Source organism: Rhinatrema bivittatum, chromosome 19, assembly GCF_901001135.1.
Source record: "Rhinatrema bivittatum chromosome 19, aRhiBiv1.1, whole genome shotgun sequence".
NCBI classification, from domain to species: Eukaryota; Metazoa; Chordata; class Amphibia; order Gymnophiona; family Rhinatrematidae; genus Rhinatrema; species Rhinatrema bivittatum.
In genome coordinates this window covers 41,362,071-41,501,426 of record NC_042633.1, presented here as the reverse complement: position 1 = coordinate 41,501,426, position 139,356 = coordinate 41,362,071, and the positions used below count along the sequence as shown (strand labels likewise).

The following is a 139,356-nucleotide window of genomic DNA, read 5'->3' as shown; positions in this document are numbered from 1 at the left end:
TGTTAAGGACATTATCAGATGTTTCCCTGGGTCCATAAGTTAATGAAATTCTTCCCACTTTCTTCTTCCTTTTTTTTTTTAACATGACTGACAAGAGCAGAGTGTCTGATCATTTGCAAATGGACAAAATTAGACTGAGTGAGAGACATGCAGCAATGCTAGCATGGGAAATCCCATGTATGCCCAGAACAGATTCAATGAAGTTTCTGGGCTAGGAGGGAGTGCAGGCCAACTGAGCACTGTCAGATGATGTCACCTTTCTTTTGCAGCTCATTTGTTATGCTTGTCCATGAAGAAATAAAGTCTTTAAAGTCTTTAGTGGTTCCCAATCTGGTTTTCCAGCCAGTCAGGTTTTCAGGATATCCACAACGAATATGCACAAGATAGATTTGTGTACAATAGTCAACATGTCACATGCCAAGTAAAAAATAAAATCAACAGCATTAGGTGCATTAAAAATTTTATTTTATCAACCGCACAGGAAACAGATTTAACAGAAAAATAAAATAGATCAGTGCAATTTAGACAGTGTCACTTAAGCACACTTTTCCTCACACTCACACATGGGAAGAAACACGGGCTCACTCGAAATCAGTTTGAGAAAGCACCTGGCCCGTGCCAGCCATGTCCTCCCCTGAGCCCTAGGGCCAAGCATGTGCTAATCCCTGGCAGTAGCATATAAAAAAACTGATTATACAGCAGAGGTAGAATTAATTGTCCTCTTTAAAGTCTGAAGTGACAAAAAAGAGAGAAGAAAAATAAACAGAAATCTGTGATCAACAGAATAGTTTACAGACATTTAAAAAAAAGGCATAGAAGACAGAAATATAATTTAGCACCATTTTATCAGGAAATGATTTCTTCTATAAACTGTCAAGAGCCAGTGACACTTCAGATATACTCTTTTTCAGGTGGTATTTAGTCAACTTACACTGTGGACCTGATGTAGAAAATGATTTTTCCTATTTGGTGTCTATGAGAAAAAATGCTTAGTACATCTGGCCCTGTATTTGAACATACATATTTAACATGTACATTTTTCAGCATGCTCTTGTTTTCTGAGTGAGAGAATGGAAAGGAAGACTCGCAGAGTAGAAAGTCATCTCTTGATCATAATTTTAGCATTCTTTGGTGTTTTGGAGAAAATCAGTTACTAAAAAATCTTAAAGCCTCTGCCAACAGCCAAAGACCTCCCTGCCCTCGACCTCCATTCTCAGAAATGGGACAGAAACTTTATGGTTCCATAGATGATGCTGTTAAAAAAGACTGTTGGTCTGACCCCCAAAGGTTTCTCCCCATGTGAAAAAAAACATCTTTTTCATAAACCAGAACCCCAAATGTTTTTAACAGTTAAGAAAGTGGCTCAGGTGTCCCAGTAAGCCAGGCTTAAGACTGCTTCTGCCCAGGTCCTCCATTCTCAAAATAGCTTCATAGGAAAGCCTTTCATGCCTTAACAACTCAAGACAGTGCTATTAGTATCAAAGAATAAAGAATCTTACAATAAGATTTAAGGCCCAAGCTCCAAAAAGCATTCCACAGCATCCAATTATGTGCATGTCGGTAATTTTTGGTATATTTTGACACGTTTGACTCAAAAAAGTGAATGTTCAAAGTATAAAATCTCTGTAAACCTTTTAGATATTCAAACATATTATTGTACTACTTTATATTTGTATTTCTTTAAATAAGCATGAGTTCTTTTGTGCTTTTGCCCCGAAGAAGGTGTGCAATACAATGGATGATTTATAAATGATTAAAGAATAAGAGGCAAGATACAGGCAGAAGTCTCTACCTGCAGACTTTTCATGAGCTTGGCTCTATTTTTTTTTTAACTCATATCCCCAAATATTCTGAGGGATTGTTGTATGCTTGATCTTTGCTTTCTTACCACAACAAAATTGTTTCAAATCTTCCAAAATGCTTTGGGATGGGGGCTCCTGTGATCTGGTGCTTTTTAATATTCACACTTGTGTTTTGACCTGCAATGCAGACATAATCTAGCTGGAATCCTGGTCTCTGTGTATGTAGGATATAGAGAAGGTTAATGACCAGCTCTCTGAAAGCGTCTTTTCTTTGGTTCTGGAGCAGAGACCCAGCACGAAAGTTCTGGAAGCTCACAGTTACAGATGTAGACAGGGTAAAGGAAACCCAGTATGCATACTTATATCCGGCTGAAATGTTTCTATCGGGAAGACTTTCTACCATATTGCAGTAGATTCCATAATCTTGCATGACAATCAATCACTGGGTGGGGGAGGTGGATTTATGCATAGTTTTGCTCCAGCCTCACACCAGCATTTTCTTCTGTGAGACTGCTAATTATTTCTTTTGTACCGGAATAAAATCATCGTTTCATCCCCACCCCCATCCATATAAGCATCCAGCTGATCTGATCAAACTGTGTATTTGGTTGGCAGTGTGCTTTCTGAGTGCAAACTGGTAAGAATGTAGGCTGCCTTGTTAATGAATAAGGTCAGTGATGAGGGCTGGTGGGGGAAGGCAAAGGGAGGGTTCACTCAGCACAACAGCCAGTGAGGCTACTACCCTAAAAATGTAGGGCTCTGTCTTGCAGACTTCACTTCTCCCTTACTTCCCCTTCCAGTAGATAAGGGCATGACGAAATAATAGACACTGGCCACAGAGATGACTATTACCAAGGAGAGAAAATGCAATAAAATAAGAATTAAAAGGTGGCATCAAATAGCTGAGAACCAGAGAAGTCAGGATTCAAATCCTGCTGACGCTTCTTGTGCCATTGGGAAAGTCATGGCACCCTCCATTGCCTTGGTATATCTTTCTAAGTCCTTTTGGGCAGGAAAATAACTACAGGACCTGAATTGTAACTTGCCTTGAGCTCAGATTTGGAAAAAGACGAGTAATCCAAATCCAAGTTTGCAAACTGCAAAATCTGAGTTCCTCACCAGCACAATGAAAATATTTGATCAAAAGGGCAGAAAGTAAAGGAAGCAGAGTATGAAATTAGAGAAGTGCATACATTAGCCTAATGTGATTAATAAAATAGTTAACTTATGTACACAGAGATGATATGAGGCACATGCAATACATATCATAGTGCTATTTGTGATCAAGGCACCGGACACAGCCACTAGTGCAAATTCTTTAGATCGGTTTCTGAATAAAAAGAAAGCAAACTCAATGACTTATGAAATAAATAAATCATATATTATTCTGAACAAAATTCCAAACCAAAATGTACACAGACCAAAATACCAAATAAAACAAAAAAAGGTGTGCAAAATAAAGAGCTGTACAACATTAGAATGTATGACAAATATATTTACACCCTTCAAAAATAAGAAGATGCCAGTAAAGCTGGAGGTTCAGATCAGGAAGGTAGCCAGGCACTGTGTGCCTTTAGCTAGCTGTAGTGTCATGGTTTTCATCTCCCGGAAGAGATTCTGCTGGAAGTGCAGATGCTAACGTACAAATATGTCAGCTTTTCTTTACTGGGTGCCCACCTCTCACCAATATAAACCTGGAAAGATTATGATGAAGATTTAACCTGCTTAAAAGGTTGAAAAATAAATGCTGAAAAGCAGATTTCTGGGAAAAAAAAAAAAAGCCTCTCCCTACCTGCCTAAAAAATACTACAGTGCTGCAGAATCCAGAAATGCCAAGAAACCTCTATAGGTAGGCTTCCTCCCTCCCACCCTTCATGCTCTGCTGGCTAAATATACTTTCAGAAAGAACAAAGATTTCCAAACAAGACTGTGCAAAATTCATAATTTACAAATATACAATCCTGAACAGAACAACAAAAAGTGCATAGGGAGGGAGACTAAGTCATTCAGATCACAAAAATCACACATACACTTATGTGTTTGTGTGTGTGTGTATGTGAGTACAAACATTGCAAAGAATCTCCTCTTTCCATGATCTTCCATCTTCCCCGCTGCTTTCACTCAGTTTCTCAAAGCTCCTATGAGTCTTACTTGCTGCACTTCAAACACGATGGCCAGAAGACTCCAGGGATTGCCTGAGTGAAAATATCCTAGTCCTGAGAGTCCAGTCATTGTAACACACTGTCACGCACATTCACCATCACCATTTAATAAACTGCAGTTAATAAATTGCACCAGTTCTCCGCTCTCACCTCCAGATCAGTTCTGATTGAGCAGCACCTTGGGTGTGGATGGCAAAAGGTCCTTTCCCCCCCCCCCCCCCCAAAGATTCTCCTGGATTTCCAGTCTTACGTCCGAAGAAGCTCTGTCATTCTCCTGCTCTCCTTCATGTGTAAGAAAATATCTCCCCTCCCCTCCCCTCCTGCTCAAAGATTGGGGGTGAAAATATGGCACAAAGCTTGACCAAATATTTCATAGAAAAAAAAGTTGCTTTTTTTCTTTTTTAAACAAATTGTCATAATAAATAGAAAATATACAAAACAAACAAAAAAATCCTTTCGTCTTTTGCATGGCCTGAGATTTCATTCAACCGGGTATGGCTCTGTTTCTTAGAAAAAAAAAAGAAAAATGTGTGTATCAAGTTCTTCAGGAAGTGTGATGCACTGCGGCTTGGACGATTTGTTACACATTTAAGGGAAACAAGAATGAAAAAGCACTTCTTTTCTTCTTCTCCCCAGAGTAAGCAGCAACAGTGGTTCAGAGGCACTTTGTGGCAGCAGCTGTTCATGCGATGTCATCTTCCAAGCTCACCATCTGTCTCTGCAGAGAGAATGGTACCAGAAGGGGGAGAAATTCAAATCTTACTCCAAAATTTTAGCTGAACATTGATACAGTCAGTTCCTTGAAGGCAGAGAAGAGGATCACATTAAACTGAAGTTACTCTAGTGAGGCACAGTGAGGTTTGTTTTGCTTTTCCATGTACACCATTGGTACAAGAGAGAATACCTTAGAAACCTCAAAAGATGACTACACTTGTTCTTTCCACCTCTTTGGCCATTCTAACTTTTCAGTCTAACCGACTATTAACCAAGCTTGATGCCACTACAGATATCCTCAGTTCTGAACCAAGGTGTCAGAAATCTCTCAAATATTTAATGGTCTTCCTGTGAAAACAAGTGACAAATCAGCCACTGTGGATTGACTGTTTTGACCCACATTACACCAATTATAATGGAAGCAATGCAACAGCTCAAGACAACTATAAAAGCTAATTTTGGCCACCTGATTTCATCAGTAAGAAGACAAGTGATTGTTAGCATCAGTAGCATGGGATCTACTTAGTGTTTGGGTACTTGCCAGAACTGGCCACTGTTGAAACAGGATTCTGGACCCTTGGTCTGACCCAGTATGGCAATTTCTTATGTTCTTAGTTGCCATTCTGTAAGGGGATGGTCAGAATCCACAGCTGGAGAGGTGGGGATGGAGGGAGGGGAAAACCGTGTAGATCAGTGCACGTGGAAAGGTTTTGGTTTACTGAGCTGCCTCCAGTGCAGGCTACTTACTGATGGGTAAGTGTATCCATCCTGATTCCTGCAGATGTGAATTTCATCTTCCGTGGTCTTCTGGTACACAGGGTTATCAAAATTTATGCTGTTCGTGTTCTTCAGCCGCCAGTTCTTCCAAAGGAGGAAAGCACCGAAGGCAACCAAACACAGCAGAACTGCAAAGGGCCAGAAAAACAGCTTACCCTTAATGCTTTCAGAAAGAACGCTGAGCCCATCTAGACTAGAAGTTAAAATGATATGCCCACAGTTATTGGTTCCTAAGAAAATCTACCACATACCTAGTGGTAGGACAATAGACAAAGCTGTGTGACCGCTGCCCTTTTCAGTGTTGGTCTCGGCAGCAATACCATTCTGAGCTGTTAAAGAGAAAAAGTTAGTAAAAGTTAGCAGGCTAAATCTGATACATTTAGAGGCCGATATTTAGCACCACTTGGCCATATAAGTTACGCCTTAGCCGGCTAAATGATGTGGTTTAAATATTTGGCTGAGGTCAACAGCTGACAGTTAGCCAGATAAATACTGAGTATTTATTCAGTTAAGTAGTGGGAAGAGAAAGAGTATAAGGGGAGGAACTGAGTTAGCCGGATAAATTATCTGGGTAGCTGGATTTATTCAGTGGTGCAGCTGTGCCACTGAATATATAGGCTAAATTAGCCTGATAAGTTTATCCAGCACAGTGGCTGAATATGGACCGCACAATTTAATTTTGTAAAACTATGTCTGGACTGAGGTTTCTCGTGGATGAAACATAGTAATATAATATAGACGGCAAAGACCAAACGGTCCCATCCAGTCTGCCCAGCAAGCTGCTCATGGTAGTAATTGCCACGTCGTGGAGGTTACCCCCACACCTTCTGTTAAGCAAGGCCTAAGACTGACTAAGCTCTGCCCTTCAAACTGCAGCCAGCAATGCGAGAACAAACATTTTCAGATAATCCAGGTTTTTCAAGAGATGAAGCAGGCAATTCTTTGCGTACCTTGCTGAGAGAGAGTGATCATGCCCAGTGTGGTGAGCTCTGGGATTCCCTCTGTGCGTTTTCTTGGTATTCTGCTGGTAAAGGGAGGTGAGTGTGTGTTTCTGGGCTTGGACGTGACTGTGGCCGTGGTTGCAGTATTGGTCACGGTGGCTATGCGTGCCAGTGTTGTGGTCTTGCTGGCTGGCCTGGTAGCATTACTGGTGATCTCAGTGGTAGTGCTGATGGAAGGAGGATCTAAAAGGAGGAACAATAAAAAAAAAAATACAGTTTCTATCTGGGACATCTTTCTGTCATGCTGTCTCTACAATAGATGAATGTTCACCTATTGCCAACCAGTTTTACTATAAGTTTAAAGGCAAAGCTGGCACTTATTCCAAAAGAACTATATAAATCACCATTCTATAAAAAGGAAGATCTTCTAAATGATATAGATAAAACTCTTTTAAAACCAGCACTCAAATTTTGGAATCCAGTATAGGGAATGAATTGCCTTATTAAGGTGGATTGCTTTACTTGTGAACTCATGACAAACAGTACTATTAAATGCCGTTCCTGTGGAGAAGGGGGGGTTATGGATGCTTCGTAAGGTTTCAAAGGAAACCTTCAAAGGAGGTTTCAAAGTTTAAAAAGAAAAACAAAACATTAAAAAAAAAAAACAAAACCCCATAAAACTATTGCATGCAATTGGCTGAACACAAGTTTAGGGTGATGGAGGTGTTTCGAAGGCAAGCCCTTGCATTCAGACACATACCTCTGGTGCAGCTTCTCATGTCCAGTGCTAGGTGCATCCCATCGGGACAGGTACAGGTGTATTTTGGAGAGTGGGAAGTAATCTGAGGAGCTGGCAAACAGAGGTATTCACAGCCACCGTTAAGAACGCTGTTCACGTTGCACCAGTTCACACCTGCCCCATCAGAAAAGAAAACCAAAAATCACTGAGCAAACTGGAAACTAGTTGTACAAAAATAGAAGAAACAAGATATATACTGTGCTGAAGGAATGACTTGGTGATCTAAGGAGGATGAGTAAATGAGTCCCCATTACAAAAGTGCCTTCTTAGTCAGCAGTCTCAGGAATGGGTCTGAGGACTAACAGCAGGCAGCACTGTAGTTCTTTACCTGCAGGCTGTCTCAGGTTGTGATAGAGAACAATGTCCTCAGGAGACATCAAGTCTTCTGCCACCCTAACGACATCACTTCCCGTCAGCCGATTGGCACTGAAGATAGCTTCGTTTTCCACATCTGTCCAGAACACCCTATCCTGAAAAGTGAAGACCAAGTCCCATTAGGCTTTGGCTGAGTTCAACTAGAAAAAAAAACACTGGCATGCATCTCTATCAACTTAACCGAGAGTCAAAAAACACCAATCAGCAAGAGGAAAAGCAAATATTGAAACAAAGGATAAAAGTTGACTTATGGGTTTTTTGCTTCCTTTAGTTTTTAGCAAATTTGAATAAAGTCCTTTGTACCATTCAGAGTGCATCAAGACGCCTTTTACAGAATATAATGTTAATAAAAATAGAGGAGAATAGCCCAGATGGAAGATGAGTTTATGCATAAAGAACTAAGCAGAAACAGTCAGTTCTCGGGTTAAACCACAGAGAAGGGACTAGACCCCAGCAAAACAAGGGATGTTTCGGTCTCACAGGTTGGTTACTAACCATTTGGCATCTCCATATATAACTTTAATTAGAAAGGGGAATATCAATCTATGCTTTTTATAGTAATGGCAGAAAAAGATCAAATGGACAATCCAGTCTGCACAGCAAGTTCATTATGGTAGTAACTGCCACTCTGTGCAGGTTTACCCCCATGCTCATGTTAAGGGTAGTAAATGCTGCTCTATGCAGGATACCCCCATGTTTCTGTTAAAAATAGTAACTGCTGCTCTGTGCTGATTACCCCCAACTCTTATGATAAAGGTAGTAATATTTACAATCAAAACCAAGCAACTGTGAATCCATACAAGAAAATACTTCTAGCAACATTTTTACAGAGTGAGCAGCATCCCTGATAATTCATACAATGCTGCAGCTTGAACGTGCTTTGCTTTTGAACTTGGCCGTAGAAGCAGTCCTGTACATTTTTCCTGATGTCTGTGGATCGGTACAACAGACCACAAAAATTGAGCCCAGAATTGGCTGTCATCTGAATCCAATTTCCCTCCCCACCGCTGAAGTTGAAAGTGCTGTTGGAGTTGCATCAAGTCTAATATATATATATATATATAATATATATAATTAAAAAAAAAAGAAAGGGAAATATCAACAGATTTTCCCTAAGGTTTTGGATTCTCCACCTAGCAACAGCTGTAGTTCAGTAAATTGGGAATACTATTTGGTCCCACCCCAAATAATCCAAAATCTCTTAGGCAAAATAATCACCTGAAATTCAATAAATATCAAACTTATATCAGGTTCATGTGGACTGGTTTTAAGAGCAAGGAATACTGGATTCTTCTTTTAATTGTAAAGCCTGACTCACTTATAAATCCAATTCCTTGCTGCCGGTGACTGGATTTTCTGTCTTGGCACAAAAGGATTAAGTGTTGAATAAGACTGACAGAAGAGTTTCTCGCATGACAAAATAGGCAGGCGTGGCAAAATGGGAGACTCACCTCAAAGATGGTGATAGCGAAGGGATGTGCTAAGTTCTCCTCGTCCACTATCACCGCCCTGCGGTTACCCCCGTTCACATCAATGCTGGAAATAGCGTGCAGCTTGGAGTCCACCCAGTACAGGCGCTGGTTGAGATGGTCTGTGGGAGAGGGGGGAGGGGGGAGGGAAAATAAATATCATGAGGGGAAAGGGGAAAGAAAGCTGCCAGAGTCTTGAGGTATTCCATGAAGCAATGCAAAAAACATATAAGTGCAGGGTTTCAGTCCACCTCAATCCAGCAAAATAGTGCCCGTGGGAGTACAGAGGCTCTGTGGCTGCCCTCCTGTCTTAGAGTCACTTGCTCAAACATGCAATCTCATTTAAATCTATTGTTTTTCCTCATTTAATCCTTCTTCTATGAAAAGAAATCATTGGATATCTTAATATCTCTAGCCCTGAAGCACATTATTAGTAACTGGCAATACTGGAAATATCTCGATGTTCATTTATAGTGGCACAGTTGGAGTAAGACAGGTTTTATCTCCCAGGTTGCTCTGTTGGTGTTAGGATGTGTTATACATACAGTGGAAATGTAATGAAAAATTTTTTTTAAAGGAGTATGCAATCTGATACTATTCAATCTTAGACACCCCTGCACTTGTGATTTGAGGCAGGTACTCACCCAGAGTGATGCCATTGGGCCACTCAATGCCATCTTTCACCAAAGAGTAGCGGTCCACACCATTCAGCCCCCCCTTCTCAATCTTAGCAGGAAGACCCCAGTCAGTCCAGTACATGAAGCTACAACAAGAGAAGGAGGAGGGAAGCAGAGCCAAATGAGCGAGCTGCCAGAGTCTTTTCTGGAATATTAAACTTAAGACAGAGTGTGGCTCCCACCCTTATGCCACACCTAGAGATACACACCCCTGAGCAGGATCCACCACAATAGCACGCGGCTTTGCCAGCCCCTCCTTAAAAAGGGTCTTCCTCTTAGAGCCCTCAGTGTTGGCAACAGAGATGGTGCTGAAGACGGAATCAGTCCAGTAGATGTTCCCATGGATCCAGTCCACAGCAATGCCATCAGGAGCCTGGATCTCACTTCCGATCACAGTGGCATGGTGAGAGAAGTTGTCTGCCTTATCCATCAGGGCACTGTGAGACACAAAAACAGATCCGAGTCAGGAAAAGCCAAGCTAAGATCAACTCTGTGCTCTCGGCAAGCAAATGAGACAAAGGGCATATGGCTTATTGTCTTAGGATGCACAACAAAAACCTAATTATGAGTGGAAGCAAAGGATCCCCATGCAAATGGAATTGGCATTGGAGAACCGGAATTCTATTCACATGAAACTAAGAACCAAGACAAAACATACAGAACTCTCATGCAAATTCGCCACAGCAAAACTATTTTTGCATTGAGTAGGGCTGACACGAGAGTTTTCAGCACCATAACTTGTATTTAAAATACTTTTATATGCCATCTATTTCAGTACTTAGCCATACTAAGTGGATTGCAACTTTAAAACATTAACATTCCTCATTAACAGACATAACATGCCATGTTAAAGCTTAAAACTATCCAAAGGCTTATTGAAATGAATATATAATTTATATATATAATATATATTAGGAGTGCGTTACCTGTAGATCTTTTTCTGTGATAGGTCAGCCCAATAGATCTTATTGCTGGCGATTTCCATGTCTAGCGCTACCACTTTCTTCAGGCGTGGAATGAGGCTGGTGTACTCACTGCGATCCAGCGTCATCTTCCTCACCTCATGCCGATTGGTGAAGAAAAGGTATGGCACAGTGCCTGTGGGATTTGTACAAAACAGTCAAATGGCAGCTCACTCAACCCTGGCAGCTTTCAGTTCAGACTCAACTGGCTAGATCCCACAGGGTGGAAATTTCACCCCACAGAATGACTACATTTAGTTGGCCAAAAAAACAAGTAGTCCTGGAGAAGACTTAGCCAGATGTGCTAGCCAGCTAACTCTGAGTGTGCTGAGAGCAGTCCTAAATTTAACCAGCCACAGGGCCTCAGAGGAGGGAGGGAAGTGACCGGTTTGGGGTGAGAGGGATAATGAAATCACCAGGGTTTTGTAAGGACAGAGGAAACATGCGGTCACTCCGAGGTTTTTTTTAGCCGATTAAATTTTCAGCCAGTCACTCAGCAGTTATAATATAACCAGAAAAGGTTAGCTTTAGGAAATCTTCAGCCAGAATCTAGCCAGGTTTTGGCAGAGAAGTCACCTATAATCTTAGCTGGTTAAAATGTAATCGGCTAAGTTTCTGCTCAGCTGCTTACTGAGAATGGATCCATAGGTTTACAAGCAGTAACTACTGGCTCTTCACTGCCCCACACCTCCCCATAGCTGCAAGTGCTCTTACAGCAGTGCTACAAATTTTGTCCGGAAAGTGCTGGCAATCTAACTCCATGTTGTCATAGGGCAAATGTAACCCACTCCTGGTTTCCACAAGTGCCAGACTGCATTATTTTATTTATTTATTTAAAATCAATTTCAAGTCTGCATACCCCCTATAATTTATAGAGATTTACAGCTGAACCTACATAATTAAAAACATAAAATTAACATCATTCATTAGGATGAAAGTTAGATAAACCAGGACTGGACTCTCATCTCTTGATTTGATGGAGTGAGGAACACAAACCCAGATCTTTTCTGATTATGCAGGGCATCAAATGCTGCACAGTGGGGCCAGCCTATCTCCCATGCTTGGATCCCAGTATGCTAAGAAATGTACATGGAGACCATCACTCACCAATAGCTTTGCAGGTTTTAGTCACTGGGTCAATATGGTATCCTTCATTACATTCACATTTGTAGCTTCCTTCCAGGTTCACACAGATCTGGCTGCAGGTATCAGGGTTCTCACATTCATCAATGTCTATCACACAGAGAACAACAGCAATATGAACAGCAAGCAGGGATATTGTCCGTCGTAAACCCCACCTTCCAAAAACAAAAAAAACCCATCATATCTCTGCTGGTATCCAAGTTTTTTAAATCCTAAAATGTTCTCTAGGATCTACCTTCACATTTTTTCTGGTTAACCAGTCGAAAGCCATCAGGGCAGAGGCACTCAAAGCCAATCTTGAGGTCGTTGCAGATATGGGAGCAGTCCCCGTTGTTCTTCAGACACTCGTTTTCACCTTGCAGAGGGAGTAAAGAGGACACGTAATGAGTTAACGGGTAAAATGTCACATTCCTAGTGATCTTAAGGCCACCTCTCCCTACTGGATTGCAGAATGTGATAAAGCATGTCAAATGAAAAACAACTTTGGGGGTAATGTTGAAAACTCATTGAATTAATCTAAGAATTTGAAGGGGAAAAAGTTCAAATATTCTTCATGTGTTGTGCTGGACGGAGAATAGCAGAAAACCGTTTCCTAACTGCCCAGTGAAGTGCAAGGACATATTCTCACAGCTGGGTCGACATGCCAGTTCCTTGTAAGCAGGCTTCAGACAGACAGTTTCCGGCTGAATACAAGCCCCCACCCCGAGTAGGCACTAATATAGAAATACAGCCAGCTGGCTCTCAGCCAAAAAGTTCACTTACGACATTCTTTGATGGGTTCGTCAGACCAATCATTGCAGTCTTTTTTTTCATTGCACACTTGGTCATAAGAGATGCACTCCCCACTGTGGCACTTAAACTTGGTGGGCCCCTCGCATTTTGTCACTGGTACAAAAAAAAAAACAGAGAGTTATGTTACTCTCTCAATCTCTTCATATTGCAGCCTCACCTCTTTTGCCTTCTCATTCTTTACCCCCCCCCCCCCCTGCATCACAGAACCTGCAGTAGGTTTCCTGTCCTCCCCCCAGATATTTCCAATGCAGATGGTCTTGTAAAAATAGTGCTAGTACTTAAACTCTCTCATTTGAAACTGCACAGTGCTAACCTGTGGGCCATACTGACAAGTTTGACAGAGGCTGTGTTCAGCTGAGAAAGTTTCCATTAAAGCAGCAACACTAAACAAATAACTTCAGTTCAGAGGATCACAGGAAGCAAAGAGGTGAGGGGGCATTAGAGGGCTTCCATACAAGATGGCTGCTAAAGGCAAACTCCGCTCACATCTATAAGCAATAAAATCACTTTTCTGAAGTAACAAAATGAGCCATTCTTACTTAAAACACCAGATCAGGACTGCAGATGTGACTCAAACAGCATAAATGTGAACCCCCATCTGTGCTAACAGTGCTGAATGCATGTGGTCAAGTTTCCCAAATGGAGGCTGATGCTGGGCAGAAGCTACCACAGGCAATCTAGAGGAGGAAGAAACTGCTGAAGTTAAGTGATGATTGGGAGGGAATGTCACCAGATCCAACCGGCAAGTGTGTGGTGAGGTAAAGTGATCTGTTCGCTTTCGAGCCAGGGCTTTGGCTGGAGAAAGGCAACAGTGGAAACCTCAAACGAAGCCAAGCTCCCATTACTAACAGACGGGAAAGCCATTAACTCCCAACTGCCCATGCTGTGAAGCTTGATCACACCAGGTCTTTCAGTGGAAAAAAACTTACAGAAATAGTAAATAGTGATGGGGAACAGGACATAAGAAGAGAAAGAAGGAAAAAAAAACCTGTAAAGAAATAAATTGACCCCTGGAAGGAGAGTGAGGAAGAGGGAGAGGGGCCAGACATTGCAATTAGACTGTTCTGGAGTAATGAATATGAGCTGTTAGTGATCTGCTCCCACCTCCTCTTTATAAATAAATCTCATCCTCCTTCATAAGCAAATCTGTGCTTACCCTACTAATGAAGAAAAACTGCGGGTGTCAATATGAAACAGAGAAAATCCATATTACTGCAGGGAAGTAAGGAAGAGACTGGGAACTACAGGCCGGTTAGTGTGAACTCTGTGGTGAGCAAACTAATGGAATTGCTGCTAAAACAGAGGAGAGTGCGGTTTCTGGAATCCAATGGATTGCAAAATCTGAGGCAGCAGGGTTTTACCAGAGGTAAATCTTTTCAGACGAATCTGATCCATGTCTTTGATTGGGTGACCAGAGAGTTGAATCAAGGAGCACTAGACGCTGCAAAGCCTTTAGGACAGTTCCGCAAAGAAGACTTCTACATAAATTGTGAGCCCTTGGTATGGATCCTAGAGTGACTGACTGGGTTAAGAAACTGGATGAGTGGGAGGTAACAAAGGGTAGTGGTAAATGGAATTTTCAACATTTTTGTGAGTAACTTAAACAGGTTATTGGAAAAGGTTTGTCTTTTTGCCGATAATACCAAAAGCTGTAACAGGGTGGATAGTCAGGAAGGAGTGGGAAAACTTGAGAATGGATCTAGTGAAGCTGGTCTGGCAGCTAAGATTTAATGCTAAAAAATACAGAGTAATGCATTTAAGGTGCAAAACCCCAAGGGAAAGATACAGTATTGGAGGTGAAATTCTTCTAAGCACAAAGGAAAAGAGGGATCTGGGGGTGATTGTATCTAATGACCTTAAGGTGGCCAAGCAGGTGGATAAGTGACGGTAAAAGCCAGAGAAATGGTCAGCAGAAAAAGAGAGGTGATATTGCCCCTGTATAGGTCCCTGGCGAGACCTCACTAGGAATACTGAGTACAATTCTGGAGACCCCACCTTCAGAAGGATAGAAACAGGATGGAGTCGCTCCAGAGGGAGGCTGCTAACATGGTCAGTGGTCTTCATCCTAAAGCACATGGGGATAGAGTTAAAGATCTAAACATGATACACCCTGGAGGAGAGGGGAGATAGGATAGAGACATTCAGATATCTCAGAGGTTTCCACGCACAGGAGCTGAGCCTCTATCAATGGAAAGGAGGCTGCTAACATGGTCAGTGGTCTTCATCCTAAAGCACATGGGGATAGAGTTAAAGATCTAAACATGATACACCCTGGAGGAGAGGGGAGATAGGGGAGAGACATTCAGATATCTCAGAGGTTTCCATGCACAGGAGCTGAGCCTCTATCAATGGAAAGGAGGCTGCTAACATGGTCAGTGGTCTTCATCCTAAAGCACATGGGGATAGAGTTAAAGATCTAAACATGATGCACCCTGGAGGAGAGGGGAGATAGGATAGAGACATTCAGATATCTCAGAGGTTTCCATGCACAGGAGCTGAGCCTCTATCAATGGAAAGGAGGCTCTAGAACGAGGAGGGGTCATGACATGAGGTTGAAAGGGCTTAGACTCAGGAGTCATCTTAGGAAATATTTCTTTACAGAGAGGTGGTGGATGTGTGGAACAGCTTCCCAGTGGAAGTGGTGGAGACAAAAACAGTATCTGAATTCAAGAAAGCAGAGGATAAATACTGAGGATCTCTAAGGAAGTGATGAGAATTATAATGCTAAATTAAATGGACAGATGGGCACACTGGATAGGCCATATGGTCTTTTTCTGCCATCATGTTTCTATGTTTCTTCTATGTTTCTATATTAGATACTACCAAGGGCCTTTAAAACTAGTTTATATCAATCTGAGAGGCATCAATTTGTAATTGCTCAACTCAAAATGTTTGCTGTCAGGCCCTGAAGAAAGTTGGAAGACAAAAAAGAAAAAAAAGGTAGGATTTAGGGGTTGGGGAGGAGAGGGGAAGGGAAGGGAAGGGGAAGGGAGGTTAGGAGCGGACTGGGAGGTAACTGGGGAAGACTGGAATGCGTTGCCACGCGAAATTTGCAGGTCTACCCCCCTTGCGTGCACGGCCCACCGATTTTATAACATGCGCACGCCGGCAGTCCATGAGTGCACACCGGGAAGCATGTGCACATGGACACGTGCATGCTTCTTTTAAAATTTGCCCCTTAATGGATTCAATGAAGGGCGAACACACCCTCATAAACTTCCTATCTTCCCCTTTTTAATAGCCTGGTGTAAATGCATGAAAACATGGGGAAAAGATATTGAAAAAATTACTCTGTTATAGGGAGTTGGTAGATGATATCTGGTGGCAAGGCGGAGTTCTGTAAGCAACATGATACCTGAAGCAGAATATAAGCTCTTTTATAGATGGTATCTAACATCCTCTCATGATAGGTGTTGAAGTTGTGTACCTTTTCACCTAGCCTAGAAGCTTGGAAAAGCAAGCTGCATCTCTGGTGAGCCATGTTTTCAGAGGAATGGGACATATTTTATTAGCTAACTAGTTTCCAGATGCTCTGCTCACCATTTATACAGCCCAGCTCATCGCTCATGTCCTTGCAGTTGTATTCATTGTCACACTGAAGGCTTCCATGAATGCAAAGGCCATCATTACACTGAAACATATCTGGCCGGCAGGTTACCTTCACTACACATAGGAGAGAGAGAGAGAGAGAGAGAGAAATGCATGTCAGGTTTTACAGTTTGCATTGGTTAATTACAGTGCTGAGACAGTGAGACCTTGTTTGGGTACGAAGGTACTGTATTAAGTAGAATTATTATTCTGCTAAAACGTACCGCAGCCTTCTTCGTCTGACTTGTCCTTGCAATCGAAGCCTCCATCACAGCGCCATTTGGTGTGGATGCACTCACCACTGTGGCAGTGGAACTCCTGAGGAGAGCAGGGATTAGCAGGCTTCCTGTTGCCGCAGTGCTGAGGCCATTCATCCTCACCGTTCTCACAGTCGGGGTCCCCATCACAAGCCCAGAGAAGGGGAATGCAGATACCAGTGCTGTTGCACCGGAAAAAGTCAGGGTTGCAGGTGGGGGTGGGACAGGATGCTTCGTCACTCCCATCCTCACAGTCATGGTCCTCATCACACACAAAGTCCAAGGAGATGCACTTCCCATTGTGGCACCGAAATTGGTCATCTGCACAGGTCTTGGGAGCTATGCCATGGAGGAAAAAGGAAAAAAAAGTGTTCATTGTACAGCAGGATTTAATTTCCCAGTTATCTTTTCATCTACAAAGCCTCCCATCCAGCTCAATACGGAGCCATTAAACATGGCCTCTGCTATTAGCCTTTCCCATCTGGCAGCTATTCTTCTTACTCCCTGCTATCTGGTTCTTATCAGGGAGTCACCATAGTATTGAGTATTTTCCATTTACAGGTCGCATGCTATGGCTCAGTGCTGCTCTTCTTGGGCACTTATCTGAGCCCTCCCAGCTCCCTCTGGCATCTCCCAAAACAAGACACCAGCATGCAGTACTTACGACAGTCCTTCTCATCTGTGCCATTTTCACAGTCTGTCTGGTCATCGCACTTCCAGGATATCGGAATACAGCGATTGATACGGCCACCACAGCTGAATTCCCCTGTCTTGCATGTCATCGATCCTGCACCAAAATAGCAAACATACTCCATATCTTTCTAATCATGAGACCCAGTTTCTAAAGGGACTTTGTAATAAAGCCTGGCTTATATCATATTTAGGCTATATTAATGTTTAATTCTAACAGTGATATAGCCGAAAAATGGTGTGAGCCCCAAGGAAAAAAAAAAAATCACAATCACTCCACAACAATTTGTAAAGTTAAACAGCAGAATAATTTAGAAATCATTCCCTAGCAGATAATTAGCTGAACTCAGGAGCTTCCAATTCAAGGCATCATTACAAAGTAACAGGTGTGATACGAAGGGTTTCATTAGTGTGCAAAATCCGAGCTCGTGGGCCAGCCCTGTCACTTGCACTGTTCATGGGAGTGCTTCAGTGCAGCAGATTCAGATTGCCGTCTATCGAGTGAGGCTTTCTGGGGCTAGGTGGGCCATGGAATCAATGCGCTCAAAGAGAAAGAAGGAAGACTACAGCCAGGAGCTGCCTAATGGTGCTGCTGGGCAAGTGAAATGAGTTCAAAGCTTGGCCAGCTTTCACGTTAAATCACTAGTAAGAACCATGGGGGAAATTTTCACAAAGTTGCATAGTGGTAAAGTACATGGACATACCTAAGGTGAACTTTCAAAGAAAATCTACCTACTGTTTCAAATCACTGCAAAACATTTGAAGAGTGATCAGATAGCAGGCACCAGACATAATTACATTATTTTTTCTGCATAAAAAAACAAACTGCAATGCTCTCATTGCAGTTTGTTTTTTTATGCAGAAAAAATTGGGCAAGCTACCATTTCTGTTTGCCTGCTAGATAATTAGGTGTTTAAATCTGAATGTGAAACTTACGGCAAGTTTCAAAGGATTCGTCGGACCCATCCTTGCACTCGGCTGTACCATCACAAATCCACTTCCGTGAGATGCAATTTCCGTCTCCACACTGGAATTCATTCCTCTTGCAGTGCTCAACACCTTACCAATGAAGGGAAACAGAATAGATATTAGAACAATCTGCAATCTGTTCACACAAAATTACAAAACAGAACTAACGAACATAAGAAATTGCCATGCTGGGTCAGACCAAGGGTCCATCAAGCCCAGCATCCTGTTTCCAACAGTGGCCAATCCAGGCCACAAGAACCTGGCAATTACCCAAACACTAAGAAGATCCCATGCCACTGATGCAATTAATAGCAGTGGCTATTCCCTAAGGAAACTTGATTAATATCCGTTAATGGACTTCTCCTCCAAGAACTTATCCAAATCTTTTTTAAACCCAATTACACTAACTGCACTAACCACATCATCTGGCAACAAATTCCAGAGCTTTATTGTGCATTGAGTGAAAAAGAATTTTCTCCGATTAGTCTTAAATGTGCCCCATGCTAACTTCATGGAGTGCCCCCTAGTCCTTCTATTATCCAAAAGAGTAAATAACCGAGTCACATCTACTCGTTCTAGACCTGTCATGATCTTAAACACCTCTATCATATCCCACCTCAGCCATCTCTTCTCCAAGCTGAACAGCCCTAACCTCTTCAGCCTTTCCTCATAGGGGAGCTGTACACTCTGTTTCCTGTCTTTTAACCAGTTTGTAATCCATAAAAGGACATCGCTTCCTATCCCACGACGTTTTAGTTTTCTCTGAAGTCTCTCATGAGGGACTTTGTCAAACACCTTCTGAAAATCCAAATACACTACATCTACCGGTTCAACTTTATCCACATGTTTATTAACCCCTTCAAAAAAATTTGTGAGGCAAGATTTGTGAGGCAAGACTTGCCTTGGGTAAAGCCATGCTGACTGTGTTCCATTAAACCATGTCTTTCTATATGTTCTGTGATTTTGATCTTTAGAATAGTTTCCACTATTTTTCCCAGCACTGAAGTCAGGCTAACCGGTCTGTAGTTTCCCGGATCGCCCCTGGAGCCCTTTTTAAATATTGGGGTTATATTGGCCACAGTCTTCAGGTACAATGGATGATTTTAATGATAGGTTACCCTAGGATGCATACCATCCAGTCCAGGTGATTTACTACTCTTTAGTTTGTCAATCTGGCCTACTATATCTTCCAGGTTCACAATGATTTGATTCAGGTCAGATGGGGGGGGGGAAGCCCCCAAATAATAATAGTTAATAGTTTTAATAATTTTTCAACTTATATTCTTCCTTTTGTGCACTTCAAAGTAGATTACATTCAGGTACTATAACTATTTCCCCATCCCCAGAGGGTTTATAATCTAAGGATGTACCTGAGGAAATGGCAGATGAAGTGACTTGCCCAAGGTCACAAGGAATGTAAGCAGGATAAATACTGTAAATCAGACTAACAGCCAGCCATTAATTGGCCAGAAGTGCCTCCAGTATAGAACATTATTATTCAAAAAGATAGGCTACGGGTTGCTGTAAACAGTTTAGGTTTTTTCCCTGTGATTCAGAGCAGAAAATGAGGAAAATGTATCTTTTTATGTACAATAGGGCTTTTAACTGTAAAGACACATGAGTCCTTTTAAGTCTGCACACAACAAACTAATTTTCAAATACAAAGTACTTTCCTAAATTGAGTTTGACCGTCGGGTTGTTGTGTCTAAAGGCACACATAAATATTTAGGTGATGCAAAACAAGGTTGTAAAAGTAGGTGCATTAGCAGCATGTCATTCACATGCCTACCTTTTTAAAAATGTACACCATCAATCTAATAACCAAAATCAAAATCCCCCACCCCCAATGAATACCTTTTTTATTATAGAGGTATGTGCGTTATTTCAGGTGGCTGATCCACTCACCCACAAATGACTGATTTACACATTAACTAATTTTATACACCTAAAAAGGCAACTAAGTCTTTGAAAATTTACTCCAGCTTGCCCTGATGAGATTCTTTGTCTATTCAAGTTTGCAAATTTTGGGAAATGGACTCTTGGAACCCCTCAGTCTTGTTAGGGATGCCATGACCCTGCTGTGTTCCCAAACAGACCCCTGGAAGTCTTGGCAGACATCCTGTTCTTTAATGTATTATACATTCCAGAATCTCTTTGCTACTCAACTACTGCGCTGGCCATAGTGGGCAGAGCTATGGAGGCATAAGCATCAGAAGATACATGGCACCCATTGAATCCTGAGGATTCTCCAGGTTTCAAGAGACATCTCCCGCTGAACAAAACAAAAAATAAAATTGCAGAATGAACACAAACTAAACATCCTAGAAAATTCAACATTTTCATCTTTATAAATTAAACTATAGTACAGTCCACACCAAGCCTAAAGAATAGAAATATTTATATTTTATAAAAAAAAAAAATTATTGTACAAGACACCAACTTGCAGCAGACATAAAAAAAATATAAATTAGGCATAAAAAAAACTCTTCTTAAAAGAATTATGGAAATTAAGAGCACAGAGTAGAAAGATGACTCTACAATCAGAGAATGTGGATGTTTTTTCTGTCAGATGTATTAGAAAAAGCTTTTAAGCACAGCCAGCCAGGAAGTGGGTTATGGCAAACTGTGTCTGTGCTTAAAAATGGAGCCTTGTACATCTTGCCAGGTAGTAAATAATTTAGAAGTTGTTTCTATGATTTCTCAGGCTGCTGTATAATAGCAAATTTCTTAGTTCACACCTTCCACCCTGCCACTCCAACCAATGAATGTGCGGAAATGAGGTCATTTTTTTTTCCCTGATCATAAATTGTTGGGAAATATAAAGACTTCGCTCAAGAGAAAAAATTGCACATTGCTCTTCCCTCTCCAAAGAATATGGTTACAGACCAGTTCAGGTCTGTAGAAGAGATTATTGGATGCTACAAAGATTACAATCAAAATAGCAAGCGTAAATAAGTTACTTTGTTGTTTCTTTTAATTGTGAATCATAACCAGAAATATGGTATGTGAGAAAGATATACAACAAGGATATCCATGCTGCCGTGAGTCCAGTTTTTGTAGGTCTTTTAAGAGATCTACAGTGAGAATATAATTAAGTCCCCCCAGCATGGCCATGTTTTGCTAAATGGCTTCTTCGGGAGGGACATTACTGAAAGTGAAAAACTAGTGCTTCGCACCCATGCTTTTGCCACTGCCACAAACAATAATGTCCCCCCCCCCTGAAGAAGACATTTGGCAAACATGGCTGTGTCAGGGTACTTAATTGCATTCGATGTTTTCCTCACACCTTTTCTAAATTTATGATCGTTGTGTATGAGGTTCTCCATTGTTCCACCTTTTGAATTTTTATAAAGATTACAATATCATATTGACAGAAAATTAATGCAAATTAGTCTGTGGTGGGAGGTTTCTCCTTTCTTTGACTGATGGAATAGTAATGTCATTGTCAAGCTGCCGGGAGTTCCTGGAAATGTTTTGGTAACCACAGTTCTAGCCCTATGAGCATAGCATCCCCTATTACATGCAAATATGCACTCCTTTCATTGCTATAGTCATCACAGCTTAAACACAAACACTAAATAAAATTAGAAATGTGTTTCCTTGTCTACCCACCCTCTCCATCCCCAGAGGGATTCCATGAACCAGAGATACTTCAAAGGCTCTTACAAATGTTTTTGACTGAAAAGTGTGAAAAGTCGGGGTTCAAGTGCAATGGTCTTTAGCCATGCTCATGGTGTCACCTGCAAAAATGCTGCTGTAGAATAGATCACCAGTCATTGTAGACCCTGAGACAGGATGGATTTTAAACCCTGGTTCTCATTCCTCCCACTCCCTGACTTCATTTAAGAAAAAGTGTTTGAACCAATTGGTATGTAGTGTAAGACAAGTACAGGAACAAAAAAAAAATCATTGTACAAGGAAAAATACAGGGAAGAATAAAACACACATGCAAACAAAAAATGTTTTAAAAAAGCATAGGAAATAGAGCAGGAGAGGTAATAAGACAAGGAGACTTTTCAGCATGTTTGAGGTAGGGGACCAGGGCCCTGGGTCCACTGAAATGGGTTAAGGCCCACAGTGGGACCTGTGGAAATATGGTCAGTTAGGAGAACTGAACATATTTCACATGAAGCACACTCACCAGTGTACACATTGACTCAGCCCCAACAGCAGAAATCCACAAGCCTGCTCCCCTTCAAGACCTATCCCTCATCGGGCTTCTAATCAACTTTAAAAAGAGAAAAGTAAGCTGTGCAGAAGTCTCCCTGCGTAGACATTTCATCTATCAGTGTCCTCCCCACGCTGGGTAGGAGGTAACTTAAGGAGGAGTCTGCATCACACCACTAGCGCAAGGTCCCAGGCCCAGCCCTACTGTGACTCAGCGGAGTTCCAGGGAGGGGATGGTGATTCTTGCACTCACTCTGCTTTGCTTTCTGTGGTGTTTTCAAATAAATGCAGTAGAAAATAGATGTACTGTGAAAAGGGTTTGACAGATAGCATATTAACACATCAGTTTAATAGCTCTGGCAGAGTTTTTCTTTGAAAATTCAGGGCTGGCAGAGAATGTGGATACTTTTGTACCTTCACATATTTTGCACCTGCTTTAAGGGTCTTTTCTTAGTCTTGGATTTCTCTGGCTAATCACAGAACATTCTAATTGTCTCTCCAAAGGGAGGGAGTGCCATGGATGGGGAGTATCTAATTGCATTATAGGGTGAACATATAGCTCCATGTCAAAAGAGGCAGGCTGGGCCAGGCTTGGTTATATATAAGAATATAAAATATGCCATACTAGGTCAGACCAAGAGTCCATCCATCAAGCCCAGTATTCTGTTTCCAACAGTGGCCAATCTAAGTCACAAGTACCAGGCAAATACCCAAACATTAGATAAATCACAAACTACTATTACTTATTAATTACCGAAATAGCAGTTCATGGATTTTTCCTCTAGGAACTTATCCAAACCTTTTTTTAAACCCAGTTACACTAACTGCTGTAACCACATTCTCTGGCAATGAATTCCAGAGTTCAACTATGCGTTGAGTGAAAAATAATTTTCTTCAATTTGTTTTAAATGAGCTACTTGCTAACTTCATGGAGTGCCCCCTGGTCCTTCTGTTATCTGAAAGAGTAAATAAACAATTTACTTTAACTTGTTCATGTCCTTTCATTCTTTTTTCAGCTATGAGCTTGTAAGTTTCAGTTGAGCACTAACCTGGTGAACAGAGCAGAGTTTTAAAAAAACTAGTTACAAGTGTATTAAGTTACTCAATAAAAAGGCCTCATCTACAAATTGTTTGTTAATCTTTACTTTTAGCTGTCTAAGTGGACTAACACAGAAACCACACTACTTTCTTCCTAGTAACACTATACTAATTCTGCACACATTACAATCCCCACATCACAAATCCGGTTCATGCATGGGTTCACATCAGATGTCTTGAGAGTTCTTATGTTACACACACTGCACCCTATAAATGCAATGTGGCAACTGCTGATTTTCTGTGGTTTTTAACTGGCTGCCTGCTTTTTCCCTAGCCATGCTATGCCTTACTGATAAAAAGGCCGGGGAAGGTTCACAAGGAAGCTGTATCATCAAGCACTAATGCACAGAGCCCCAAGAGGATCTATTTGACAGATTACCACATCACAAAGCACTGTTCTGCTGTAGTTAGCCCCAGTCTACAATTTTCAACCTGTGCCAGAAATCTCAATAAAGAGGACCACTTACGATTCAATGTGATTACTCATCCCCCCCTTCACTACAAAGAGTACATTAAAACAGAGATTATGTGAAATAAAGCACAGTGCATTTGCTGTTCCAGAGAACCATGGGAAGCATGTCACATGTATAAGAACATAAGATATGACATGCTGGGTCAGACCAAGGGTCCATCAAGCCCAGCATCCTGTTTCCAACAGTGGCCAATCCAAGTCACAAGTACCTGCAAGTAGTACCCAAACATTAGATAGATCACAAGCTACTATTGATTATTAATTATAGTCATAGCAGTTTATGGATTTATCCTCTAGGAACTTGTACAAACCTTTTTTAAACGCAGTTACACTAACTTGATGTAACCACATCACATCTGCAAGGAACCGTTTGTAAGAGTTTCTGCACTTCCCTGTTTTATTTCTCCCCAAGTTTAGTTTTAGTTCATTTACATGGCAACCCAGAAGAAGCCAGTTCTTTTACAATACAGGGTTAAGTTTGATGGAGAGTGCTTTAACAGGCCATTATGGACTATGTTTGGAATCTCTGAATCACTTATGCACAGAGCATGGCATGACAATTTAATGTGTGGCCATACACACACAGTCTCTAACTGACAGATGCTGCAAAGGATACTCACTGTCGGCCTGATTTTCCAAAGTATATTCACACATAAAATGGGTTTTACACATGTAAATGTACTTTACCCATATAAATGGGCTTTTGAAAATTGCTACAATATATGCCATTGAATTGTCCATAGGATTTAGTCGCGCAAATTCACTTTACGCACATAAATGGCTTTTGAAAATTGCTACCATAGTATGTTACATTTACATGCATAACTCCTTTGAAAATTCACCTGTATAGGAGAAGCCTATACAATCCATCCCAAAGGACCACAGGCCATGCTGAGCAGCACCGTTTCTAGATCATGCTTGGGTAACACGCAGAGTTGCCAATTCAGCTTTCACACACAGCACCCTAGCTGCAGCATACAGGTTGAATGGTATAAAAAAAAAGTCCTTCTGACTTCTACCTACTTCACTCCCCACAAAATATGGGTATCCCCAAGTCTAAAAAAAATAAATAAACCCCACATAGTATGCATATTTACTGCTATTAAAAATCTTTTAAACTTTGGGCCAGATTTTCATAGTGACCTGCAAGTATAAATCTGTTGAACAAACAACTCTACTAAAAGAAAAAAAAAAGAGAAAGCAAAAAAAAAACGCTTCTGCATCTTCAAATGGCAAATGGAATTAAAGGCATTTGCAGAGAGCTCTGATCTTCTTGAACCAGATTCTCTGAGCTCACAGAAAAACATTTTTTTAAGGGTAGGTGTAGAAACTATGAATCACATTTTCAGCTCAGTTAAATTAAAAAAAAAGAAAGATAAATACAACCCAGACTTACAACAGGATGTGCTGTTATTGTGACATAACTACATCTCGCAAACATTGCATGAGACATAAAACTCAAAACCTCCAACTACTGAAAAAAATGGTTAAAATGGTTAGTGGATACAATGCCTTCACCCCACCATGGTCTAATATTATCAGTTCTCGGGCCAGAAACAGGGACACAAGTTAATAATACAAAGTTTGAATTTCTGAGGATTTAACATTTTGAACAAAAAAATAAAAAAACCTTTCCTCAAACACAGAAGAAGAGCCCTTTCCTGAATAGAAATAGGGTGTTTCCCCTGTCCATACTCTATTCATCTTTCATTACTTGCCTCACTGCCCAGCCACCAAGAACATAGAAAGGGACCTCAGGAAATGGAGATATTCCATGCATGGCCAAATTAGCCTAAGTTTCAAATCTGTGCTAGGTCCTCCAGCTTTTTGTATGTTATAACATGTTTGATGAACGAGCATGTACTTCAGAGACTGAGGAAAGGGCCTGGATATGCAGGTGTTTAAAACAGACAACACCTCTTCTAAACTTCTCATCTGAACAGTGAGAGGGCGAAGAGAATTATCTGCATCTTTTCAGTTAATATTCAAACAAAGACCTTAGGACTTTTCACTAACAAAAGCCAAACCTCGTAATACTGTCAATTCTGCAGCTTTATACCTAACCAAGCACCGGCGAAGATGAGAAGAAAATAAAGATTACTCAACATACCCTTTCTGTGCCTATCAGCATTAATTTGCTGTGAGCAGCCCTCTGGCAAAGAAACCAAACCGGTAGCTGGTTGCCTCAGACAGGAGCAATTAGACCCAACTTAAACCCCTACACAAGATACAAAGATGTATAACAGGATGGATGTAGTAGAAAAAATGAGGAGTAACCTCTCCCCCCCCTCCAAAAAAACCCAAAATAGAGTCACTGGGGCTCCGAAATGTAAGAGAAGCACAAGATATCCAGGGAGGGGGCTGCGGGTTTAAGAGCAAAGGGATAAGGTATAAATGTTCACGATATGTGACAGGGATCTCAGGGTGATCATAGCCAATGATCTCCAAGTAGCAGAATAGTATGAAGCCCTGCACCATTGCCAGGGACCACAGGGACAATGGTTGCAAGTTGGTATCATGCGCTCTACCTCGCTGGGTGGCTCACCCCCATGTTGGGACAGGTTAGAAACAGAGAAACAAAAAAATGACGGCAGAAAAGGACCAAATGGTCCATCCAGTCTGCCCAGCAAGCTTATGGTAGCATTAGACGCGCTGTACAGGTCACCCCTATACTTATCAGTTTCCCAGACTGTCAAAGTCAGGGCTCTTGTTGGTTACTGTCTGACTCCAATTCCCCGTTACCTCTTGCCATTGAACCAGAGAGCAATGTTAGAGTTGCATCAAAAATATCAGGCTTATTGGTTAAGCAAGTTACCCCCATGCTCATTTGTTTTCCCAAACTGTGCAATTCAATGCCCTTATGGTTGCTGTCTGAATCCAATTCCCTTTTTCCTCTTGCCGATGAAGCAGAGAGAAATGTTGGAGCTGCATTAACAGCATAAAGGATTATTGGTTAAGGGTAGTGACTGCCACACCAGCAAATTACCCCCATGCACTCTTTCCTTCATTCCCATCCTCCAGCCTTAAGGGATCCACAGTGTTTATCCCATGCACCTCTGACATCTTTCACTGTTTTCATCTTCACCTCCTCCTCCAGAAGGGTCTTCCAGGCATCCACCACCCTCTCCGTGAAGAAATATTTCCTGACGTTGGCTCTGAGTCGTCCTCCCTGGAGTTTCATTTTGTGACCCCTAGTTTCACTGATTTCTTTCCAACAGAAAAGGTTGGGCCACTAATGGCGGGCTCAGGGATGCACAGGTATGTCCAGGGGCAGGGGGAAAGAATATGAAAGGGGGCCCGGCAATGTGTGGCTTGTCCCTCTTTTCTCCTATGGTGCCGTCCCGGGAGGGAGACTGGCTTGCTCACTCACATTGACGGTCCTGGATAAGGTGGTGACGAGAGTCAGAGGAATGCTGGGGTTCACAAGGAGAGGCATAACCAGCAGGAAAAAGGAGAAAATTCTCATTTCATATGGTGCGGCCTAAGGACCTAAAGATATGACAGAGACATTCAACTACCTCAAAGTTATAACAAATGTATGAGAAGGACAGTTATACAAAAGAACTCATGAGTAACATAAAAAAATATATATTTTTTTCAAGGGTAGTGGATATGTAAGAGCCCTCTCAGGTAGGACAGAGGTCAAAACAGTAACAGAACTCAAGGAAGCGTGGGATAAGCACAGAGTTTCCATAGATCAGAAAGTAAAGCCGGGGATCAAAACAGATTCAGAGTTGTTGCATCAGGAACGGGCAAATTAGATGGGCCCTGCAATCATTGTTAATCATTGTTAATTGTAAACCGGGTTGATGTGATATCTGTCATGAAACTCGGTATAACAAAAATAATAAATAAATAATAAATAAAAATATGTGGCCAGAAAAATGAAGTAAAAAACTGAGATAATTTTGGGGTAACATCTCTACATGGGGGTAATCTGCACAGAGCAACAGTTACAACTTTAAACACTTTGCTGGGCAAACTTGGTGGATCTTTTTTATCTTCATCTGCTGACATTTACCATGTTACTGTGTTTCAAGAAGTAACTGAGATGCAGACCTTTGCTGTAGCAGGCTTTGATGGCAAATAACATAATTGCAAAGAATAGATATATATGTAGGTGTAACAGGGGACAGTGATACAACTCTGCAAACTAATTCAGACATTAATGTGCACTGAAATAAAGTGGGACCGGGGAAACTGAATTAAAATGAGACCGTGGAGTACTGCCTTCCTCAGAATTTGACTTGGGTTTAGGTAGGCGCTTGCCCATGCTCTGGGGAGACCAACATCCAAGCATTGCTTTTGAACATGGGAGGTAAAGCCCTGTGCCCCATTTCAGAGGTGCAAACCATGCTATTTTTCTAAGGCAGAGCAGGTACCACTCCATGTAATCTTCACTTGCTTGTCAAGCTGGTTTCCCTCAGCACATTGCTTATTTCATTCATTTGTTCTGTGCAGCATGACAAATCTGTAAAATAATATTTTATTGTTTTTAAGCAGAGTAAAAATGAAAAAGTTTCTTTTTGGAGAGGTCAGTGGGCACTGGTCAGGAATAGGAAAAAAAACCAACCCAAAAACATTACTTATGAGTGTTAAGTAAGTCATCCTGCTTGGGAAAGGGCTACTGAAGTTTTAGCCAGAACAAAATGGTAGCCCACACCTTGCTAAGGGTTGCCAAATGTGGCATGCAGGAAGTCTGAGAACTCTTCCAGGCGGGGGCTTAAAATAGGGTAAACTGCCCCTTACTAGAAAGGATACCTGCCTCCCCAACCCGTATCTTGATAACAATCAAGACTAAACTTCTTGTCTATTCCCATTCACTGCGGCCCCGGTCTCTGATTTTTCTGTCACAGACTCCGGCTCTGGGTACAACCCCTTCTCAACAAGCCAAGGATAACCCAGCCGAGGTCACAGGGGGCGAGGGCTGAGGTGAGGCATGGATATATAAACGAGCATTTTCTGACAGGAATTATTATTATTATTATTTTTACAACTAGTAAAAACAAAACCCCATTGACAGGATGCGGGGGGAACCCGAGCAGAATATACTGAGGGCAAGTGGGACGGGGAGAGAAAGCGTGCGGCAGAACTGACAGCTGGGCTGCCTGTGTAAAAAATAATTCCAGAGAAAGGCGGGAAGAGAGGGTGCGGGGCGCGAGAGCCCGCCCAACTGTCACCGCCTAACCGTCGTCAGCGCGGTCTGCTCGAGACGGGCGCGCGCCCCTGGAGGAGGAGGCGGCGGCACTCACTCACTCCGCCCCCCTCTCGCGACCGCTCCCATTGGTCGCCAGGCGGGGCCCGCGGATCTCCTGTTTTACCACCGACCAATGGGAGCCACGCCGGAGTGCGCCAATTCATACTGAGGTGCAGAGAGAGCGAGGGCGAGAGGGGAGGAGACGGGAAGGCGGATGCCAGCTCCCCCTTTCATGTTTAATACAATTTACATTGCATTATGTTTAAATGCGCTTAAAAAGCTAGCTTCCCCGATTCTAATTCAACATTCATTACAAAAGGAAAAAAAAAAAGGGGGTAGAGGGAGAGGAACTGCGAGGCAGAGCGACCCGTAAAGCAAGACCTACCGTTACACATCTCTGAAGTACTACAGGGGAGAGAGACTTCGCCAAAAAAAAAGTTAAATTAATTCAAAATAAATTCTCCCCTCAGTTCCCAGTAAAAGTAAGGGGGAGGCTGCAAAGTTACAAACCTTATTTTTTTTCTAACTCTAGTTCAAGTTCAGCTATCCAACAGGGCCTCCCTATCATCTCCTGACAGAAGAAAGGTGTGGCTGGGTGAACCCCCAGCAGGCTGCTGAATAACACAAACTTTTTTATTTTATTTTATTTAGATTCTTTTAATATACCGATGCTCAAGAGCAAGTCTTATCGTACCGGTTTACAATGGAACTGGGGGGAAAAAAACAACTATATAGAAGGTAAAGTTACATTAAACAGGGAGCAAAAACATGGGAGTTGGAAGACAGGAAAGATTTTACACGAATACAACTGGAGAGTATTAAAAAATATTCAATGAAAACAAGAGAGTGGCAAGACATATAAAGGTTGCTGAGATTGGCTGTAGAAAATATCATAGGCAATTATTAACATATTATTTCCTGAGGAAGGAGGGAACAAATGAAAAGAAATAAGCAGGGACTGCAGGAGTCTGACAGAAATCCTAGCCACCCAAACTTCAGTTCCTACCAAAAAAATGTTAGTGACAAGAGGCAGGTGGCACCTTATAGAGGCATGAGCTATCCAGGATGCATTATTTTCTGCAGAGAATAAATGGGACCCTGGGTCTATATTTACCCACCTGGGCACTCCTGCCTCAAGCTATAACATTTCATTTTTATCTCCCCCATAATAAAACCTAAACAAGAGGAAGAATAAGGAATTTTTTCCTGCTTTTTCTGTTTCACTGTAAACAGGCATGATTTGCATTTAATGCAAGAATGTCGGTATATAAAAGTTAAAAATAAATTAATAATAATAATATACAAAATCCTAGCTTACCTGAGCTGGCAGCAGCCAGAACAAGGTGCAGAAGTTGTACCCAGATCAGCAGGCAGGCTGGAAACCCTGCAGCTCTCATGTTGCTTATCTGCTTCATTCCCTTTCAGCAGATTTCTTTATTAATATGATTTCAAGGGTTGCGGATGGTGCCAGCTCTTGCCAAAGCTATGGCGATCCCTTCCTCCTGCAGACAGCAGATGTGGACTTGTTAGGGGGCTAAGTTTGAATGGATACTGCTACAACCACTGGCCACCTCTCTCCTAGTAAACTGCTTGTGAGGCTGGGGCTCTTTGCAGAATTTCAATGTGCTTTTCATTTCCAGATGTGGGAGGGATTTAAAGTGGTGTGATTTTCAAACAGGCCCCAGTGCTTAGGAGGGAAGGAGGAGCAGCAAACGCATGATGTGACATAGGCAGCCTTGGCCCATGCTGATTGCACTATAGGCCAACTCAGTGGCTCTCGTCCCAGGCAGCGGCACGCCCTCCTTCAACCTGCCTGCCTTCCCTGTCACCTTTTTATTTCAGCCCTTCCCTCAGCCTAACCCTTTTCCCTTTTGAATCCCTTCCCAGTTGCCTATGTCATCAAAAAACACTACCTAATAAGTTAGTTGTCTTTTTTTTAAGAGGAGAGGGATTTTTATTACATTTTCACTGATCCTTTACAACTTGAAACTTGGACATTGCAAATCACAGTACCACTCCTTTCCCCCAAAAAATGACAAAAAAAAAAAAAGGAGAGGAAGGCATACTTGGTGGGGTTTTTTTTTACAATTTTCTCCCTATCTGCGTCATGTCGATGAAAGGGCTGTGGCCAAGTAGGCACTTATATATGTGGTGGTCCTATGTTTACATGCAAGTATTTTGGAAAGAGGTGATTGCAGAAATCTCCAAGGTGCTGCTTGCAAAGATCCACCTTAATAAGATGCAAAGCAAACTTTGTGCTCAGATGATACATGCAGCTCGCTTCACTATTTCAACTTTGTGGAAATCAAGCCCTTTACTTACACATTGACAAAAACTGCTTAAAGAAATTGCCTTAATTGAAAAGCTCACTTACTCCAGCATCAAGCTTCTCTGTATGAGAGAGTTTGAGGCCCCTACTTGGCCTCTTATACATCTTAAGGGCTAGTTCCTACTTATATTCCTTGGTCCTGTGTGCATTAGAACATAAGAAATTGCCATGCTGGGTCAGACCAAGGGTCCATCAAGCCCAGCATCCTGTTTCCAACAGAGGCCAAACCAGGCCACAAGACCTGGCAAGTACCCAAACACTAAGAAGATCCCATTCTACTGATGCAATTAATAGCAGTGGCTATTCCCTAAGTAAACTTGATTAATAGCCATTAATGGACTTCTCCTCCAAGAACTTATCCAAACCTTTTTTGAACCCAGCTACACTAACTGCACTAACCACATCCTCGGGCAACAAATTCCAGAGCTTTATTGTGCGTTGAGTAAAAAAGAATTTTCTCCGATTAGTCTTAAAGGTGCCCCATGCTAACTTCATGGAATGCCCCCTAGTCCTTCTATTATTTGAAAGTGTAAATAACCGATTCACATCTACTCGTTCAAGACTTCTCATGATCTTAAACACCTCTATCATATCCCCCTCAGCCATCTCTTCTCCAAGCTGAACAGCCCTAACCTCTTCAGCCTTTCCTCATAGGGGAGCTGTTCCATCCCCTTTATCATTTTGGTTGCCCTTCTCTGTACCTTCTCCATCGCAATTATATCCTTTTTTAGATGCGGCGACCAGAATTGTTCACAGTATTCAAGGTGCGGTCTCACCATGGAGCGATATAGAGGCATTATGACATTTTCCGTTTTATTAACCACTCCCTTCCTAATAATTTCTAACATTCTGTTTGCTTTTTTGACTGCTGCAGCCCACTGAGCCGACGATTTCAATGTGTTATCCACTATGACACCTAGATCTCTTTCCTGGGTGGTAGCTCCTAATATGGAACCCAACATTGTGTAATTATAGCATGGGTTATTTTTCCCTATATGCATCACCTTGCACTTATCCACATTAAATTTCATCTGCCATTTGGATGCCCAATCTTCCAGTCTCACAAGGTCCTCCTGTAATGTATCACAATCTGCTTGTGATTTAACTACTCTGAATAATTTTGTATCATCCACAAATTTGATAACCTCACTCATCGTATTCCTTTCCAGATCATTTATATATATATATTGAAAAGCACTGGTCCAAGTACATATCCCTGAGGCACTTTATTGAGATCAAGGGCCATCGAGCCTAGTATCTTGTCTCCAATAGTGGCCAGTCCCAACAGATCCCAAAATATAGATCTAATTCTTGTTACTCTCAGGGATAGTGATAGCTTGCCCAGGTTTACCTGGCTAATAATGTTTTATGGACTTTTCCTCCAGCAAACCTCTTTTAAACTCTACACTGGTAGTGCCTTAACCACAACTTCTAGCAACAGATTCTATAGCTTGATTGTGAAAATGTATTAAATTAGGCAGCTGTGAGCTCCCCTCCTTACACCTCTTCCAACACTCACACAAACCATCACCGCACACTTTCTTTATTGGTATAACAGGATTGCAGCTTTATTACATATTTACCAATGTGACATTATACATTTGCACCAGTTCCTTCCTCTCCATCTGTTGAACGCCCCTCGCTCCTCCACTTCACTCAGCCTGCAGTCTGGGAAAAGCCAGACTGAGGTGGTGGTAGGGGCAGCCATCCATGTCTGGTCTGCACCCCTACAACTGTTGCCCTCCATCCTCCAGGCAATGACCGCAATCCAGCCCCACCAGCTGGTCAATGCCCAACTCACTCCTTTCCATGTGCTCACTAGCTTGGGTATCTACCTTCTCCCAGCTGTGATACATACCCCTTTACATATCATTTCTCCAAAGACCCTTAACCACATTGGATGGATGGAAGCAAGAAAGGGAATGAGGACGAGCCACTTGGCTCAATCCATTTTAAACTCCTACCTGCTAGCTATCCTCCACCTGCTGACTATTCCCTTCCAACCAGCAGCCAGCAGTGCCCACTAAAGTGTGTGTTTGTGTGGGGGAAATCCCCTTCCCCCTCCTCAGGCAATGGGGTCAAGTTATCTGAACCTGCTCAGGCACTCCAGCCTGGGGGGGGGGGGGGGGGGAGGGCTTCTCTTTTCTATGATTTGTTTTAAATCCGTTGGTTTTTAGTTTCATGGAGTGTCTCCTTGTTTTAGTATTATTTGAAATAAATAACTGTCCTTTATTTATCTTTTCCATCCCACTGATGATTTTATAAACTTCTATCATGTCTCCTTTCAGTTGTCTCTTTTCTAAGCTGAAGTGCCCTAACCTATGTAGCCTCTCATCACAGGGAAGCTGTTTCATCCCCTTTATCATTTTTGTTGTCCTCCCCTGCATCTTTTCTAATTTCACCTTATCCTTTTTGAGATGGAGTGACCAGAACTGCACAAAATTCTCAAGGTACGGTTGTACCACAGCTTGATACAGAGGCATGGAATTGTGAAGGAAACATTAAACAGACCCCAATCACCTGTCAAAGGTTGGGCAGATAGTCACTATCTATTAAAAGCCATGTTAAATGCGGGCTTTTTTTTTTTTTTTTTTAAATAAAAGTTACAAAAATACCCAATGTCTTTTGCTGTGAGAACTCATTATAAAGAAGCTTGCCTCAATGCATATTAAGAATTTATGTATTCCCCCAAGCTATTCCTGTACCACTCACCTCCCCACCCTACTGATTGTTAATAGCCAAGGGTATGTCCCCAGCAGCTTAAAGATACTGGAGTGCTGGCAGCACTGAGAAAGAGTTAGCAAATTCTGTGGAAGATTTACATATTTTTGCATAAAGTTTAACATCTTTCACTATGCAAAAAAGTCAACATTTTCTTAAACCTTTAACATTGTTTCTACACAATATTTAAACTATATGCAAATACAAAATAGGAAAACTGGTTCTTACCTGCTAACTTTTGTTCCTGTAGTACCATAGATCAGTCCAGATTCCTGGGTTTTGCCTCCCTGCCAGCAGATGGAGACAGAGAAAGTTTCACTGACACTTTTCATAACCCAGTGTGCCTCCTGCAGTCCCTCAGTATTGACCTGTACCCAAGCCAAGATGACAGCAACAACCATAAATTTCTAAGCAAGCTTCTAAACAAACTCCCTCTCCTCCAACGAGCCAGAAGAAGGTGAAGTTGCCCAAAAAGACAATGGAAAACTTGTTTCCCAAATTTAACATAAGTGATCAGCATTGTAAAGCTCCAACAACTCACTATATACAAAGCAACAATATGAGCGGTGGACTCTCCCCCCCCCCCCCCCCCCCCCCCCCAGTAAATGGGTGGGTGTCTGGACTGATCTGTGGTACTACAGGAATGAAAATTAGCAGGTAAGAACCAATTTTCCTTTCCCTGTATGTACCCAGATCAGTCCAGACTCCTGGGATGTACTTAAGCTCCCCTTCATTCGGGTGGGATCTGGAGAGTTCTGCTCATAGAATATTCTCACCAAAGCACATGGAAGCTGGAGCCTCGACATCAATGCAATAATACCTAGCAAAAGTGGGCTATGATTTCCCAGTAGCCACTCAGCAAATTTCATGCGGAGACACCTGATGTGACTCAGTGCAGGAAGTCACCTGAGAACGTATCAAGTGTGCCCCTAAACACCCCGGTAGCAGGCATCCTTTAGAAATGTAGGTCAACTCATTCGCTTCCTTCAGCCACTACACAATTGTAGCCTTAGACGACTTATTGCCATTCTCTGGACTTTTCCACAGTACAAAGAGGTGATACGATCTATAAAGAGGAGATGCAATTTATGGAAATCATAAGTGACCTTTAGATACCTCAATAATGCATGCCTCCAATCTAAGAGCCTAAGCTTCCCTGCATGAGGCATACAGGAATCCAAATCCATAAAAGCTGGAAGCTCTACTGTCTAACTAAGGTGGAACGCCAAGACTACCTCAGGCAGAAAAGAAGGCACCGTGCATAAAGATATCCCTGAATCAGATATCTGTAGGAAAGGATCTCAACATGACAGCGCCTGGAAATTCTCCTGGCTAAACAAATAGCCACCAAGAAAACCACTTTAAGAGTCAAGTCTTTAAGCATAGCTCTCTTTAGTGATTCAAACAGAGCCTCACACAATCCTCTAAGGACTAGATTCAGATTCCAAGATGACAAATGTTCTGCACAGTGGACACGGCTTAGCTCCCTGAAGGAACCTCTGGAAGAGCATCCAGATGTGCGGACAGAGGATACCCTTGCACCTTACCCCGGAGACAACTCAATGTCGCTACCTGGATACTAAAGAGTTAAAGGCCAGTCCCTTAACCATAATCTTTCTGTAGAAAAGCTAAAATATGCGACACTGTAGCCTGAACAGACTGAGGCTGCATTTCGTCAACAGCAGACCAGGACTCGAAGATCCTCCAAATTCGCATATATGTCAAGGATGTAGAAGATGGATATAACTGCTTTGGAAAATTCCCTCCATCTCAGTTGTCTCCTCTCAGAAGCAAAGCTGTGAGATAGAAGTGAGCCACCTGACCCAAAAATATTGGACCCTGGTGAAAAACAGTCGACCGATGCTTGAACCTCAGGTTCCCATCTATGGCCATATTGATCAGATCTGCTAGCAGAAAAAAAAAGGAAAATCAGCCAAATTAAAAAAAGGGACTGACTAAAAGAAAACAGCCACCCTGAGCCTGTAGCTGCCTCAGCAGCCTTGTGAAGGGGAGGGATCTGGACCACCAGATTTACATCCCACGGAAGACAGGAGTGAGCTTACAAAAGGGTCATCAACCCCCAGCTCATCCACTTCAACCAGACAGGGAAGGACCTACTAGGACCCAAAACCCCCCCTGGGAGGAAGGCTCATAAATCCAAAACAGTCTGTTGACTGCAGAACTGCAGGTTTTGCAGAGAAATACTGAGGGACTGCAGGTGGCACACTGGGTTATGTACCGTGTCAGTGAGACTCTCTCTGTCTCCATCTGCTGGCAGGGAGGTAAAACCCAGGAGTCTGGACTGATCTGGGTACATACAGGGAACTCCTGGAGACAGAGAAATACTGAGGGACTGCAGGAGGCACACTGGGTTATGTACAGTGTCAATGAGACTTTCTCTGTCTCCATCTGCTGGCAGGGATGCATAATGACCCAGGAGTCTGACTGATCTGGGTATGTACAGGGAACTACCATGTACAAAAATCAGTAAAGATACATGTCATGAAGAGCTGTGCTGAGAACAGGGACTACCCCCTCAGGAGTTGTGCAGGCTGGAACTTGGATTATCTTCTGCCTAGCCAGCCCACTCCCCTGAAGGTTGAGCCCTTGGGTTCTGGGGGCCAGCAGGACTTGGCTTCGGTGGCTGTGCATACTGGAAGCTGAAGCAGGCTGGACTAGACTGGTACAAGACTGGAGGGATTGATACAAGCTGGACTGCTACAAAGCTAGAATCTTGGAACCGGCTGGGCTGGACTGGTACAAGGCTGGATGTTTGGAACAGGCTGGACTGGACTGATACAAAGCTGGAAGTTTGGAATAGGCTAGGCTGGGCTGGAACAAGGCTGAACTGGACTGCAGCAAGACTTGTTCTTGAAGCAAGCCAAGGACAAAGACTGGGACAAGGTACAGACACGGACTGGGTCCTGGCAAGACAGGGACTGGGACAGGACACAACAAGACCAGACAAGGACAGGACTAAAAAAGGCAGACAGGATTGGACAAGAGAACAGAGAACAAGGAACACTGAGGACTGAAGGCAATGTAGGAGAAGGCCCGAAAGCTGCTAAGCATAAGGCCCAAAGGCCGTTAGGCATGGTAAGGCCTGAGTAGGCCACACAGCAAGGAACCAAAGGCCTGAAGTCAACAAGGCGAGGAAGGCCAGAGTAGACCACAGAGCTAGGAAACAGGAAGCCCAGGGCCACAAGGCTTAGAATGAAAGGAACTAAGAGTGACTCACTAGATACGTGGACCATCATACCACCCCATGGATGCTGAATCTTTTTTCATTCAGTATTTTCACCACTGTGGATCATATATAATCATCGGTCCCCGAGAGTTAATCTCTTTTTTTGAGAGATTCAATTTTTTTTTTTAAGAACATGAGCAACGAAATAAGGTAACAGTGGTCAGCCTTCATGTAGCCACATTTAACATCTTGTGCGTCATTTGACACGTCTTTTGACGCACATGAGTTACATTGCTCATGTGTGTGCATTTAAACCAAGCTTAGTTGCTGGTCCATTAAGATGGCTGATGTGTCTGAGTTGTCACGGCGTCTAGTGAGTATTCTTTCAGCTAAATTGGGTATTGTCTGTCCTGTTAAAAGTTTTTAAACTTTATACTTTTGCATTTTAGAGAATCCTCATGTAAACATTTGAAAAGTGGACTATCATCAACACTTATTCTTCCCATCAGAAAGCTGAGAGCCCCTGAACCAGTCTTCATGAAACATGATATCATGTCAGGCTTGCCTTAATCTTACTAAAGGGAAAGTATTATTCTTTTAATTATAAGCACTATTTTTTGTCTGTAAGCACTAAAAAAAAATGTTCTTCAAAAAAACTAAATCTCTCAAAGAAAGGAATTAACCCTCAAGGACCGATGATTATAGATGACCCACAGAGGTGAAAATACTGAATGAAAAAAGATTCAGCATCCATGGCGTGTTATAATGGTCCAAATATCTATTGAGGTACTTTCTCCACTGTTATTTTTGAGTAGTTAAATTCTTAAATTCTAAAAAGATCTGATTGCAACATCTTTGTTCACTTTACTATTGTTTCGTTTGCATTTGGACTTTTTTGGGAAATAGTGATTTCCAGTAATTTGGAAGTTTCAGTATAGCTATATCTCATTTTCCAAAGTGACTTTTTAGTAGATGAAGAACCATTCAGTCAGGTTCATCCACAGCAGCGAGTCTATAACAGGCAAAGGCCTGCAGCACTGGCCTTCACCTCTCAGTTAGCTTGTGCGTCACTGGCTGCTCAAGGTTAACCATCCCAGAATATGTGTTCACCATCAAGTCTAGCACTCTTGTATTTAACTTTAGCCTTGGGACAGAAGCCTGGCCACATCTGGCGCTGGTGAGGGGTTGCACCTTTAACAGTACATTCATGCTTCCCTAATTCAAATTCTCTTCCTCTCAAGGAGGGGCATAATCCATAATAAACAGGTGACAGGCATACTGCAAAACACAAAGTCTTGGGATCATTTGTTCAGTTTTTGCACATTAGCTTCAAAATGAAATCCGATTCACCTGAATATCAGGAAAATGGAACTAAAGTGATTGCAAATTATTATAGTCTTAGTCCACAATCCTTTCAGGACTGGTATGTGAGTGGGAACAAGTGGCTTTGGTCCTCATTTTAGTCAGGTAGGGCCTGCCTAATCTCAGTACTATTAATGCTTTCACACACTTTCGGCCCTGGGGTTTGCACAGGCAATGTTGAGTACCAATGCAGGAGTTTGCAGGCACAGGAAGCAGGAGAGAGAAAATAACTGGTGAAGCTCTGAAATCCCAGCAATCAGAGATAAAAGTTGTGCATACCCCTCACTGGGCATCAGGACTCCAATTGCAAAATTATCAAAACAGTGAATACTTCCCAAGGATGCTCTCTTTTCTTTCTGAAAACAGTGCCCTAGGACAAGAGAATCCAGATGAGGGCCTGTAGCCTGGGAGCACTTTCAAAAGAGGTCATGGCTTATCAGACAGGCATTGCCATAGTCGTATAACACCTCTCCATCAGCTCATCCTGGAGCATCCATTGTACAATAATACTGTACCTGACTATAACTCACCTTGAGCTACCACTGAAAAAGCAAAAACTAAATTAAAATAAATAAAACCTGCACTATAACAGACCAATACCACAATACTGACAACCAGTGTCCATTGCTCAGCTCAAATCTGCATAGCCAATCAATAAAGGAGTGGTCCTCCCTCAGCCAGTCTTAAACTCTGGAGCCAAGCTTCTGTTTGTGTTCAGGGTACATGCTGGATCTATCAACACAAGGCCAGGGGCGGGATGTCTGCAGGCATAGGTGCCAGCTGTGGGTGTAGTGAGGTCTTGAGCACTCCCAATATTGAGCAAAAACCTTCACTTTGTCCAGGCAGAGGTAATTTGTGTTGAGTTTAGCACCCCCAATCGTTTTGAAAAGTTGGCTCCTATGGCTGCAGGTGGCAAAGCTCGAGAGGTCAACTGGCTCTTTGTATGGATACACACATTCTGGACCTTGCCCCAGATCAGCATTGGATACTGACAGTTTTAGAATCTGAGCAGTGAGCTTCCAGCCAGCAGCTCAATACAGAAAAATGCTTTTCTCACCTTTCTTGAGGAGAGGGTGTATTAGTCCCTCTTATAAATCACCCTTCTAAGGACCAAATCTTTAATCCCAAAAATCAACAATTCTCAACCCTATTAGCTATCTCTGCATTCCTGCAATGATTGGCACCTAGGCTGGTAGCAGTGGCACTCAGTTGCTCTATCTGTGCCAAATTTCCTTCTTTGTTTATTTATATAAAATTTATATATTGCAGATCAAAATTTCTATGCAGCCTACAATAAACATCAGGAAGGTCACAGAAACATTATGCTTTCTGATTTCTAGAAAAGGGCCCAAATCATCAATTTTGGAAGCACATCAATAATTTGGCAGAAGTGGAGAAATTACTTACCTGATAATTTTGTTTTCCTTAGTGTAGACAGATGGACTCAGGACCAATGGGTTATGTGTGCCCCTGCCAGCAGATGGAGACGGAGTCAGGTTTCAAAGCTGACATCACCCTAGATACAGCCCTGCAGTGACCTCAGCCCTCCCTCTCCCATGGTAGACACAGCCCCGGGATTACTCAGATCCAGGGTACTACCGGATAAGGTCGTGGCTGACCCATCCTCTGAATGGAAGAAGCCGGGCTTAGGAAAGTTCTGGGAGTCCAACTGTCCCTGGGCTTCCTCACAGTGCTGACATAGGTAGGAATCACGGTCAGACTATGTAGCCCTAATATGGCAGGCAGCACAAAGAGAGTGTCACTTATGCTTCTTTGCTGCTGGAGCCATTATGAACGGTAACTGTGTGCTCAGCTGGCTAGTGCTTGAAATCGAGTGTACACAGATCCTGTATCAATGCGTGTATGCTGAAGCGTGCGTATGCGTGACGTTATGTGGGCATGGAGGCCGCAGAGCCGGCACGCGCCGCACATACCAACGCTCTATGGAGGGCAATGGAGATGCACAAAACCGCACGCAAGATGGCGCCGCTGCGGCCTACCACGTGGTATGCCCACTGAGCCTGAAGTGGGGCCTAGCCCACTGGGGGGCCGCTCAACCTGCTCAGAAGCCACCTTCCCTTACCCCAGTGGGATCGGGAATTTTGTCTGTACAGTGTGCCGAGCAAGGAGACTGGTGGAAGTCTTACCGAAACCCCTCCAATGTCTCTGAATCAGAAGGAAATCCTCTTCTTTTTTTTTAACTTATCTGGGCTGAGCGCTTACTGGCTGAGTACAGAGACGGTCTCTGCCTGCGGGGAGAGAGGGCTTTGGCAGTCACCACCACACTCTGCTTTCTGCACTCGCTGCCTTTCAGCTGCTTCAGCAGCAAAGGCCATTCCGGGAACCGGCCACCGGACCAAGGCACACCTCTGAGGGATCTTGGAAATTGCCTCAGGAATTCTCAAAGGGGGGAGGGACCTTTAGGTATCAGCTCAGGAGAGCGGGGCTCGATCTTTCTCCAATTTAAAGGTAAAATTTCCTCTTCTAAAGAGTACTGCGTTCCCGATAGGGGAAGGTACAATCCACATCTGCTAGGAGACGGAGAGATACTGAATGGCTGAGGTCAGTGCAGGGGTATATTTAGGATGATGTCAGCTTTGAAATCTGACTCTGTCTCCATCTGCTACCTTAGCAGGGGAGCATATAACCTATTGGTCCTGAGTCTATCTGGCTACATGCTAGGAAATGGGTTATTTAACACCTCTCCTCCCCCAGACCTCCTTTTAGCATTGTAGGAGGGAACAGGAATCTCAGATGCTGCTCTGCTTCCATTTACTGTTCTCACATCAAATGAATGTGGGGGGAGGACCACTATTATAGGGATAAAAAGGGCTCCTGGAAATCCTGTCTGTACTAGGATTAAGTGCCTCATTTCACATATTAAATAACTGAGCTTTAGGGAGACAATGCTGGAGAAACAGTACAAACAATTTAAAAACTTCTTTATTCCATATAGAAAGTGGGATTAAAGCAGCAGCCATTTGAAACTCGAAAACAAGAGTGCCAATTATCAAAGTTTCAATACTGAAAAACAAAAGAGAGGTCTGCTAAAACAGCTAAAGGGAGACAATAACCAGGAACATAAAAGCTCTCTGTCTCTTCCTTTTGTAATAAGGCACTACATAACCCATATTGCAACCATCATAAGGCAACGCATGATATCTGAAGGGATCTGTATATGGTCTTACAGCTCAGTCTCACTCTTGCAAAAGGTAAACCCAATCTGTGACAAGAGTGTGAGACTCTGGTTGAGATACAGCTAGTGTTTCTGAGATCATGTTCAAACTCACAGGGGAAGAGCCTCTGCTTTAGCCATTGCTTGACCTGGAGGGTGGCCAGTGTAACCCCAATATTTAAAAATGGGCTCCAGGGGCGATCTGGGTAACTATAGATCAGTTAGCCTGACTTCAGTATCTGGAAAAATAGTGGAAAGTGTTCTAAATATCAAAATCACAGAACATATAGAAAGACATGGTTTAATGGAACAAAGTCAGCATGGATTGACACAAGGGAAGTCTTGCCTCACAAGACTGCTACATTATTTTTAAGGGGTTAATAAACATGTGGATAAAGGTGAACCAGTAGATGTAGTGTATTTAGATTTTCAGAAGACGTTTGACAAAGTTCCTCACGAGAGGCTTCTAAGAAAACTGAAAAGTCATGGGATAGGACGCGCCTCACAAATTGTTTAAAAGATAGGAAACAAAGTAGGATTAAATGGTCAGTTTTAAGAGTGGAAAAAGGTAAACAGTGGAGTGCCTCAGGGATCTGTACTTGGACCCGTGCTTTTCAATATATTTATAAATGAACTAGAAAGGGATATGATGAGTGAGGTGATCAAATTTGCAGATGACACAAAATTATTCAGCGTAGTTAAATCACATACGGATTGTGCTAAATTGCAAGAGGACCTTGTGAGACTGGAAGATTGGGCATCCAAATGGCAGATGAAATTTAATGTGGCCAAGTGCAAGGTGATGCATATAGGGAAAAATAACCCTTGCTGTAGTTACACAATGTTAGGTTCCATATGAGGAGCCCAGGAAAAAGATCTGGGCATCATAGTGGATAATACATTGAAATCGTCGGCTCAGTGTGCTGCGGCAGTCAAAAAAGCAAACAGAATGTTAGGAATTATTAGGAAGGGAATGGTGAATAAAACGGAAAATGTCATAATGCCTCTGTATCGCTCCATGGTGAGACCGCACCTTGAATACTGTGTACAATTCTGGTCGCCGCATCTCAAAAAAGATATAATTGCGATGGAGAAGGTACAGAGAAGGGCAACCAAAATGATAAAGGGGATGGAACAGCTCCCCTATGAGGAAAGACTAAAGAGGTTAGGACTTTTCAGCCTGGAGAAGAGACAGCTGAGGGGGGATATGATAGAGGTGTTTAAAATCATGAGAGGTATAGAACGGGGAGATGTGACTCGGTTATTTACTCTTTCAGATAACCCTGGGTATCCAGGATACAAGGCATATCTGACATCCATAAATTATCTCTTATGTGGGAAGAGACTGGATTGAGGAAAGCTAGGGATTAGAACTGACGCATTATAGGGGAGACCAGCTGATACACCCCGAGGTCACATACACAAAGTCAGTGACAGAGCTAGAGATTAGGCACAGGGAGATAAAGTGACTTGACCCAAGTTATCAGAATTCACTTTGACAGAGAAACAGTTTTCTCATTAAAAATAATTAGGATAAGAATTATACATTACTCCTCTAACCTACAGGACTGTACAACTATGCTTCCTCTTCATCTTCAGATCAGTTTAGACGCATGGATTTTTCTCCCCAACCAGGGGATGGAGACAAGAGCCCAAAAGCTTTGCTGAACTGTGGTACTTAAGCAGTGTGCCACCTGAAGTCACTCAGCATTCTCTGTCTCCAGCAGATGGTAAAGTTGCAAAACCTGTAGTCAGACTGTGGAGATGAAGATTTACGCCCAGGAGTGCTAGGTCCTGCCTTGGGCCATCCCGCAGGTTGAGCAGGGGAGGTCAGTGACCTTTTTTTAGCTGGCTCCCTTAGTCCCTGAAGCTCTCTCTGTCAGATTCCTTCCTCTGACCCTGGCAGAAGACTTCAGAAAAGGAAATTGCTCTCTAGATATGGGTTCCTTTACGGGTATGTGTTAATGCAAATCAATACATAGTTGTCCAAATGAGATAGGTGTAGCTGTGTCAGGTACTGCCCTGCCCTGTTTGATTTTCTGGTACACGTGCATCGTCAGCCGGCAGTGACACAATACCAACACATCCTTATATATTCAAGGTCCCATAGCTAGCATCAGACCACAGCTTTGGCTCCACCCTGAGATCTGCAGCTGCAGATCAAAAGGGCAAGGAGGGAGGAAAGAAATATGTTCAGTATGGCTGGAATCTAGAGCAGAAACCCAGTAAAAACACCTCCAGCCTGGCCTGGATGGCTCCTGTACTGGAAAGCTGTTAGTGCTCTCAAGAATGGAGTCACTTATGCACAAATGTACTTTTTGCATTGTATAGCCACCTGAAGACACTTGTGTGGTTGGTGGCTACCAAAATTCAGTAATGGCCACAAGAACAAGATGTTCTTGGGTAGTAGAAAGCTTAGAGTTTGGGTTTTACCTCATTATAAGCATAGATTTGTGAATGAGATGCGTAGTGGTTAGAGCAGTGGGCTGCAAATCAGGGAAACCAGGGTTCAAATCCTATTGCCTATCCTTGTGACTCTGGGCAAATGACTTCACCATCTATTGCCTCAGGTACAAATTTAGATTGTAAGCCCCTAGGGACTGGGAAATACCGACAGTATCTGAATGTAATCTGCTTTGAAGTGCCTGAAAAAGTGGAATATACATAAGTTTGAGATTCTTAGGGTAATCAATAATTTGGGGGGGGGGGGGGTGAAGAGGGAAGGAATTTCATTTCATTCATTTTTGGTTCCAATGAAAATTGCTGTTCATATAACCAGACCAGTCCAGGTGCATCGGTTTATGGCTATCAACCAGGAGATGGAGAAAAAGATGCTGAGAACACCTTGACCACAGCCTGTCAGTATTCTCTGCCTCCAGCAGATGGCAGGCAAACATCTCATGCTATGAACTGAGGCCTGGTGAAGAAAATAGATATTTGGAAGGGCAGTTTCTGAGGGGAAATGCCAGCCATCGGATCAGGGGTGCTTCCAGTTATTGGAACAGGGTTCTTCCTTGCTATGGTCACTGGAATTACCCTTCTTCCTCTTCTCTCCCTCCCTATTTTTCTCTTCTCTTTTATGCCAACATGCTAAGCAGGTTGAACAAATGGCTATGCTAACATGTCGTGGCTCTGACTTAAAGGGTGTTGTCACATTCTGTACCTTTTCTAAATCAGCTCATGTGTGCCTTGAGTAAGTGTTACCATCAGCATGCCATGTAATGAGATGGAAGCAATGGTGAGAAAGTGATCACTGGCTCAGAGATAAAGCAGGCTGACGCAAGGGTGAAAGACAGAGAGACAGCAGTCACTAATACAGACACCTCAGAGGTAAAGCAGGCTGAAATGAGAGAGATCAAATGACACAGACATACCCAGCCTAGGAGTAAAGAGTGCTGCATCATATACTGTACTGCATTACACAGACTCCTTCGCAAGGAGGCTTGTCACCTGTGTTCCTGTTTCTCCTTTAAGTATTATCTTGGAAATACTTTATCACACACTCCTGACAATACTCCTTGACCAATCTGTTTTCAGCTGGAAGTGCATGCTATAGTCAGTGGGACAGGCTGAGCCGAGATCCAGGCTTCTTGGTCTTCAGCAATGCATAGGCACAAATTGTGTACCAAGAATAGAAAATAAAACACAGCCTTCATGCAGGGGTTTCCATTGTGGTACCTAATGGAAATATTGGGCACTTTAACCTCCTCCTCATGAGACAGAGACACCCTCACTCAGCTTGCCAGAGATGTTTATATCTGTATCCTCAAGCATTAGAAGTGGGCAATCGCAGCTCTCTATTCCCTTCCGCACTATTGTCACTGATCTGCAGGAATTAGCGACCCTTCTCGTTTCCTTTTTAACTGTAACTGAAGCACCACCCAGTGGATCCACTAGGAACAGCAGGGAGCAGAATCCTGATGACAAGCACCCAAGTTTGTACCACTGCTGCTACTGCTTTTCACCTGCCAGAATATCCAATATTGTTTCACCAAATCCTCAGAAATTTCAAGGAAATCATATTAAAACCCAGTGTACCTGGTAAGATAATCACTGCTGTATGCTACTAAGGCAGGCTGTGAGTTGGGAATGATTCATCTGCTTTCATCAGAATAATTGGACTTTATCTTACACATATGGAAAAAGAAAAACCCTTATAAAATGCAGGTTTATTAATGGCACAAATTACAGTATTAAAAACCACTTTTTAAAGCATCTGTCTTTACCCATTTATCCTCTCTCATTGCTTCTGCAATGCCTGATTACCTGTACCAGATGGCCCTTCTGCACAGGGTCTGAACTGCTACTAATCAAACATGACACAGGTTTCTGTAACACAGGCAAGGAGACTTGGTTCAGCAGAGAAAAGTAAGGATCCCAAATGTGGGTTTTTCTTTTTAATTGTTTATAATTTAATTACTGTTTGAAATCCAGTGACACTGACATACATACACACGCACGCAGCCCCCACAGCAGAGGTGGGCAGGCTGGCGCTTCTGACCTCTTTAATAAAATACAGTACTAAGGGCTGCCGCTGCTACACACATGCGCCCAGGGAATTGGAAACTACAGTGATTCAATACTGAAACAGTACCACCAGAAAAAGAAAAAAATAAAGCGTCAAGTGTTCCCCAAGTCATAATTCTTAAAAACTGTTACAAATGCCCAGGGCTGCCACACAGGCCTTCGTCTCCCTTGGCAGTAGGGTTTGGAAGAGTTTGTGTTCTGCTACCCATGAGGATAGCGTAGCCAAGTGTGGCGGCATGGTGGCCCCCCCCCCCCCCAGCTGTGAGAGCAGTCTGTGCAGAGACTAATGCCCCCTCCCTGGAATGTTTCTGGCTATGGCTCAGTCCTCCTCGCTGCCGCTTCCTGAGCGGTCCTACATGGTGAAAAAACACAAGGGAATGCAGTGTTAGACTGGGATGAGGAAGTCCTTATTTTTATACATTTATTTACAACAGGACTTGAGGCAGCGTTTTTAAACACTGCCTTGTCAAAATGTGCAGGCAGTCACCTATGGAGTGCATAGTCAACTGTACAGTTCTAGGAGCTCCCTTCTCATTATGTATGAAAAGGAACTTTGGTTTAACTGTATGGTGCATCTCTGATCACACCTATGCTGGGCTCTGTCCTGATGACATTGATTTCTTAAATCTTTTGGGTCAGTGGTACGCAGTGGTTCCAATTTGGAACGAAGCAAGTAGGTAAACCCTCTAACGTGTGGGTTGTAAGCACTGTGGTTACCTCTTCCTGCTCTTCCTCGCTGTCATCGTCGCTAACCACCGGCTTGGCCCGGGAACCCCGACTGGTACGCCTACGCCCTTTCAGACGTTCTGCTACCTTCTCTTTCCTGCCCAGCTTAATCTTCACTTTTACAGAGCGAGCTGCAGAGAGCAGGAGTCATAGTCAGTCTGAAGCAGGGAAGGAAGCCAGTGTCAGCTGCTCCCACATCTGGGCCAATGTCAAAAGCTCAGAGGGCAGCAGTGCATGGCAATAGATTTTACTAGTTTTTAACAAGAACATTTACATACACCCTCCCCAATCCCAATCCTAAAATCTCGAAGTTTGCTGCTAAGAGGAGTTTCAGCCCCAGGCCCCTAGCTACGTACAAGCATTATCTGATCATCCCTAACACAACAGCATTGCTTCTGCCCTCAGCAAGGTCGACTCCCTTGCCCATTGCACCAGGCATCACCCAACTCACATTCAGACTCTGAGCCTTCCTCTTCCAGCTCTTCCTCCTCCTCGCTCTCCTCTCCATCAGTCTCCTCTTCCTTTTCAATCTTCTGTCGCACGCTGGTGAAGACAGACTGAAGCACGATGGAATCTTCATAGATCTGAAGTGAACAATAATGGGTGAGTGAGGGATGGTGCAGCATGCTCTGATATTAAACACTGTATTTTGCTTGCATCTTTCTATTTTACTATAAAGCCTTGGCAATGATTTCCTGTCCCTATTCTGCTACAATCTGGCTATTTGTGCAGAGATACCCAGCATCATTTCCCCCCACCCAACTTAGCCCTCTTGTGACCCACTTATAATGGACAGAGTAACTAGCTTACAATAATATAATGACACAGGCTGCGATAGAGAGGATTGGGATTATGTGTAGTAGTGGTGGACAAGAGGTTACGTACAAGTGTGTAGCTTACCAATGAGCCCTCCAAGTTAAAGGTCTGGGCATTCTGACACAGAAGCATGACGTCCTTCTCAAGGTCATTCAGGCTTCGGTACTTGTGATTTCTGATTCGCTCCTGAGAAGAGGCAAGGATTATAGCTTGTCTACTACATCGGTCTTCAGAGGACATTCCTAGCCCAGCAGGCACTTATAAAATTAGCTATGTACTAACAACAGACATTTTTCAGGTAATACTGACAAAATTCTGCACTGCTTAAGTGATCTTCACCCCACGTCACCACTCTGAAACCTAACGCTCTCAGAAAACAGGCCAGGCTCCTAAACAGCAGCCTTATAGAGAGACATGTACTATTTCACAATGAGACAAGACACACCTTGATTTTTTTGAAGTCTACAGGCTTGCGGATCAGTTCATAATACTCTGGCAGCTCCTTCCGAGATGGCAGCTGGATGAAGACTTCACTGAGCTGTCGCCCGCTGCTGCTGCAGGATGAAAGAAAAGTATTGGATTAAAAAGAGAATGACCCCTGTACCACTAACTATGTACTAACCAGCTGGCATGTCATCTTCAGTAAGGAGGCAAACACTAGGACAGGTGTCCCTGTACCCTACACGCACCTCTCCTTGTATTTTATCACAGCGTCCACGATCTTCTTCATCTTCTTAGTGAGGTTGGGTGGGTTAGGGGACAGCTTTTCGGCAGGGGGACGGCCACGCTTCTTCTGTTTCTTGTCCTCGTCCTTGTCACGACTGCGGGTGTTAGTGGTGGGAGTGGAACAACTGGGGTCAAAGTCCCGCTTGCGTTTCCGGGAAGACTTCTTCTGCCGAACCTCTTCCTCGATCTCCTCCAGCGTGCCTTCCTCAATGGCCTACGGAAGCAGTAGTGAAGCTAATGCAATCACAAGACTTCCTCAGCATATCACCTACTGCCATCCCTCCCACTTTATCCCAAACCCTTGGGTGCTCCTTCTTTTTTCATGGGCAGGGATGTGCACCCTGCTCAGATTGCTTATCACACAACATCTTGGCTTGTTGCCTTACAAACATGGGTGTCAAAGTAACAGAAAGTATATTGACTTATGTCCCTGAGCTGAGTGCAAATGGTTTTACACATACGCCCTGCGTCAACATCCTCTATACATGCATACAGACATAGTATCTGCACAATACCTTCAGCCACTGTTTCTCTGTCAGTGAGTCACTGTAATCCACCTCCTTGCGGTGCCGAGAGCCACGACCAAACATTTTCTCCTCCTCTTCCTCGCACGTCAGCCTCTCCACCTCCGCATCATCCTTGATAATCCAGGATGGCAGCTCATCTTCCTCAATCAGCCGTGGCTTGCGCTTGGGATTCCGTGCTTCTTCCCGCCTACGGTCCAGATCCATGCGCTGCATCAAGAGAGTTTCAGAGATGTAAGAGTCTGGTTCAGACACCAGAGTCAGAGTCCAGTCCCACCAGTTGTCCCAGACTAAAGTGTTGGGAAACAGTGTTCCACCATTGTTCTACTATTGCACCCCAGGCTCAGGGCTCACCATAAAGAGATCAAATTCCTCCTCATTTCTGGCAATCATCTGGTTTACCGTCTCATCATCTGGAACCTCATCTTCCTCCTATAAGATACCACACCTCATTACGCCGTTAAGGATGGACAAAATGAAGCACAATAACTTTCACCATGTACAATACACATTACAGCTTCATGTTCTACAGTCCACCAGTAGAGCACTCCTTGTTCCAACCACTTATTGCATCTCCTGGAATACAGTGTTAGGACTGGAAACTAGGAGTCCCGGTTCCAAGCCACCAGCAACCCAGGTGTCTTCACACCCAGTCCTATCCCCTCCCCCACTTGACCTTTAAAGCAAGCCGAGGAATCTTCATTTCCTGCCCTGTCGCCATTAGCAAAATTGGGGAGTCCTCATTCCCACTGTCTCCCCATCCTTGGGAGTCCTTGAACCCTCACCTTCCACTGTAATTCAGGAGCCCTCCCTGCTAGGTCCCTGCTCACCTCATCCTGCTCCTCATGCTCCAGGATGGCCTGCAAGAATGCTCGCCTCTCGTGGCTGGAAGATTTCTGGTCAAACATGCCAGCCTGGATGACCTTCTGATCCACATTCAGCTTGTACTTGGCAGCAGCAAGGATCTTCTCCTCTACACTGTTCACGGTGCAGAGTCGCAGGACGCGCACCTCATTCTGCTGTCCAATGCGGTGAGCCCGATCCTGGGCCTGCAAGTCCTATGGAGACAAGCAGGAATTTAACTGGTGCACACAGGAGCATTCTCGACTTTTACTGGAAGCAATTCTCCAGCATCATAGTGCAGGGATCTTTGAGCACCCACAAAATTCTGGTTTTCAAGAGGACCAAGTCATGCATCTTTACCTCCTCCTTATACCAACTGGATGTAAATTTGTCATGAGTATTCATTGTGGATATCCTGAACATCAGGCCCAGTGAGGACTGCTGATTCAACACACTTGTATTCTGTTGTAGTGCGGCCTGCAATCAGGACCAGATTTCAGTAATATTCATGGCCTCTACAAGCATCCACTTGGTGAAAGACCTGGATTAATTTGCACATTTTGTCTGCAGCCCTCAAGGTCTGGCGACTTCTCATGAAAGCAGGCCTCGAGCAGTGAATGATGGAGCTGGGTGTGTATCCCTCTGCTCACCTCTGCAGCTCAGCTTTTGTCTACCTGTTGCTTTCTGCTTTTGGAACAGGCTATGGCAGTTTGTAACATGACAGGTATCACTTTAGGCCTGGCTCTGACACACAATGACTCCCTGTTTGAGTATGAAAGTCTTAGAAGAATAATCCTTTATTCTTATGTTCACCTTTTGATTTTAAATACATTTTTGGCCTGGCAGTTTCTTCCTGTTCCTTTAAGCTACCAGCTCAATTAGAACCAGTGCCTTGAACGGTGGTCGAAGATATGGCAGCTGGGATTCAGTGCCAAGAAGTACAGAGTCATGCATCTGGGGTGTAGTAATCCAAAAGAGCTGTATGTGATGGGGGATGAAGAGCTGTTGTGTACAGAGCAAGAGAGGAACCTTAGGATGATTGTGTCTGATGATTTGATGAATGCGAAGCAATGTGACAAGGCAATAGCTAAAGCCAGAGAGATGCTGGGCTGCATAGAGAGAGGAATAACCAGTAAGAAAAAGGAAGTGATGATCCCTTGTACAGGTCCTTGGTGAGGCCTCACTTGGAGTACTGTGTTCAGTACTGGTGTCCATATCTCAAAAAGGATTCAGACAGGATGGAGGTGGTCCAGAGAAAGGCAACCAAAATGGTGTACAGTCAGTATTGGAAGACTTATGAGACGAGGCTGAAGGATCTGAATATATATTCCTGGAAGGGAGGAGGTGCAGGGGAGATACATGATACAAACCTTCAAATACCTGGCGGTTTTAATGATGTATGAACTTCAAACCTTTTCCGTTGGAAAGAAATCAGTAGAATTAGGAGTCACATCAGGAAATACTTCTTCATGGAGAGGGTGGTGGATGCCTGGAATGCCCTTCCAGAGGAGGTGAAGATGAAAACAGTGAAAGAATTCAAAGGGGCATGGGATAAACACTGTGGATCCCAAAAGGCTTGAGAATGGAAATGAGGAAAAAGGTGCATGGGGATAACTTGCTGATGTGGCTGTTACTACCCTTAGCCAATAAGCCTTTATGCAAACAATGTTAGGAATTATTAGGAAGGGAATGGTGAATAAAATGGAAAATGTTATAATGCCTCTATATCGCTCTATGGTGAGACTGCACCTTGAGTACTGTGTACAGTTCTGGTCACTGCATCTCAAAAAAGATATAGTTGCACTTGAGAAGGTACAGAGAAGGGCTTCCAAAATGATAAAGGGGATGAACAGCTCCCCTATAAGGAAAGGCTGAAGAGGTTAGGGCTGTTCAGCTTGGAGAAGAAACGGCTGAGGGGGGATATGATAGAGGTCTTTAAGATCATGACAGATCTTGAACGAGTAGATGTGAATCGGTTATTTACTCTTTCAGATAATAGAAATACTAGGGGGAACTCCATGAAGTTAGCATGGGGCACATTTAAGACTAATCGGAGAAAGTTCTTTTTCACTCAACACACAATAAAGCTCTGGAATTTGTTGCCAGAGGATGTGGTTAGTGCAGTTAGTGTAGCTGGGTTCAAAAAAGGTTTGGATAAGTTCTTGGGAGGAGAGGTCCATTAATGGCTATTAATCAGGTTTACTTAGGGAATGGCCACTGCTATTAATTGCATCAGTAGCATGGGATCTTCTTGGTGTTTGGGTAATTGCCAGGTTCTTGTAGCCTGGTTTGGCCTCCGTTGGAAACAGGATGCTGGGCTTATGCAACATCGTTCTGCTTTGATATGGAGGGGGGAGGAAGAGGAATTGGATTCAGGTGACAACCAACACAGGCCCTGACTTTTACAGTCTGGTGTACTGATACAGATATGAAGACAAAGGAAAAAGCACAGCACTGCTTCTATGGCCAAGACCCAAGGCAAAGAATGTTAAGCAGCATTGTCAATTTTCAAGGAGGCTCATCACCCAGTAAAAATGTTGCTAGCAGTAAATTTTTTATGGGTTATCATAAGGCTTGGGGACAACTGCACAGAGCAGCAGTTGCTACTCTTAAGAGAAACATGAGTATAACCTGCATGGCGCGACAGATACTATAATAAGTTTGCTGGGCAGACTGGATGGATCATTTGGTCCTTTTCTGTCATTACTTTGTTACTATATATATGTAATTACAGTCCGCAACCAGTGGCCACACACACCGGGCTCCCTTTGTTATCCAGTATAGGTCTTCCTCCCCCCAGGAGCTGTGAGCTCTGCCTCTGAAGCATCCTGACCCAGAAATTGAATCTATGTCCTCTGCAAGGCAGTGTACTTGCCACTGCGCCATCGGCAGTGGCCCCAGAGCTCTTAATCTTGGTGTATGGCAGAGTGTTTTGCTAACCTGATGTGGGTTCCAATCACTGTCGAAGATGATGACGGTGTCAGCAGACTGCAGGTTTAAACCAAGGCCACCGGCTCGTGTGCTCAGCAGGAAGATAAAATATTCAGAGCCCACCTCGTTGAAACTTTTCAGCAGCATGCCCCGGTCCTCTGCTTTTGTGGTGCCTACAAGAAACATAGCAAAGGGAAAGGTTCCAAAGCCCTGACATACACCCTGGGTGCCACAGATATCATAACACCTCCATCTAAGGCTGTGTCGCACACACTGGTTCCATCACACACACACACACAAGATGTTTTCCCACTGTCCACTGGCTAACCCCAGGCTATCAGGGTAGCTGCCACCTACCATCAAGCCGTAGGTATTTGAAACCACGGTAAGCAAAGTAATCCTCCATTATTGTCATGAGCGCTGTCATCTGACAGAAAAGCAGCACCTTGTGGTTGGTTGCACGCAACTTTGGAAGAATACGGTCTAAGAGCTCAAACTTGCCGGAGGCTCGGTACAGGTCTAGTCTGATTCATGGAGAAAGCAGAGCGGAAAAGCAATGAGAGTGAGTGTAGATTGTACCTGAGGCCCTACGCAGCTCATCGCTCCCCAGTGTGCACAGAATGCACATACCTGAGGCCAAACACACCTCATTACCAGCAACATGCATGAGCAGCCACATGATTCCCCATTTGCTCCCAAAGACGAGCTGCGCACACCACAGCCCCATCTCTTCCACTCACCCCTGCACAATTCCACCCGTGAATCCTAAATGCTCCGAGAAGGATTCCTAAGGCAGAAAAGAAAGGATAAGTGTATACACAAGATTCAGCATAAATAAAGCCATCATCAAAAATTCACCTCTGGAAACGAGAACCCTTCTGAAAAGAGCTCCATGACTAATGGGCAGGGTGGGGAGGAATTCTTCAAAGCAGTCTGTACCCCCAGCATGTTTTAACGCAAAAGAGAAAATATGTGGAACACCTGTGTGTGAAAATGACCCACAAAGTGCCCAGGGAACATCTATACCTGCGTTTCTTGTGGGTAGAAATAAAAATGCAATCTATGCATGTTATTTCCCTCCTCCAGCAATGTCTCCTCTCAATGCAGCTAACAGTACATGTACTGTAGAACCACGCGCTGAAATTTAGCCGAACCCCAGGAAGATGGTATTCAGATGGCTGATGAACACGGGGCAAATGCTTTGAACCGTTTCCCTTCCAGTGGGGTTTGCCGAGTCTGCTCTCACCTCGATCTGCTGGAACATGTACGGGTGGTTACAGATCTTCCTCAGCTGCATGATGGTGTTCATCAGTGTCTTGGTGCCACCTTTGCCCTGAGGAGACACGAGTTTATGAGGGGCATGGAGATGTTTGGCCAGCCACACAATAGTTCTGTGCAGCACGTAATATGTTATTAATTACCCGCAGACATACCTTTTTGTCTTTCTCGGAGCCATCGGTCAGCAGTACACCCTTGGCCTGCATGTGTCGGTACAGAACCCTCTGCAGTGCGGACATGTCACACTTAATGACGTATTCCACCTGGAAAAGAATGGGAACCAGCAATAACTCTGGCACCGTGGAATGGAATTTGGCTCTACTCCAGTCACTGATGTGAGGCAGGATCTGTCTGTAGTGATGGGATTAGAAACCAGCTCTCCTCCAATCACAGATAGGAGGCTAACTTTGTTTCTTCAGCTGCCATAGCTGCATGAGATAAGGGAGGTGTTTACCTGATGCAGGGGGTACTTCATGGACAGCAGTACAAATTAGTCACACAAAGGGGTGACGTCATCCTGCTGTATTGAGGTGGAAAAACTGTTGCTCTATCAAAGCTCCAAAGGTTGTACACTAAACTTTCTGAGCATGCGTGTGTGTTCCTGTGCTGCAGTCATCATGTGACCTCCCTTCAGACTTTCAATAGCTGAGCTTCCGTTTCTGGTAGGTGGGTGGGATTGTGTGGATAATTTATACTCCTGTATACCATTTTGAAAACCTTTTCCATTTGAAATGATGTGAAAATCCGGTTCTAGGTTTCTTTGCTGCTATTACAATCTCCTTTATTTGCTTTGTAAATGGCAAATATTCTATCATTCTGCTTTCAATGACAGAGACTGGGATATAACAGAGCTCCATCGTATCGCATCAGAAGATTCGGTATGATTGGCAATCAGACCGGTTCTGACTGGGATAGTCTTAAGCCATGGAAACTATACCTGGCATGGCCAATAAAGAGTTACCAAAAGTATTCTTGATTTCTTCTTCCTTTTTTTGACTGCTGTCTTTGTTATTAGAGGTATTGGCAGAAAAGCATACATCAGTGATATTTCTTGTATTGCCCAATTCCAAATCCTTAGTGCTTCCTTGCATAACCTTATAGAATCCAAAACACCAAAGAGCCTTGTCACCCAGTTATATTCTTTTAGTATTTTTAACAGCAACAAATACATTTTTCTTTGTAGGACCTTCTGGAGTACAGTTTATATAACCCACAAACTGCATTCACATACGAGTCCAACTTTATGGTAACATGGAATAGACTTAGTTTTTGGGTACTTGCCAGGTTCTTATGGCCTGGATTGGCCACTGTTGGAAACAGGATGCTGGGCTTGATGGACCCTTGGTCTGACCCAGAATGCCATTTTCTTATGTTCTTATTGCTTATTCTTAATCTTTATAAAATCTATTTCTGGATCACCAGATCTCTCAGTATCACCGTACTCAGGTCCAAGGTGGAGCAATCTTTCTAAATGACTATTTTTTCAAAAGAGAAAAATCTCAAAATCCAAAAACTTAGCTTAACACTCCAGTCATCACCCCGACATGGATCCACATTTCGATGTTCCATCTGCTTCAGGGGGCATCACCATACATCACATAACCTTTTCTTGTAATTAGTCAAAAAAACATTCTGTCAGAAAGACTTTCTTAATTTCCCAAATCCTCATAGTAATATAGTAACATAGTAATGACGGCAGAAAAAGACCAAAATGGTCCATCTAGTCTGCCCAGCAAGCTTCCCAAGGCAGTCACTGCTGCTCAGTGCAGGTTACCCCCCATGTTTCTCTTAAGGGTAGTACCTGCTGCTCCGTGCCGGTTAAGCTTTTTTATTTATTCCCATCACTCTTAATTCCAACAGGTTGATATGATTTTCTGATTCCTGTCTTGTCCATGCTCCCAGGAAAAAAAGTCTTTCAAATGTGCTCACCAATTGTGATGAGAAACATCTGTTGTCCATGCGGAGGAAGCAGTGGACATCCAGTGTTGAGATTAGATAGTATTTTCCATCAAACTAAACTTTTTATCAGGCTGGGTGTGATTGATGAAGCTAGTTCCATTGCATTTTGAGATGCCATTGTGCTTGTGTCGTGAAATTTTCTAAGAGGTACCACATAGATAGCAGCTGCCATGCTCCAACAACCACATGAATGTTCCTGTGGTAACCCTTTTGCTGGATGATACTTTGTTGATTATTTCCATCAAATGTTTCCTTCTTTCTTTTGTTAGAAAATCCAATTGCAATATTGTATCTACAGTTGCTTCTTTGAGCTCTAGTTTCTGAGATGGATTAAGATTTGATTTTTCCCAAATTTATTATAAAGCCCAAATTTTGAAGAAAATTTGCAACACAACGTATCTCTCTTATAGACTGATTGTAAGTCATGCTCAATATTAGCTAATCGTTCAGACAGGGAAAGATTAGAATGTTCTTCTCTCTTAGATGTGCCGCAATGACTGAAGGGAAGAACCTTGTACTGATAATGCTAGTTTCCAAAGGTGAAGCAAAGGAACTTTCTGTGAGATTTGTGAATTGGGATGCAAAGCTATGTGTCTTTTAAAACTAAAGTGGTTAAGCCAATTGCTTTTATGCTAGAGAGACAGAATGGCTCCTAATGAATCCATTCTGAATTTTCCCTTCTTGAGGTATATATTTAGTTCTCAAAGATCTAAAAGTGGTCTTTGTCCTGTTTTCTTGGGGACCAGGAAATTTCCTGTTTTTCTGGGACTCATTCTGTTGCCTGCAATTGCTATAGAGAATGTATTTCCTTTGCTAGCATTAATCATTGATTCTTCGAGCAATGTAGTTCTTAAGGTTTTTGAGGATAAAGACGAGATCTCTTTACTTTCTTTAATACCCAGTTGTCTGCTATTTTGCTCCACCCTAGATACACCCCTGCAGTGATCTCAGCCCCTCAGTATTTCTCTGTCTCCAGCAGATGGTGGGACGTACTCACCATGGGGATCGCTGTACCTTTTGGAAGAAGAAATCCTACTTTTAAAATAGAGAAAAGATTGAATCCCGCTCTCCTGCAGTGATACCTAAAGGTCCCTCTCCCAGTTGAGAATTCCTGAGATCCTTCAGAGGTGTGCCTTGGTCCAGTAGCTGGTTCCCGGCATGGATTTTGCTGCTGAAGCAGCTGAAAGGCAGTGTGTGAGGGAAGCCGAGCACGGAAGTGACAGTCAAAGCCCTCTCCCCACCCCCACCCCCGCCCGCAGCCAGAGACCACCTCTGTACTCAACCGGTAAGCGCTGAGCCCAGGTAAATTTAAACAAAAACAAAAAAAAAAAGAGAGAAGAGGATTTCCTCCAGATTCAAAGACGTTGGAAGGGTTTCGGTAAGACTTCCTCCGCTCTCCTTGCTCGGTGCGCCATACCAATGTCAGTCCCGATCCCGTTAGGGTAAGGGGAAGTGGGCTTATGAGTGGGTTGAGCAGCTCTCGGTAGGCTAAGCCCCATTTTAGGCTTGGTTGGCAACCCGCATGATAGGCTGCGGAGGCACCATCTTTCGTGCATTTTTGTGCTTATATTACCCACCATAGTATTTAAATATACGCATGCATGTCGGCTCTGCACATGTGCTGTATACATAATGCTGCGCACTTACATACGCGCACAACTTTCTAGACACAGAATACAAGTAAAGCTGAGCACATGGGCTATGTGTGCATCTCACTGAGGCCTGCGTAGGTGCTTGAAATCTGTGCATACATTTTTAAGCTTGAGTTGCCTGAACACGCAGTTACCATCACCAATGGCTCCGGCAACAAAGAAACATAAGTACATTTCTCTCTGTGCTACTTTTTATATTAGGGCTGCACAGTATGACCTGGATTCTTGCTTATGTCAGCACTGTGAGGAAGCCCAGGGAGAGTTGGCCTCCCCAGACTTTGCTAAGCCCGGCTCCACCCAATCAGAGGATGGGTCAACCACAGCCTTAACAGAAGTACACTGGATCTGAGTAGCCCCAGGACTGGGTCATCCATGGGAAAGGGAAATTTAATGGCATCTACCCCAGTAGCTCCTGAGCTAGGCATTGATCTGGCCACCTTCTCTTCGGTGGAACTCTTAAGGCCTTCGAGCCTTCATACGGGTGCAGTCTGCTACCTCACTTGCTCCTGCCCAGACGGAAATTCAGCTGGTAAGCCCTCCCTCTCCCAGGCCTATCCGCAGACCTCGCAACATGCCTCGCCTCACCAAGGGTATCCCTGGCAAGGACCCGGATGGCACAGACCAAGAAGAGGATCCAGATTCATTAGAAGAAGGGGAAATCCCCCCCGGTTTAGAATTGTATTGGACCATGTTACGTTTTTCCCAGAGACGAAGAGCTGGCCCTGGTTTCCCAGACCCTGAAGATGCTGGGAGTTCCTGGTGTGGACTCTTATGATGGAACCAAAGAAGAATCCCATTCTGATTTCCCTATGGAAAGCCTCTTGCTACTTTCCAGTACTGGAAGCCATCCAGGAGTTGATTGACCTGGAATAGGTTGCCCCAGAAGCAAGTTTTAAAGGTGGATGAGTGTTAGAAGCTCTAAACCCACTGGATCCAGCAGCGAGAGAACGTTTGTGTTTCTCTAAAGTGGATGCACAGATCTGTGCCTTCTCTAAGTGAACAACTATCCCAGCCGGAGGGAGGAGCAGCCTTAATGGATGCACATGATAGGCGGATGAAATCTATCCTTGATGCAATAGCAATGACCTTACAGATTGCTTCTTGTTGTGCCCTGGTAGCTTGTTCGTGCCTCCTCCTCTCTCAGGAGGTGAACGATTTGGGGGCAAATTACAGAGCAGTTATGGAACCCGCCACCCCCCTTTTAGCTGACGTGGGCTCGAACCTAGTCCGTACCTCGGCCAGAGAAGTGGCCTCAGTGGTGGCAGCCAGAAGACAGCTATGGCTGCGGAATTGGTCAGCAGACGCAAATTCCAAGGCAAATCTCACAAAGATGCCATGGGGCAAATCTCCAGTACCCCGGCTACCAGAAGATAAGAGAAAGCAGATACAGCGACCCTCGCCCATGAGGGGTCGATCCAGGGGCTCCCAAAGCTTTCACGTCTACAGAAAGTCGACATTTCAGAGGTCTCGGTCCTTTCAGGCTCAGGCTTGGGTTCAGGTTTGTCCTGAAGCCCCCAATGAAGTTTTGCCGACCCACTCTCGGAACGAAGAGATAGGGGTCGACTGTCCCTCTTCTACCAATGGTGGGTTGAGATTACTTTGGACAAATGGGTACTGGAGGTCATACAAGAAGGACATGTGCTGGAATTTCTCAGTACTCCTCGGGACATATTCATGATGTCTCCTTGCTGAGGTCACTGCAGGGGTATATCTAGGGTGACAGCAGCTTTGAAATCTGACTCTGTCTCCATCTGCTGGCAGGGGAGCAATTAACCCATTGGTCCTGCATCCATCTAGCTACACCCTAGGAAAATAATAATTTCCTACTGTATGAGATAAAATACGCCGATCTGTTTTGAAGATGAAGGCTGTGACATACATTTTTTGACAAAACCCTCCTATATTGTTTGCATGAAAGCTTCTGGGATAGGAGGAATATTTGGGAATACTTTCCCTGCAGTTGCTTCTTCTGGGGTCAAAGTAGGTAGAGACAAGTTCTTGTCGCATATGCTTCCTGCTAGTCATGTTTTAAAATTTCCATCGCTTCTCTTATCTTGTTCAGTTGGTGACTTGGATGCACTTCAATATCTCTTTAGCCACGGTGCTGATATCTACATTGTTAATTCAGCTGCTGTCGCTGAAGCTATTTCCTGCACTGAGTTTTGTGCTGAAGAATACTGCAACCCTGTAAGCGTGGATTGAGACAGCATGGAAACTGGTCGGTACCAACAGAAGAGCGAAGTCCAGTGCCAGCGGCTCTTTTGATGTTTTTGGAGCTGAAGCTCCTTGTGCTGATGTTGACGCTGCTGCAGCCTGTGCTTTTGCTTTCTGCGCCAGTACATTCAAGGATGGCTTCATCTTTGATGCCGCTTTGCTTGCTGACGTTTACCTTGAGGCATGTTTCTGCTCCGTTTCTCTTCGATTGACTCAACATTATGTCTTTTAGCAATTTCTTAAGCAACTTTCTCTCTTTTAATGATAATGCGCTAACCTCTCCTTTTAGTTTCATTTAAAATAAATAAATCAATAAATCCTTGGAGAATTTTCTGTCATGTTTTTTTAAATTGAAAAATTGGAGAGGAAGTTTCCTGAGAATAGTTTTAGAACAGGAAAAAAAAAAACAAATTTGAAAAAATAGCAACAACTAGTAATGTCCCCAAAAGTATGAAGAGAAATGAAGCAATTTCTCAAGAAAAACATGCCAAAAAATAAAAACCCTATAACGGCAGAGATATGAGAGAGCTACACAGATTTTTTCCTTCCAATCACCTCAGCAGATGTAAAAAAACCCCAAAAAACTGAAGAGAGCTCATATGACAGCAACAGCACAGGATCACAAGTGCTTGCCTGGAAAGCTTTACCCAGAACTTTTGGAGCTTGAGAGAGTGAAGTTTTTTCCCATGACAGCGCCTCAGGAGGACATCACCCATTTGCATGGCTATTTGTACAGCTTGCCTAAGGAAAAATAGGAGTAACACAAAACTAACTCCCTCCCTCCTAGGGTAGATGAGAACAACCGAGGAATGTGTACACCATGGCTCTCTGCTGGTACTTCACACTGGCCTGTCTAGAAACCTCCTGTGTAGTCACTCGCTCCCTGACAGCTTTAATAGCCCTACTACACCACTCTCTGGCTTTCTTCCTCCTTGGAGACACAGGCCAGTGGAGAAAGGCCAGAGGCCGAGCGCAAACAAGCCTAAAGGACTTTCCCGGTTCTTGCGTGTTCAGCCCTGTTCCACTTTCTTTTTCCAAACCTTGGGTCCTTTCTCTCTTACCTTTTCTGGCAGCTGGGCCTCCACCTCCTTCTTTAGCCTTCGCAGAAGGAAGGGCCGCAGGACTTTGTGCAGGCGCCGGATGATCAAAATTGTTTCTTCCTCATTCAGGTCCACCTACGGCACAGAGCGAAATAAGCGAGGGCATAGTTGATCACATTATCTGACCATAAACGGCAGCCAGGTTACTGCGTAGCATTACAGAAACATTTTAGATCCCAGGTGCCACATTTCTTCCAAATTACAAAATGGGAGACAAAATACTCAAATCTTCTTGTACGCAGCAACTCTTATAAAGGTGCTGGCCTGCTTTCAAGTTTGAAATAAATCAGATGTATTACTGAAGTACAGGCAAGACTGCTATGGATCACTGCCAATGGCACTTTTTAGCCACTTACTATGCAGTTCTCAGTCACAGTCAATATAGCAACTGCCTCCAAACTAATTCTTTGGTGGCCACGTTTGTCATAGGAAAGCTACTTGCACTGTGCACTTTGGAAATATTATACAGTGCATACAACCTTAAAATATACTAAAAATGGCATTAACAATGACAAGAACCAAGGCTGCTCTTACTTATCACTATCGAGATCCAAACTTCACCTCCTATAAATTTAAAGCATATCCCTACCCATGCCTCCCCTCAGGGCATGAAGGGTGGGCAGAAAATGGGGATGGAAAATTACTCTACCACATGTGCCCATCTATAATACCTTTTCCCCTGTCATGGCAAATGGTGCATTGAACCACTGCTCAAAAGTGCTGCAACTCTTGAAGATGGTGGGCAGCAGGAAGTTAAGCAGTGCCCAGAGTTCTGGTAGCTTGTTCTGCAGTGGGGTCCCTGTCAGCAGCAAACGTCTGGGTGCCACATAGTGAGTGTTCAGGACCTGGGTAAGCTTACAGTGGTGATTCTTCATTCTGTGGCCTTCATCTACAATCATATACTTCCAACGGATCTGTGCAACAGTAAGACAGGAAAATGGACAAAAAAAAGAGAAAGGTCCCTCTTGATTCAATGTTCAAACATTCTTCTTTCCATCCATTTTTACCAGAAGAGAAATACACAGGGCATCTCCGATAGAAATGTGCTTTTCTAGGTGAAAAGCTAACAGACAACACCAGGAACACAGAAAGAGCCATGTTAACACACAGATGTGTCAAGGAACATTTTATAAGTCTTGACCTTGCAGTTTATAAGGACAGCTTATACACTTTCCTACCTCCTTAGAAGTCTCAGTCATGCAGGCATGCCCCACCTACTGAGTGGAATACTTCAAAAAAGGGGTATCCATAAGGAGAGGGGGATCTATCTAATGGCAGAATGCCAATGAGTAAGTGTTAGCAAACTGGGACCACTGGTGGATATCTGTGCATAGACCGAGATGAGAAGGGTGTGGAGAAGGAACAGAAATAAATAGGGAACAGTGGAGCACGTGTACTCTGCAAAATCCTGCATTGGATTTGCGGTCAACAGAACTGAAACGTTCTTAGGGGAAATGTGAGCCAGAGTTGGAGCCAAAACAAAAACAGAGTAGAGGTGGAGTTCTAGGAATGTGGGGGAGATCAGCACAACTGCAAGAGGAGGGAAAGAGATGGCAGAGTGGCAGCTAGAGATGAAAGGAGAGAAGTTGGCAGAGCAGTAGTGGAGGTGGGAGGAGAGGAGGAAGAAAGTTGCTAGAGCCAATGGTTATCTGCCTCTCACTTCTGTAAACACATGAGATGAGAATGAGCCTTCACGGGTGTCCATAAGCTCCAGCCTACCTTGGCAAGAATGTGCTTATCTTTAATAATATATTCATAAGTAGTGAGCAAAACATTAAACTTCCCACTTCTAAGCTGAGGTACAAAAGCTCTTCGTGCTGCAGGAGAGCCCTGGAAAAAATAAAAGCAAAAACAAAATATAGCATGATTAGAGTCCGCCTAACTACTAAACTAGGGCCTAATCCACCAGACTCAAGTCCCTAAGGCAAGCATGGTGCAGACAGCCATCCCATAATCCACTTAGCTAAAACAGCACAACACAGGCAGGCTGCAATACAGAAATAATTAGAACTAGTAACAGAAATACAATCTGTTCTGTCTGGCAGGCTGTGCAAGGGATCTAGTATTAAACTAGCAGCAGGTCTGTCTGGCAGGTTATGCAGGGGATCTTGAGGGCCAGATGTTCAGGCAACAGCCCACTAGTATGGGCGACTATTTAGATCAGTACAAACCTTTGTGGATAGACATGGGAAGGGAGGAGTGCTGGGTATAAACTGAGTTGGGGGGGGGGGGGGGGGATTTGTGTGTGTATCTGCCCAAGATGTTAAAGCACAAATCAGGAAAACAAACACTGATTTGCATAAGGAGCGAAATCCTACAAGTGGTACAGCTGGCATACATCCTTGCAGGGTGGACAGGAATAAATGGGTAGACTGGATGGGCTGGTTTGTTTTTTTTTACCATCATCTATTAGCTCATATGCACCTTATTATGGAAATAATGGATGTAGAGCAGAATTTGGATGCTTCCCCTTTCTACTCACTATGAAAAAAATAATATTCAAATTCTGGTGTCATTTCAACAGCAGCCATACAAACTCTCTCCATTACCAGGCTCTCTGTAAAACGCAAAACCCTAGAAAAACACTCAGCAAATATGTAACATACCCACTGTATGAATCCAGCACTAACAACCAGAACTCAAACAATTACAATCCAGCATACAAAAAAGAAAGCAATGCAAATATTGCAATGTGCCCTAGAACACCAAGACACCTCCTATTGGGAGGCGCAAATGGAAAATAGAACAAACTGGATTGCTCTAATGGCTCGCTAATAGAATACCTCACTGTAGTCACAAATGCAAAAAACAGGTAGACCCTCACCAAATACAGGATAAGCGATCCCCAGCGAGAAATAAAAAATGCAGAAAAAAACTAAACTGTGTGCAATGCAACATTGGAGAAATAGAACCAGAAATGCATTTCCTCCTGTGCTGTGCAAAATACAAAGAGATCAGAGAGGCACGGTTCCCAAAGCTGAGAGAGAAAATCCAAGACTTCCCACAAAAGAATGAACAAGAAAAACTCTGCACAACCCTGGGGCAAAGAGGAGAAACAGCTTCTCTACCAGCAAAATCTGTGGTATCCTGCTTCTAGGATATAACAAATGGCATACTTTAAAACATCTAAAACCCCTTTTAAACTATGATGACTTCCGTTCTGTGCTTCAAACTCTTCTCTCTTCTAATTTAGGCTACTGTATCGGCCCGATTATCTGGCCTGAGGGCGTTTTTCTGATTTTAGATTACAAGCAAGGAATTTTCTTTTAATTTATTATATTTTATTACTGTTTTATCTGTTCTTTTATATTTGATATTGTATTATATGAATTTTATGTACCTATTATGTAATATTTATTTTGCAAACTGTTGTGACTGACTTCGGAATGACAGTATATAAATACTACACATAAATAAATAATAAAATAAGAAATGAAACTTGATCCAGAACAGTATGGATCAGCACCAGAACTCGAGACATGTCCCCGATACTGCACTTTCTGTAGTCTGAACCTTTACTTGACTTATTACCATTTTGTAATTTTTTTCTTTTCCTACTCTTCTTTTAATCATTCTGTGTATGACTTTGGGACCACATGCAAAATTGTCATGCCAATAAATTTATTGGAATCTGATCTACAGGAAGTATAGAGTACTGGCAGTCTGGCAAAATCCTTGATCCCCCCTCACAGACACAGAGTATAGTGCTACCTTTTACTGTTTTAACACAGAACTCGGACAATGCTACTGACTTACCTTGTAGGAGACTTTCACCACAGAAGGGCCCCACTTGTCAAATTCGTAAACCCAATTTGAAAGGGTTCTGAAAATAGAGAGAAGGTGGTCAAATAGCAGCAGCCTGATGGCCACTCACAACAAAAGGATCCTCAGTTGCTGCTTTTCATGGAAGTGTCTTCCTTTCATTACATCTATATCCCAGATCCTCCACCTGCCCACCCCAAACATGCTATACCGAAGAAGGACCCCCTGAGTCTCCGCCCCCACATATACAATACCAAAGACAAGTCCCTGAGTGTCTCACACATACCATACAGAGGAAAGGACCCTGCATTCCCCCCCATCACATGCATACTATACCGAGGAAGGACCCTACACCCCCACCCCCCCCACGCATATTCTGCCTGTACTATAATGAGACAGGATCCTCGTGCCCACTCGCTCCATACACTTACGAGAGAGGTACTATAATGAGGAAGGGGCCATTGATACGCTTGTGCTCCATGAGGTATGTAATTAACGCAATGGTCTGGATAGTTTTCCCCAGCCCCATTTCGTCTGCTAGGATCCCATTCAGGTTATTATTATAGAGGGAGACCAGCCACTCCAGCCCTTTAATCTAAACCAGAAAGAAAGAAACACAGGTGTCAGGTATACAAGAAAAGGAAGCTGATCCCTGTCCATCTATTACACTCTGCAGAGTTACAGCGGCAGTGCAAAGCAAAGCAAAATCCTACTTTTACCTAACCCGGAAGAGCAGAGCAATTTAGAATTCTATTTCCATCCTTCCTCCTCAGTTCCAGTCCCAGGCTCTGCTTCTTGGGGTATGATCTCCTTGTGCCTCAGCTCTAGTCTCAGACTCTGTAACTAACCTCAGGACAAGTCATTTTATCTCCCTTGGTCTCTGTAACTGTCAGGTACTAGCTACATTTCCTATTGGCGGTTTTCAGACTGGAAGTGTTTTTGGTCCGTAGTTTCTCCTTTAGGGCTGGGATACTGGCACAGTGAGCCTTCATTCTGTAACTTGCCTGGAGCAAGCACCACACGTGCATGAGGAAGGAGAAGATTGGGATGGACAAACTACCCAAGGAGTGTTCTCCTATTTTCACAGACTGGGGTCAGTCTAGGTGGCAAAGGCCTGCTGGGTTTTTTTGGGACATCACAACCAGACTCCACCCGTTCCTGATCTCCTCACCTGGTACTGCTTGAGGTAACCATTCACCAATAACGTGGACTGTTTGTCCACCCTTTCGCTGACCGCATGTGCCACCGCATAATATGACTGCAGACCCCGGGCAGCAGCTTGGGAGACACCATACTCATCGTCCACATCTTGTTTGGCATGCCTGAAGGGAAAGAAGAACACCGTACAAAGCAATTAGGGACCCCCCAGAGCAAAGCCCCAAAACACGACCAGGCTGCTCAGCTGGGGAGCTGAACCCTCCGGTTTCTGAAGGCAAAACAAGACAACTAGCCTAGGCTCTGAGCTCCATTCAACTTAACACCTCAGGTTTAGAAGATGCTTAGTTCAAGGTCAGACGGGACTGAATGCATTAAGTAACATCTCACATTAATATAACGAACCAAGGGAATTATAGTGATAATAGGAATATAGTGAGACTCTAATATACCGGGCCAGCACAAGCCAATAGGCAAGCTAGGCAGTCACCTGGGGTGCCAGCCATTAGGGGGCGGCAAAGAGCAGCCATGTGCGGCTGCGAGTGGAGCCCATTCTGCTTGCGGCTGAGAGAAGCAGATACTCGGCGGGCTGCGAGTGGCGCCTCTGTTTGTGTGTATGAGTGAGAGGTATTGTATGTGTAGAAGAGAGCAATGGTGTTAGTGAGAGAGAGGGAGGGTGCGTGTGTGAATGAGACAAGGAACCTAAGCAGGGGCGGATTGGCCTATCGGGGGATTGGGCATCCCCCGGTGGGCCGGCCGCTCCAGTCACGTGGTCTGCCATGCGTGGCCGTGACAGAGCCGCACTCGGCAGACCATGTGATGTGTCCTGGGCCGGCCTGGGCGGCGAATACCCGGGCCAGTCGTCCTCGGGAATCCGCCGCTGAACCTAAGTGCTTGTAAGAGAGGAGGGGTCTGTCTGAGCAAATGAGATCGGTGCTGATGCCAGAGCCTGGACTGGGAGGGGGGCGCAAGGCAGAAGGTTCTCCCAGAGCGCCTCATACCCTTGCACCGGCCCTGCTCATATATTTCGTAAACATCCTTGGTGCCATAGCCAGTCTGAAGGGCAAAGCTCGAAACTGAGAATGCTCTCCGAGCACAGTGAATCGCAGAAATCTCTGATGCTCTACCATCTGCCGGAGACAGAGAAGTACTGTGGGACTGCAGGTGCCACTCTCGGATATGTAGCATCACCTCAAAGTTTTTCTTCTCTGCCTCCATCCGCTGGTAGGGATGCATAAACCCACGTCTGGACTTATCTGGGGTATGAACAGGAAAAAACATTATCCACTAACAATACTTGCACTTAATCTATGGAAAACACTTTCAACATTGCTGAATGAGGACCTTAATGGAGCAAGAAGTTCTACGCACATAGAAAAGTGGTCAGTCACACTGGGTAAAATAAATAACATTAACTGAATTACAGTTTGTGAAAGAGTTCCTTTGGTACTGAACGTGAGTGTTAGGATGTTGCCAAGTAGTTCCTGAAGGCAGGATTGCATATACATCTCATGCATTACATGGATAATGTAACGCCTCGTGAAAAAAAGTTTAAACATTATTTTAATCATTCTGTGTATTACTCTGGGCCCACATGTAAAATCATCATACCAATAACATTATTTAAACAATCTTTTTTGTTAGGTCTCTGCTTTTTTTCACAAAGCTATCCTCTGTCTACAGTAAACATGGCGTTTTGCGGAGCTCTATATTCAGATAGAGATGCATTCCTGCAGGATCGATGAAAGCCATATGTCACTCGACTTGTTTGTGTTCTACCTCATTCAGATAAATCTTCATTAGTAGCCCAGAGTACTTGAGCTTCGTCAGATTTTTTTTTCTGAACATCCACTTATTTCATACAAAAGGGGTCAGAATATTAGAGACCAAGTTAATAAGGCAATGTTGCCACTGACATCGTCCAGACCCTCTGTGATTGGTCATTATCTGTGTAACAAATGCGATATATATGCAATCGTGCTTTCAGGAACTACTTGGCAACATCCTAACACCAAAGTTCAGTACCAAAGGAACTCGTTCACAAACTGTAATTCAGTTATTTATTTTACCCAGTGTGACTGACCACTTTTCTATGTGCGTAGAACGTCTCACCCCACTAAGGTCCAGATCCGGCAACCCTGCAATCTGCTGAATACATGAAGAGAGGATGCTCCCATAGTTTGAACTGTCAACACATGTGAAGATTTACGCTGGTCCGTCACAGAGTGGGTACAAACTCCACAGCGAGGTGGCGATATAGCTTCGCTGTTACACTTTAAGGAACATGATTGGATTGACTGGTTCTCACTGATTTAGTTCTCCTTTCATCTCTTTGGTCAGTTTATTGTTTTCATGAGTTCTGATTGGTCCATTTAGCATTCAAAACTTGAAAGTCTGATAATGTAGGTGAACACCATTTTGTTGAAGATGAATGTGAGTTGCACAGCAATGTTGAGAGCGTTTTCCATGGACTAAATGCAAGTATTGTTAGCGGATACATTTATTCCCAATTTAGATATGATCTGGTAGTCACTCGTAATGTGTTTATTTCCTTTAGAAACACTCAATTTTCTATCTTAATATTTCCACCCCTGAAGAAGAAACAAAACAAACTGTGTGTTGGCCATTGGAATTCAGCTTTCTTCAATTTACAGAAGAGTCTTTCATTATTTCTCTTGGTGCCATAAGCTCTGTTCTTTGGGAAGTTTTTAAATGCATTAACTTAAAAAAAAATGCTTGAAAAATTAAATTTATTATGGTATATAAGGTGTTATGAAACCAATGATTAAAATGCATGAGCATGGTATAACATTGGTGTTCCACTCTAGATTTAAATCTAAATCTGGGAAGTATATACTGCTCTTATATATAAGAGCAGTATATATATTATAATCCTTGTACTAACACTATAATTCGCTTGGTTCACTATATTAACGTGTTACGATCTCATCATTAGGAAATTGTTTGGTTAGCTTTGTTAAGTAACAGGTCAGTATTAACATTCCATCTCTTCTTACGTGAAACCATAACCAATAAGTACTGTGTTTGGAGTATGATCCTCTTCCACCCCCTCCTGCTGGTGAAGGAGAAAGGTGCTAAAAGTCCTGTGCCTGGGGGTGTGGTTCGTAAAGCCTGTGCTGCCCAGAACAGCCCTGGTGTACGGTGCATGGTGTCAGACAAAGATACAGAGTATCATACAAACAAAGGATACGTCAACGAGCTGGCTGTAATATAAGATACTTACTCAATGATGTGCCTGGCGTATATGTCCGACACTTCATCACTGTCTGGGTCAGGGATTTTTTTCTTCTCTTCCACGGGCAGACTAGATGATGAGGCTGGGGGCTGCTCTTCCTCCTCCTCCTGTCCAGAAAAAAAAATCACTGCATCAGTCTAATGTCAGCAGCCACTATTAGGTTCGGCCTGGGTGTCCTAATTTGGCTGTCCCGCTAAAGCTGTCTGTGTCCTCTCTCTCTCTGCTCCTCAGCCTCTCTTTAGATGACCTGCTAGACCAAACTGGCCATGCACATATGGGAACAAACTGTAATGGCCCAATTTATCTTCAGCTTGAATGGGATTTGAAGTCATGCACAAGAATCTCCGAGATCCTTGCCCCAAAAAGCATCCAAGTGGCTGATAAAATAGCAGAAAAGATGGAAGTTTTACTTTGCCTATGAAGATACTCACCTCCTCCTCCTCCTCGGTGCCACTCTCCTCACTGTCCGATCTCGGTGCCACCTCGTACCTGACCAAAGAGAAAAGGCCTGGATTGATTCTGTCTTGTTCCTGTGATGAGCCCTGCGCGCTCATAACTTCGTGAGGAGCCACAGTGGCTTAGAATGTCGGGGGGGGGCTTACCCTGGATTCATCTCCAGCCAGGTCTCCAGCTGGCCAGCCTTAGGAGCATCTGCACCAGTTAGGATCTTCCCACTATCCACGTGAATCACTTTCACGGGGAGGTCACTCATCTGGCTGGTTTCATCCAGGGGCTGAGAAAACACAATCGATTCACACATCCAGCAAGACAAAAGGCTGTACTCTCTGACACCTGCCAATATGACCCAGCAAACACTGCCCTTTCTTTCCAGGAATCTGCACCCCCTCAATTACACCGAGCACCTGCTACAGAAATGCAAAAAACTTATTGAAACAAAGAACTCCTGATGTGTGTTCTCTGCTGAGGGCCACATGATGCTGAGGTTTGATGAGTGGAGCGTAGTTAGAACTTCATCTGATGCAGCATTCAGTGAGAGCTGGTGAACACCCCATCTAATACTCACTTCCCCATCTGGTCCCAGAGCCGGGGGCTGTCCTTCCGCATTCTCCTGCTTCTAAATTAAAAGGAAAGTAAAACCAATCAGTCCAAAAACCTTTTGCCCTATGCATTAATGACAGCAAGCAGTCATCAGCAAAATTAAAAAACAGTATATCCATGAGAAAGGAGGACATTCAAAAACCTCTCTTAGGCCAATCAACAAAATGTCTTCTGTTTCCTGTCAAAAATGTGTGTGTCAATGTTGGGAATGCTCCAGGTGGGAACCGAGTGAGAGCCCTGCTTACACAGGTATTGGGTCCCTTTCAGTAGCCAGATTGCTGAATGAGAGCCCCTGCTTACATCAGTATGGGGTTCCTATGGACAGGGAGCTCGCTGGATGAGAGGAGCCAGTTTTTATTCTCTGCCTCCGTCTGCTGGTAGGGATGCAAAACTCACTTGTCTGGCTCCATGGAAGAACCGGTAACACTGACATACCTTCTTTTTCTTTTTTTTCTTCTTTTCCTTCAGCACCTGTGCTGCCTTGTGCTGCCGCACCAGTTCTGTCAAGTTAGCCACGTACTCGTCCGTCTGCTGGAGAAGATACGCCAAGCGCTTGTCCTTCTTCTGATCGATCAATTTCCGATAACCTTCTTCATCTTCAGCCTGGCCAGACAAGGCAGGGCGTTAACCAAATGAGGAGCATGGACCACACACCCACACACACAGTGGCTTGGGGCTTCCTCCCTGTCACATTCACCAGTCAAACTAATTCTTGGGGAATCCATCTGCAAAACATTTTAAAAATCTGAAACCCGGGTTTAAATCTATAGCTGATGCCTGTAACGGGTGCAGGATTTCATTTTCAGCCTATTTTCACTGCTGATCAGGTTGGAAGGCAGTCGTCTATTGGAGCCTATGCCATTAACGCATGCCAAGAAAGCAAATAAGGGTATCCGTTAAAGCAGAAAGAAATGAAGAGTAAGTTTCAACAGTGTGCCTATGTTTTATAAACTGTGTGCGTATGATTCCGTGCATAGATTATACACCTATTTTATAAAAATGCATATATATTGTGTGTGTTACATATTGCAATATATGCATGTAATAACCCTCAGTTTATGCACGGAGGCAGATATTTCCTAAAGTTGACTGTTGTATGCACCTACCCGGGAATGTTTTTGTGCTCACCCTGAGTGAGGGAGAGAGGAATAATGTGTTATCAACTTTCTCTCTTCCATCACCCCCCTCCCTGGCTAATCCACACACTCTCTCTCTCTCAACCCCCACCATTTTTCTTCCCACCAGCATTCTTCCCCTTCCTCCCTTCCTGATCCCAGCACTCTTTGCTCCACCCCCCCTGTACAGCTCACTGACCTGTGCACTCTCTACCCTCAACTGAGTCCCAAGTCCTGGAATCACAGCTGCAGACTGTGTGTCTGTTGCAGTCCCTCTCCAGTTTCTCCCCACAGGCTGCCTGCGGTGTCTACTCCAGTAAGAGACTGGCCTGGTGGCTCAGTGGAGGGACCACAGCCCAGTGGCAGTGCCATGCGGGAGATCAGGGATTGATTCCCGATTTCAGTATCTGCTCCTTACGTGGCTGGTGTTTTTCCACCATTGCTAATGATCAGACTCCGGTACTTCAGTCTGTGGCCCACAGGTAAGCACTGCCACTGTGCTGAATTTGGGGGGGCGGCATGAAAAGGATAAACTTCCCCCCACTCCCCAAGGACACCTGCGGATGAATGTGCTTAGCACCAAAGCCCCAGAAAAGGCAGGTTTTGACCAAGAGAAACTGCTGGGCCAGAAAAGGTTATTGCCCCCAGCAAGCCAGCCCTTGTGTACTATAGGAAGCACTAGTGTTGGTTACTCTGAGGGGGGACAGATTCAGTTACACCTCCTGCCCTTGGGCAGCTATGCCTCAGTTACCCCTCCACCTACCCGTTCCCCACCGGCACAGCCAACCCCTCACCATCAGCCTGCGCATCCTCTCCTTCTCAATTCGTTCATTCTCCTTCTTCTGTTCCCGCTCAGTGTTGGCATGGTACGTTGCCACTGCTTTGGTGAGCTTCTGGATTTTGCCTGTCACTGATCTGTGGTATTCCTTGAAATCCTTGGCATGCTGAAGGATGCTGTTGAGGTATTCCTGCCATGGGAAAAAGTTAAACACAGTAAAAGATGGAAGTCAGGATCCGCCCGTTATACAAACTTAGCATGACTGTTAGCATCACCTAACCACCGGCAAGCTACAGTCGCACCACAGCCACTGCCAGATTTCCGACTGATGGTGAAATCTGTGGCTTACTTATTTTTAAGAGCTGGTGCAATACCGAGAAGGAAGAAAGGTCATGCTGGGCAGGCTGAGGTAAGCAATTCCTGGACAAAGTACCCTCCCCTACCAACCCCCATGTGTTGGCAAACTCAGGATAACAGGGCTCACCTGGTGTTTCTGCCGGCGTTTGCGCTCCTGCTCAATCTTCTGCTGTTTCTCCAGTTTCTCTGTGATGCGGGCCTCCCGCAGAGACTGCCGCTTGCTGCGTTTGTATGCCTTGGCATTCAGTGCCGTCTCCAGCGCCGTGTCCCTCCTCATGCACACCACCACTTCCTGCCGTAGCTTTAAAAAAAAAAAAAAAAGCCCACGGTTAACAGGACTGCAAGCTTTTAGCAGGGTTCGGGGGGAGCAGCGATACAAAAGTATGACCAGCAGCTAAAGAAAACCATCTCTGTGCTGATTTTCATGGCAGTCCTGGTGAGGAGTAAGCTTTGAAACGTTCTGAAAGCTGCAGTGAGTGGAGGCCACTGAAGTATGCCCATGATGAAAAGTGAAGAGGGAGGCGACCAAAGCAAAGGGCACACACACCATTCAGTCCAAGAAAAGCCAAACCCATAAATAAGATGCGGCTGGACACGAAAACAGAAAGGAGCTCTAGCAGTAAGAGCCACGAAAGAGACCGCTTAATATTTAGAAAACTCTGGTGGATTTGGGTTGTGTTTCTACTTTGAAATGTTTGTGGGATTTGATCTTTTCTGGGACCGGATGGTTCTCCTCCCTAGGTGCAGGAGGAGTAGGGGGACAAGCTGAGCTAGGCCTAGCCTAGTTTAGCCCACTACATGCAGGGAGATGCAGTCCCGCAATAGGGAAATCGGGTTGTGTCTCCCTGGACGCGGAGCCTACTCCTTGCGCTGATCCAACCCAGCACAGCCCACCTGTCTCTGGAAGTTGAGGAGTCTCAGGGCCTTCAGTTCAATGGTAGCTTTGGTTCTCAGGTCACCAGCCAACGATCCAGGGAGGTTTTCCAGCTCCTGGATCCTATGGGCGATACGAGCCTGCAACCTACAGGAAATGAAAGCGACCCTCATATCCAGAAATTTAAACCAATCTAAGCAATATATAGTAAAATAAAAAACATCTCTCTGAGAAAAGGTATTGTACGTCACTTTCTTCCCACTCACAGTGTTCGTTTGTACACGTCTGAGGCATCTTGGGTGGCATTTACAGCACATGGCGCAGTGAAGGCCCCAGAGCTGAGAGTGCAGGGTTGTGGGGATGTGTGCGCGTCTGCCCTTCATCCAACTCAGAGATACCTTTACCTGTATTCTCTCTCCTGGAGGATCTCCACCGGGTCTAGGCCCCGCGGCTTCTGGATAGGTGTGATCCGGTTCTGTTTCTGATGCAGCTGCACCATGGGTGGGGGCTGGGCTGGTTGCCCCGGAGACTGAGTCTGGGGGGGCATGACAGGCGAGGCTGCGGGAGGCACCGCAGGTGGGGCGGGGGACGGGCGGCCGGTGGGCTGAGGGGCAATGAGTTTCTGAGGGGCACTCGTGGGGGCTGCAGCATTCACTATTGGTCCTGTGAAACATTGGAGGAAAGGCAAAGTGAAAACAAAGAGTTCTTCTATTCAGCTAAGAAAGTTTAACACTGCTGGTACCTCAACACATACTTCAATCTCTTTCCTGTTTTTCTACAGTTCCTGTAGTTGGGCAGTGCTCTATTCCTTGCTGGCGAACGTTCCTGCGCAGCGAGGCCTCACCTGCCCGACTCGAGTCTTTCAGTGACGTTGTACGCCGAGGTGTGATATTACATTCTCTCTAACTGAAAGATCAGGCCCAAGAAATGGGCTGAAAGCCACATTTTACTGAAATCCCATTAACCCAACTCAGAACTGGCTCTGCCCTTTGAGTCACTGCAGAGGGGCCAAATGCTTGCCTTTCTGACTACAAATTGTTGATTATACCTTCCAATAAAGAATAAAAATGAAAAGTAGAATCAGAGTTGTTCTTTTAAACAAAGGACAGAGCCAGGCCGGCATCCCTTTGGGGCATGATCATCTTATGTCCATCGCCAGAGCAGGAGGATTAAACCTCTTGCTTAAAAAAAAATGTTCAAATAATAAACAAACATCTCCTAGACCACACTCGGAAAGAAGATCAGCCCACTCGAACCACAAGCCCAGCATTGACTTCCTCACTTCTATCTGCGGCTTACTGAAGCAGGATTTCAGCCCGTTCAGGACTTCAAAGTGGCTTATGTCCACCACAACTTCTTTTCGTTACAACCACAGGAGGCAAGCCTTTACCAGGTATTCTGCAACACGTACCATGCCAAATCAAGTCCTGCTGCGGACACAGATGAAATGTACAATTAATGCAGCCAAACAGGGCCTGCTGGCTCTTCAATCTCTTACACACCCCGATAATCACTTCATTCATTAATATTGCAGATGAATTAAAAAGAAATTCTAGAGATACTTGTTACTGAACAAGGTTACCCGGACAGCTTTAGTGTTAATTGGCCATATGTGAACATAGCTGATTAATTCACATACCCTCCCCCCCAAAAAAACCCAACAAAAAACAGTGAAACAGGCCCCATCCACCTTCACCCTCCTAAATAAAAAAAAAAAAAGTTAGCGCCTAGTACCTGATCCCCCCACCCTATCCTCAAAACAATTACACCAACATTGGCACCATAGCAGTCCAAGGCCTTCCCCTGAGCCAGACATGAAAACTCAAGAGTTCTCTGTCTCCTTATGCCTCCCACCCCATCTGAAACCCCTAGCCACACCCTCCTGCTTCACCTAGAACCCCCCCAGCTGGAGAATGGCAGACGTTTACCACCGCCAGTCTTACCAGACAGCAATACCGGATGCGGCCAGAAGTGCAGTAAGAGTCTATGAAGTCTGGCCTTAAGCCAGAAAGATTCTCCCACTCGCCACATCAGAGCCATCTAGAAAGCCTCCCTTTCTACTACGGCAGAGTGCGCAGAGGTTGTCTTTTAAACAATATTATTTCAAAACGCTGGGCTGGATTTGCTAAAGATCGGGCACCTGAAAACACCTGAAACCTAAACCTACATTTTGCCATGTCTCTTACTCCTGACTAGGCCCATCAGTTATATTTCTGTAGGCAATGTAGCACCACCACCAGAGGAATTCATAGAAATAAAAAATTCCACAGTCTTAACACAAGCTGAGGAGCCAAACGACTGAAAAATCTGGCTCTAGGTAGTTTGGGGGCAGGGGGATTCCAGGCGGTGTGGGAGCCTGCAGTCAGCTCTTCAAAGTTCAGTTTTGGGCTTGAGGGAGGTGAGGTGGCTTCAGTCCAATATGGTGCCAACATTAGTGTAATTAGTTTTAGAACTGGGAATGGACACAAGGTGCTAACATATTTCTAAATTATTCTGGGGAAGGATGGGGGATCTCACCTGCTTGACTTTTTTTTTTTTTTTTTTTTTTGATGACATAGCTGATTAGCTAGAACATTACCCACAGGGCTGGCTCTTCCATCCCTGGCCTAGAGTCTTTTGTTTTAAATTGGTAGCACTGGGAAAATAAATGTAAGAGTATGCGTATTACCTTCAGGCCAGGGCTTAGGAGGAGCACCAGAAGCCTGCCCAGGCATTCCTGGAGGGACGCCAGAGGGTCCTGGAGGAGGCATGTTAGGCCCTCCCATACCTGCAAAAGGAAAGGAGTGGACTGAAACCCCTTACCATAACACAGTCCTGCCTCCAAACTCTGGTCTGGGAGAAGAAGATTTCATGTAATGGCACACGACTCAGTCCTACAGAATGAGGAAGGAGCATTGCCACATCTGTGTGAGAGGAATAGTAGGGAGTGCTGCAGGGCTGGAGTCAGGTGCATGGGCCGAGACTGGAACCTCCAGGAGCCGGTCACCGTGATGCTTACCATGAGCTCTGTTGTAGTTTGGAGGTGCTGCTCCCGGTCCGGATGCTTGCCCGGTCCCAGACACAGAGGGTGGAGGTAGTGTAGATATTTGCTGCTGCTGCATTCCAGGCATTGGGCGCTTTCCCTGCACGGCCATCTGTATGTGATCTGGCAGTGCTTGTCCCCTAGCAAGCATCTTGTAGGCCATGATCTGGGCCCGCAACTGGTGCAGCTGGTTCTGGTTAAATGGAGTGGGACTGCGGCTCTGCTGACCCAGGGCCTGGGGGTCAGTACTGTCGGGACCAGAAGACATTGCAGGACCATTGGCTGGAATGGGACTTGATGCATGTTCCGAGCCACCAAGAGGAGAAGGGTAGCCTGCAAAGATAACCATCATTAGAGCTAAGGACCTAGCTGAGCTGCCCAAGCACAGCGCTATAAAACCTGCTCTAAAGTCAGGAATATCCTTCCACACATCCCTTTTTACTACTGCAGAATAAACAGAGGCTGGCTTTTCAATGTTTCATTTCAAAGCTCTGGCTTGGATTTGAGGAAGACTGGGCAAGTGAGAACAAAGCCGAGGAAACACCTACAATTTGTTCCTTCTCTTGCTCCCAATTAGGCCCATCAGTTATAGGTCCACGGGCAATGCAGCACCACCCCCCGAGGAATTCATAGAAATAAAATCCCGTTAACACAAGCTGAGGAGCCAAACTATGGAAAACTCTGCTCACCCAGAAAGCACTTCTCGCTAGCTTCAGCGCTGTTAATGAGAAGCAAAGGAGGCATACCTTGTGAGTGCTGGTCCATGGGGCTTGGAGGTGGCCCCATGCCGCTGTGACCGCCAGGCCGTAGAGCCATGCCTTTCATCTGGCCATAGCGGGGATCGTCAGGCATTCCTTTCTCATGCAAGGAGTCCATGGACTGGGGACAAAAGACAACAGTATTCGGGGTCAGAGGGATCTGGCAAACAGCCACAAAGCCATCTCCCGCTGCCTTTGCAGACGCACCCTCACAAATCAGGGCAATGGCAGGTACCTCTTCTCTAACTGGGATTAGTAAAGGCTACGGAAAACCTTAGCATCTTGCCTTCATCTCTTCCTACCTTCCCCTTCCCTCTACCTCCCTCACTCCATCTGTCTCTGCCCTCTTCAGATCTAACTTTCCCTTCCCTGCATCCATCTCTTCCTTCCCCTGCTCCTTGCATCCCTCTTTCCCCTTGCTCTCCCCTCTCCATCCCTTCTTTTATCCTTCTCTCTGTCCCTCCCCTATTCAATCATACCTGTTTGTCTCTTCCCCTTCCAGCTTTCCATTTGCTTATTCTGTCTCCCTAATTATTGCACTGTATTGGGGGGCTCAGGGTTATTTTAAGTGTGAAATATATAGCCGCTGGCTTACAATGCTCCCATCTGCCACAGGCCTCATGCTATACAAGTCTTTTAAACACAACAAGAGCTCTGATTCTCAAAGTAAAGAACAGAGAAATGCTTGGGACAGAGATTCTGTAAAGATGACAGGTGATTACTGCGGTCAGTGCAACAAAAAGCAGATCAAAGGGGATGCAGGCAAGAGAACCAGGACTGCTCTGGACCACTTGCTTCCATCTTAGGAAAGCAATTACATCTCCAGCACTGAACAGCTGAGGACTGGCCAGGTTTTCTCCATCCTTACCTTGTGCATTTGGTGCATGTTATCCTGAGGGTAGCCCCCAGGCCCCTGGGGTGGTATGGAGTGACCAGCTGAAGGGGGTCCAGGGCTGGGTCCCATCATACTGTGTGCCGAGCCAGGGGAGGGGCCGGGACTAGGACCCAGCATAGCACCAGGGGATGGGCCTGGCCCAGGAGAGGGGCCTGGGCGGGGTGTCCCACCGAGGGGAGGGTCTGGAGTGGACATCCTCTATAGATTTGCCCAGAGGGTTTATTATCCTGAAACGAGAGAGAGAGAGAGGACAAGTGCAAGACCTTGCATGCAAACATAAAATGACCAGCAACCTCCTTTATGCTTAGGCAAACACTCCCTTCACCTTTTCACAGATGCTAAATCAGTATGAGGGAACTACAAGAGTGAAATGACCAGGGGAAGTAAGGAAGCAGCTGGTAAAGAGAGCAATATCAGACGAGGAGAAGCTGGGATACAAGCTGCTCCATGAGGACATTGTGGATGTATGGCTGGATCTATGTATCTGTGGTCCTACAGCCCCACCTGCTTCTCCTCTTACATCTCCCTAGCAGAACAATGCTCGGCTGAAAGTAACACAGAAACCTGCTCATAAGCCCCAGCCATACAGTCCACATGGACTGCCCAATTCAGTTACCAACTTTCCTGTCTCTCCTCTCATGTGACTACGACAGAATGAAGGACAGACAAAGCAGGTCAGGATGTGCAATTAAATTCCAGGTATCATCCTAGTCAGCTGGGTACAAACGAACAGTTATCACGTAATATGTTGTAGGGGTAACCTGACAGCACTGAATTACAGCACTGTTTAAAGCATATCTTATTGCGGAGAGAGCGAGAGCAAGAGAGTCCAGGGTGAGCACTGTTTGGCTGTGAAGAACAGATTTTACTAATAATATCCACCAATCAGTGGGCACCTTCGGTGTTTTAAATAGAAACATTGATTTCAATTAAACATTTAAAGCAAGTCAGCCTGTCTAGGCTGATTTAAGAGTTAGCTCAGAATGGAGCCAGTATTTTGGGATATAGTGCAACTATGTCCCTGCCACATATCATCCCATCTTACTATTTCCACACACCCCCCCCCCCCCCCCCATATTATTCCATCCCACTGTCCCTTGCCATATACCTCCACCCCACCACCACCTATCACTTCCTCCCACCCAGCCAGCCACCCCGCTGTCACATCCTCTCACTGCTGTTGTCCCCAGCATGGCCACACCAAGTGCTCCCTACCATACAGGAGTCTGAACCCTTCCACTCACCTAAGACCTGGTGGATTAAATTTAGAAAACACACATATGGAACTTAATTATAACCAGTGCAGACTATAAAAAACCTTTCAATTTCCCTTCTGTCAATAACCAGCCAAATTAGTCTCAAAGTGCCATCTGATGTGCCTTTTTCTCATGCTTTCCAGGGAAGAGGAAATGTTCCCCACGCTTCTTCCTGGGCAGCATTTGTCATATCAGTCAGGCTTCTTACAACGCTTGAGTGAGAAGCGGAAAGATGCACTCCAAGAGGCGAAAGTAGAGGAGTTTTGCCTCAAGGCCAAGGCAGCTTCAGGGTAAATATTGTAGGCAAAGAGTAGGTACAGCAGGGAACCTACCACACTGCCACTAAAGTGTGACCCATCCTCAGGGCTTTGAGAAGGCTCCTGGTGAGCCTTCTCCTGTTTCACACAGCCAGGAAGGGCACAATCCCAGAAGAGGTACAACACAGGCAGCAGCAATGCAAGCTACACACACACATACAGCCCCAGCACAGGACAGGAACAGCACAGGCAGCAGCATTGCAAGCTTCATACACGCACACCATCGCCCATTGTGCTGGAGGGACAATCTCGAGGGATGAGAGGGTATTTCAGTCTATGCCCAGGCAATCCTTAGTTTCTTTGCTTGGGACTGTCAACATCTACTTGAGCTCCCCAATCCTAGAGGTGACAGGCTCTGTTATCCCTGCTCCCATCCCCTGATCCCTCCAGTCCTAGAGGTGACAGGCTCTGTATCCCTGCTCCCGTCCCCTGATCCCTCCAGTCCTAGAGGTGACAGGCTCTGTATCCCTGCTCCCGTCCCCTGATCCCTCCAGTCCTAGAGGTGACAGGCTCTGTATCCCTGCTCCCATCCCCTGATCCCTCCAGTCCTAGAGGTGACAGGCTCTGTATCCCTGCTCCCGTCCCCTGATCCCTCCAGTCCTAGAAGTGACAGGCTCTGTATCCCTGCTCCCGTCCCGATCCCTCCAGTCCTAGAGGTGACAGGCTCTGTATCCCTGCCCCCATCCCCTGATCCCTCCAGTCCTAGAGGTGACAGGCTCTGTATCCCTGCACCCGTCCCCTGATCCCTCCAGTCCTAGAAGTGACAGGCTCTGTATCCCTGCTCCCGTCCCCTGATCCCTCCAGTCCTAGAAGTGACAGGCTCTGTATCCCTGCTCCCGTCCCCTGATCCCTCCAGTCCTAGAGGTGACAGGCTCTGTATCCCTGCTCCCGTCCCCTGATCCCTCCAGTCCTAGAGGTGACAGGCTTTGTATCCCTGCACCCATCCCCTGATCCCTCCAGTCCTAGAGGTGACAGGCTCTGTATCACTGCTCCCATCCCCTGATCCCTCCAGTCCAAGAGGTGACAGGCTCTGTATCCCTGCTCCCATCCCCTGATCCCTCCAGTCCAAGAGGTGACAGGCTCTGTATCCCTGCTCCCATCCCCTCATCCCTCCAGTCCTAGAAGTGACAGGCTCTGTATCCCTGCTCCCATCCCCTGATCCCTCCAGTCCTAGAGGTGACAGGCTCTGTATCCCTGCTCCCATCCCCTGATCCCTCCAGTCCTAGAGGTGACAGGCTCTGTATCCCTGCTCCCATCCCCTGATCCCTCCAGTCCTAGAGGCGACAGGCTCTGTATCCCTGCACCCATCCCCTGATCCCTCCAGTCCTAGAGGTGACAGGCTCTGTATCCCTGCTCCCGTCCCCTGATCCTTCCAGTCCTAGAGGTGACAGGCTCTGTATCCCTGCTCCCGTCCCCTGATCCCTCCAGTCCTAGAGGTGACAGGCTCTGTATCCCTGCTCCCGTCCCCTGATCCCTCCAGTTCTAGAGGTGACAGACTCTGTATCCCTGCTCTCATCCCCTGCTCCCTCCAGTCCTAGAGGTGACAGACTCTGTATCCCTGCTCTCATCCCCTGCTCCCTCCAGTCCTAGAGGTGACAGGCTCTGTATCCCTGCTCCCATCCCCTGATCCCTCCAGTTCTAGAGGTGACAGACTCTGTATCCCTGCTCTCATCCCCTGCTCCCTCCAGTCCTAGAGGTGACAGGCTCTGTATCCCTGCTCCCATCCCCTGATCCCTCCAGTCCTAGAGGTGACAGGCTCTGTATCCCTGCTCCCATCCCCTGATCCCTCCAGTCCTAGAGGTGACAGACTCTGTATCCCTGCTCTCATCCCCTGCTCCCTCCAGTCCTAGAGGTGACAGACTCTGTATCCCTGCTCTCATCCCCTGCTCCCTCCAGTCCTAGAGGTGACAGGCTCTGTATCCCTGCTCCCGTCCCCTGATCCCTCCAGTCCTAGAGGTGACAGGCTCTGTATCCCTGCTCCCATCCCCTGATCCCTCCAGTCCTAGAGGTGACAGGCTCTGTATCCCTGCTCCCTCCAGTCCTAGAAGTGACAGGCTCTGTATCCCTGCTCCCATCCCCTGATCCCTCCAGTCCTAGAGGTGACAGGCTCTGTATCCCTGCTCCCATCCCCTGATCCCTCCAGTCCTAGAGGTGACAGGCTCTGTATCCCTGCTCCCATCCCCTGATCCCTCCAGTCCTAGAGGTGCCGGGCTCTGTATCCCTGCTCCCATCCCCTGATCCCTCCAGTCCTAGAGGTGACAGGCTCTGTATCCCTGCTCCCTCCAGTCCTAGAAGTGACAGGCTCTGTATCCCTGCTCCCATCCCCTGATCCCTCCAGTCCTAGAGGTGACAGGCTCTGTATCCCTGCTCCCATCTCCTGATCCCTCCAGTCCTAGAGGTGACAGGCTCTGTATCCCTGCTCCCTCCAGTCCTAGAAGTGACAGGCTCTGTATCCCTGCTCCATCCCCTGATCCCTCAGTCCTAGAGGTGACAGGCTCTGTATCCCTGCTCCCATCCCCTGATCCCTCCAGTCCTAGAGGTGACAGGCTCTGTATCCCTGCTCCCATCCCCTGATCCCTCCAGTCCTAGAGGTGACAGGCTCTGTATCCCTGCTCCCATCCCCTGATCCCTCCAGTCCTAGAGGTGCCAGGCTCTGTATCCCTGCTCCCTCCAGTCTGCCTAGCTTATATCAGACTCTGATATTTCCCTGAGCTTTGAGTTTCATGACTTACCACCTCTTCTATGCTGCTAAAACTTTGAATCACTTCCTTCTAGACACTCAGGTGTTACTCTATCGCAGCAGCTTCTGAATGGACACTAATAGAAAGGAGCCTTATGTAATCCACACTAATGTCCCTTGTTCTCAGAGTTTAATCTGCTCTAACAGAAGAACATTTAATAAGTAAAAGGAGAACAAGCCCTCTTTAACCTATACAGTCCCTTTCCTCAACATGCAATCAATACCGAATTGTATCCTGAAAAAATTGCAGCGGAGCATTTCCCAGAGTCCAAATCTGTGCAGGAGAGCTGGCCGGGGATTCAGCGTGCCTGGTCTGAGCTGGCAAGGTTACCTTTTCAATCAGTGCAAGTTCGCTCTCAAGAGATGTGCAGGCAACGGAATCCTCTTTCCCTCTCACGGTTCAGACAAGAGGAAAGCTGCCAATTGCACAGCTGGGATTCCCGACACGTTCCTTGCCAATTTTCCTTCTAACAGCTGCAACTGATGTGAACTGCCAACTACAGGTACTTCGAGGAATGGGGGGTGGGGGGGGGGATGTCCTCTGAGCTCCAGGTCCAACACTATTATTGCCCCTCCACTGAGATGCTACTCCACCCAGCCCCTTTTCTATAAATAAATATATCCTTACATTGCTTGCAAGTCCTTCTCCCTTATTTCATGAGGGTGCAGAATGTACTGCCTGCCCGATACTGCCATAAAGCCACCAAGGCAAGCTGTTGAACAGATCCAAGACGCTTCCTGCCTGAATTAGGCTGCAGGCATTTGTATGGAAGCCATCACAGAAGAGGACACAATAGTCAGCTCTCTCTTTTACCCAAACCTCGTGGAAGGGTTAATGCTGACACAGCATGTAAGGTAGTCATTAAAGCAGCGCTCCCATGCTGTATCCAGAAATCCTCCCTGTCTTCATTCACACTGTCCAGCATTAAGCCCTGGACACAGGAAATGCCTTCGTTTATTAACCGGATTTTTATTTCTTGGTTCCATAGCAACACACGGCTGCCACTGGGACTACACTTTAGCTTCCTGCCACAATAGCAGACAAGGGGCCCCCAGTGTTACCAGATTCAAAGATCAGGTACCCTGGATACTTTGCCATATGTTTCATAATGCAACCAGATTTATTTTCCAATCATTTATATATACACTCTTATTCTGTTAATATGAATTAATAAATAAATAGGATGTGGGTTCCTGGAGTGTTGTACACTGTACCCACCAGGTTTTTTTCTGAGTGAGCAGTTAACAGAAATGAATAAATAAAATAAATTCTGAAAAATCCAAAATTACAGTTTTTGATGAGGAGCAAAACATTGCATCAATAAATCACAAAGCAACCAATAACACTCCTACAATTCAACATTCAGCCAAAAGGTGTAAACAAATTTAAACATTTCAACATTCCCTCCGTTCCCTCCCCAGGTAAGTTCCACTCTTTACAGCCTGAGCTGCAGCCACAGAAAGCAGATGCCCAATGCCTGAGAAGGACAGCACCCACAGAATCGGAGATTGCTGCATGGCAATGTACAACGCCACACATCCATCACCTGTTGGCATAGTTCTTTCAGTCAGGAGCTGATCCTGATTTCTTTCATTCCTTTGGTGTACAGGACTTGTCAAAACAAAAAACAACTTGTCAATATATTAGGAAGCACTGGTTCCAATACAGATGCCTGAGACACTCCAATGTTTGCCTTTTTCCGCTAAGAGAAACGACCATTCAGTCTTTCCGATCTTTTAGCCAGTTCCCAATCCGCAAGTACAAATTCACCTAACTTCATGACACATGAAGCCTATCTGGATTTGGAGAGGTTAATGCTCTCAGTAAATGAGAGCTGAAGGGCAGGGATAGCCACATGCTCTAACTCCATCCTTCTCTACTAAGAGCAGGATGAAACTTTACTCAGAAGGATGAGCAGTAAATGCCCTCCCTAGCTTCAGAACAATTCCCAGCCTTTTACAATGCAGGAAACTACAGGCTGGTGAACTTGATGAGGGTAGAAGCTATTCTGAGGAACAAAATGACTGGCCATTTGCGTAGACACAGATTAATGGGGCAGAGCCAACATGCATTTAGCAAAGGGAAGTCTTGCTTTACAAATCTGTTAGACATTTTATTTTACAATCAGATCCATCCAGCATCTGTGGTTAGTTTTGATATATGTCTCTCCTTGTTGTCATATTTATGCTACTGTAAATTTAGTTGATTTTATGTATGTTCATCATGTTCCCTGCCTTGAACTACAGTCGCGAAGGAAATAAATGTTATAAAGTAAATAAATAATGGCAAGTTGGCTGGATTTTCAAATGTTCTTATGTTCTAAAGTTCCTCATGAAAAACTCATTAGAAAATTAGAGTCATGGGATAGGAGGCAATGTCCTATTGTGGACTGGCAACTGGATAAAAGATAGAAAATAGAGAGTAGTACTGAATTGTTGTTTCTCTCAGCAGAAAAAGGTAAATAGTGGAGTACCCCAGAGATCTGTATTGGGACCGGTGCCCTTTAATATATTTATAAATGATCTAAAAAAGGGCATGATCAAATCTGCACAGGACACAAAATTACTCAAATCACAAGTTAACTGTGAGGAATTGCAAGAGGACCTTGTGAAACTGGGGAGAGTGGGCATGCAAATGGAAAGTGAAATTTAATGTGCACAAGTGCAAAGTGATGCACTTAGGGAAGAGTAACCCCAGTTATAGCTGCACAATGCAAGGTTCCACATTAGGAGACACCACTCAGGAAAAGGATCTAGGTGTCATTGTTGAAAATACGCTGAAATCTGCTCAGTGTGGAGCAGCAGCCAAGAAAGCAAACCGAATGCTGGGGATTATTAGGAAAGGATTGGAGAATAAAACAGAGAATATCCTAATGCCTCTGTATCCCTCCATGGTGCAACCTCATCCTGAGTACTGTGTGCAGTTCTGGTCACCACATCTCAAAAAGGTCATAGCGGACATAGAAAAGGTACAGAGAAGGGCAATGAAAATGATAAAAAGGATGGATGGGCTCCCCTATGAGGAAAGGCTACACAGGATTCTTCAGCCTGGGGAAGATTTGGCTGTGAAGAGATGTGATGGAGGTCTATAAAATCATGAGTGGGGTGGAAGTTATTTAACTTTTCTAATAATACTAAGTCCAGCGGCCCTTCATGGAGTAAATAGTTAACATTTAAAATACATCAGAAAGTATTTATTCTGTGCACAATTAAACTGTGGAATTTATTGCCAGAGGATGTGGTGAAAGCTGTTAGCAAGCTGGGTTTAAAAAGGGTTAGACAAGTTCCTGGAGAAGAGATCCATAAACCACTCTTAGCCAGGTAGGCTTGGGGAAGCCACTGCTTACCCCTGGTTATGAGTAACAAGAACTGGATCTATTCTTTGGGATGCTGCTGGGTACCTGTGGCCTGAATTGGCCACTGTCAAAGAGAGGATGCTGAGCTAGACAGACCTTTGGTCTAACCCAGAGTGGCAAGTCCTTAATCTTGGAAATAAATGACCATTTTCTCCATTTTTTAGAATTTTCTTTCTCCCATTGTGCCCGCGGTGACACAATGAACATCTTCTCAAGGTTACGGTCTTGCACATTTTAGGATAAGTGTATACACATAAGTGTTCTGGGATAATCCATAAAAACCTGAACTGTGATGTGTGGAAGTCTTTTTGAAACTAAAAGACAGATTACTTTCTCTGATAGCATATTTTTCTTTCAAAAAGTGTAACTTCTGATGGAAATCTGATTGGTGACCAGGCCCAGCTTTGATTCTCTCTACATGCCAACTGTTGGGAGGCGAGGGGGTGGGGAGGAAGTAACATTTTTTAATCAGGCTCATACTCAGGAAACTTTAAAGGAATGATATAGGACTATTGACTGTTCCCACTATACGGAGTACACATCTGACTCAAGTAAGAGATTGTGTGTTTTCCATTGAAGGTCCAAAGCTTTGCAATTCTCTGCCTGTGAGATAAAAACATGGCTATTCAAAAATGCATGCAACCTAACTTAATCATTTTGGAATGTAAAGAAGTAAAACAACAAGATAGACAAGAGCTAATAATTGAAGCATGAGGAATAAAACATAATGAGAGAACACAAGAATCTTAAAACAATGTACAGACTATAAAGTGATATTTGTTATATTATTTTCCTGTTACTTGCTTTAAGTGTTAGATCTTTATTAAGAAATTTAGTATGTATTGAAGCATCTCATTTCATTTAAGATATGTTAATCTCTGATTATGAGTAATACTTATGTAAACCATCAAGAATCATTCATTAATAGTTATGAATGCTACTTCTGTAAGTCGCTGTGATCATTACATGGAAGGACAGAATATGAAATGTCTAAATAAACAAATAAGGGTGCCTCTCCCCACCCTCTTCTCTGTATCATATAGTTCCAAAATAATCCATTGAACGAATCATCTCCCTATAACTTCCCAGTTGTATCTCACCTGGTGAAAATCTGAATCTCAGATTTCTTATGTTCTTATGTTCAGTGGCCCCTGAAGCATTTTATTGGACCACCATGGAAAGATGCATAAGAACATGCCAGCCTGGGTCAGCCCAAGGGTCCAAAAAACCCAGCATCCTGTTTCCAACAGAGGCCAAACCAGGCCACAAGAACCCGGCAATTACCCAAACACTAAGAAGATCCCATGCTACTGATGCAATTAATAGCAGAGGCTATTCCTTGATTAATAGCAGTTAATGGACTTCTCCAAGAACTTATCCAAACCTTTTTTGAACCCAGCTACACTAACTGCACTAACCACATCCTCTGGCAACAAATTCCAGAGCTTTATTGTGCATTGAGTGAAAAAGAACTTTCTCCGATTAGTCTTAAATGTGCTACTTACTAACTTCATGGAGTGCCCCCTAGTCCTTCTATTATCCGAAAGAGTAAATAACCGAGTCACATCTACTCGTTCTAGACCTCTCATGATTTTAAACACCTCTATCATATCCCCCCTCGGCCGTCTCTTCTCCAAGCTGAACAGCCCTAACCTCCTTCAGCCTTTCCTCATAGGGGAGCTGTTCCATTCCCCTTATCATTTTGGTCGCCCTTCTCTGTACCTTCTCCATCGCAATTATACCTTTTTTGAGATGCGGCGACCAGAATTGTACACAGTATTCAAGGTGCGGTCTCACCATGGAGCGATACAGAGGCATTATGACATTTTCCGTTTTATTCACCATTCCCTTCCTAATAATTCCCAACATTCTGTTTGCTTTTTTGACTGCCGCAGCACACTGAGCCGACGATTTCAATGTGTTATCCACTATGACGCCTAGATCTCTTTCTTGGGTTGTAGCTCCTAATATGGAACCTAACATTGTGTAACTATAGCATGGGTTATTTTTCCCTATATGCAACACCTTGTACTTGTCCACATTAAATTTCATCTGCCATTTGGATGCCCAATCTTCCAGTCTTGCAGTAGTCTAAGAGCTTTCAAGGACGCATAGGGTCCCAGATTACCACCCACTAGGCATAGGGCATGCACAAGCAGAGAAAGGTCACAAAAGCTCATGTACCTAACATCTTTTCACACTGATCCAAGCAAAACCTATGAAGAATCCTTAAAAAAAAAGCAACCCGACCAGAAATTCCTAGAAAATAAAACACAACCAATAGGGGTATCCCCTCCAAGATGCTCTTTGTCCCTGCTCCCCTTTCTCCTTCAGGTGCCGCCTGACAGCGCCAGCCCTGCTGGGTTTAAATGCCTCCGCGCGGTACCTGCGCAGCCCACCAATCAGGGCGCGAGGTGGGGAGGCCGCGTGGGCGCTCCCAAAACTTTCCCAGCATTCCCCCCCCCCCCCCCAAACTAGAGAGAGGAGTCTGATCGCTATCTGAGGCTTTAGCGAAGGGCATGGAGCAGGAAGAGGAACACAAAGGCGCAAGTGGGTATCGTTACAGAACGTAAGAAAGGAGGGATCCGAAACAAAAGCGACCTGCCAGAAAAGAAGCAAGATCGATGCAGCCCGCTTCCTGCCCGGGGAGGGGAGATCGGAGCACGTCTATCGCCCCTTCGGAAGGGGAGCTGGAAAGGGGCCGCGCTGCCTTTGTCTAGGGCAGGAACATGGCAGCGGATGGTGCAGAGAAAGCCCCTTCCCGTGGGATGCCAGCTGCCCCCACGCTCCTCCCCCTACCCGGCCCGTATCGAGTTTCTCGCAGCGCGCGCGCCGGCGGGTTATTGATCGTCCTGCGCCTCCGTAGCTCCGCGCGGCCCGGGTCTCCCCCTATCCCTCCCCCGACTCTGATCCATGTCTCTTCTACAGCCCCTTTTCATTCAGAGAGCCGTACTGAAGGGGGGGGGGGGAGGATCCCTCCGCCACCCCGCGCGCGCGTGCATACACTTACCGTCCCAGCTGCAGGCGGACGGATCCCCTCCCCCCCTCCGCCGCTGCCGGTACAAGTTCTGAGCGGCGAACAAAGACCCGCTACCGTCCTTCTGCCGCTTGCAGTCCCCGCCCCTTCCCCGCCGGCTCCTCTCTCGCACCCGCCGGGCCCCGCCCCCTCCTATCCAACTAGAGGAGTCAGCCCGCAGACACCGCCCCCTCGCTCGCCGGGCCACGCCCCTCTCTATCCCCCCCAATGTAGTTATTGGGAAGACCCCACCCACGACTCCGCCCCGTCGCGCTCCAGGCCCTACCTCCTCCTAGCCCCCTGCCCCTCCATCACCGTCCGGGCCCCGCCTTCTCCTATCCGATTAAAGATCCTGGCGCTCGGGACCCGACCCTCCTGTTCGACAGGAGGTGCAAACTTTCAGCCACGCCCCTCTTATCATAACCAGCCCTATGAGCCCCGCCCCCTCTTCTTCGATATTAGACCCAGAGGCCGGAGCGCGCCGTGCTCGCTCCTTCCAATCGTCCCAGTCTCGAGCTCTCAGGTCCCGCCCCCTTCCTGTCAGTCTCGCGCCGCTCTCCGGCTCCCTGCAGCTGCTCCGACGCTTGGGGAGGGGAGGCCAGGCTGCGCGCGCTCGCCTCCTGCTATCTCCTAAGTGGTGAGCATGCGCACTGGCGGCTCCACTGCGGCGAACGCTGTGTGCTGAGGGAGGGGAGAGCCAAAAGTGTGGGGAAGATGGAGGAGGGCGACGTGGAGCGGAGATGAGATCAAGGACATTGAGCTAGGATAGAGATGGGGAAGGAAGGGAGAGGTGGATGGGGGAGCAGGGAGAAGTGGATTAGAGAAGAAGCAAGAGAGTGGAAGGAGAGAAAGAAGAAGTGGAGTGAAGTGTATATTACTTTGGCAACATGTATCAAATTGTAACGCCAACAAAGTTATGTGAATCCGAAATCTGTTAGAACTAGAGGAGGGGGACCAGGGACAGATGAAAGGGGAGAGGAGGAGAGGGATTACAGCTAGAGGTGGGGGAGCAGGGTGGGACGGAGTAGGAGGAGCTGGAAGAGAGGCTATTAGCTATTCACCCCAGATATTTAAAAAAAAAAGCCTTGGGTAAAAAAATAATTCTGGGTACCTAATACACACAAGATAGATAGTCCAGGCTATGTTTCTTATGCTGGCAGTGGGAGAAAACACACTCGTACTGAGCATGTTTTCCCAACCCATACAGATAGCCACCTCTCCTGTGCATCCAATGCCGAGGAAGTGCCTCTTTTTATTGTGATCCTTCATTTAAAAATTGCACCACACGCACAGGAGAGGTGGCTGGGCACGTTAGGAAACCTGTTTTCTATGCACAAACATTGCATCTGCCTCAAAATGCAGAGTCCTCAGAGGATGAAAATACTAGAGGAGACTCCTGCAAAATGCAGAATACAAGGACTGAAAATACCAGAAGAGATTCCAATAAAATGCAGAGTGCAGGGGCTGAAAATACCAGAGGAGATTGCAGCAAAATGCAGAGAACACAGCGACTGAAAATATTAGAGGAGACTCCAGCAAAATGCAGCATGCAAGGCCTGGAAATGTGAGCTCTGCAAAATGATTTGTGCAAACAAAAAATGGTTTCTGTGCTAACATTTTTTGTGGGCATGTTTTCTGTGCATAAAATACCATCTACATATTTGCTGTGTACTAAGTCTTTGTGTATATCTTCTGCTTTATCAGGCCGATGCAAATCAGTGAGCTCAGCCTAGCGCACAGCTTGCTGTGGGGTTGGATGCGCATTTTGGACACACTCGAATAACTCCCCATGCAATAATGGGATTAGCACCTCCAACCCAGCGCTCAGCACATGTAAATTCCATGTAGACAAGGCTATTAGCTATGACCCCCGATGCACACATTTTAACATGCAAAATGTAATGCCAGTCTGGAGCTGGTATTAAATCTTCATGCGCACCAAGCCTCCACAAAAAAGCCCAAAATAGGGCTTTTCTGTGGTTCCTCTTGACTGGGGTCAGGTTAGGCAAACAGATGCTCAGTTTACGAGTGTCCCTTTTCCTAACCCGTGGCTTTGTGCATCCTTTTTAGCAGCTCATTTGTAAACTGTATCAGGCACCTAGGAAAGGGGGATGTGTGTACATTGAAAAAACATGCACCGCTTGGACTCACTTTTTTCGCGTTTGGTATTGCATTGGCCCCTGGGTGCGTTATTTAACTCCCAATGCATTGGCTTTACCATTAGTTTAAGTTCATAGGCAAGGGAATGTTATGTAGGTAACCATCCTGAGAGAATATTCGATAGTTCACAATTTATTTGGGAGAAAGACTCCTAGCTTCCAAAAAGTATTTTTTTAAAAGATCAAACTGTCACTCTGTTTCTTCCAGCTGATACTGTTATTTTATTACATCCCATTAAAGACAATTAAAGCTTGTGCATTAGGAAACTGTGCTCTGAATTTGAGTTTAAATGTTCACCTTTTTGCATCAGCCCCTAACATACTAGCCACACCCTCTTGTACGGATCAGCTGCTGATCACATGGGTGGAAACCCATGAAATCACTTGTTGGAACATATTTAAAAGATGGTGTCCAGAAAGCATGTAACAGGTACAGAGAGTAAGTGCATCAGGGCAGATACCCATTTGGAGAGAAACGCCTCCCACAAAGACAGGAAGGGTTGGACTGATCTCTGCCATCTCCAGGGATTATTTCCGCCTTCTTCTTCCTCCTCGGGAGTTACAGAATCTGAATATATTGCTGGACAGACTGACCCTCCTCATCCCAATCTCTAGTCTGCATTTGCGGCTGCTTTATTCCTTGGAGTGGTGTGATGGAGAACTTACACAGCACCTGCTGTTGTAACAGGAGAAGCACGAGTACGACTGGCAACAACATAGGTCCTACAGTAATGAGCTAGCTTTTCATGGGGGGGTATTTCCCATGGCACATATGTTCAGAGTATCTACCTTTGTTGTCTTGCTCTGCATCCTTGCCAAATGTGGATCTCCTTTTTTTTTTTTTTTTAAGCTTGAATAAATTAACATGCTTATTGCGAATCTAACATTCCAGCAGCAAGGGCTGGGACTAGCATTTTGCCATTGCCACAGTAGTAGAAGGGATAGGGGAGATACGATGGAGACATTTAAATACCTCCAAGGTGCCCATGCACAGCAGGTGAGCCTCTTTCAAAGGAAAGGAGACTCTAGGACAAGAAGTCATAGGATGAGTATGAAAGGGGGGTACTCTTAGGCATAATCTAAGGAAATATTTCTTTAGAGGGAGGGTGGGGATAGATGGAACAGTCTCACTATAGAGATAGTGGAAATGAAACATAGAAATGACATTAGAAAAGGACCAATGGTCTATCCAGTCTGACCAGCAAGCTTATGGTAGTTTCTGCACTTAGTTTCCCAGATTGTCAAAGCCGTCTGGACTGATCCGGGTATGTACAGGGAAAGGGTCCTTTTGGGTTTGTTTCAGTCCAAGTCCTTGTTACCTCCTGCTATTGAAGCAGAAATCAATGTTGGAGTTGCATCATTGGTTAAGGGTAGTAACCACCATATCAGCAAGTTACCCACATCTTTATTTATTTTCTCAAACCGTAAAATCCAATGTCCTTGTTGTTTGCTGTCTGCATCTAACTCCCCTTTTCCCCCTGCTGTTGAAGCAGAGAGCACTGATGGAGTTGCATCAAGAGTATGAAGGTTTATTGGCTAAGGATAGTAACTGCCACACCAGCAAGTTACCCCCATGCACTCTTTCCGTCATTCCCGTCCTCTAGCCTTTAGGGATCCACAGTGTTTAGCCCAGGCCCCTCTGACATCTTTTACTGTTTTTGTCTTCACCTCCTCCGGAAGGGCCTTCCAGGCATCCACCACTCTCTTCATGAAGAAGTATTTTCTGATGTTGGTTCTGAGTCATCCTCCCTGCAATTTCACTTCATGACCCCCCTGACTCTCTGAATTCAAGAAAGCATGGGCCAAGTACAGATGATCGCTGAGGGAGAGGGCAGGGGCGGTTCTATAAATGAGGTAGGGTGAGGCAGCAAAAAATAAAAACAGCATCCACCACAATAACAAAGGACCAGTGCAAAATTCCACCCCCAAACAGCCATGGTCTCTTCCATCTTTGCAATTTTCAAAGCAGATGAATGCCCCCGGCATGCTGCAAGCAGAGCACATCTCACTCACAGTGAAGAGGAAGGCTCTCAGCAAGCCATGAGCAGAGGCCATCCTGCTCACGCTGAAGACGAAGGGCCCCAGTGAGAGTGGGTGTGTCTATGTGAGAGATTACGAGCAGGGGGAAGACAGCATGGGTAAGGATGCTTGAGTATGGATGCCAGAGCAAGGGAGCACCCTCTCAGCCCTTGTCTCAGGCAGCAGATTGCCTTGAGCAACTGCTGGCCGGGGTAGGGAATGTAAAGCCAAGTACTTGCTGTGGATCACGTCTCTCTGGTTCCATCACCCCACTTGTAAAAGTTGCACTCCTGTTCATACTCCACATCAGTAACAAATAATTAGGGAAACACTATATCAGTTAGAATAAAACTGGCTAGTGTATTGCAGAGGTGCTTATGTTTAAAAAAAATTTATTTAAACAGAGAATGAGCTTTCCTTCACTAACCCATTATTATTATTATTAAACTTATTCTTAAGAAAAGACCTCAGCACTGGTTCAGATCTCAGGTTTCATTAAGTCAACACTACCAAAAGTTTTAAATAATGGACTCAGCCATTAAAACCCAAAAACTTTAAGATGCTCTGGTCAGTGTCTGATTTCAAAACTAACCCCTGCCTGCTATCTCCCAAGGATTGCAAACTCCAGCACTAGGCCTATCAATCCATACAAAGCGTAGACAGTTGATGAGCAATCTTCAGCACAGCCCTACGGCGGTGTCACAGTGATAAAGCATGAACACAGCATAGACAACTGCAGAGCACATTACCAGAGCCCCATGCAAGCATCACACCACTCTCCATACCACAGACACGAGAAGAGGACAGGAATGTGTCTAAATACAGGATAGATGTACACATCTCTTCTTTAAACAACCAAATGCAGAAATAATTTAGAAAAAAAGATGCTCTTTTCAATACTGAATACAGCTGGTGCTATTGGTTCAACATTTTATTTTTTGTTTGTGGGCATCAGGGAAAGGCAGGCTCCTGCTGATGAGCTTTCAGCTCAGTCAGATGCAGCATCAATTGGGGCCTACTGCAGCAAAAGCCTCCTCTCACACCCAACTGAATGGTCATCGAGCTCAAGGACTGCAGCCACAGGACTCAGCTGAGGGCCACAAAACCCAACTCCAAGCACATGCTGTGTCTGGCCAGGAGCCGTCATTGCTGGGGAGGGGGGGAACCCCTTCTCCAGGAGCCATGTCCAGGAACCGACACCATACTTCCTGCAGTGAATCATCTTTTATAAAAGAAAAAAAAAAAAAAAAGATACCAGCCAAGGCCAGCAGCAGCCTCCACCTTCAACTCCACTCGCAGGAAGGTAAAAGGAAGAAATTTAAAAAAATGTCAGTCAGTGATTTGTCAGAAAATCAAATATTTTCCAAGAGATCTGAGTACAATACTGCCACCATGTCACTACGTTAGGCCTAGTTTGAGAGTCAGGTTAATAAGAACTTGGCTGGGTACCCCAGGCAACGTGCCGTGTTTGGTGTAAAGCACACACTAGCCCCCCATATAAAATTAGGGAGCTCCCCCCCTCCCCATTGGCAAAACTATTCCTCATGACGGGACAAGCTGTGAATGACTCAGTCACCCAGCCTCCTTTCTTCCTTAAAATCTGTTGCCGGACAAGCATAGCCAGGTTTAAGTGTGTTGCACAAGTTCCTGGAGGGAAGAGTCCATACCACAACTAGACTATAGAAAGCTATTGCTATTCCTGGGAGTGATCAACAGGAACTAAATCTACTTCTGACCCTGACCGGCTGCTGTGGGGAAGAGAGAACGCAGGGCTTGGCAGCTTGGTTTTACGGAGCAGGGCAACTCCTAGAGATAATTTTTTTTAAAGCAATGACACTAAACTGCTGATTTAACTCGAATGCCAGAAGTTGGCTGAGGACTAGGACAGGCAGCCTGAATGTCTCACTCTTACAAGCTGATTCTGATCACCAAGGAGAACGCAGGAGATGGGCAGAGCCTCATTCACAGTACGCCATGAAGACACAGGCCACGCAGAAGAGACTGTCGTTCTTGTAGTTGTGCGACACATAGTTGTCTGCGTGTGCATCCCACAGGCAGCGGCTCACCACCACCAGGTCTTCCTGACCCCTCTCCGCCAGGGCAACAAAGGTCAGTACTTTGTAGCGTGGTGGCACAAGGGACTTGACTCTCTGCTTCAGCTCTTCAGCCACCTCCTTGGCCAACTCGGAGCCCAGCTTGGGGTCATACGTGACATGACCCAGCCTCTTAGGTAAGTACTCTTCCAGCAGCTTCTGCAGGGGAGAGATCTGGATCTTCTGCTTTGGCTTGGAGGCAAAGGCAGGCACCTGGAAGAGAGAGACGATTTTCAGAAGCAAAGCTGGTGGGAGTGAAATCCTGCTTGTGATTCTCATTTTGCTGCTTGCTCATGCACCACAATATTTGTGGAAGCATTCTAGAGAATGTTTTAAGCCTGCACAATGCCCCCCCACAACAATTGTCTCGCAGCATGAGCTGACCTGTTTCACTTTTACTGCCCCGGCCACCTTCCTACCATCTACACCCTATCTCTATCTGCTAGCAGGGAGGCCTCACCCAGGAGTCTGGAATGATCTGGGTACATACAGGGAACTGCTGGAGACAGAGAAATACTGAGGAACTGCAGGTAGCACACTGGGTTATGTACAGTGTCAGTGAGACTCTCTGTCTCCATCTGCTGGCAGGGAGGTAAAACCCAGGAGTCTGGACTGATCTGGGTATGTACAGGGAACTGCTGGAGACAGAGAAATACTGAGGGAGTGCAGGAGGCACACTGGGTTATGTACAGTGTCAGTGAGACTCTCTCTGTCTCCATCTGCTGGCAGGGAGGCAAAACCCAGGAGTCTGGACTGATCTGGGTACATACAGGGAACTGCTGGAGACAGAGAAATACTGAGGGAGTGCAGGAGGCACACTGGGTTATGTACAGTGTCAGTGAGACTCTCTCTGTCTCCATCTGCTGGTGGGGATGCACAACCCAGGAGTCTGGACTGATCTGGGTACATACAGGGAACTGCTGGAGACAGAGAAATACTGAGGGAGTGCAGGAAGCACACTGGGTTATGTACAGTGTCAGTGAGGCTCTCTCTGTCTCCATCTGCTGGCACGGAGGGCAAAACCCAGGAGTCTGGACTGATGCGTGCTATAAATAGGAACTCCCATTACCAGGGTTCTCCCCTCTAACAATTTGTCTTTGTGCGTGTAAAAAAAAAAAAAAAGTGCTGCTCCAGTGCGATGCCACCAGAGGGGGCTCCGTACCCTCTGTGAGCGGCGGCAGGTTAGCTTTGGCAAGCTGCTGGACTTCTGTACGAAGTGATTGATGGTGGTACACAGTGTTCTCGAGCTGCAAACAGGCCCGTGGCCTCGAAGGCAAGGGCTGGGCATGTCATGCTTAAACTTGTTAAACCTTGTGATGACAGGGCGCTCTCTAGCAACTACGGGTTGATCCGTACCAACCTCTAATGGGCGTCTCCTAACGTTTTACAGGCTTGTGTGTCCGTCTCTGTTCCGCGATACTGTTTTCCCCCCTTCTCTGTCTTGAAGCGAGGGTGCTGCATGCTCGCCCCTCTTCATCTCCCAGGGACACACTGGATTAGATCTATCCAGGGCTCAAAGGAGTAGCCAAGCCAGGCAGTGCACTTCCAGCTCGTAGCACCTGTTAATGAAGTGCCTCAGACACTAACATTAAACACAAGGCTTCCTAAACTCCACTGGGAATGTTATGCTGCTTCCTGCCCATGGGATCTGTTTACAGGTTCAGTTACTCGTATCCTGGATTGGCCACTGTTGGAAACAGGATGCTGGGCCTGATGGTCTGACCCAGCATGCAAAATCTTATGCTCAAGGCTGACAGTCAGTCAACATCATCAGAAAGTAGGAAAGAGAACCACTCCACCTGCCAGCCCAGGAAAAAACTGTCCTCTCATCTCCAGTCACCTTCGTACCGGTGGCTCCTTCTCAGGCCCTACCACCCATTCTGCCGGACCACAAGGGTTACCTCGGGTGCCACGATGGTTACGCGTGCTCTCTCAGACCCCAGCTTCAGCGTCCTCCTTTCCTGAAAGCGCAAGAAACAGGGAATATGACGGCGGCTAAAGATTTTTATAAATCAGAGTCATATCTCCTCAGTCATCTCCTTCCCAGGCTAAACAGCCCTAACCTCTTCAAGCCTTTTTCCATGAGGGAGCTCTTCCCCTCCCCTTTATCATTTCCGTTAACCTCCTCTGCAGCCTGGCTACATCTGGCTCTGACATGTTTTGAGATGGGGCGAGCAGAATGGCGCACTATACTCAAGCATGGGTCACACCATGCATCCCCTTCTGTGCACAGAACCTCACCCTTTACATTGTACTCCCTTGGGATTTTTGTGGCCCACGTGCACGACCGTTTTAGCATTGAATCTTAGCTGCCAGACTGCATATTCCTCAAGCATCGCTTCTTTTTCCACACCTTCCAGGGGGTGTACCCTACTGCAGATTTTAGGATCCTTTCATTTTCATTTCTTATTCATATACCAAACTTATAAAGCCAATCAAGGTGGCTCACAAGACAGATAAAATACATAAAAATATCACTGTTTAAAAAATAAACCTGCCACGATATCATTTACTGAAGTGTCAAAACCAGAGTGAGGACAGATACCCGCAGCACACCACTGGTAATCTTCCTTTCCTCATCACTACACCCCTTTTGTCACTTCCCACTCAGGTTTCTAAGCCAACCACCTACTTTAGGACCAATAACTAGGGCACTTGCACTGTTAACGTTCACCCTCCCCTCGGAGGTGGTGTTGAGGGCAAGCCCCTCGGGTGCTGTCATGGGTCAGTACTAGCCCGCTGCCCGAGAGAGGCATGGAACAGCTCCTGGCGACGGGAAAGTTACCAGCAGAAGACGGGCTTTTAAAGAGACAATCCAACAACATCCCCTGCCAAATCCCACGCCAAGAGTCCTTGCACCTTTAGGTTCTTGGTGATTCTCTGAGCCGCTAGCAGCCCCGTGAAGCTCCATACTGCCGGACTCCTGCTGGCCATGGGTTTGCCTCTCGTAGCAGCATTCAGGGCCTTCAAAACACCAAAAAGAAAAGCAAACACAAAAGGGTAAGACGCAAAGCAAGAGAAGCTTCACACCGTGTTGCACAAGACTACATCTATCTCAGGCTTACAAAGTCCTTCCCCCAGAGGGCTTGCAGTTGAAACCAGAGCCGAGGACCTAATGCGACTGGAACCTGGGTCTGCAGCTGTTGCGGGGCAGTGCTTTCGGCACTAGGTCACGCTTGGTGTGAGATGAGAGCCGGTAAGGGACAGGATCACACCCTGGACCTGTGCTGTACTACATACCCCAGGAAAGCGTTTCACTGCAAGTTTAAAGGCCAGTGCTCTTCAGGCCCTGGGATCGAGCGGGGCATGGCTGGGCATAAGAGACTGGGAGATCAGAGAAGGTTACTGCCCTTCTCCCAGAGGGGGAAAAAAAAAAAAATCACTCCCTGGCACAGCTGCAAGGTGAATAATTCAGCAGGGGCTGCTTCTGTGTGCAGCAGCGGGTTCACTGCCCAGTGTTTGCTGCACTAAGCCAGCAATACAGGACCCAGTGGTTCACTTCCTGGCCTTGGACAGGTCGTGGCAGGGACTACTGTTAAAGGAGATCTGACAACTCGTGTGCTGACCAAGAACCAGCAATGGAAGCAGCTCCAGAGAGCTGCATTCTAGCCCCAGTCACAGGAGGGCGCTGCAGGATATTTTCAGGGGCGGGCCAGAGGACGCCACACATGGGCCATTTGGCAGCTCCGGAAAGGATTTTTCCTCTTAAGGTGTGTTGGAGAGTTTAGGAGGCTTACATACGAGGGGCATGGAGAATTGGACTCAATCAGCAACCAACGAGGGCCCTGACGTTGACGATGTGGGAAACTAATAAGCATGGGGATGACCTGTACGGCACGGCTGATGCTGCCATGAGCTTGCTGGGCAGACTGGATGGACCATTTGGTCCTTTTCTGCCAGTACGGCAATGCAACGCCTGGAGAAGGTAGCACTCTTCTCGGGACCCAGCTTCTCACCGCTTTCTCCGGTACGTTCCCCTGAACAGCGACCATGCTCAGCGTGCGGGACCCCATCAGAGCAGCTCTCTTTGCTGGTGCCTTTGATGCCATTCTGGCGTGGATAGTTTCAGAGTCCTGAAGGTCAATGAACACAAGCAAGAACACTGGGGATTTAATAGGGACAGAGCATCCCCGTAAAACTCCTTTTAAAAAGTTCCTAGAGTGGCCTCTTCTGGGATGACGATGTGGAAGCAGGAGCTGAGGTTAAGTGGTTTCCCCATCACCCTGCCCCCATGCTACTTCCTAAAATACTCTGGTAGCATCCAAATATAGGATCAGCGCCCCGCCCCAACTCCTGAAATACCCAAAGTCTGACTCTTTAAACAAGGGAAGATAACTGAAAACGACGTGGAAGCACTGGCCACCCAATTATGAACGTTCCCAAACGCAAAGCAAGCTAAACCTATCGGGAAATAATCTGGGAATCGCTGCCCAATAAGCAGGGAACCCTTACCTGGAGCAGGAGAGTGAACAAATGGTTCCAGCAGCGGCAGCAGCAAGGTGGGGAGGCACTCGCGGTCAGGGCTCCTCCTCCTGCAAGGTAGCGCGTCCCACTCTCAGCGACCTGCAACCCTTGCAACAGAAAAGCAGCATCGGGGCTGGGAAAGAAACCAGCAAGAGCAAACAATGCAGGGCAGGGAACAAACAGTCCTCGGGGGGGGGGGGGGGGAGGCGGGGGCACCTGTCAACCGACAAAACACAGCAACTCATTGTTCGGGGCTTTCGCTCCCAGGGCCCGCGCAGCACGAGCCGTAACCAGGAGGCAGAGCACGGGACGAGCCGAGGGGTCAGGGCCCCTCCCTCCCCTGCACGTGCGTGCGGGGATCGGCCAGCGCCTGCCCAAAAGCAAACCGGAACCCCGGCTCTCGCTGCTCCTCGCAGGACGCATAGGCCGAGCCCGCGGCTCTTCAGCTGGGCGTAGGCACGGATCGGTCCTGCCGGGGCCGGCACCGAACGGGGCAGTGCAATTCCAGGGGGAATCGGTCGGGGAAGGCTCGTTGCAAGTGGAAGAGGTGGCGGGAGATGTGCAGGAAGATTGCGACGTCTCAATCCGTGAACCAGAACCGGGGCTGTTGCGGCTGAACCTGGTCATTTCATCCGAGAGATGCAAAAGTCCCCTCTCCCCCCCCCCCCCGGACCGGGGGAACCCTAAGGCTCGGCCTCCACGCCCTCCATCTGGACCCGCTCTGTACTTCTCCTCGAAGAGCCTCTCGTTGCGGCCCGAGTGCAGGTCCCCGGCCGAGAGCGACCGCAGGTGGGCGGGCAGGTGGCGGAAGGCCTCCTCGTTCACGTCGAAGTCCCGCATCTTAGCCCGCAGCAGCCACCAGCGGCCCAGAAACCCCACGTCCAGGAGGCGGGCGGGGAACTGGGCCCAGCCCTCGCGCAGGTGCCGGCAGCTGGCCCGGTACAGGGCGCAGTCGGCATCGTAGGCGGCCCGGTAGACCAGCGCGCAACAGCCCAGGCTCCGGTAGCGCAGGCGGCCCTGGTCGCGGAGCTGCAGCAGCTCTTGCACGTGGCCGTCGGCGGAGGCGCTGCGGACGGAGGGGGAGAGCAGCAGCAGCGCGCCGGCCGCCTCCAGCAGGCTGCACTCGAAGGAGCCCGGCGCGGGCGTGCTGCGGGCGCAGGCCCCGGCGCCGGCCAGCAGGGCCAGGTAGAAGGCGGCTCGGCCCGGGCGCTCCCTCACGCCCAGCGCCACGTCCTTGCAGGCCTCGGCGTAGTCGCTCAGCAGGCTCCGGCACCAGGCACCTGCAGAGACGGGGGGGGAGAAGAGAGGAGACGGCTGAGCACCAAACCTCCAGGCGGCCCTCCTCGCCCTGCCCACGTGGGGGGCCACTCCTGTCACTCACCCACGCGGCTGTTTTGGATTCTGGGCCACATCCCGCTGCTGCCAGCCTCCACCGACCTCGCTCGGCGGCCCACGTGGAAAAGGAGCCGCTGCCGTAGTAGCCACGGCCGCCATCCTCCCAGCAGCGACATGCCCGACAGTTTCCACCTCCACTTCCGCCCGGCCTAAAAAAAAAATACCGGACTAGGTCGGTCACCACTTCCGCCCAGCCTCTAATTCTGCTCTTTGCATGACGCCACTTCCGCCCGCTCTCAACATCCCGGATTTCGTTTGAGGCCACTTCCGCCCGGACTCCAATTAAGAGCCTCTGCTGTCACTTCCGTCTGGACTACCAGGGCTGCTCTCGCGCAGACAAACTTCCGCCTTGCAGATCCGCCATACCTCCTCCACGTGGCAGCAGCACATGATTCCTCCCCCTCCCGGAAGCGGTGCTCAGGCTGTACCATCTGCGACCCGGGGTGGGGGGTGAAGCAGTAAAATAAACGCAGGCCCGGCGGGGAACGAGAGCCGCCCGCTCTACCAAAGTACCGGTTGCACCGGCAGAGGAGACGTGGATGTGATAGGTGCTGAACCGTGCGCTCTCCTGTGTCCCCTCCTGGAGGTGGTACGCGCTGACCGTGGTGTTCTGCGCCTGCCCAGTTGAGCTGGGAGAGAGGCGGCTTCCTGCAGGTTTGTTTGTCTGTCTATGCGTTTCTTCCCAGACCATCGTATTCCTCCGCATTCTCGGGGACCCTCGCTTTCGCTCTCCCCTCCTATATCCGTCCGCAGCCTGCGATGCCCCTCACCCATCTAAAATAGTGCAGTCTGCACCAAAAGCGCCTTCAGATGAGATTTGGGGATCTACATCCGTATACCCTAGAAAAGAGGAGCCGGGGGGGGGGGGGTATCTAAGAGAAACATTCAGATACCTGAAAGGTATAAATAATGTACTAGATGCAAACCTGTTCAGTGGAAAGGAGGTTCTAGGACAAGATGAGACAGGGTAGGCTAAGGAGCTACATCAGGGACTGGGTGCATGGAGTCCCGGCCCTCCCACCTTCCCGCTGGGAGAGAAGTCCTGCTTAGTCCCCACATTCTCAGGCCGATGCAATACCAACATGTTAAAAACATGCATCCAAATCGGACGTTTGGTTTGTTTTAGCACGTGCACTGTTGGAAACAGGATGCTGGGCTTGATGGACCCTTGGTCTGACCCAGTATGGCTATTTCTTATGTTCTTATTAAGTCGGAGGAACTTAATATTGCAGTATTTTCTACTTTTCTGTTAACTTTTGGGGCACCTCAAGACTTAAGGCATTAATTTTTGAGGGTAAAAATATCCACGTCAGGCGCACATTTTTTACATAAGGGGGTAATAGCCTCATCAACATGGCATTTACATGTAATGAACGCTATTAGCTACGCGCTAATCCCCTTATTGCATAAGGGGTTATGGACTCGTGTCCAACCCCGGGTTAACCTGTGCGCTAGGTAAGCGCACGGTATTGCTTCTGCCTGGTGTCTATGGGAAAAGGACCAATAAGGGGACTGCAGGAAGCCTGTGCTAGGCTCAGATGACCCTGTGTGGCAGAGAAGTCACGATATATTGTTTGAATATATGTTTAATATTTACTTTGTTTAGTGGGGGCAGTTTTGAATAGCAAAGAAAGTCCTTGTATGGACACAGATTTTGTGGCTAATGTTCTGGTAGTTTGCTGCATACTTTGCACCCACTATTTTTTTTCTGGGGGTGCTAAATAGCACATGTATTTTTTAATAAATACCCCTGTATTTCATGTGAATAAGTGAGGGGAATGCCCAAGACCATCTAGAGTCAGTGGCACTGCATCAGGAGGTAAATTGCTAGAGCTTGATGGGCCTTGCTGGCTTGATCCATTGACACAATCTCTACAGCCAGAGATGCCCTGACCCCAGCTGTATTCCTTCCCCCATATTCCTGCAACCAAAGATATCCAACCCCTTATCATTCTGAGCTATATCCCTGCTATCATGGCTTGTGTGAAGAATGTACTGTTTTATAGGGGGAGAAGGCTGAAAATATGACTTCATCGGAAGACCTCAAGTTTCATGGTGAGAACTTCTCTGTTAATTATCTCACAAGCTTCTTCTCTTCTTATGCTTCCCCTCACTGCAAGCTGTGTAAGTGCTTTGCAGCAAGCAGAACCCTGTCTGGAAGTTGAAGCTAGCACTTATATTAAAACACAAGCAGCTTGTGAGAAATTGCAGTAGGACCTTGAGAGACTAGGCAAATAGAAGATTAAATTTAGTATGGACAAGTACAAAGTGATGTACATAGGGAAAATCCTCAGCTCAGTGTGCGGCAGAAGTGAAAAAAGAAAGCAGAATGTTAGGAAAGGAATGGTGAATAAACAGAGAATAACATACTGCCTTTATATCACTCCATAGTGCCACTGCAACTAGAGTACTGTGTGTAATTTTGGTCACATTGCAGAAAAGATATAGTAGAACTAGAAAAGGTGCAGAGAAAGGAGATCAAAATGAACTGCTCCTCAGTAAAGAAAATCTAAAGAGGAAGAGAGATGAGAGGTCTATAAAATCCTGAATGTACTGCAATGGGTAAATGTGAATCAGTTGTTTACGCTTAAAAACAATAAGATGAGGGGACATTGCATGAAGTTACGAAGTAGCACATCTAAAACAAATCGGAGAAAATACTTTTCCACTTTGTCCTGCTACTTCAGACCAGTCCATATGGATAGGTTATGTCCTCCTACCAGAAGATGGAGGCAGAGAAGAACATTATTTCCCAGGGTGAAATCATCACTACTGCCTAGAGGTGGTGCAGCTCAGAGGAAACCAGTATTTTCTGCCTCCAGCAGATGATGACTGGTAGTGTAGTAGGATTTCTTTGGATTGAAGCTCTAAAAGAGGCTTAGGGCCAGGCCCCAACAGTGTGTGTCCACTCTTCTCTCCTTCCAGTCCCAGAGGGGAATAGGTGGAGCTAAGGGTGGGTGGGAGAACTTCTCTTAAATTATATACAAAAAAAAAAAAAAAGTATTGTTCCTGTTCATACCCCAGATCAGTCCAGACTCCTGGGTTTTACCTCCCTGCCAGCAGATGGAGACAGAGAGAGTCTCACTGACACTGTACATAACCCAGTGTGCCTCCTGCACTCCCTCAGTATTTCTGTCTCCAGCAGTTCCCTGTATGTACCCAGATCAGTCCAGACTCCTGGGTTTTACCTCCCTGCCAGCAGATGGAGAAGAGAGAGTCTCACTGACGCTGTACATAACCCAGTGTGCCACCTGCACTCCCTATTTCTCTGTCTCCAGCAAACGGTAGAAGTGTAAAACCTGCAGTCTGAAGTAAAAAAAGAAAAGTTTTTCATTGGAATTGTACTCCCTGGGGTGTTAGGTTCTGGGAAGGCCCATCCTCCAGGTGGAGTAGGCTCGCAGGGGTTGCTGACCCTAATTTGCTGCTGCCTCTGGGAAGGTCCAATCCCCAGGTTGAGCGTGCGAGCAGGGGTTGTTGACCCTAATCTACTCCAGCCTCTGGACAGGGGGAGTAGATAGCCAGTGGTCTTATTCCCTCCTCATTCTCCTGCTACTCACACTTTGCTTTCCAGTGGCTCTGGACATCAGGGACAGGGAAATATCCCTTTATATTTTTCTTTTTAGTTGCTAAAGTTTAAAAAAAAAAAAAAAAAGTTAAAACTAAGGAGCAACTTTAATGAGTCAGATGTCCGTGAAGCAGGCCAGCGCAGCTCAGGGAGCTGTGCAGGAGTATTGTGAGGCAGCAGCAGCAGCAGCATATCCAGGGGGGTGCTGAGGATCGGCTAAGGCACTGCGGGCGGCAACTGGGTGACCGGCGGTGAGCACAGACAGCGTATGCAGGAGCAGGCAGATGGCATGGTGTTGCCCGTGAAGGCAGTGAAACGCTGCCATCCTTGTTGGGCTAAGAAGTCGGATCTTTTCCTCCACAAGGCAGTGCAACGAATGCAAGGCTGGAGGGGAAGACTATTCCAGCGCAACAGTGGCAGTTATTGCAGGGAGGACATCCCGATCAGCTGGGTTGGGTGAGTCAGCTCTACCCCGTAACTTGGGAATGGCAGCCATCTTGGAGTCTGTTCCCGCACCACAGGAGTCAGTAGGGGGCTGGCCTGTCTCTTCTCCCTCTCTCTCTTGCGGGGCCTGAGTGAGAGAGTGCTCGAGAGAACTCAGTGGGAGGGGACTCTCGGAGGATGCTTTCCCAATTCTTTTCATGCACTTTACCTTACTGGCATGGAAGGGAGTAGCTGGGAAGCAACCCCCTCCCCCTCTGAGCTTCCATTCCAAATCAAAGAGGATAGTCTCTAGGGCGCTGAGGATAGAGGGTGCTCAGCCTGGCTGGGCAGCAAGGCAACCCCATGGAGGAGACGCAGGCTTCCGAAGGCGAGGATGGGACTCTGGGGGCGGACATTTTGGATCCAGATCCAGAAGAGGTGCCGATGGCTAGATGAAGACCCTAAGGTGGTCCGTCTGTTTCACAGGGAAGGGTTGTGGCCCTTGATTCCACATGTGCTTAAAGGGCTGGGCATCAAACTGCCTCAGGAGGAGTCGGACCAGGAAGGAGTGGGCCCTGTCATGGAAGGCTTGAGCGCTCCCGCTATGCCTTTTCCACCAGTTGGTAAAGAAGCTGGTCATCAGAGAGCAGGAACCCCTGAAACCAGTCTAAAAGCTGGAAGGGCAACAGTGAAGTTGTACCCATTAGTGGAAGATAAACTCATCAGTGGTGGAGGTGACCAAGTAAACCACCATTCTGGTGGCAGGGTCAGCTATGCTGAGAGATGTACAAGACCGGAAATTGGAAGATTACCTCAAGGGGATTTTTGAGGTTGCGGCTTTGGGTTGCAGTTGTTTTATGCAGACCTTGTTTGAACTGGGTTCAGCAGTTGCAGGCATAGGAGACATTTTCATTGTCCTCCATGAAACAGGCAGAGCGCTTGGAGGCTGAGGTGCACCCTGTGTGGCGGATGCCTTGTATGACTTGAGCAAGACGTCTCTAGAATTGTGATGTCCGTACTTTCAGACATGCGACTGCTATGGCTAAGAAACTGGTCTGCGAAATGTTTGGTCAAAGTCTCAGCTAGTACCAACAGAATTGAGGCCCTTTGAAAGCACAGAGGCAAAGCTTGGGCAGGACCCAGTCCTTTCGAAGTGGGCGAAAACCAACCCAAGCTACTCTGGGTCAAGGAACCGGAAGAGGGGGTGTCTTAAGACTGCACAAGGAAGAGAGGCTGGTCCACTCTTCTCTGGCGGCTGTCGAGGAGTGGACCAGAATCTCAATGGACCAGTGGGGTCTTGGAAGTGATAAAAGATGGCTACGCGTTAGAATTTGCCCGCCTGGTGCGAGAAGCCTTCATTGTCTCTCTTTGCCCTCTTCGTACCAAACAGGTGGCAAGGTGGACTGCTTGCGACAGTTAGGAGTGATGGTACTGGTTCTCTAGGAAGAACGGAGAAAAGGTCGATAAAAAGGAATTGTTGTTCAGACCGATTTTTAGATTTAAAGGTCAACGTAGCCCTCAAGGTACAACGTTTTCATGTGGAGACCCTGCGTTCAGGCATAGTGGCGGTTTTGCTAAGGGAGCGTTCCTGGCGTCACTAGACCTCACAGAGGCTTACCTACATATCCCCAAGCAGGCAGGAGTGCCAGACGTACCTGAGGTTTATGATTCGGAGACCATTTTCAGTTTTGTGCTCTTCCTTTTGGCAACAGCGCTGCGTAACATTCACCAAAGTGATGGTGGGGGCTGGCGGCAGCCCTTGGGAAGGAAGACTGCTGCGCTTGTGTATAATTGCAGGGCCGCACTCGGTCATCCGTACATCACAGACTGGATGTTTTGGCTAAAGCTGAAGCAGCCTAGGCGGCTGGGGGTTCTCAAAATGGTCCTGCCCGGTGGAGCTTTGGTGCTTCCCATCTGTATGGACTGGAGTAGCAGGAGGAAGTGTGTTAGCTGTCAATTTTCTTTCCGTTAATCCTGCCACACCAGTCCAGGACGCTCTTGGGAAGTTGCCTCTTTGCGACTGGCACTGCAGTCTCTTGGTTGACTGTCTCAGTCTTGCTGTTGATAGGTCATCGTCCTCCTGTCCTTTTTCTTGTCAGGCAGTTTTTCTCTCGTAGTTTCAGGACCAGTATGGGGGGGGATTAAGGAGGATTTTTCTTATGTTGGTTTTTCTCTTTGCTGTCTGTTAAATACTAGAACGTGTGGTCTGTTTTGGGGCTTTGTCAAACCCATACTGGATTTCCTCCCAGCTGCACCAACTCTAAGCAGTTGTGACGAGGTCATGCTGGGAAAACAATATTTTCTGCCTCCTTTTGTGGTAGGGGGACATGACCCACCTATAGAGCCTGAACTGGTGCAGCAGGATGAGATGGAAAAAAAATTAACATTAAATTTCTCCTTTCGCTCAACATACAATTAAGCTCTGGAATTCATTGCCAGAGGATGCGGTAAAGGCAGTTATTGTAGCTGGGTTTAAGAAAGTTTTGGACGAGTTCTTGATGGAAAAATCCATATGACAGATTTAGGGAAAGCCACTGCTTATCCCTGGGCGTTTGCAGCATGGGATCTTGCCAGGTACTTGTGACCTGGCTTGGCCACTGTTGGAAACAGGATGCTGGGCTTGATGGACCCTCGGTCTGACCCAGCATAGCCTGTTCTTAAGTTATGTTGTTATGCATTGGTAATTAGCACAGCTGCTAAGAGGTTGGATGGGAGGGTGAAGAGAGGGAGTCAAGTCCTTATAACCCCAACAAAAAGGCCCACGATAATTTCTCCTTTTTAAGAATTTGAAGAAGCCTCAGATTTACTGGCTTCAAATCCCGAAGCAACAACCAAAAGCATCAATGATGATCAGAACCACGCCATTGTGAACATAGACTCCAACAAACAGGAGGAGGAGGAGGAGGGAGAGGACACAGACCAGACTGAGGTGAGAAGCTAAACAGGATCACGGATACTGATGCAGGGCAGTAAAAAGCACGGTGTCCGTCTTCTTTCCACTTCTCTAGTACTTACTGGTGTTGGGCTTCTCATCCCCCCCGATCTCTCCTGCCCTGCCTGTGTAGCTTCATCCCTTCCTCTTCGAGCTCTTCGCCTCCTGTGTAACTTGTCCAGCACTTCCCCTCTGCTCGACTCATGCCACGAGAATAGATATTGGCTGCCACGGCCTTTGTCCACTGCTCACTAGGCGGGGACCCGGTGATCCCTGTGCCAGTCAGAGACGGTGACCTCCCCTCTCTGCTCTCTTGCAGCTCCTGGGCAGGCAGAAGCAGCAGCCCGGTTTCTGGACCTTTGAATACTACCAGACGTTCTTCGACATCGACACCGTACAGGTAACTCTGCATCCGTGAGTAACACAAGAGCACGTCTGGGAAGCGGAGGGCGGGAGGAGGCCGTGGCGGGCATGCATACAACATGCAAACGTGCTGAACGCTGGTATCTAATGATGTTCTCACCCTGTGTCTGCTTCCTCAATGCCTTCTCTGCTACATTTAACAGACAGGAGGTGCAGGAAAGTTCGAGCCGGTAACTCATTAAAAGTTAATTGCCAATATTCTGCAAGGGATATCGTGCAGACGGTTTGTGGCAGGTTTTAAATTCATTAGCTCTACGATTTCATCTAGACCTGTGCTCTTAACTTCTGTGTTATGCGCACATAGGTTAGCGCTTCAGGCCCAACGGGAATGATCTCTTCACTTGGCGTGACCGAGGCAATGGCGGGGGGGGGGGTCTGTTCTCTCTCTCACACGAGTCAGGCACTTGGCTAAGCGGCTGCTCTGGCCCCAGGGAAGGGCTGTATTAATGGTGCTCTGTTCTGCTCCCGGCTGGCAGGTGCTGGACAGGATCAAGGGCTCGCTTCTCCCGCTGCCGGGGAAGAACTTTGTCAGGCACCATTTACGGAACAAGCCCGATCTGTACGGTGAGTGCAGACACGTGGCTTGGGCAGAGAGGGGGGGTACGTGGAGCATGATCTCAGCCTCTCAAATCCCCTGCTAATCCCCGCAAGCCTCCTTTTGAAGTTCACAAGATGTTATAGGGCACAGGCCTCATGTCGGGATGGGCCTGGAAGTTCTTTTTAATCTGATCACAGCTGGGGCTGTTTCTGTAAACTCTCACCTTATTTTCCTGGTCTCCGATTGCATCATTTGAAACTTGAAGATCTCGCTCTTCATATGGTCCCACTCTGGATGGGGGCAGTGATGTTTAGTATCACCCAGACAGGGGTAAAAAAATCGTCACATTTCAGCAGGAGGAGAGCTCTACAGGTCACTGACTTTGGCTATGACATCGGGGAGTGTCACTTTCTCTCCCTGTGCTTCCTTTTATTCTATTACAATTGCCAGAAAGGTGATGCCCAACCTGTTACCTCTAGAGGTGGGTGCATGCACGGGCAGGATCCTGCTTTTACTGGGAGTCACGGGGGGGGACACTGCATTCCTGCCTCGCTTTCGGGACACATGGTCCGCATTAAGCTTCGGCTACTTGCAGAGAGTGCCGTTTATTTATTTATTGCCATTTTTCCTTTCTGCTCTCTTCCCGTGCCTTTAGGTCCCTTCTGGATCTGTGCCACCCTGGTCTTCACGCTGGCCTTCTCCAGTAACTTGTACAGCCTCCTAGCGAACAAGGCTCCCGCCAGATTTCACTACAGCCCCCATTTCGGTAAAGGTGAGAGGCCATGGCTGATGCGCTGGAACGAACTCGTCGGCCTAGCCTTCTCACGCCTCTCTTGCTTTCTCCTTTCCCTGCTGCAGTGACGGTAGCTGCAGTCGCCATCTTTAGCTATGCCTGGCTGGTCCCCCTGGGCCTGTGGGCCTTTCTGCAGTGGAGGAAAGGCGTTAACATGGCCGTCAACTCCTACACCCTGCTGGAGACCCTGTGCGTGTACGGATACTCCCTCTTTGTGTACATTCCCATGGCGGTAAGTGGCAGGAGAGAGAAGGGAGAGGGTGGCGTTCATGGTGTGTGCGCGCCTGTAGAGGTTTTGAATACGATACCGGGACCACTGCCGTACAGCCAGCTTGGATCTGGGCTGGCTCGCTTCCTGCTGTTACGCGTTTCTCTCCATTGGTCACTAGCACCAGTAACGTTTCTTCTTCTCCGTGCAGTGTCTGTCGGCGCTACCGTACGATTGGCTAAGCTGGGTTCTCATCGTGCTGGCAATGCTGCTGTCCGGATCGGTCCTCGTGCTCACCTTCTGGCCCAACATCCGTGAAGACACCAAACTCGCAGCTGTCGTCACTGTGATCTGCATCTTCGTCGCCCATGCCCTGCTTGCTGTTAGCTGCAAGGTAGCGCGCGCATAGTCTGCTCGCTTTTGACTGTCAGGGGCCGTGCGCAGCGCACTCTCTCTCTCCCCCCTCGCTTTCAGCTGTTAATGCATGGCAGGTGCTGAGAAGAAAGACAAACATGAGGGCCTGAGCAAAGAATCGGCTCTTGTAGACAATCTCCCCCTGCCCCCCCCCCCCCCCCTTCTGGACCACTGAGTGCTGTGGTTCAGGGGAAGGGACGCTTATGCCCATTGTCTGCGGGGATGGTGGCAAAAGCCTTGCATAAGGACCAGCGAACGCCCCATACGTCTGCATGGGCAGAACCTGTGCACAGCTCTCGTCTTGTGTCATAATCTGATTCTGCGCACGTAAAATGCAGAGAAGCAGCTCCAGCGGAATAGTCTGGTTCCACATTGGATGCCGAGATCTCTATAGTTTCTTTGTCAGTCCACAGAAGGCCCCTGTAATGGGATAATTGTTTGAAAGAGCCGCTGTGGTGTTTGGGCAGCCTCGTCCCTCTCCAAAATAACCTCACAGAGTTGCATCACGTGACCCTGACTCGGTGTAGGTGCTTTTATGAGGTACTGGTGGCACTGGTCCTTACAAGCAGAAATCAAAAACTTAAGCCGATAGCCAACGCTGAACGTAGCGGGATTGAAACCAAAGAGGGGGGGGGATGTTGAAAGCATCGTCACAGGAGGGCAGACTCTGCCTTCTCACTCTACAAAAGGAAGCAGGCGCACAAGCCCAGTTGTTCCATTGTAGCTCTTTTCTCTCACTTCCCAGCTGTATTTTTTCGTCCCATCGATCCCCGGTGACGACGGGACGCCGCACACCACGGCAGCAGCACGCACCGTGGTGAAAGTGATGCAGGCCAGCCCGGGAGCCCACACGGTGAAGGTGACGCACAGCTAAGCCTCGTCTCTCTCTCTCTCTCTCTCAACAGGTAAAGAGGTAAGACGGCCGGGCTCTCCCGGCACCTCTCGTGCACGCTACCACTTGCCCTGCATGTCTCTTTCTCCTGTCCTTTGTAACACCCATCAAGCGGAAATCTCGGGTGATCTTTTGGAGTCCTAGTTTGCACGAGACGTCGACCATTTGAAAGTGGTTTGTAGCCGGCAGCCACACCCTCGCTCGCCTGCACTTAAAAAACGGGTCCTGGGAATTGCGTTTATTAAAAATCATCTGTTCTTGGACTTGCAGGTTTTGATCTGGTCCCGACTGTGAGCGCTCGCTCGCTCGCTTGTCTTCTGCCCGCAGCAAACATTTCCGACAGCCCGAACTCCAGCTCCGCTGGGGAAAGTAGCAGCGTCTTCCATCTCTTGCAGGGGGGAGCAGTGCGAAGGGTGCTGTCCAAATCTGTACGTATTACGGCGGCAGCTGAGTCAGGCAGAAGAAATCCCCTGCCCTATCTGCAGCAGGGGCTGCTCCCTTCCAGGCAGAGGACCGAAGGATGACGACTGAAAGACTTTCTGCTTCAGGGGGGGGGGGGTGGACGGTTCTTGCGCACAGACGAATCGTTTATTTAATGGGAAGGTAGGCGTGATGGAAATCTGGAAAGAGATTCTTGTCCTGCACTGTGAATAACATAATTGGCTTTCTTTGCTGGTAGCCGGGTCACTTCTTTCTCGGGAGAACGCGCCGCCGCTGCTCTGCCCAGGAAGGGTCCTACCGGCGGCTGCCAATCCATGTGCTGGAGAAGCAAAGGGAAATGACAGGATGCAATGTGCTGGCTTCTCTCCCCCCCCCCCCGCTGGAAGGCTGCCTGCAGTACCCCCTCATTTAAAAAAAAAAAAAGAAGCTGCCCTAGCACTTTTGTAAGGCTCGCATTGCCTTGCTTTTAAAACAGGACTCGGGCTGCAGCTGCCTCCCCCCGCCCCCAGGATATCACTGCTGCAGTAGCTTCACTCAGTCGTTCAGGATGCCCACGCTGAATATGGATGAGAGAGATTTGCATACAGCGGAGGCAGTGCATGCACAGTCGATCTCACGCACAGTGGGGGTGGATAATCCCGTCCCGGCTGCGGACGAGAGATTCTGCTCACCAGCCTGACTGGAAACGTTACCTTATGCATTATTCCTGTGATCCTGCACGCGTGCCGGGGCAGTGGGGAGGGCTCCCCTCTCAGCAGGCCCGCAGTGCCCTCCTGCGCACAGGCGAGAGGAGGGGAGGGTGCCGTACCGTACACGTGCGCCGAGCCAGGAGAGGGAGGACTTCGGCTGAAACGCACGCACGCACTCTCTCTCTCCATTGCTGAAGGCCAAAAGTAAATAAGAAAACAAGTCTTCTGCTTTCTACTGATTCGTCAGCTCTCCCCCTGCTTACGCTACAAACTGTTGTCTATGGGTGACATTTATTTTAATGGCAACTAACCACACATACAAATTAATTCCAGCAGTTATGAAGCCAGGGGCTGGCACCAGAGAGCTTAATAAATCGGATCCGTCTTATCCTGTTGTCTCTCAGACGAGTTCTGGACGTGCCTGCCTACTTCGGCTACAGTTAATTCTATTTCCCCATACACAATAATCAATCTACGCAGCCGTGCGGTGCCGAGGGCCACTGCCCACCAGGCCTGCTCTGCAGACCCCCATCCCCCCCCCCCCCCCCCTGTCTTCCAGAGATCTGCTGCGGAAGAGCCGAGGGCACGACGAGTACATGATTTCTGCTAAAACAACTAGTATCACCCATTAACAGCTGCCGAGACATCAGAGCCGTCTCACATTTTGTTTCCTAAAAAAAAAAAATTGTACAAGTCCAAATATGAGAGAAAGAGAGAGAGAGAGAATGCAGTGTATTGTCCGGGCCTTCCTGTACAGGGATAAAATCCTGCCCCGCACGGGGTGGGGATCGGTTGAGGGGGGGGGAGTGGGGAGGAGACGCGCGTCCAAGTGTTCATGGCGGGAGCAGCAGATTTGGTTTCCGGGTGCTGTCAGTTCAGGGCCAAGGAGCCACCTTTAGCTTCCGTAATGCATTGTGTTGGTGGTGATGGACATGGGGGAGGCCATGGAGATGGCTGGGCCTCCCATGGTGAATTGGCTGTTCACAGCGTAGTGGCTGCCAGAGCTGCCGCCGGTCTGACCGCCGGAGGAACCTGGATATGGAGAGAGAGGAAAAAAAAAAAAAAGATGTTAACCTCAAAGGTCTTTCTCTGCTCTAGGGCCCAGTCCTGGTGCGACCTGCAGCTTCTGTAGCACAAGACAGACAGCGCGGCAGGCACAAAGCTGAGGACAGTGCAAGGTGGGGAGGGGGATTACAAAGGAAGAGTGCAGCCACCTCTGGGGAGGGAACGAGCCTTGCCTGGAGTGCACAGAGCTTTCTCAAGTCCCGTTTTTTAAACTACCTCGGGCACAGTAAGGGGGGGGGGGATGCTCGGGGGATTCCTTACGTACGCAGGCGATGGGGAAGATCACATTTCCTGGGTTACAGAGCGGTGCTGTAAAAGGAGCCCACGGGGCTGCTGCAAGAGCGACCTGACTCCTACTTTAAAACACACACAAGCCCCCAAATCCTCTTACCCTGGCGTCACCTACGCGGCCACTCGGATTTAAGAAATGGAACCTACTTTTTTTTCTTCACATTTTCAGTTCAGTAAGACTGACAAAGAGTCCTTTTGACTACTGGGCCTCCAGCGATGCCATTACCACTCCCCCTTTCTAACTATTAACGTTGAAAAAGGCAGCAGGAGACAGAGCCATCCGTACACATCTAACGCAGGATCTCCACTGCCAGCTCACACGGGAACGTGACTGCTCGGCGCTCTGCGCCCTCGCACGATGCCCCACTGCTCGCCCGCTGCAGAGCCAGCCTAGCGGAGGAAAAGCCATCCCTGTACCTCCCCCGCGGCAGTAAATATTCCAACTGAGAGTTTAATTAGAAAAGCCCCAGGCGGCTGAAGGATTCCTCAACCAGGCTGGTTCTGAAGTAACCAGAGAGCGGCAAACGCCCGGTGCCGTGACAAAAACCACGAAGGGCCCGAGCCGCGTGCGGGTTTCTCCAGGAACCACCGAATAGGCCCGCGCGCCGGCGACGACGGCAGCCTTCCCCGCGAGCCGAAAAGGGCCCTTGGGGAGGCAGCTGGGGGGGGGGGGGGCCCCCCCCCGTGGCATGCAGAAATCTCGCCAGCTCGGCGGAGCCCTGCACGTTACCTTGCACAATGCCCGTGCTCATGATAGATCCCATCCTGGAGTGTGTGTGATTCACAATCCCCGTGTTAGCTGCGGAGGGAAAGGGAAGGAGGAAAGAGAAGCGTGTTAAAAGACCAGAGGCGCATCCTGGAGCGGCAGCGGATCGCTCCGATCGTGGGCGAAACGGGCCAGTCACGGCATGCAAGAGCGAGTAAAGCGCCGCACCTTCTGGACATTGATAACTGCAGAGGGAGCCAGAAGACCCCCTCCTCCCCCTGCTGCTCTCCTGACCACAGCGCCCTGCCCCTGATCACTACTGCAGCTAGCACCAGGCAGAGGCCCGACTCTGCTGCTCTTCCGGATAACAATATATAAAACACATAAGACACGCCATGCTGGGTCAGACCAATGGCTCATCAAGACCAGCTGCCTGTCTAATCCACAGCTTAATTCTGCACTGACTGAATCGGGGGGAACAAAAAAAAAAACTTAAGTGTGTTTTATATCTACTCCCGCTTACGGGAGTACCGTGCAAGCACTAGCAGCTCCGAAGGCAGCAACAGCCAGCACAGCTGGAATCCTGAGACACGCATGGTGCAGGAGCAGAGGTGCTCCCTGCGTTATCCTTCAGGTCACCCCCATATCAGATACCAGTCAAGCTGCACGAAACGCAGAGAGTCATGGGCTCAGAATCGCGGCTAGTATTCCTCACAGCTCACTGTGACCCTCACTTTATCCCCCTGTGCCTCAGCTCTAATCCCCGGCTCTGTCACCAACTGTGTGTGACCTCAGTGTGAGTCACTTTATCCCCCTGTCTCTCAGCTCTAATCCCCGGCTCTGTCACTGACTCTGAGTGTGTGACCTCGGGGGGAGTCACTTTATCCCCTTGTCCCTTGCTTTACCAGCTGCGGGGAGGTGATGATACCAAACACTCGCTCCCTCTTTGAACCTTACGCAGGATACACCCTTCCTCCCCAAAGGCAGCTGCAGGCCCATATATACAAGATGCTCAACGCAACAGTGCACTGGGATCAAAGCATGACAATCGGTGACATTGACATGGTAAATCAAATAAGGAAACAGAAAATACTGAACAGGGCTGCATTCCGGCGACCACAGATAAATCGTTAGCTACGCCCCTGCCTCCCCCCTTCTCTGTCCATTGGCTGCATCCCTCCCCCTTGCCGTCTGGGTCTGCTTCTCGCTCCGCCCGCCAGCAGCAGCCCTTGCCACCTGTTCTCCGCCAGGACCCCACGCCTCCCTGATTTGCCTGTCCGCCTGCCTCTCACTCTCTGGTCGCCGGCCGCATACCCCACCCTTCAGCTGTGCATCCACCCCCCTCTCTCGCTAGGCCCTGCAGCTGCTCACTTACCTAAAGGAATGAGGTTGCTATGTCCAATAGCAGATCCACCTGTTGCAATAACACCGCTGAGGTCATAGGCCGTGGCCATCCCTGTATGCAGAGGGGGGAGAAGGGACAGTGGGAAATTACATTTCAGACCAGCACAGGGCGTCCCAGAACGCTGAGCCTACTTAACTGCCCTAGCCCTGCCGAGTCTCCTAGGCTTCCTCAAGCCCCGACCAGTGAAACTGGTCAATTTTGGAAGAACTGTCATACGCTAATAGGTTTATGGATCACAGCTCAAGGGTATCTGGCAGGACTCGAAGGACGCCTGTCCTGCGAGGGCAGAGATCCCTGTGCAGAAAGCCTGAAGCAGGAATCCAGGAGATCCGCCTCGAGTTCCCGGACGCTCTTCACGTGCCTTTGACGCAGCAAGAAGCAGCAGGGCCAAGCCTGCGCCCAAGGAACGAGGCAGAGAACCCAGGGCCTTGGATGTGCTGTTAAAGGCGACACACGCTCGATCCTGGGGTGGGATGGTTTCAAGCCCAGCAACCCCAGTCAGAGGAGCAAGATGGCTTCCTACTGGCCTTCCCAACCAGCGAGGGCACGTGCATCTCCACCAGCATGCTCGTTTGGGGTGGAATGGGGGGTGCTTTAAAGAGGTGAAAGCACTGGGGATAAAAGGATTTCAAGAGAGGGGCAGTGACCACCACAGGACTCCTCGCCTGCTTTAAAATGAGGTAAGGGAGGAGAAGCTACGGTACCTGCCATGCCCATTCCCGTGGTCATGTTATACGCGGTCCCAGTATTCCACATATTCTCCGACGGAGAAGTGTAGTGAGAGCCGGGGGGAGGGGAGGGGCTATTGCCTGTGTATCTGAAATAAAAGATGAGCAAGTGACTGTAGGTGATAAAAGCATAGCGCAGGTACACTCCCAGCAGGGGAGAAGGCAGAGAGAACACCTACAAGGAGATGCCATGCTGGGTCAGACCAGGAGCCCATCCAGATCTCTAGAAAATATCCAAGAAATTTCCAAAAAAAAAAAAAAAAAAAGAGTAGAGTGAAGAAATTACTTACCTGATAATTTCGTTTTCCTTAGTGTAGACAGATGGACTCAGGCCCAGTGGGTTATGGGCTCCCCCTGCCAGCAGATGGAGATGGAGTCATTTTTTCAAAGCTGATGTCACCCTGGATACAGCCCTGCAGTGACCTCAGCCCCTCCGTACTCTCTTCAAAAGCCACTGTGGACGTATTCTTGAACAAACTTGATTAAAAATGGATAACCGTAACTGTACTCAACCAAACAAATGCTGAATCCCAGCAAGATTATAGCTGCCCTGACATAGGGATAGGGCGACGGCTTACCTGTAACCTCTTGGAATCGATATCCACTCCATGGGCGAATCCTTGGCACTGTTCATGGGCAGCCAAAAGCGGGAAGCTGCGTCCATCTGTCTACACTAAGGAGAACGAAATTATCAGGCAAGTAATTTCTCCATTTCCTAGTGTGTAGCCAGATGGACTCAGGATCAGTGGGATGTATAAAATCTACTCCCGATCGGGGCAGGGAGGCTGCCCTTGCGAAGGCTGCATCCTCTCAGGCCTGAACATCCAAGCGAAAGAACCAGGAGAAAGTGTTCAAGGAGGAACACGTCACCGCTCGGCAGATGTCTAAGGGAGACAGTAGCTTAGCTTCCGCCCAGGAATCTGCCCGAGCCCCAGTGGAATGAGCTTTAACCTGAAGGGGCAATGGCTTTCCTGCCTCCACACAGGCTCCCGTGATCACCTTCTTCATCCAGCGAGCTCTGGCAGCCCGCAATGCTGGGTCACCCTGGTGGGAGGCAGAAGGTGGTCTCCACCAGGAGTCTCCGCATATCCTCATACCATGGACGCCTGAGCCAATCTGGAGCTACTAGTAGGACTAATCCCCTTTGGTGCTCGGTTCTGCGAATAACCCTACCAGCAAGGGCCACGGAGGGAAGGCATATAGCATCTCTTCTTCTGGCCAGGCATGAATGAGAGAGTCGATCGCCAGGGTCAACTGATCTCTTCTGCGACTGAAGAATTGGGGAACCTTCGCATTGTGAGATGCGGCCAGCAGGTCGATGGACGGGAGGCCCCAGCGATCTATCACCAGCTGAAAGGCTTTGGCCAACAACACCCATTCTCCTGGATGCAGACTCTCCCTGCTTAGAAATTCTCTCAGTCATTGTCTTTTCCTGCAATGTGGGAGACTGAGATCATCTCTAGATGTAGTTCCACCCACTACATAAGGAGATCTATCTCCTGCGACACTTGCTGGCTTTTGGTTCCCCCCGGCGGCTGTTGTAGTTTACCGTTGTTGCATTGTCCAACATTACGTGGACTGCCTGCCCCGGGAGTATGTGGCTGAAGTGTAGACATGCCAAATCTGACTGCCCGGGCTTTCCAGCGGTTTATGCTCCAAAGCGCCTCTTCCTTGTTCTAACACCCCCCCCCCCCGGGGCCGTCACTTCCTGACAGTGAGCTCCCCAGCCCTGGAGGCTCACGTCTGTCGTGAGGACCAGCCAGTTAGGCAGGAACAGAGTTACACCCTTGCCCAGGTGAGCTTCCTGCAGCCACCACTGGAGTCGAGAACATACTTCCACCGGTAGGTGGTGGAAAATCGAAAAGTCTTGAGACAGCCGGTTCCAACGTGACAGCAGGGAGCATTGAAGTGGTTGTATGTGTGTCCTCGCCCACGGTACCACCTCTAGGGATGTCGCCATCAAACTGAGGACCTGCAGATAGCTCCACATCATGGGTGGAAGGAAGACCTTGCCCTGCTTGGTGCTGAACCGGACTCCCAGATATTCCAAGGACTGGGGGGGCTTCAGACTGCTTTTGTCCGTGTATATGACCCAACTGACTTCCTGAAGCAGGGAGGTCACCCTGCTGGTCACTCAGACTCTCTCCCACGGGCTCAGCCCGGATCATCCAGTCATCCAAGTACGGGTGCACCAGGATTCCCTCTTCTCAGTGCCACCGCTACAACCACCATGATCTTGGAAAATGTTCTGAGGTGGTGAGTAGACCGAAGGGCAGCACCCGGAACTGATAATGGCAGCCCAGTACTGCAAAGAGTAGGAAACGCTGATGTTCTTGCCGGATGGAATATGAAGGTAGGCCTCGGAAAGGTCCAGGGAGGTTAAGAACTCTCCTGGTTATGCGGCCATTATCAGGAAGTGCACAGTTTCCATGCAGAAATGATTCACTCGTAGATGTCAGTTGACACTCTTGAGGTCCAGGATGGGGCGAAAGGAACCCTCCCTTCTTGGTACGATGAGATAGATGGAATAATATCCCATATCTTCCTGGGAAGCAGGTACTGGAATTATAGCCTTCATCCTAAGGAACCTTACCAAGGTAGACGCCACCGTCTGCTTCTTGTGCTGGGAGTGGCAAGGACACATCATGAACATGTCCAGAGGGGTGCTGCGAAACTCCAGTGCGTATCCTTCTCGTATGACATCCAGTACCCATTTGTCCGAAGCGATTTTGACCCACTGTTGGTAAAAGAGGGACAGCCAACCTCCTATCTCCTTGTTGTGAGGGTGGGTCGGGACGAACTTGAACCCAAACCTGCCCCTCTCTCTTGGACTGTTGACTCCGAAAGGAATAAGACTTCCCGAAGGACCAAGACCTCTGAAATGTAGAGTCTCTGTAGGGCTGGAAGTGTTGGGAGCCCCTGAATAGACCGCACATGGGTGAGGGGCGCTGTAACTGCTTTCTCTTATCTTCTGGTAGCCATGGCCCTGGAGATTCACCCCATTTACTGTCCAGCTTTTCCAATTCGCTTCTGAAGAGGAGCGATCCCTTAAAGGGCATCTTTGTGAGGTTTTGCCTGAGGTCGCATTAGCTGACCAATTTCGCAGCCACAGCCGTCTTCTGGCCACTACCACCGAGTCCACTCTTCTGGCCGCGGTATGGACTAGGTCAGAGCCCGCATCAGATAAAAGGGCTACCAGGGCACAACAAGAAGCAATCTATAAGGTCACTGCTGGACTCCATCCGACTATCATGCGCATTCTTCAAGGCCGCTCCTCTCTCCACTGGGATAGTTGTTTGCTTCGAGGCAGCGCAGACCAGCACATCCATGTTAGGGAATCGCAAACGCTCTTTCATTGCCGGATTCAGTGAGTATAGAGCTTCCAACACTCATCCCCCTTTAAAACATCCATTCCAGGTCAATCAACTCCTGGATGGCTTCCAATACTGGAAAGCAGCAAGAGGCTTTTTGTAGGAAAATCAGAATGGTTCCCATCATAGGGTCCACACCAGGAATTCCCAGCATCTTCAGGGTCTGGGAAACCAGGGCCAGCTCTTCGTCTCTGGGAAAAACGTAACATGGTCCGATACAGTTCTAAACCGGGGGGAATTTCCCCTTCTTCTAAGGAATCTGGATCCTCTTCTTGGTCCGTACCATCCGGGTCCCTGCCAGGGATACCCTTGGTGAGGCGAGGCATGTTGCGAGGTCTGCGGATAGGCCTGGGAGAGGGAGGGCTTACCGGTTGAGGGGCCAGTGAGGCAGAAGACTGCGCCTGTACGAAGGCTTGAAGGCTCTTGAAAAAATTCCATCCAAGAGAAAGCAGCCGGGTCCATGCCAAGCCCAGGAGGTACTGAGATAGGTGTTGCAGAATTTCCCTCTCCCACGGATGACCCAGTCCTGGGGGTACTTCCAGTTAAGGCTGTGGCTGATCCATCCTCTGAATGGGAGGAGCCGGGCTTAGCAAAGTCAGGGGAGGCCGACTCTCCTCCCAGTGCTGACACAGGTTGGAATTCAGGTCAGGCCGAGAAGCCTTAACATGACAAGCAGCACAGAGAGCAAGGCGTTTAGGTTTCTTGGTTGCCGGCGCCATTGATGACGGTAACTGTGCCTTCCAATCGGCTCGCGCTTAAAAATTTATACGCGCACAAATTTAGAGCGCCTAGACGAGTCGAGGGGCACGCTCGGCCCGTGCGCTCAGCTTTTCCCGTGTGCACTTACGACGTTGCGCGCGTCGGTACGCACCGACATTATGCGCCCAGCCGACGCACTGCGCGTACCTGGAGTCCTACGTAGGGCCATACAACACGCACAGAAACGCTCTCGCAAGATGGCGCCGATGAGGCCGACCACGCGGTGTGCCTAAAGCAGGGTCTAGCCCACTGGAGGCTGCTCAACCCGCTCGGAGGCCCAATTCCCCTTACCTTCCCCAGAGGAGTGGGAACGACGTCAGTACGGCACGCCGAGCACGGAGGAAGCCTACCGGAAATCCCTCCCATCATCTCTGGATTGGTAAATCTTCATTTTTTTTTTTTTTTTTTTAACTTACCTGGGGTCTCAGCGCTTACCAGCTGAGTACAGAGACGGTCTCCGGCTGCGGGGGGGAGAGGGCTGTGGCTGTCACCGCTGCGCTCGGCTTCCCTCGCCCGCCGCCTTTCAGCTGCTTGAGCAGCAAAGTCCACGCCGGGAACCGGTTACCGGAGCAAGGCGCACCCCTCTGAGGGATCTCGGAAATCGCCTCAGGAATTCTCAACTGGGGGAGGGACCTTTAGGTATCAGCTCAGGAGAGCGGGGCTCGATCTTTTCTCCCCAATTTAAATGTAGAATTGTACAGCGATCTCCATAGGGAGATGCACGTCCACCATCTGCTGGAGATGGAGAAATACTGGAGGGCTGAGGTCACTTGCAGGGGTGCATCTAGGGTGACGTCAGCTTTGAAACCTGACTCAGTCTCCATCTGCTGGCAGGGGAGCCCATAACAACCCATTGGTCCTGAGTCCATCTGGCTACTCACTAGGAAATGTTATTTAAATAAATAAAGCCGCAAACCTTCACGGCTGAGCAACAGAAACGAGACACAGGGACACCGATTCCTCCCAGAAGTTCACATCTTCCTTTACTGACTTCCCCCCCCCCCCCCCCCCCCCGACAGTCCAACCTACGGTTTACACTAGGGACGTTCTTTTGTTTTTAACAACATAGGCAACGTCAATGACATTGCCGATTTTGTTTCGTTTCTAAACTGAAACGATACAAAAAATTTTGAATTTTTTTATTTAGTGCGTACTAAAAAAAAAATAATTTAAAAACAAAAAAGGGGGGTGGAAAACCCAAACAAAAGGAAGGTTTGATTGCTGCACGCTCCTAGTTTACAGACAGACAGACGTGTCTCCATGCGCGCGCACACACACACGCACACACACAGCTTCCCCGGTGAAAGATCTGCTCTTCCTGGCCCTCACAGAGGAGAAAGGTCTCCAGAATGCACACCCGTCACTTACCTAAAAAAGGGGTTTTTCAAGTCTAGGAGGTTGCTGGATTTCGAGCCTGTCTGATCCACCTGAGCAACAATACTAATATCATAACTCTGTCTACAAGGAAAGAGATGTGAACATGTTATAGCAGAGTGATCCTTCTTCTACAAGTCCCAGCACTGGGACCCAGAGACCAAATCCACATCCCCCCCCCTCCTGTCCTCACGCCTGGGCACGCACGGACAGAGCGGGGAGGCGGGAAGAGCAGCCCGTGCGCGCGGCTGGTGGTGGGGACGGGGGTAGGCAGACGGCAGCAGCGAGCGTGCACGGATGAGAGCAAGGGAAACGCTTTCGTAGTCACCTCTTGTTGGCAATAAGGAGGACCGTTCCTGAGAGCGTGTCACCAGCTTTCGTGAAGAGGGGAGACTGCAGCAGGCACCGCACCTGGTACCAGTGGGTCAGCGGCTCTGTGGGAGCCGTGGAGAGCCATACTGTCATTCTACCCGGGGGAGGGAAAAAAAGAGAGAGAGACAGGAGTCAGGAGACGCAAAAGGTGCAAACTCAAGTCATGGTACAACTACAAAGTGTCTAAACTCCTATCCTCCCCTTCACAAAGCTGCAAAGAGTCCCCCGTTCCGGGCAGAGAGGCGAGGCGACATCACTTACATTGAACCGATGAAGGCAACGTCAAACCAGAAAGCCAAGCCGTGGACCAGTCCCGAATGCAGCATGTGAAACTTGAAGGGGATTTCTATTCTGCGGAGAATAAAAGGGAACCCGTCAGGGAACGAGCACGCAACATATCCCCTGTCGGCCGTTATCAGGGGCAGCCTAGCTTCCCAGGGAGGTCACGGAAGCAGAGGGAAGCCGGATCTATCCACCCCCCCCACCCGCGGCAGACCACAAGCGCCACGCGCTCACCTGTGCAAATCACCTTCTTTGGCCTCTAAAAAATTCACGGTATATTTAACCGACTTCGCCATTAAAATCCTGATATCGAACGTGTCCTAGAAAGAAGCCACACACCCGTCATCAGCTTCTCCAACACAGCTGTTCATTTAGCATGCGCGCGCGCACACGGCGACGCGCCAATGCCAGAACCGCATCTCTCCCCCCGTCCCCCGATATTGTGCCAAATCACCACCCTGGACACGAGTGGCTGAGGACTTACCACCACCGGCTGTCTGAAATACTCGTCCACGGCAGCCCCCCGAAGGGCCGACAAGTCCACCCCGTGGAAAGACGGCTGGTACCTGCCGAGAAAGAGGAGGGGGTGAACGTGAGCTCGTGCAGGGTCCCAAGGAACGGCCGCCAGCCAGCAAGCAAAGGGGGGGGGGGGGCCATCCAATCCTCACCCCCCTCAGGGAGCCAGAGCCTCCCCATCCAGCAAAAAAAAAAAAAAAGGTATCCCCGAGCTCCCAGGGAAAAACCAGACATTGCCCGCCCACTGGGTAGAAAAGGGCATCAGGCCCCTCACATCCAGGAAACCAAACCCCTGCACCTCTCCTTATCCAAAATGCCCACCTGGCTAAGGAGCATCCACTCCCCGGCCCCGCCCCCCCAAAAAACCTACCCTCTGGGCAAAGGGGGAAGCCAGCCCCCATCTCACCTCATCTTCGTCTGCAAAGCAAGGAAGTCAGCCTTCTCTTTCCGAACAGAAAAACCAACCCTTTTGTACCTTCCAATCCCCCAACAAGGCATCTAGCGCTCCATCCATCAGCTGAATAAAGGAATAGCCAAGAGGTTAGAGCAGCAGGGCAGGACTCAAATCCCACTGCCGCTCCTTGTGACCCCCTGGGCAAGTCGCATCACCCTCCGCTGCCTCAGGTAGAAACTCAAGATTGTGAGCCCCCTGGGGACAGGGGAATAAATACCAGGACCTGACGTCTACCTTGCCTTGAGCTCTGATTTGCAAAAAAAGGCAAGTAATTCAAATCTAAAATTAGCAGAAGGGCATCTAGTCCCCCCCACCTCCCGTACAAGGTTAAAAAAAAAAACAGCCATCTCCCATCATCCACTGGAGCAACATAGCCCCGACTGCCCCAAGGTATCTGGCTCCTTCCCTCGGGGGCAAGGGGTCACTCGACCCCCCCTGGCCCAAAAGGCACCCACCAACCACGAGTCCCAGGGGGACTCCCAACAGCGGACAGCAGTTACATCTACAAAAAAAAAATAAGTCACGAGGCGCCGAGCGCAGTCAACGCACACAGGCTCAGGAGAACAGCCTCACCAGAAATTGGCCTTTGTGAACTGTTCCATGTAGAGCTGCTCGTCGGTAAATGGAGCCAGGTGAACATCACCAATGGTGGGGAACATGTTGCCTGCAATCATACAATCTGGTGAATAGGACCGAGCCGCCGGCCCACCACTTAATGAGATCAAGCGACCACCCAAAACCCCCAACCAGTAGCAGGCCGAAGCCAGGCCACTGCAGCACACCGGAGGGGCCCGCGCCAGGCCTGGGGGGGTCCCCACAGAGAGAGAGAGAGAGGCATTCTCAGAACTAGCCTCGTAAGCTGCCTGAAACACCAAGAGAGCTTCCGGTTGTTACCTCCCACGGCCCCCCCCACCCCGGACGCCCCGATGAATGGAATCGCATTGTCCGCTCTTCGCCACCAGCGGCACCAGCAGCTGCCAGAGTTCGTAAGGGGCGGAGTCAAGAGGGAGGCGAGATTATTCCAGCACAGGTTCTCCCCTATCCCAGAGAGACAGGGCTGAGGAGCCTCCTCACGTCCCCCACTCCTCCAGACACAAAAGGGGAGGGGGAGGAGGTTGGAGGAGCCTCCGTACTACCCTCTCTCCTCCTCACCAGACACACAACACTGGGCTGCAGGAGCTCCCTCCCCAACCCTCCCTCATCCAGACACACTCCCTTCCTCCCCCCCCCCCCCCTGCTCACACCCACCGTTCAGTTTCAGGAACTTCTTGGCGTGCAAGTAACTCTCCAGCATCCGCTCGTTAAACAGCATGTACCCCATAGGCTCTGAGATGATTATATCCACCTGCTCAGGGAGGGAGATCTCCTCCACCTTTCCCGGAAGCACGATGATGCGCTCTGTCAGGTTATTGCTCTTGACCAGGAGCTGTGGGGGGGTAAGAGCAGCTGGTGACACACAAGTACCGCCTCCGGGCGCCACGGCGAGCTCCGTTCCACTACAGCACTACCTCTGCGTGCTACGGCGAGCTGCGTGCTGCACGGGAGCGCTGCCTCCACGCTGCCCGTTAAGACAAGAGCATTACCTCCGCATGCTGTGCCATCGTACTGGCCTCCACCGCGTAAATCTTTCTTGCCCCAGCCTGTGCAGCAAAAAAGGAGAGGATCCCAGAGCCACATCCGACATCCAGTACCACCTAGAGAGAGAGAGAGAGCGCAACGATAGCGTCACGCGAGTACACGCGCTTCTAACCCATCCGTGCCAGATCCCGGCTCACACAGAGCTCCTCGGCTTTCTGAGCTTTGACATGGGGGCGAGCTCCTGCACTCGGCACACGCTCGGGACCCTTAGGAACCACCAGAAAGGCTCATGACCCCCCCGTCCCCCCCCCCCGAGCGCCGTTGGGATAGGTCACCGGGAAGGAGGCTTCCGTCTTTCTGCTCTGCCAGCACACATCTTACTTTGTCCTTGAAGTCACTGTGGTTCTGCAGTATGGCCCTCTGATAAGTGCCCGTCCGCACGTAGTCCTGCATCATATTCTGCTGCTGGGACAGGTATCCGTAGAACTGGAGGCAGAGAACGAGGAGACACGTAAGGGCATGACCACAGGCGCCCAGAGTCCCTCCCCTCCCCGGCCCACCCGCTGGCTTCTCCCCCTCACCTGGAAGTACTGCACGGCCGAGGACTCCTCCGTGCGCTCGCTGAAGACGGAGTGCTCTGCGCTCTGGCCCCAGCAGTTCTTCAGGAGGTTATAAAAGGAAGAGAAGTCTGAAATGAGGGATGAGGACAGACGGAAATGAGAGCGAGCCAGCAAGGGGGGGGGGGGGGGGGCAGGTGCGACTGCCCCGACTTCTAAGGCAGAACCCGAGGGGGCCCATCAGAGGGCGGCAGTGCCCCGTGCCCCATCAGGAAACAGAAGCGCATCCGCCACCCCCCCACTCCAGAGAGCCCTGACCGTTAGAAAGCCTTCCCCCCCCCCCCCCCCCACGGGGAACACACCCCACTGTCACTTACCACTAGGCATTGGGAATTGTATCAGGACACTGTTACAGCCCAGTGTGATGATGTAGGACTGTTTGCCCACACGGCTGCACTCTGTGTCCCTGGCCACTGAGCACTTAAATACACACACGTCTTCCCCTGCAGAGGCAACAGAATGCAAAGGGTTAACGTGCATGAGAGCGCTCAGCATCCCCCCCACCCAGGCCCTCCTCTCACACGTTCTCCCCGGTCTCTAGCCCCTGTCCCTCCTTGTACCACCACACAGGTATCTCCGTGGTCCCTACCTCACACACACACACACTCCTTTCCCATGTAAACCGCTCTGAAAACGCGGCAGCAATGCAAGTGTCTGACAGCCGGGCCTTTCCCCTGCACTTCACATCCAGTGCCAGAGTCCCCTCTCCATTCAAATGAAGCCAGAGGTAAACAAGGACAAATGGCTGAGCGGAAGAAAAGACAGCCAAGGATCTAAAATAAGGTGTCAAGACTTTCTTTTTGTTTTTAGAGGTAAAACATCGGTGAAACGAGAAAGGGCACAGATGGGACCTGTGCTCAGGGGTTGACAAAGGCCCACTGACACTTGACGGCAGTACTTATGATGGTGGTGGTGGGCAGCAATGCAATACTGCTACCGACGCTCCAAAAACACATTTTGGGAGGGGAGGGTGCAGGCTGGCGGCAGGAGTACATGGCAAGTGCATTTTGTCCTGGAGAAGGACACTGCATCAGAGATAAAACCAGGCAGACTGGATGGGCCTCACAGGTCTTAGCTGCTGCCAGGTTCTCGGTTTTCTAGGCTGCCCCTGACCCATGGCATCCTGCAGTACCGCATGGAGAGCGAGAGAGATGCCTTTGCATATAAATATATAGATAGACAGATATTTACATATACACATATATATATATATAAGGGGGTGTCCTCAGGTATGCATGGATAGGGGAAAAGAGATGAATGTCCTGGCGTATGCACATAAATAGTTATCTATGTGTGTGCGTTGGGGGTGTCCTGGGGTATGCATGGATGGGGAGGGATAAATGTGTGTATGTGTTGGAGATGTCCTGCTGTATTCATGGACATGGCAGGGAGGGTGTCTTGGGGTATGCATAGATATTGGGGGAGGGGGGTTCTGGGGTATGCATAGATATTGGGGGAGGGGGGTTCTGGGGTATGCATAGATATTGGGGGAGGGGGGTTCTGGGGTATGCATAGATATTGGGGGGGGGTGTCCTGGGATATGCATAGATATTGGGGGGGGGGATCCTGGGGTATGCATAGATATTGGGGGGGGGGGTGTCCTGGGATATGCATAGATATTTGAGGAGGAGGGTCCTGGGGTATGCACAGATATTTGAGGAGGAGGGTCCTGGGGTATATGAGTCTATAGGAGAAGGAGGGGAGTCGGGCCTGGATAATTGGCTGCCTCGGTGTAAGGCTCAGGATTTCCAGGGGATGGGGGGCACTCCTCTCACCGCTGTACAGGGCTAGCAGGGCGCTCTCTGGGACCCTCCGGACCTCCAGCCTCAGCGGCTGCTGCTCCTGATGCCGCTGGATCTCGCCGTTCGCGTCCCCGATAGTGAGGAGCCGCACGCCCGGGAACACAGAGACCGCCGAAGCCGCCATCTTCAGCCAGGCCGCAGCCGGGGAGGAGGGAGAGCGAGGCTGGGGGAGGGATAGAGCGCCGCCGAGGTCATTGAGAAAGAGGACAGAGCGAAGACAAAGGGACAGAGCGACACCAGCGGCGACAAGAACTATTGCAGCCCAAGGAAAGAGCGAGATGGAGAAACGGGCTAGAGCGCTGCCAGGGGCAGCGAGAGGAAGGCCAGAGCGGAGACCTAGGAATAGAGCGACACTGGCGGTCACAGGCGGTATTGCAGTCCAGGGGGCGGGGGGACAGGGCTACAGCGCCGCCAGGGGCAGCGAGAGGAAGGGCAGAACGGAGACCGAGGAATAGAGCCATCCTGGCGGCCGCAGGAGGTACTGCAGCTCAGGAAGGCGGAGTCTGGGTTGGGGAAGGCTTGGCTTCTCATAGCATAGGAGGAAATGCAGTTCGCCCATGTGTGTTCCTCTTGTAAATCGCTTTTTGTTGGTTTTTGCGGTATATAGAAATGTTTTAAATGAATTAAATGTTGCATTGCTTGGGATTTTCCGTTTAGTTCTTACCCGGACCTTTCTGTTTCTAATTCGTGCTCCTTTACTCTGTATCGGGGGAGCGTCCCTCTGTGTTTTATGTGTGTGACCAGGTGAGGGACCCTGCTGCTGTGGATTTGTTACAAGCAGGCTGATACAGTACAGTGCGCTCCGTCGGAGGTCCCAAAAGTTTAAAATAATCAAAAATTTAAAAACATTTTTAAATCGGCCAGCGGCTCCCGGGCTGAAAACCGGACGCTCAGTTTTCCCAGCGTCTGGTTTCCGAGCCCGTGGCTGTCAGCGGGTTTGAGAACCGACGCCGGCAAAATTGAGCGTCGGCTGTCAAATCCGGTGACAGCCACCGCTCCTGTTCAAAAAGAGGCGCAGGGGACCCGCTAGTGTCCCTAGCGCCTCTTTTTACCGCGGGCTCTAATTTGAATACATTATTTTTCTGAATCGTGCACACAGGAGAGTGGGCACTCGTCCGCTCTCCTGCGCCGTTTACTGTATGGGCCTGATAGTAATGAGTGCAGAGCCTCTGAATATATCACATAAACATCATCAATCGCCTAATCATTTTTTATTAACATTCTTATACAAACTTATCTTTTTAAAAATCTTCTTCATACCCCCAGCATGTGATGTTTTCAACAACAAGCTATCCCACAATCTTAATAATTAAAGCATAATGTTATTTTAACATTATATGTACCTCTGATCATTTTCATGATGTTTGTGAATTTGTTACAGCCAGGCTTGCTCTCATTATCCCATAGGAGGCGCATTGGGGTTCTAGGGCCCATCCCAATATTTGCATTGCCACCTTTGTGTAGGCCGGGATGGTCCCTGTGTAATGGTATCCGCTCCAGACAAAATGCAAGAACCGGACATAGAAGAAAAAGCACTTAACCGAGCATGGAAGTCACACACGAGGCTGAGTTTTACACAAATTGACTTTTATCACCAAAATTTGCAATATTGATACACAGTAATGAAATAGCAAATGGCACATTGTTAAATTTTGTTTGTGAGCGAGTGTGCAGATGGCATGACAGAGGCCAGGGAGAGGTGCCAGGAGACATCCGTCATCATCTTCAAGAAAGCAGCTGCCCGATGTCGCCTTGGGGTGGCGGTAACCGTGCCATCTGCGCTGCACTCCTGCCATCTGCCAGCGCAAGGCTCCAATAGGAACCAATTGTCCGGAAAGTAGCAGTGGCATGGAAAATGGAGGTCGAAGGCCATTCCTTCTATCCGTCCCATCAGAGGAGAAGATGTGCCAGAAGTCGCCGGTGCTTGTCCTGTGCCTGTGTTAAGATCTGAAGGTGCTGAACTGGGGGCTGGCAACAGAGAAAGGTCTCGGGAAAGCTGCAGGGTCGGAATTAGGGTCCTGGCTGTGCACAGCCTTTGGCTGCCATTTCTTAGAGAAGAGAGAGAAAGGGAGAGAGAGAAAGACGGTCAGAATGAACCCACGGAAGCACAGACTGTAAACGCTACCGGTGAGGACTCGGAAGACGCGGAGTCTGAGGTCCAAGTCCAGAATTCACTTTTGGTCCTAACCTTGGTTCTGCCTCTGCATCTTTCTCTGATCTTCATAAGAACATAAGAAATTGGCATGCTGGGTCAGACCAAGGGTCCATCAAGCCCAGCATCCTGTTTCCAACAGAGGCCAAACCAGGCCACAAGAACCTGGCAATTACCCAAACACCAAGAAAATCCCATGCTACTGATGCAATTAATAGCAGTGGCTATTCCCTAAGGAAACTTGATTAATAGCCATTAATGGACTTCTCCTCCAAGAACTACACCAAACCTTTTCTGAACCCAGCTACACTAACTGCACTAACCACATCCTCTGGCAACAAATTCCAGAGCTTTATTGTGCGTTGAGTGAAAAAGAACTTTCTCCGATTACTCTTAAATGTGCTACTTGCTAACTTCATGGAGTGCCCCCTAGTCCTTCTATTATCCGAAAGAGTAAATAACCGAGTCACATCTACCTGTTCTAGACCTCTCATGATTTTAAACACCTCTATCATATCCCCCCTCAGCCGTCTCTTCTCCAAGCTGAACAGCCCTAACCTCCTTCAGCCTTTCCTCATAGGGGAGCTGTTCCATTCCCTTTATCATTTTGTTGCCCTTCTCTGTACCTTCTCCATCACAATTATATCTTTTTTGAGATGCGGCGACCAGAATTGTACACAGTATTCAAGGTGGGGTCTCACCATGGAGCGATACAGAGGCATTATGACATTTTCCGTTTTATTCACCATTCCATGTTACATTCCTCGTTGCCTCAGTATAGCTGCCCCCGAATAAGTTAGAAAAACAGCTCTCCCACCTTTGGAGATGCATCCCCGAGACGGCTGCAGGTCTGTTATTGAAAAGCTGTACGTTGGCTCTTACGCACTGCGCGGCCGATGTAAGAAGGTGAGCTGGAGCTGCCGCGGGTTTGTGCGAGCCTGTACGTGCGTTGGTTTGTGTGTTCCCTCCTGCAAAGCCCTGTACAGAGATGTAATGAGGGTTTTGTGCGTGGGTCGTATTACATTGGCCCCTGCGTGGCCTGCAAACTCCTGCCCAATGTTTACAGACCTGCGGTTTTTCTGCGTGAGTGCGTGCTAATGGCATGCACAGGAGGCGAATATGTGTTCATGAGCAATGCAGGAAGCCACGCCAGCAGGGAGATCGGGTTAGTGTGGGTGTTTTAATGTGGGTTTTAGCGCCTGGCGTGGAGACCGGTTTTCTTTGATGTTTTTGCGGGTAAGCCAAGCGGCGGACGGAACGGGCAGAGAGAAGGCAGCTTCTCGAGGAGGCTGAATCGCTGATCTGCATTTTACACTCTCGCCGGCAGTTGGGAGGCCGATCATGAAGGGATTAAGCTATCGCTCAACCCCCAGCTTCACATCAACTTCTGGACCACTAATTTATTCATCGTTTTGAAGACGAAAGTCTTCCGCCCTGAAAGTCAACCGCAGGCGTTCACACCCTGATGGGTGTCTGCGCAGAACTGCGCATTTTACCACGCGGGGGCCATTGGCACGCATCACGGCGCTTATGTTTGGTGCGCACTGATTTTATGCGCATATCTAATTAGCACACGTGACCATTATTACATCCTGCGCTTCCGTTGGTTTTTGCCGTGCACGCCCAAAAAAAACTGCGCAGGAAAAAATCACAGATTTCAGGGCGGGTCGTATTACATCGGCCCCTGCGTGGCCTGCAAACACCTGCCCAATATCTCCAAAGAGCTTTCAAACTACTCAAGAGCCAGTGATAAATGAGACTTACCACAGGGTCAGAGAACACTGCGTTATCAAAGGTCAGATCTGTAAGGAAAGGAGAGAGAGAGATGAAGTCTCTGAGAAATTCATCACTACTTTGAGACTCTGTTAAGGGTCCTGACAAAAGGACTCAGTGCTCAGTTTAAATGATTCACAATCTTCATTACCACTCTAGCAAATATAGAGCTCTGCACAAACCTATGTGATGAGAGTCCACGTTTTCTGTCCAGCAGGATTCCTTCTCCCTGTAAAATGACCACAAGATCAGATACAACTGCTTATGGTAATAGGGAGGTCACTGAGCTCCCCCATACCTAGAGCTGACAGACTCCGTATCCCTGCTCCCATCCCCTGATCCCTCCAGTCCTAGAGGTGACAGGCTCTGTATCCCTGCTCCCATCCCCTGATCCCTCCAGTCCTAGAGGTGACAGGCTCTGTATCCCTGCTCCCGTCCCCTGATCCCTCCAGTCCTAGAGGTGACAGGCTCTGTATCCCTGTTCCCGTCCCCTGATCCCTCCAGTCCTAGAGGTGACAGGTTCTGTATCCCTGCTCCCGTCCCCTGATCCCTCCAGTCCTAGAGGTGACAGGCTCTGTATCCCTGCACCCGTCCCCTGATCCCTCCAGTCCTAGAGGTGACAGACTCTGTATCCCTGCTCCCGTCCCCTGATCCCTCCAGTCCTAGAGGTGACAGGCTCTGTATCCCTGCTCCCGTCCCCTGATCCCTCCAGTCCTAGAGGTGACAGGCTCTGTATCCCTGCACCCGTCCCCTGATCCCTCCAGTCCTAGAGGTGACAGGCTCTGTATCCCTGCTCCCATCCCCTGATCCCTCCAGTCCTAGAGGTGACGGGCTCTGCATCCCTGCTCCCATCCCCTGATCCCTCCAGTCCTAGAGGTGACAGGCTCTGTATCCCTGTTCCTGTCCCCTGATCCCTCCAGTCCTAGAGGTGACAGGCTCTGCATCCCTGCTCCCATCCCCTGATCTCTCCAGTCCTAGAGGTGACAGGCTCTGTATCCCTGCTCCCATCCCCTGATCCCTCCAGTCCTAGAGGTGACAGGCTCTGTATCCCTGCTCCCATCCCCTGATCCCTCCAGTCCTAGAGGTGACAGGCTCTGTATCCCTGCTCCCATCCCCTGATCCCTCATCCTAGAGCTGGGGCCATTCCGTATCTCCCAGGGATACCTGTATTGCTTACTGATATACAATAAGAAATTGAGATTTGTTTCTATAAAAGTTTGGTGTGGTATCCTTGTATCCGTGGAGAAGCGCTTTAAGCGTGTTTGGTGCGTAACAATCCCATGAGCTCTCCATTACTAGAGGTTACAGGACTCTGTATCCCTGCATCCATCCCCTGAGCAATCTGGGTTCCTATGCTGCTGTCAAAAATGATTTTTTATGACTGTTATCAAAGCAGAGGCCAAGCCACTCCTAGCCCTTGATCCGATAAATCACTTGCAAAATCCTCCCTTTTTCTTCTAACGTTAATATCATATGCTCTTTCCACCATGAGCCTGTATTCCTAGCACAGCCATTTGCATGCTCAGGACAGTCGATTCGTCATCCATGGCCCACAGGACCTGCCCTGCGATCCTCACCTTCTCTTTTGTCTCCGTGCAGCTTTTACTAGCGAAAAGAAAAACAAAGACAGGGAAAATTAAGCATGCCATCAGTATTGTCCAACAAATGATACTGACGGGCCAGGTCAAACTGGTAGAGTTGTGACACCATATGTTAAGGATGGCATAGGGTTAAACAGGATAGGAATCCTGCAGGAAACAAAACGCACTGTGGAATCTTTATGGCTAGAAATTCCCTGCGTGATGGGGACGAGTATACCAGTGCGGGTATGTTATCATCCTCCCAGCCAGGATGAAGAGACAGACAGTGAAATGCTAACAGAAATTAGGAATGGTAAATAAACTATTAGGAAACAATAATAATAGTGTTTTAAACAGCACCCACATCGAATGCAAGCTTTTATCCTAGGCAACTGCTCCTTTCGGTTTTTTTCTAACAAATGACCTCATTTTATCACCATCTCCTTGTTTAAAGTGAAGTGCCAGCACAGTAGTTTTCCTTAGTGTCTTCTGATTACATTATGATCACTGTTGCCAAGTAGCCCTACCTATGTTACCTTTCACACCAGATCCTGTGTCGCAGTGAGGACTGGATGTAGAGTATTCTCCCCTCTTGGTTCCAGGACCTGTTGCTCCATGAAGCAGTCGTTTATGGCATCTAGAAGTTTTACCGCCCTAGTATGTCCTGACGAGACATTTACCCAGTCAATATTAGGGTAATTTAAATCTTCTCTATTGTCTATGCCAGACCAGTCCATCCAAGTGGGTTATGCACCTCCTGGCCAGCAGATGGAGACAGAGAAAAAAAGCTCAGGGCAGACTTCACGCCCCCTAAAGGAGTCTCTGGTGCTGCCTTCGGCTCTTCAGTATTTGTCTGCAGCAGATTGTGCAGTCAATATGGACTGGTGCTGCGGCTAAGGGTAGGCCGTTCTGAGGAAGGCTTTAGGCCCAGATTCCAGATGGAGCGTATCTTGAAAACCCAGGCTAGATGTACTTAATGCGGTAAAAGATGGATAGAAGGAAGACCAAACGACTGCCAGCATGGTTAAACGACGAGGCGAAAGAGGCTCTTTAAGCCAAAAGAACTTCTTTCAAAAACTGGAAAGGGGAATCCAAATGAAGAAAAATATGACAGAGCACAAACACTCTCGAGTTAGAAGTAAAGCATTGATAAGGCAGGGCAAAACCGAATGTAAAAAGAAGCTTGCCAGAGATGCAAAAACTCTTTTCAAGTGCACTTAAAGCAAGAAGTCTGTGAGCGAGTTGGTTAGATCACTTGGGTAGGCCAAGAGGTAAAAGGGGCTCCCAGGGAAGGCAAGGCCATGGCAAAAAAGTCTAAACGAGTTCTTTCCCTCGGGTCTTGACTCAGGAGGGTGTTAGATATTTTACACCAGAAACATTCTCTGAGGGCGGTGATTCACTGGAAATTACGCAAATAACACAGCACCAAGAAGATATAATAGAGCTAACTGACAAGCTAAAAAGTAACAAATTGGTGGGACCGGACGGTATACAGAGTTCTGAAAAGGCTAAAAAATGAAAATCGCAGACTTTACTTGTAATCTCATTCAAATCAGCTACAGTACCTGAGTATTGGAGGGTGGCCAACGCCATTTTTTAAAAAGGGTTCAAGGGGTGATCAGGAAACCACAGGCAAAATGGTAGAAGACCAAAATGGCTGGCCATGTGGGTAGACCCATACTAATGGGGTGGAGCCAACATGCATTTAGCAAAGGGAAGTCTTGCCTTACAAATCTGTTAGTTTTTTTGTTTTTTTTTTTCGAAGGGATAAATAAACATGGACAAGGGTGAGCCGGTTGATGTACTGTATCTGGATTTTCAAAAGACGTTTGATCAGGTCCCTCATGAGAGTCTCATCAGGAAATTAAAGTCATAGGATAGGAAGTAATATCCTGTTGTGGACTGATAACTGCCTAAAAAAAAATAGACAACAGAGAGTAGAACTAAACGTTTTTTTTAAGGGAGGAAGGTAAATAGTGGAGTACCCCAGGGATTTGTACAGGGACCGGTGCTTTTTAATATTTATTTATAAGTGATCTGGAACAGGGAGTGATGAGTGAGGTGATCAAACATTAGGAAAAGGAGCTTGGAGTCTTTGAGGACAATCCTTGGAAATCCTTGGCTCTGTGTGCAGTGGTGGTCAAAAAAATCAGATAAAACGATGAGTATTCTAAGGAAAGGAATTCAAAATAAAACACATAATATCATAACACCTCTGCGACCTCACCTTGAATACTGTGTGCATTTCTGGTTGTTTCATCTAAAAAAAAACAAACATTGTGGGACTAGGAAAGGTACAGGAAGGTGACCAAAATAAAAAAGATGGATCAGCTCCCCAATGAGAAAAGGCTACACAGGTTAGGTCTCTTCAGCCTGGAAAAGAGACAGCTGAGAGGAGATATGATAGAGGTCTATAAAATCATGAGTGGGGTGGAACAGTTATTTACCTTTTCAAATAATACTAGGACCAGGGGACAATCCATGAAGCTAATAGGTAGCACATTTAAAACAAAACAGAGACTATTTTGTTTTACTCTGTGCACAATTAAACTTTGGAATAGCAGAGGATGTGGTGAAAGCTGTTAATTCCTGGAGAGGAAAAGTCTATAAATCATTATTAGCTATGTAGATTTGGGCAAGCCACTGCTTATCCCAGTTAGAAGCAAGAAGAACCGGATCTATTCTTTGGGATTCTGCCGGGTACTTGTGACCTGGACTGGACAGGATGCTGGGCTCAATAGACCTTGGTCTGACTCAATATGGCACCTCAAATCCACATCCCAGGACCTCTTGTGCTCTTACAATAACCCTTCCGACTGGCAGAAAGAAACATTAGGAGGAGTGAATGCAAGCTACCACTAACTTCATGCAAGCATCTTCTTTTTAATATCTTTGTGGGAACTCTATTAAACGCTGCATCAAAATTCTGATTATTCGTAATGCGTGCATTCCCCCAGACTGATTTCACTTTCTAGAATCGATTCGGAGTCTTCCAGTCTGGAAAACTCTCTGGGAGCAAGGGCACAATTTATTATTATTATTATTATTATATTATTCTATATATCATGAAATTTCAGCTGTAGAAGTGATGGAGTCTGGATCCCGCATACCTCGTCTGACGGCCAGAACCACTGTCACCAGCGAAAGAATGAGAATCATCCCAGCAGCGCAGCCCACGGACACCGGCACCAGCCAGGCGGGATCTGAAAGCAGCGGCAGGAGAAAAGTAAAGAAGCTCCCATCCTGAAACCTCCAGCCCAGGCCGTCTCCCTTTACGGGTTTTTTGTTTTTTTTTAGGTCATTACCTGTTTTTGCGGCGGAAGCAGGGGACAGAGTGGAAGAGTTCGTAGACCCTGTGTGCTCTGAAAGAAACGGAGGACGCTGAATTTTCACATCCTGGTAGAATGCTCCAAACCTGATAAAGACCGGCAGGGAAGAGAGAAGCCTTACCGTGCAGGAGGCTGGGAGTCGTGGGGGACATCGTTCCAGGGTTTCTAGGGATTGCACTCAGACACCCAGCGACACGGGAAGCAAGTTTCTTTTTGCAGTCAGAGCAGAAAAGGGGAACCAAGCTTTCTACAAGATGTCAAGGAAGTTACTCACCAGAATTTCTTCATCATGCTATTTTTCTTTTCACCCACCCCTTTCTGACATACAGTGAACTGTGTGAACATGGGAGGCCAAGCAACACTTCTGGGGGAGAGAGAGAGTAACTAGTGTCAGAAAGACGAAAACCACCACAAGACGATTTATAGTAACATCATCAACCACAATTTATGCCAAAGACACAAAAAATAGAGAATCAAGATAAAGTTTAAGATATAAAACCTTAAAATGCTTCTCATAGTATAGGACCCAGTATTATGAAACCGTTAGAAGGGCAAGCCCGCGATGGCCATGTTTCGTCAGTACTGTCTGCATCTGGGATAAATGCATGAAGTGATGACTGTAAACACAGGATGTGCTGATTTTTAATCTAAACGTTGCCGTCCCCAAAACGATTTCAGTCCAAAGGAAGCTCCCGTAACTGCACGTCCGGGGTTACGGGATGCAGCGACGGTACCAGCGCCCAGATTCAAGTGCGGTGACCTGTCCGGGCAACCGAAAGAGAAATGCTTTGAGAAAATATGGCTTAGCGTTAAAATATTGTGAGGATTCTTGAAGAGCCCGAGGGTGCTTGTAACCCCGCAACTTTATCCCAAGTTTTTAGAAACTACCCATGTTATTTCTCTTGGAACACGAGTACATAAGAAATTAAGAACATAAGAAATTACCATGCTGGGTCAGACCAAGGGTCCATCAAGCCCAGCATCCTGTTTCCAACAGAGGCCAATCCAGGCCACAAGAACCTGGCAATTACCCAAACACTAAGAAGATCCCATGCTACTGATGCAATTAATAGCAGTGGCTATTCCCTAAGTAAAATTGATTAATAGCCGTTAATGGACTTCTCCTCCAAGAACTTATCCAAACCTTTTTTAAACCCAGCTACACTAACTGCACTAACCACATCCTCTGGCAACAAATTCCAGAGCTTTATTGTGCGTTGAGTGAAAAAGAATTTCCTCCGATTAGTCTTAAATGTGCTACTTACTAACTTCATGGAATGCCCTCTAGTCCTATTATTCGAAAGAGTAAATAACTGAGTCACATCTACTCGTTCAAGACCTCTCATGATCTTAAACACCTCTATCATATCCCCCCTCAGCCGTCTCTTCTCCAAGCTGAACAGCCCTAACCTCTTCAGCCTTTCCTCATAGGGGAGCTGTTCAATCCCCTTTATCATTTTGGTTGCCCTTCTCTGTACCTTCTCAATCGCAATTATATCTTTTTTGAGATGTGGCGACCAGAATTGTACACAGTGTTCAAGGTGTGGTCTCACCATGGACCGATACAGAGGCATTATGACATTTTCCGTTCTATTAACCATTCCCTTTCTAATAATTCCTAACATTCTGTTTGCTTTTTTGACTGCTGCAGCACACTGAGCCGACGATTTTAAAGTATTATCCACTATGATGCCTAGGTCTTTTTCCTGGGTGGTAGCTCCTAATATGGAACCCAACATTGTGTAATTATAGCATGGGTTATTTTTCCCAATATGCAACACCTTGCACTTGTCCGCATTAAATTTCATCTGCCATTTGGATGTCCAATCTTCCAGTCTTGCAAAGTCCTCCTGTAATGTATCACAGTCTGCTTGTGATTTAACTACTCTGAATAATTTTGTATCATCTGCAAATTTGATTATCTCACTCATCGTATTTCTTTCCAGATCATTTATAAATATATTGAAAAGTAAGGGTCCCAATACAGACCCCTGAGGCACTCCACTGTCCACTCCCTTCCATTGAGAAAATTGTCCATTTAGTCCTACTCTCTGTTTCCTGTCTTTTAGCCAGTTTGCAATCCACGAAAGGACATCGCCTTCTATCCCATGACTTTTTACTTTTCCTAGAAGCCTCTCATGAGGGACTTTGTCAAACGCCTTCTGAAAATCCAAGTACACTATATCTACCGGTTCACCTTTATCCACATGTTTATTAACTCCTTCAAAAAAATGAAGCAGATTTGTTAGGCAAGACTTCCCTTGGGTAAATCCATGTTGACTGTGTCCCATTAAATCATGTCTTTCTATCTGCTCTACGATTTTGATCTTGAGAATAGTTTCCACTATTTTTCCCGGCACTGAAGTCAGGCTCACTGGTCTATAGTTACCCGGATCGCCCCTGAAGCCTTTTTTAAATATTGGGAAAGTGCAAGCATGTTAAAAGTATCCATGCACTGTCCATTTGTTGGGGGGGGGGAGAGCAAGAGCAAAATTGGGCTTGAATCCCCTCCACCCTCTTAGGGCGTGTTTTTACTGATCTGGGGAGGACAATTGTCAGCAAAGTCATTTTAACCCAGCAAAACAAACGGGCCCCCTTCTGTGTCCTTGTGCATCTCTCCTCTGTAAACATAAAGCATTTTTGTAAGAAGGATATTAGAAATCCTATCCTTGACTGCTGGTTTGTACTTCTTGCTGGACACGTACCAGATTTTGGTGAATAAGAGAATCCTTTAAGTTAAAAAGACCCAGGACATACTCCTCTCTGCCTTGTACTGGCATTGTTTCTGTCTTTCACAGATGGAGGACCACTTTCCATGCCGTTCGGTGGGAAAACAGCCATTTTCTTACACAACTGAGGTTTCTGTGTTCCAAATGGGGAGAAACTCTGGTTTAATAATTCTTACTTTGATACAAAA

General features: G+C 47.0%; 7 protein-coding genes across 13 annotated transcripts; 1 reads left to right on the top strand and 6 right to left on the bottom strand.

Annotated features, from left to right (window-relative positions):
• Positions 1-443: 443 nt before the first annotated feature.
• On the bottom strand, positions 444-30,668 carry LDLR (low density lipoprotein receptor). The gene is made up of 18 exons (XM_029584590.1): positions 30,370-30,668; positions 18,085-18,207; positions 17,123-17,245; positions 16,426-16,797; positions 16,154-16,276; positions 12,584-12,706; positions 12,057-12,176; positions 11,786-11,911; positions 10,643-10,814; positions 9,926-10,153; positions 9,684-9,802; positions 9,022-9,161; positions 7,524-7,665; positions 7,157-7,309; positions 6,406-6,639; positions 5,707-5,784; positions 5,426-5,583; positions 444-4,682 (listed from the first exon to the last, which is right to left on the bottom strand). The coding sequence occupies exons 1-18, from the start codon at positions 30,464-30,466 to the stop codon at positions 4,647-4,649; spliced, it is 2,667 nt and encodes an 888-aa protein (XP_029440450.1). The 5' UTR covers positions 30,467-30,668; the 3' UTR covers positions 444-4,646.
• Positions 30,669-45,979: 15,311 nt separating this feature from the next.
• On the bottom strand, positions 45,980-88,962 carry SMARCA4 (SWI/SNF related, matrix associated, actin dependent regulator of chromatin, subfamily a, member 4). Of its 3 annotated transcripts, none has more exons than XM_029585058.1 (34): positions 88,832-88,962; positions 78,126-78,379; positions 77,246-77,378; positions 76,476-76,832; positions 76,146-76,244; positions 73,882-74,140; positions 73,498-73,624; positions 72,731-72,904; positions 72,263-72,436; positions 70,789-70,956; positions 70,319-70,369; positions 69,897-70,027; positions 69,726-69,783; positions 69,283-69,401; positions 66,055-66,205; positions 65,315-65,478; positions 64,878-64,944; positions 62,841-62,951; positions 61,793-62,035; positions 61,083-61,196; positions 54,352-54,459; positions 54,165-54,251; positions 53,659-53,705; positions 53,276-53,442; positions 52,928-53,091; positions 49,975-50,202; positions 49,499-49,576; positions 49,136-49,354; positions 48,584-48,834; positions 48,340-48,448; positions 47,979-48,080; positions 47,530-47,662; positions 47,070-47,209; positions 45,980-46,704 (listed from the first exon to the last, which is right to left on the bottom strand). In XM_029585058.1, exons 2-34 carry the CDS (start codon positions 78,345-78,347, stop codon positions 46,672-46,674), a joined length of 4,788 nt encoding a protein of 1,595 aa, XP_029440918.1. In that variant the 5' UTR covers positions 78,348-78,379; positions 88,832-88,962; the 3' UTR covers positions 45,980-46,671. The 3 variants fall into 3 exon arrangements, with proteins under 3 accessions (XP_029440918.1, XP_029440919.1, XP_029440920.1); XM_029585059.1 differs by having other exon boundaries at positions 69,283-69,398; XM_029585060.1 differs by lacking the exon at positions 62,841-62,951.
• A 4,366-nt stretch (positions 88,963-93,328) lies between these two features.
• On the bottom strand, positions 93,329-99,757 carry LOC115081163 (tctex1 domain-containing protein 2-like). The gene is made up of 5 exons (XM_029585671.1): positions 99,561-99,757; positions 99,065-99,181; positions 97,968-98,072; positions 97,010-97,069; positions 93,329-95,321 (listed from the first exon to the last, which is right to left on the bottom strand). The coding sequence occupies exons 2-5, from the start codon at positions 99,155-99,157 to the stop codon at positions 94,974-94,976; spliced, it is 606 nt and encodes a 201-aa protein (XP_029441531.1). The 5' UTR covers positions 99,158-99,181; positions 99,561-99,757; the 3' UTR covers positions 93,329-94,973.
• TIMM29 (translocase of inner mitochondrial membrane 29) lies at positions 99,756-101,186 on the bottom strand. The gene is made up of 2 exons (XM_029585666.1): positions 100,954-101,186; positions 99,756-100,852 (listed from the first exon to the last, which is right to left on the bottom strand). Exons 1-2 carry the CDS (start codon positions 101,081-101,083, stop codon positions 99,792-99,794), a joined length of 1,191 nt encoding a protein of 396 aa, XP_029441526.1. The 5' UTR covers positions 101,084-101,186; the 3' UTR covers positions 99,756-99,791.
• A 222-nt stretch (positions 101,187-101,408) lies between these two features.
• Positions 101,409-111,833, top strand: YIPF2 (Yip1 domain family member 2). 4 transcript variants are annotated; one of them, XM_029585669.1, is made up of 10 exons: positions 101,409-101,621; positions 102,974-103,022; positions 107,739-107,884; positions 108,207-108,287; positions 108,787-108,874; positions 109,504-109,620; positions 109,707-109,873; positions 110,061-110,243; positions 111,009-111,168; positions 111,426-111,833. In XM_029585669.1, the coding sequence occupies exons 2-9, from the start codon at positions 102,992-102,994 to the stop codon at positions 111,135-111,137; spliced, it is 942 nt and encodes a 313-aa protein (XP_029441529.1). In that variant the 5' UTR covers positions 101,409-101,621; positions 102,974-102,991; the 3' UTR covers positions 111,138-111,168; positions 111,426-111,833. The 4 variants fall into 4 exon arrangements, with proteins under 4 accessions (XP_029441529.1, XP_029441527.1, XP_029441530.1 ...); XM_029585667.1 differs by having other exon boundaries at positions 101,412-101,621; positions 111,009-111,176; XM_029585668.1 differs by lacking the exon at positions 101,409-101,621 and adding an exon at positions 101,658-101,867 and having other exon boundaries at positions 111,009-111,176.
• Positions 111,834-112,557: 724 nt separating this feature from the next.
• CARM1 (coactivator associated arginine methyltransferase 1) lies at positions 112,558-127,825 on the bottom strand. Of its 2 annotated transcripts, XM_029585664.1 has the most exons (16): positions 127,579-127,825; positions 126,121-126,246; positions 125,768-125,874; positions 125,568-125,672; positions 125,192-125,302; positions 124,857-125,034; positions 124,182-124,272; positions 123,123-123,204; positions 122,873-122,958; positions 122,618-122,707; positions 122,313-122,450; positions 121,979-122,068; positions 116,457-116,569; positions 115,723-115,803; positions 114,372-114,440; positions 112,558-113,317 (listed from the first exon to the last, which is right to left on the bottom strand). In XM_029585664.1, exons 1-16 carry the CDS (start codon positions 127,727-127,729, stop codon positions 113,181-113,183), a joined length of 1,755 nt encoding a protein of 584 aa, XP_029441524.1. In that variant the 5' UTR covers positions 127,730-127,825; the 3' UTR covers positions 112,558-113,180. The 2 variants fall into 2 exon arrangements, with proteins under 2 accessions (XP_029441524.1, XP_029441525.1); XM_029585665.1 differs by lacking the exon at positions 114,372-114,440 and having other exon boundaries at positions 127,579-127,822.
• Positions 127,826-129,171: 1,346 nt separating this feature from the next.
• C19H19orf38 (chromosome 19 C19orf38 homolog) lies at positions 129,172-136,691 on the bottom strand. The gene is made up of 7 exons (XM_029585014.1): positions 136,561-136,691; positions 136,416-136,472; positions 136,221-136,313; positions 133,108-133,135; positions 131,713-131,759; positions 131,522-131,559; positions 129,172-129,653 (listed from the first exon to the last, which is right to left on the bottom strand). The coding sequence occupies exons 1-7, from the start codon at positions 136,589-136,591 to the stop codon at positions 129,546-129,548; spliced, it is 402 nt and encodes a 133-aa protein (XP_029440874.1). The 5' UTR covers positions 136,592-136,691; the 3' UTR covers positions 129,172-129,545.
• Positions 136,692-139,356: the final 2,665 nt, after the last annotated feature.

Excerpts from the sequence above, each read along its gene's own strand:
- TIMM29 (XM_029585666.1), bottom strand. The coding sequence starts at position 101,083 with ATGTCGCTGCTGGGAGGATGGCGGCCGTGGCTACTACGGCAGCGGCTC. Across the intron at positions 100,853-100,953 it reads AATCCAAAACAGCCGCGTGG|GTGCCTGGTGCCGGAGCCTG; the intron begins GTGAGTGACAGG and ends CCGTCTCTGCAG.
- CARM1 (XM_029585664.1), bottom strand. The coding sequence starts at position 127,729 with ATGGCGGCTTCGGCGGTCTCTGTGTTCCCGGGCGTGCGGCTCCTCACT. Across the intron at positions 124,273-124,856 it reads GAAGTTCCTGAAACTGAACG|GCAACATGTTCCCCACCATT; the intron begins GTGGGTGTGAGC and ends GTATGATTGCAG. Across the intron at positions 113,318-114,371 it reads GAGCACGGGCATTGTGCAAG|GTTCCTCCGGCGGTCAGACC; the intron begins GTAACGTGCAGG and ends CTCCATATCCAG.
- LDLR (XM_029584590.1), bottom strand. The coding sequence starts at position 30,466 with ATGAAGCAGATAAGCAACATGAGAGCTGCAGGGTTTCCAGCCTGCCTG. Across the intron at positions 17,246-18,084 it reads CGAATCCTTTGAAACTTGCC|GATCGATGACATGCAAGACA; the intron begins GTAAGTTTCACA and ends ATTTTGGTGCAG. Across the intron at positions 6,640-7,156 it reads CATGAGAAGCTGCACCAGAG|ATCCTCCTTCCATCAGCACT; the intron begins GTATGTGTCTGA and ends TCCTCCTTTTAG.
- YIPF2 (XM_029585669.1), top strand. The coding sequence starts at position 102,992 with ATGACTTCATCGGAAGACCTCAAGTTTCATG. Across the intron at positions 107,885-108,206 it reads AGGACACAGACCAGACTGAG|CTCCTGGGCAGGCAGAAGCA; the intron begins GTGAGAAGCTAA and ends GCTCTCTTGCAG. Across the intron at positions 108,288-108,786 it reads TCGACATCGACACCGTACAG|GTGCTGGACAGGATCAAGGG; the intron begins GTAACTCTGCAT and ends CCCGGCTGGCAG.
- SMARCA4 (XM_029585058.1), bottom strand. The coding sequence starts at position 78,347 with ATGTCCACTCCAGACCCTCCCCTCGGTGGGACACCCCGCCCAGGCCCC. Across the intron at positions 49,577-49,974 it reads AGCATGAGGAGCAGGATGAG|GAGGAAGATGAGGTTCCAGA; the intron begins GTGAGCAGGGAC and ends GGTATCTTATAG. Across the intron at positions 47,210-47,529 it reads GGAAGGCTCAGAGTCTGAAT|CTCGCTCTGTAAAAGTGAAG; the intron begins GTGAGTTGGGTG and ends TGCTCTCTGCAG.
- C19H19orf38 (XM_029585014.1), bottom strand. The coding sequence starts at position 136,591 with ATGTCCCCCACGACTCCCAGCCTCCTGCACG. Across the intron at positions 133,136-136,220 it reads GGTTCTGGCCGTCAGACGAG|TAAAAGCTGCACGGAGACAA; the intron begins GTATGCGGGATC and ends TCTTTTCGCTAG. Across the intron at positions 131,760-133,107 it reads GCACGGAGACAAAAGAGAAG|GGAGAAGGAATCCTGCTGGA; the intron begins GTGAGGATCGCA and ends GTCATTTTACAG.
- LOC115081163 (XM_029585671.1), bottom strand. The coding sequence starts at position 99,157 with ATGGCATCAAAGGCACCAGCAAAGAGAGCTGCTCTGATGGGGTCCCGC. Across the intron at positions 98,073-99,064 it reads GGAACGTACCGGAGAAAGCG|GCCCTGAATGCTGCTACGAG; the intron begins GTGAGAAGCTGG and ends GGTGTTTTGAAG. Across the intron at positions 95,322-97,009 it reads TAACCATCGTGGCACCCGAG|GTGCCTGCCTTTGCCTCCAA; the intron begins GTAACCCTTGTG and ends TCTCTCTTCCAG.